Here is a 144,179-nt window from a genome sequence, read left to right as displayed (position 1 = left end):
AGACCAAAGGTTTGACATTATTCAAAAGATAACGAGTTTTCAACATTTCATCAAAAAGTTTCAGGAAAAATAAATATAAGTAGAGAAAATAAAACATCACAGCGGAAGCATCCAAGAGAAGAGTGACGTCATGTGTGAAGACACAACGACATTCGGAGTTTAAGAACAAGCATAGTTTGTTATTAATTCCTGCTCAACACCACCAACCGCTCGTCGCTGCTCAACCTGCACATAGAGAAAACATATGCAGGGCTGAGTAATTTTGAAAATACTCAGTGGCTCATGCCGAAAATATTTTAATTAAGAAATATATATTATCATGCCATACGTAAGTAACCATCGTGGTTTGAGCTTTAGAAAGGCCCGAGGCACTCAAAATATTTTCCATTGTTCAAAATAGCGACTGCGCAGTCATTTTTCCCCATCGTCATCAACCATATCTGCCAATACATGACTTGGAATGTGGCCACAAACCAAGCCACTAGACCGGCCAGCCCGTATGCTAGCACACGATCTACCATAGGTGTACACTAATCCACGTAGGGTTTGCGGCCCTACGAGGACCCGAATTCGATTTATATAACAGTGGCCACAGCCACATCAGATAGGCACGTTAAAACAAATCACGGCATGATAATCGCTTAAAACCACCCTTATAGCTCCACAGTCATACTTAAAAGAGTTTAGTAAAATAAAACCCATAAATAATGTAGGGTAGAAAAGAAGCCCACCTCGACCGTTTAGATTTCAAGTATCGCTTTCCCTTTGATATCACGTTTAGCGCACGAATTTTCACCTTTCTTGAACAAAACAATCGGTAGAGACGATTAAAACTCTTGGTTCTTCGACAAACTCTTGGCGAATCGAAAGGATTTTGAGTGGAGTGGATGAACAAGTGGGAGAGGAGATGAAAAGTGGGAGGGGCGTGTGATTTGTGGTGGGAGGCGTGTGATTTGAGGTGGGGTTTAGGGTTAGGAGTTGTTCCTTTATTTATAGGATTAAGGAATAGAATAATTTACCATTAATTGAAGATTTGGGAGATTAATGGCATGAATATTTGATAGAGATTAGGGGAGGAAGTGGCGTGAATTTGAGGGAGGAATTAAGGTGAGATTTTCAAAAATCATGGTTAATTAATTAGCCTATGATTTTATTTGGTATTTTTACGGAGCAGAATAAAATAATACGGAGCAAGAAAATTAATAAAAATCCTCCCATATTAAATGGAAATAGGCGTGTGAAATATTCCTTCCACAAGGAATAATTTCCAAATCTTGAATAAAATAAGATAATGCAAGATTTGCTAGGATATTCCAATTAGACATGGAAAGAAATAATTAAGGGATCAAAATAAATAATGAATAATTTCTTCTCCCACAAGCTAGGAGATTTCGAAATCCCCTTAGGAATAATAATGGGGGCCGATTTTTCTCAAGAGAGAAATAAAGAATAATTGGCTTTGGATTTAATTGGATAATTATCCCAAACAAATAATTAAATCCAAGAAAATAGAATTGCTCTCCTTAAAATAATAGTGGTCGAAATTTCTACAATGAAAGGGGCAAGGTAATTATTTATGATTCTATTTAAATCTCACTCCCCAAAGATAATATAATTCACCGCAATATATTTCATTCCACATCAATTAATTTCAGCCACGTCATAACAACGTAAATGACTCGGTCAAATCAAAATTAGGTCACCACTTCAATCACATAGCAAATTGTCATTTAATTGCAGCAATCAAAGCAATAAATACAAATCACCTTAGGGTTCAAAAATTAGGGTTCGAAAAGTGGGGCGTTACATATTATGGCTAAGGAGAGTGATGACAGAACTAGGCCTACGGCCAACCCATCCGTGCAGACTCTTTTGTGACAATAAGGCGGCCATTAGTATCTCAGAGAATCCAGTCCAACATGACAGAACCAAGCATGTGGAGGTAGACCGACACTTTATAAAGGAGAACCTTAAGGCAAAAGTGGTGGAAATGCCTTATGTCAAGTCCGAAGATCAACTGGCTGATATATTGACGAAGGCAGTGAACTCAAAGTCATTCCAGGATGTATTGTGCAAGCTAAGTATCGGCAACCCCGTTACATAGCTTGAGGGGGAGTGTTAGAAGATATTGAAAGATATCGGAGAATATCACGGGAAATTAAGAGAAGATACGGAAGTATATTTAGCCTAAAATAGAGGAAACAATCAATGTATATTAGGTTTTCCTTTTTTGTAAATATTGTGTAGTCTATATAATATGTAATCCCTATCATCTAATTACATTGAATAAGAATGATATCGATTACCCAACCTTTCGTCTAATACTATCGTAGGTACAGCGCTGCTCTCCCGAGCAGCCAACTCCCCATCTATTGAATTGTTCCGAAATTATATGGCTGCCCCGAGCGATGTCACCCAATCCAATAGTGTTGTCAGTAGAGAGGAAAAGCTCACTGCGAAAGACTTTGGAAATGAAGATGGTGCAGCGCTGGCGGTTCCTTTCTCGATTCTCAATTCTCTAGAACCTCGGAGTCTTTTCGACACTCTAACTGCGCACAACCTAAAAAGTGTATCCTTGGATTTTTTGGGTGGGTCTGCTGGTGGTTATACTCTGCTGGGCCAGACAACATATCGACCATGGCCTAATGGCCGTTCGATCCCTCTATGCGAGCATGTGGGTAGAAAATTTAGCAGCAGTTGGCGTTGGAGACTGCCACCTTCCCAAACACCACACCCTTCCTCATCTTTCGGGTTGCTTCGAAATTGCGTGACAAACCCCGACGGCGATTCCTTAAGAGTTTTCGAGTGTTGTTCATCGGCGATGTGATCCGTCTTACTACACGACTTATTTAGAAGAAACAAGGGAATATAAGCTTCATGAGTATGAGCATGGGAGTGATTTTGTTCAGTGTGTAGCATTTTCAAACAAAGTGAGGATATTCTTCAAGATTATGTTGTTTAAGGTACATGAATTATTTTCTCTAGACCTCGATAAATTCAGTGTGGTGGATGTTCGTTCAGGTGCTTTATACTACACCAAGTCAGATTTATTGCTGAAAATTGGCTTGCTCTATTTGAGGAGATTATTACATTCTCGGTGGAATGATGAGAACAGGAGTTGGCATGTGGCTTGGTTAGCTCCTTCAAATGAATGTGATATTTATGAGACTTGGGGGCAGATTGAGAGCTGTTATACTCAAGCTTTGAAAATGTGCCCTTGTTTGAAAAGGTGTAACTGTCAGATGATGAATCAATTGCAATATAATGTAGGCAGACCTAATGTTCAGGAGTTCCGGAGCAGAAGTTGGGGGAGTCGATCTTGCATAGCATATGGGAAGGTGTTAATATATGTTATGATCTTCATCACTTGGTGTTGCATTGCAATGGTACTGAAACATGAATTAGAGAGACTATTCGACGCATTTGGACAAGGAGCTCAAGAGTTCAAGAATGAAGTGATTGCGGTTTCCAAACTTCAGCACAATAATCTAGTTCAATCGTTGGAACATGGTGTTGGGAAAAAGAGAAGATGGTGATATATGAGTTCATGCCACACGATAGCTTGGATTCTAATTCTCATTTCCACCTTGAGGACAAGGTTGTTTTCAACCGAGGGGGAGTTGATAGGGTCCTAGACTTAGCAAATCTCGCTGTATACCTTTCTTGATTTTATTTGATTCAGTATCTTTTATTTTAGTTAGTTATCCTTATTTATTTTCCATATATTTTGTAAGCTTTATTTAATTATCTTGCTTGATTAGCAAGATATATCTAAGGGTTTAGAATTTTATAAATAATAGAATTCTACATTATTTTCATTAATTGAGAAATAAAGTTAATTACTTATTCTCATTCCCGGTTCTGGCGGAAATAGCCTCCTAGCACCTCAGCTAGGGTTTATTTTTTCCTCTATTTGTTCGTTCAAATCGTGGTTCTCAGGCTCGAGGTCAAGGATCTATCAGTCTGCAGTTGTGATCAACACTGTTACCGGAGAATAAAAGAAAAAAAATTCCTTTTTTCCCTCTGAAAATATAAACGTGCATGGAAATCTTTCAAAATTTGTCATGTGTCGATGTCAAGAAACGTGATCCGATAAAAAGTGGAGTATCTAAATCTTACTATTAAAATTTACTGTTTTTTTATCTCTAATCGGTCATTAGAAAACATGGAGCAAAGTAACAAAGAAGAAATGTGTAGATTTTTGCTAAAAAGTTAAATAACTCTACAATTATGGAACGTGCTAAAATGACAAAATCACCCAACTAATGTGGAATAGAAGGAATTACTGGTACTACATTAATTTGGAAAATATAAAAAAAAACAAACTTAAATAATCAGTTGTCTCGATTTTCCATCCATCAAACATGAATCCCAGGAAGCGGTCCCCCCTTCAGCCTCGCCGTACTCCTCATCGTCATCAACGTCCATGCCCTCGTCTTCGGCAGCGTCGTCAAATTTCACGGAAGGAGGCGGGAATTTGCTCATCATTCCCAGGAACTCATTGAATATATCCTCGTCGCATACGGGCGTATCATACACTGGCATCGACAAGATATCCTCGTCGTATACATGCTTATCATACACCGGCATCGACAATATATCCCCGTCGTATACGGGCTTATCATAAACCGGCATCGACAATATATTGGTGTTACTATTGTTCGGTTGTTCGGGGAGCTCATAGAATATATCCTCGTCGTATACAGACGTATCATACACCGGCATCGAAAATATATTGCTATCGCTATTCTTCGACGGTTCATCCGCATTAGATGATGTGAAGACGTAGTTGAATAATGGATCGTCCATCGAACGACGTACCGACGCATTAGACCTCATCAGGTTGGATTTCCGCCGATGCTTCTCCCGTCGCTGGAGGTCTTGAACCTGTTGTCGCAGATCATCGATAACGATGTCGCGCTGGAGGTCTCGAACCTGTTATCTCAGATCATCAATCTTGATGTCGCGCAGATCACGTTGTCATGCAGCCTCTTCGTTTGGGAGATCTCCACGTCCCCTACCACGAGCATCGCCACGTCTGCCGTCATGTCTACGTTCAGCCATTGATAATCCACATGGATCGTGATACCAAATGATGCAGAAACGTATAGAGAATGACTGAACTGGTAAAAAGAACTCAAAGAATTGAGAACTTCGGAGTATAAAAACTCAATGTAAAAATAAAATACTATTGCCTTTTTCCTTGTTTATGGTTGTGAGCATAAAATTATTCCATCGATCCGAATAGAAATAGAAAAAAGGAAAAGGAAAATAAAAATAGAGGAATAATTGTGCTTTAGATTGAAAACACCCATTTGTTGATCCAACGTCAAAAGAAGGGAAAAGGCCAACTGATCAGCTTATTCATTTTGTTGGATGATCGTCATCAGTATGCATATTGAGAAGAAAGGCAAAAAAAAGTCATTAAACTAGTAAATTTTATTTTATTAAGTTTGTCTATAAATTTTTAGTTATATTATATTTTTGTACTAATTTATTTATTTTTATTAAGTTTTTTTACAACTTTTTTGTTTCCCTATATTCTTGTGCTGATGCTTTTTAAGAGGCTATTCGGCTGAATATTTATTTAACAGACTTCATAATTTATAATTACTATTTTTTTATTTTTTTTATTTTGAAATCAATTCAGTAGCAATATTAACTCAAAAATCACTCGGAAAATGATAAATTGATAACGAGCAATATAAAAAAAATTCATTTTCGAATGATGCTTGAGTCGATATTGCATCTGAATTAATTCTTAAAAAATCTAGTAAAAGAAAGAAAAATAATTGAAGTTAATTCCACAAGACAAATTAATTAAATTATAAAGTCCAATAAATTAAGATACATTCAAATTTAAAATAAGTATAAAAACCTATTAAATCAAAATGTATTAGTATAAAGACTAAATGAAATAATAAAAAACTTAAAAGGATCTAATGAAATAAAATACATTGGTATAAGAATCTAATGAAACAAAAATTTGTAGAAGAATCTAATCTATACATATATAAAGTTCTAGTTTTTTGGACCGTCATGTGGCACTAATTTGGGCGGAAAAATGAAGTTGTTTCATTTTTATTTTTTATTTTTCCTTTGCTTATTTGATGCATTTTTGTTTCTGTTTTTACACTCAATATAAAAGCAATTTATGGTTCCAATGTTTGTATTATGTTAGTAGTATTTTCGATTTTTTATCTATAGGTTTCATTGGTTTGTGTACTTAAACCTATTTTATTACAAATAAAGAGATATTATAGAAAATTACATATATACATATTTTTGAATGGGAATTAAGATACATAATTACACCAGGTTCCAATGCAATTCCAATCCTGAACACACATAAAAAAATATATTAGTTTTCATACATATATAACATGAACCATAGTAAAAAATAATATAACTTTATTTGTACAACTAAAATATGAACTGGAAATTATGTAGCTGCATTTCTACAACTATAATATGAACAGGATAATATGAACTTTATGTACATTTGAATTTTGAAAGTCATTTAGAGATATTGCAAATATGAAATGCATAAGTATAAGTCATACATGAAATCCATACAAGTTTGTTTATCATATAGCAAAGTTTAAAATAGTAAAGAGAGAATGAGTAGTATATCATCTAGAAAGCATCAACAAAATTAATTAATTTGGAAGTCATCTAGAGTTATAGTGAAATTTGAAATGTTTGATCAAAAGTCATATAAGAAGTATGCAATTTTGATTATCATGTAGCATTAAAAGAAATAGCAAACACGGAATGAGGAGTATATCAACAATCTCTGAATAGCTTTATCTAAATTAATGAATAATGTTATTGGATTTGATGAGGAGAATCATGTATGAAAGAATCTGTATAGTATGCTTTTTTATTCTTACATTGTAATGGTTTTATGTTTATAATGTATAGCACATAAGTAAGTTCTGATGCATATATATTTTTATGATTCATTCATGTGCAACTAATAAAAAGAAAAGAAGTTCATACCTCTTATAAATTTAGATGGATTCAGAATCCAAAATAGCACTTTATTGGCCACTGAAATGTTGCATATTTTGAAATCTTCTTTGTAATACATATATGTCAGTGCTAATTTTAAACATGTAATCGTGAACTTATTTGTGTAGTGTAATAAATTAGATTAATACCTTTTCTTGGAAAAATTATGTTATTAGAGCAAATGTTTTTGAAGATGTATCCTGCAAATGAAATCATTTGCTATTAGTATCGTAATCTCAAAAGAATGTAGTTATTAATGTTTTGGATTCAATCTAATGTTGAACTTGAATTGTGTAGAACTGAAACAGTGTAGTAATAAATAAGAATAGTACCTATTCTGATTGAAGTGTGCTGATATTATTCTGTATAATACTTCTCTTGGTTCTTCAAAAGTTTTTGCTATTAAAATCCTGCAAATAAAATCATGTGTGGTTAAGTATGTTAATGTCAAAATAATTTATATATTAAAGATCTATAAAATTTGTTACCTTTTCAAAGTAATCCTTTTTTCATCTTCTGTTATCTACTTTGTAGAGTATAGAAGCAAAAGGTTCAGGTGTGCATCAGCTATTGTTCATTCTTTTTGTAATGATTGCATCTTTTATTCTCTCTCCTTCTCTTTCAATATAAGATGTATTTAGTATCCTTTCTTCTTCCTCTTATTTTTTACATATTCTGGTTTTATCTTGTAGATTTGAAGAGGTTTATAAGTGTGCAACCTCTAGATGTCTCTTTTTGTATTGGTTGCAGCTATATTTCTCTCTCTCCCCCCCCTTCAAAATGATAGCCGGTTGTTCTCTCATTAGGTTTTCTTCTTTTTATTCTTGGTATTCCTGCAAAATAAGGTTGATACTAATAGGGGAACACAATCTAAAAGTTATTTATTAGGGCGGTCAGGAGGCCCAATTAATGGGCTCTATATTTAATACACAATGCATAAAAATTCACAATATTTATATTCCTACGTAGCAGTTCCAATAAATAACATATTTAAGAATATTAGCATTGTTTTATGATTCGGTGTTTAATATTTTTTTAGTTAATTCTTTGTTTTATCTATAATTTTCTACTCCCTCCGTCCCGGACTACTCGAACGTTTACTTTTCGGCACGGAGATTAAGGAATGAGTGTATAACAAAGTCAACAATTGCGGCTGTAGGTGATAATTTTTACTACAAATGGAAAGAGTGCAAATAACTTGGGACGCCCAGAAAGGAAAATAGTGCAAGTAACACGGGACAGAGGGAGTATTATTTGTTATATAAAAAGTCTTACCAATGATTACATTTGTTTTCCAAAGCTGATTTGTTTATATTCTGTAGTGTTTTGCAAATAAACTCCTATAAATACCCTCTTCTACTTCTTCTTTGCTCACCCTGCAACATATTTCACACCATCATAAAACTTCCATTCTTCTTTTGGTATATGACTCTTTCATCTTATTCCATTCTTTCTGTTTCTTTCTGATTTGTGTGATAATCAGATTTCACAGCCTAATGCAGATTAACTATCTGCAAGTATCTGCAGTTTAGATCAGTTGCAAAACCATTTTATAGTTTTTATATTTTAGTTTATAGTCTCTGATGTATCTGCATATTAGTTTCTATCAGTGTAATTCTTCTATACATTCCTCTAATTTCATCTTTAGATGGATCTTATATGCTATGTGCAAGTATCTTCATTAAGTGATATATCAGCACCATTTTTAGTTTTTTAAGTATAGGATATACTTTATGTATAACCTCTGACTATATATGCTTTTTAGTGGTGTTTAGTATACCTTACATGTTTATACTCTATGTTTATACACCAGTGAATTAGTTGTATTATAGAGTTGATTAGATGACCTGTTTGGAAGCTTTCTTCTCTCCTGCACTTCTTAGATGTCATTGTTCATTATTATTGAACAGCTCCTGTTGTGGAATCATGAGCACCTGCAAAAAAAAGTTATTTACAATTTGCCTGTTATATGCACATTCTTTAGTTATATTGGTTGTACTGTTATTCCCAATCTTATTTACTGATACGCTCAGATTTTGTACTATTTTAAGGCCATTTTTTGGTCCGTTTTGAGTGTCAAAGTTGCATTACATGTCTATTATTTGCATATTTTCAATTTTAGTATTTTGACGTGTTTTGTGATAAATGTGCAAAATAGAGCTGAAAATGGCATTAAAACGTCAAATCTGGAAGTTGGAACTGAAGCGCAACCCATCGGTCCGCTGGACCCATGCCAGCGGTCGCTGAAACGAGCCCAGAGAGTTCTGGAGCTGTCCAGCGGCCCGCTGGGCCTGGTCGCGCACAACACCTCTGTTCAAACTCAATTTTCTGGCGATCTTGAAGTCCGATCAGTGCAATCTATATGTCATTCTCTTTCTCTTCGAAAGAGCTTTGTGTTGGTACCTTGATCATCTCAATCGGAGTTCTTTGGAGAAAGTTATGGTCATTCTACCAAAGTCGCGCAAAGCTGTCAAGTGCAGAATTTTAGGCGGAAATTCAAAGAAGAAAATAAGACATTACCTTATGAAGCCAAACGAAAACAAATTAAACAGAATTTTAGGACTTTTCAAGAGTCTTAGGATCTTTTGGGAGCTACGGATCTAGGATTGACAACCCTAGTGTTAGTAATCTATGCTTGTGCCGCATGGCAAAACTTATGTGACTCGTTCTATCGAAGTAATAACTGTACTAGGGTATTGGAGTAGGAATTTGTATAACCATAACTGTGAACGCACATCCCTGGAATTCCCTTATCTCTCATAATTTATCTCTGTGATTTATTTGCAATTAGTTGTTCACTTGCTTTATTTATTTGTTTTATTTATTTTCAACCCAAAACTCTTGTTTCTTTAGATAGTATATGACGCTTAGTACATAATAGCAAGTTGCAATTATATTCCCCGTGTTCGATATCCCGGCACTGACATTTAGCTATACTAGATCTACCATATATACTTGCAAGTATTTTTAGTGCTAATAAAAAGTGTATCAAGTTTTTGGCGTCGTTGCCGAGGAATATTCTTGCTTTAAGCTGATATTGTAGAAAGGTTGATAATACTATTTAGAGTGTAATATTATTTAATTTTAGTTTTCTTTCTTTTGATTTTTTTTGAGGTACATGAGGAGAGCAAGGAGCGCAACAACGGAGGTGTTCCAATATTACTTTAATTTTTTTAGGTTTTAATCTTTGTTTTTGTTTTTCAAAAAAAAATCTTCTGTTTAGTTTATTTTCTTTTTTCTTTAAAAAAAATTAAATATTTTCTGTTTAATTTGTTTTCGTTTTTCTAAAAAAAGTAAAAAAAATCTGGAGCAACGAAAGAAGAATAGTGATGACAAAACATCCTCAGCGGTTCGCTGGACTGCAGTCAGCGACCGCTGTTGTGAGCCAGACGCGGCATTCTATATAAGGTATGTTTCCTTCTTTCTTCTTTCATTCTTTCTAAACAAGCATCCACCTCTCCTCTCACTTTAAATTCTACTTCTCCACATTTTTCACACACCCACACTCCAAATTCACATCACTCAATTAAATTCTTTGGATTCTATCAAATTGTTCTTGTGCTCAATTGTCAACCAAAGCAAGGTACGTTCTTCTTGTAATTTCTAAGCTTTGATCTTGAATTCTTTCATTGGATGACTTTGTTGTTGGTATATATTTTGGTAGTTTAGATTGGAGTTTGATGGGGGATGATATACTTTGATAATTTGTTGGTGAATTTGTGAGTTAGATTTATTAGAATTAATTATTGTTGGGTGTGCTTGAATTAGCCTCTTTTTTGGATGAAATTTGAATACCCCGTTGACTTGATTGTTGGTACGCATAGTTTATGTTCATAGTATTGTGAAGCTATTTTATCTTGCATAACTTGTGTATATTTTTGAGCTTATATTGTTTTCCATGATCTTAGTCTATTATTGGAAATTCTTGCAAATTATTGGGGGATAAAGATCATGATGGAGGATGATTTTTGAATCAAGATAGATTAATTAGTTTTGCATACGATTATTTTTACGCCTTTATTTGGTTCGAGTTTGAGGGATTGCCAAATATTATGTGGTGTATCCTACTACAATTTTCTTCATTCTATGCTCACATTGTGAATTTGTAGGTACAAAGGCATCCCAACGGAATTCCCACGATGGGGGATATGTCATTAACTTCAAAGAATGTCAAGCTAAAGATGAAAAATAAGCGCTTATTGGGAGGCAACCCAACCATTTATTTCCAGTTTTTAAAAGTTGTTTTTGAGTTTAATTTTGTTTTTGTGTTGATTGAAATTTTTTCGCAGGTTCTGGACTCTCCCCAGCGACCGCTGTAGAGTCCGAAGCGGCCCGCTGGCCACCTTCTGGAAACGTTCTGACTCGTCGCAGCGACCGCTGGAGGATTCCCAGCGACCGCCGCCCAATTGCAGTTTCCAGCGTGATTTTTTAAATTTTTTGAATTTTTGCCCCACCCAGCCACTACGTGAAATTTTTCAAGGTATGTTTTTTTTCAGTAGTTTACTCACGTCCCTACCGACTCTATAAATTTATTTTACACTTTGTTGTAAATAAGTTTGGGGGGATGAAGTGGTGGACAGTGAGTTTAGGGTTTTATTTTAGGATTTTAGTTTAAGTTTTTATTTTAAAAAATCCCAAAAGTGAATCCATGTCATGAACATAGTATGAAGAACTTAGAAACACACATGCTTAGGGACACATTAGACCGAGTTTCCAATGATATGAAGTTCTTTTCATTTTTTATTAAGTATGGCTTGACGTCTTGATTTGATGGTTTGGTGAAAATGTGCATAATTAGTGAATTGCTTGTTCGCCTTGAATCATGCTTATACCTTGTGAGTATTGAGCCTAATTTCTTTCTTGTGTGATTTGTCTGCATGCATGTATATGTTTCTAGAACTTGCTCTTAGTCTACCTAAGTCTACATAGAGTTTAAGTTGATTTACGAGGATGTTAGGCCATCTTTTCTTAGCTACTTTTATTCCCAAATTTTCGACCTTCTCAAAAATTTTCCCTTTGGAGCCAACTTTTGAGCCTTTAAGCCTATTCTTTGGAAGCCAAATAAATGGGGACAATTCGTTGGGTTAGTATAGTTTTTATTATCTTTTGTAAAGAAATTGGAGAGATAAGGAGGAAAGTTATAAAAAGTAGTGTGCTTAAACATAGAAAAGTGCAAGTTGAGAAATAGAAAAATTCAAAATGTGTGCTTGATCTAGAAAGGATGCTTATGAAAAAGAAAAGAAAAAGAAAGAAAGGTTGTGAAGAAAAGGAAGAAAAATCAAAGGTTTGGAAAGTGAGTTAAAGGAGAAATTAGTGTTAAAAGTGTCTTGGGTCATTAGAAAAGTGGAGTCATTTTTACTCTACTTGGGATATTTTACTTTTGAGTCACTTTTTAGCCAAATATTCCTCACCTACCAAAGAGCCTATATTAAAACCAAAAATAAAAACCGTTCGGACTTTTGACGCTTAATCACATCTAGTAGAGGAGGGATTAGACTTTGAGCAAGCATATGGTAAACTTTGCATCATGCATGATTTGAGTGCTTATACACATTACCTTATACACTTTGAGAGTGAGAGATTAATCACTTCCCATCTTTAGAAGTTTGCCACATGTAAGTGCATGAATTCAAGGTGTTCCACGAGTTAGTAATGAAAGTGCACTAATAAGCCTTGCTTGATTTGATTGCGTTAATTCATGCTTAATCTATCTTTTCCATAATTTGAGCAATAATGAAGTCTAGTCCTTATGCATTCCGTGCGTCTATTTTATGTTTCTTTCTTATTTTGTTTAAGGACCAACAAATATTCAAGTTAGGGGGTATGATGCGCTCGGATTTTGCACTATTTTAAGTCCATTTTTTGGTCCGTTTTGAATGTCAAATTTACATTACATGTCCATTATTTGCATATTTTATCCATTTTGGTATTTTGATGTGTTTTGTAAAAAATGTGCAAAATAGAGTTGAAAAAGGGCATAAAAACGTCAAATCTGGAAGCTGGAACTGAAGCGCAACCCAGCGGTCGCTGCAACGAGTCCAGAGAGTTGTGGAGCTATCCAGCGGCCCGCTGGGCCCGGTCGCGCACAACACCTCTGTTCAAACTCAATTTTCTGGCGATCCTGATGTCCGATTAGGGCGTTTTATATGTCATACTCTTCTTCTTCGAAAGAGCTTTGCGTTGGTACCTTGATTATCTCAATCGGAGTTCTGTGGAGAAAGTTATGGTTGTTCTACCAAAGTCGCGCAAAGTTGTTAAGTGCATAATTTTAGGCGGAAATTCAAAGAAGGAAAGAAGACATTACCTTATAAGGAAAGAAGGAAAGAAGACATTACCTATTTTATGTTACTATTGCTCGGGGGAAACTTTTTACCAAATTTAAATCATTTTCAAGCCTATATATACCCCATAACCTAATTCATTATATTCACCAATTCATAGCCCCCAAAAGGGGAGCCTTCATGGCTCCTCCTCCAACCCTAATCCTTCATCTAGATCTTCTTTTTGCCAAATAATTCCAGAGCTTAAATTTGAGAGTACTTCATAGTGCAAGGGGTTGAAGAAGGAAGCAAGAGATCATCAAAGAGCTACAAGGATTCAACCTTTGGGTTTTATTTGCTTTAGCACTTATGTTCATTTTGTTTTCTCTACAATCTATGTTTTTAGCTTATTTAGTTATGTGTAACTAAACTCATAGGATTTTAGGGATGTGTTAGTAACAAATTTGGTTATACAATTCCGTTTTCTATTTAATATCCGTTTTGTTTTTACTTCGTTTCTTCCCTAAGTTGTTGGATAATGCTTCACGTTTGAGTAACACATTCTGTGATGAATTAATATAACTTGCTACATAATCGTGAGAGGAGGTTAGTGAATTAGGTCCACTTAGTAAACACTACAATTAGCTTCCCTTAAAATGGCACTGTTAATTGAGAATGAGGACTTTTCAAGGGTCTTAGGAGCTTTTGGGAGTTACTGATCTAGGATTGACAACCCTAGTGTTAGTAATCTACGTTTGTGCCGCATGGGCAAAACTTATGTGACTCGTTCTATCGAAGCAATAACTGTGCTAGGGTATTGTAGTAGGAATTTGTATAACCATAACTGTGAACGCAGATCCCTGGAATTCCCTTATCTCTCATACTGTATCTCTGTGATTTATTTGCAATTAGTTGTTTACTTGCTTTATTTATTTGTTTTTTTATTTTCAACCCAAAACTCTTGTTTCTCTAGATAGTATATGACTCTTAGTACATGATAGCCAGTTGCAATTATATTCCCCGTGTTCGATATCCCGGTACTGACCTTTAGCAATACTAGATCTACCCTGTATACTTGCAGGTATTTTTAGTACTAATAAAAAGTGCATCATTTACTGCATAATTGCTCATAATCTTTGGTAGTATTTTAAGTTTAGTTTATTGAAACTGACCTCTGTTGTAGTATTATGTTCTCCTTGACTTCTCCTCCCTCTTTTTGAATCTTTTGAACCTGCATTAGAATAGAGTTAGTACTAATTTAGATGTTTGTAAATGTTACTAAAATCTATATTTTTATCTTCTAACAGTCTGTTGTTGAAGTATGGCTCCTTATGTTACCTTGATGCAAAATCTTCATACTGCCATTACAAACTCTGTCATAGAAGTCCGTTGCGTTCGTGTCTTTGGAGGTCTTCCTGATGACAACAAAGATATCAATTAAGAATGTGTTCTTCATGATTCAAAGGTATAAATGACTAACAGACTATAAATGTTAGTTATCATTTTTAAATTACATTCTATATTTCTAGATTTCTATTAAATAAAGAGTTACACATCTAATCTTCTATTTATCACATCACACATATCAGATTGCTTATTTCTTGCATATTCAGGGTATATACATTCAAGCAACATTTTCAAAAAAATATGCTACAGAATCTGGAACATAAACTCTATGAAGGAGGCATCTATTATATGAAAAACTTCTTTGTTAGGGACAACACTCTCAGAAACAAAGCTATTAATCACCTTTATAGACTGATTATGAATTTCAGAACAGATATGTTTGAGGTCAGAGATCCTGGTTTTCCAGCAAATTTCTTTTCTTTTAAACCATTTAGTGATATAGCAAGCAATGAGAATGAAGATCAGACATCATTTTTTGGTATAACTTCTATTATATCTTTTGTTTGATAACTTTAATTTACAATCTTTTGGCTCATTTATTTAGTCTATAATTTGGCAGATATCATTGGTGTGATCACTGCCCCTGGAAGAGTTGTGAAGCAAAGTAGATATAGATTGATTGAGGTTGAAATAAGTGATGAGCAGTAAGTCTCACTGCCACTGCATTTGATTTTTTATTTTTAGTATGTTTTTTAAACTAACTTTATTTCTTTCTCAACAGCCATAATAAGATATTGTGTACAATTTAGGATTCCAATGTGGATTCTTATTTGTCTCAATTGAAAAAGGCTGAAGGGACTGTTCCCATAATCATAGTGCAGTTTTGTAAGGCTAATGTTTCCAGAGGTTGTGTTTCCATCTTATTTATATTTTGTTTGATATTTTGAAACTTTATTTATAATGTTTTTTGTCATATATTCAGGTGAGATTGGTGTATTCACTCATTATCAAGCATCCAAGATTTTAATTAATGCTGATGTGGATGAAGTCAAGGAGTTTAGGAAGAGGTAGTACCTTTTTCAATTTCTATATTACTGTCTAATTGTATGAATATTATTCACCTTTGTAGTGTTTATGCTTTTTATCTTTGAGATTATACTTGTATGTATATTGCTTCTGTCAAATATTAATTCTAGTTTTTAGGATTAAAGATGATGATACCTTCATTGCACAAGGGTCAGTGGATCAAATTGGAGTGAAGCATAGTATGGAGTTTGATGATCTTGATGTCAAGTCTATTACTGATGTTGTTTGTTTGGAGGTATTGAAGGGTTTAGGTTTAAAAATTATTTGTTTATAAATACTGATGAGCAACTCTGTCACCCAATGTGTTCACTTTTTAATTATGATATACTCCCTCCGTCCCGCTTTAGGAATCCCGGTTGATCAATTTTGGGCGTCCCGCTTTAGGAGTCACGGTTGGGATAAACTAATTAAAAATGTCTTCAAAGTAAGTAAAAAAGTGTTAAAAGTGGGTCCCAACATCCACTACAACATTTATTTATTACACACTCATTTAAAAGTGGGTCCAAACATCCACTACAACATTTATTTATTACTCACTCAAACATTTTCTTAAAACATGGTGCCCAACTCAACCGGGACTTCTAAAGCAGGACGGAATGAGTAGTTTATTTCTGATCTTTGTAAACAGGATGGCTCTTATTGGGTCTTTGGTAAAGTTGAATCTATTGAGCCTCATTTGGGAGAGTGGTATTATCTAGCATGTAAAACATGTGTTAAGAAAGTTATAGTGTTGGATGACAAGATGTGATTTTTGCATCAAGAATTATAATGTTGATGTTAAAAGGTATTTTTAAGCTTCATGTTTTTTCTGTGACTTAGTTGTTGTTTATTATTTAATGCAAGAAGTTAATTAATTTAACCTTCTCTTTCTCTTATTTAGGTTCATGTTTGTTGTCAACATTGTTGATGAAACAAGTAACGCATCCCTTTTGTTATGGGATAGAGAAGTTGTTCAACTAATTGGTAAAAGGGTGACTGATTTGATTGGAAGCAATATGGAGGTAATAAAAGAATGAACTCAAATCAGTGTAATAATTATACATCAGAATCATAGGTTTTTATTTTTTAATCATGAGTGGTTGTTTCTTTATTACAGAATTCTACTACGGAATATATTCCTAGGAAAAAATTGAGGAGCTGCTTTTGGGTCAATAGGTGTTGTTTAAGGTTCAAAGCAGGAATAGCAATGAGTATTATCGTAGATATCCATATATGGTTAAAAAAATTTGCAATATCCCAGATATTGTTGAGAAGCATGTTCCTCTGAACATTGGATCACAAGTTCTGAATTCTGATGTGAAGTTGGCTGATTTACTCTTTGGTGCTGATATTGTAGAGGTATTTTTTCAAATATTAAGTTGACCTATTCTTTCATTTTGATTGTAGTGGTTTGTAATTCACTTTTAACTTCTTTTTTAGGTATCTGGTAAGGGCTTTGTCACTCCTGATTTGTCTGTGGTTACTAAGGCAAATGGGATTGAATGGATTGCTGAAGGAAGTGTGAACAGGTGCTTGGAAGATGAGTTTGATAGTTGTGATGATGTCTCCTTTGGAAAGATTAAGAAGAAGATGAAGAAAGTGAATGTGATTGAAGAAGATGATAAGGCTTCTGTCAGCTACAGTCAGGACATCTCTATTGGTGATTAGTGTGGGAAAAACTTATGAATTTATGTGCTTTTTTATTTCTGCCTAACCTTTTTGAACTTATCAGAATCTTTATCTTAGTGTTTTTGGTATTTTTAGCACTTTTAAGATGAATGTTATCTGTATTCATGTCTTACGCCTTTTTTTAATGAATTCTTCTTTTGGTTTACACTTCTGTGTTCATAATTTGATCCTTTTTTTTGTTGTTTTCCATGTATCAGATTCATCTAAGAAGTATTTTAAATCTTATATTAGATAACAGATAGGGAGTTATGGTTTTGACATCAAATTAATTGTGTCAAAGTTCTACAGATTAGGAATATATACTTGGCTTTTTTTCTACACTTATCAATTTAGCCTTATGTTTAATTTTTCCTTTGTCTTAAGAGATACATTCATAGAATAATAACGATACTTGCAGAGTCTATAATCTGGATAAATTCTTCAAAAACTTTTTCAGTTTTGCCTTTTCAAATTATCAGAAAGTATAATATGGAGTAAAATCTTCTATAAAATAACCGATAGGGAGTTATGGTTTTGATATTATTAGAAATGTATTTAATTACTACAGATTAGGCATTAGACTTGGTTTTTTTTAACACTTATAAATCTAGCCTTATTTTTAATTTTTAATTTTTCCTAAGTCTTCACATATACTTGCATAGAGTATTACACATACTTGCAGAGACTATAATCACAACAATATAATCAGGCAAAGCTTGAAATTAGGAAGTTATTTGAGGCAATTCTACATACATGTATCACTAATTATTAATCCATACATGTTAGTATAGTTTACATGCAGATTGATTCTACAGCACTTTTAAATATATGTAATCCATTTAAGATCTCTATCAGACATTCTTTGGTTTAACTTAGCATATGCATTATTAGTCAAAGGGTGGTTTAACAAGTTCCTTGAGGCAAACCTATGTAATTACTTAGTTTTGATTCCTAACATGCATAATTAGTTAACTGTGAGGATCATTATTTCATAGTAATACCTTAAATCAAACATGCATCTTTCCTCCATAGTCTTCTTCTTCAAATTCTGCCTGATATCTTGTCTTCCATCATTTAGGTACCTATTCAAAGTAAATAAAAGTCAGTTTGAACAAAGGAATTACCTTTTGAACCTGTGTACGTATGCTTAAAAATATATCTGTTCCTAGAATTATACTTCATTTTAAAACTCATTCTAAATGCATAGAAGCAGTTACTGTTACATAGTAATATGTAAATTTTTCTATCATTTTGGTAATGTTTAGAAGTATATTAGATCAATTTAAACCCATTCCAATCCCCAAACCCTAGGATTAGGTATGTGAAAGGTCATTTTGGAATCTGTGATACTTTTTAACTTAACACCTTTTTAAGAACACATTTCTTTAAGTAATTCACTCTACTCTTTCTACACATTGTGTTTTACATATTTTAGGTGTTTTCAATGAAAAAATTGAAGAGGTCTGCAACATTAAAGAGTTGTTCCTATGAAGGATTATCAAATGAAGTTTCAGGTATAAATTATACCTTTGATATTTTGGATTAGTTTTCTGGTATAGCTATCTTTCCTTCCTCTTTGTGGCTATTCCATTGGTTTTCAATGTTCATTCAAAACCAAGTATAAGTGCAAGTTTTTGTAATAAAATTTGCATTCTAATATAATAATATCAAAGAATCTGTTTTTTTCTCTTCTTCTTCATTTGAGTAAATTGAAAATTATCAACAGTTACAGTCTTTTTATATTGCCAAACCACAAAAAGTATATGACGTGAATCATATATTCCATTAGTGCTTCAATTTTTCTTGGCAAAATCAAGAAAATCCTCAAAATTTTCCATTGTAAAATAACTTTTCAATCCAAACTTTTTTAAGTGTTATTCCTGTTTTCAATCCCCAACTTTTTCCACTATTTTTCCAATATTTTTGGCCAAAATTTGCAAAATTCTGTGTAGGCAACAAACTTGCATCAAACTTGAAAGCTAATATTGAAAATTTTGAAACATAATTCATAGTCACAGTGTAGATCTCATAAAATAGAGTCTGTCAACAACATCTATCATGCAAATATACCCAGGCAGAGGATAATTCGATTGTAAAATTAGACTTATCTCTTCAGGCATGCAATCCTAGGGTTTGGAAAAATGTATTCGTGGTCTGTTTCTGCAATTTTTTGGATTTCATCCTTGAATCCTATGAAGTGTTCCACTCTTTCTCTGATTCTAAAAAATAATTCATGAAAAATGTCAAATCCATTCCATCTTCTACCTTTTTTCAATAAAAATTGAAATATTTGTATTGTACCTCTAATCGAAAGCTAAATCCTTCAATTTGTGTAGCATTTGCAGGGATTTGTTGAGGTTAGGGGTATCAATCATTCCGTCTTCAATGAGGTTGTATAGATTTGGTTTGTGTCGGACCAAATCGTTGTCGAATGGAAGGAATCGCATCGAGAATGAGTGGATAATTTCTAGGGTTTCCGAATGAAAACGGGGGTCGTTTAGCTCCAAATCTTGGGATCGTCGTCAGTAAGTGTAGAGAGCGTGTGTATTGTGTCGTCGATGGCGGCGATTTGCTAGTCGGCGGCGGTTTTCCTGCGGGATAGAGGATTGGATTCGATGCTAGGGTTTTCCAACCAAACGGCGCCGACATCTGTTAGGAGTAGAAAAAGGCTTTTATATGGCTGTATAATCTATGGTTTATTTCCTAAGTGTATTAATTTGATTAGTTAAAGTCTAATTAATTGAATTAATTTGCTACTAATCCAACGCCATATGTTTGGGCTCACTGATTGGGCCTTTTAATGTGGAATGGGCCAATTTAATAAATCTGTTTGGGCCACTTATTTTCTATGTTTGGGTATGTTAATTTTTATTGTCCCAATAGTGTATTGGCCTTTATAATTATTATGTAATTATGATTAATATTTTTGTATTAAGCCTTAATATTTTAAATGTATTGTATTTTTTGGAATGTATGTATTTAGTATTTGTATTTTAAAATGAGTAAATTATTTCTTAATGAAGTTTTTTTATTCATAATATAATGTAATATAATATAGAAAAAATTGACAACATTTTGGTTAAAGTATATGACATTTTTTTCTTATTTGAGATTTTTACTATTTAATGAGTATTTTCTAAAACCTTATAAGAATATCTTGGTATTGGTTAGAGTCTTATTTCCACATTTATATAATTTTTTTATAGTTAATCAGAATAATTTGGTTTGTATATATATTTAATAGAAGTATTCGTTGAATTATTTTTTCTTAAACTCATATGTACTAATTTTTTTTTTTTGAGCAATTACTATATAAGGAGTATATTCTAAAACCTTGTCCAGAGCCTTTGTCCTAGCGGCAAGGAGCTTAGACATTATTGCATGAGGTGCCGAGTTTGAGCCCTCTTGACATCAGTTGTAATTTCCTCATACCTATAGTATAGGAGTTTATTTGTAATTTCCTCCCTTATATAGGAGTTAATTTTTAAAAAAAAGTATATTCTAAAACCTTATAAGAAAAACTTGGTATTGCTTAGAGTCTTATTTTAACTATTTTTAAAAAAATTATAATTAATAAGAATAATGTGGTTTTTATATATACTTAATGGAAGCATTTGTTGAATTATTTTTTATTTAATTAAAATGTACTAAATATTTGAAAAAACCAGTCTTCAGTCATGGGCAACTTTATGTTGCTATATCTAGAGTCACAAATCGTGAAGGTTTGAAGATTTTGATTTGTGGGAACGAGAGTGATAGCAAAAGTGATTCTACACTCAACGTTGTTTACAAATGAGTCTTTCAAAATGTGTGAATTACTGGTGCTAGAGAGATATTTGTAACGTTTTTGTTAAGAAGATACTTGAATTCTATATTTTGTTGTTCGAATTTAAAATGAATTATTTAATTTCTCAAATTTATTTTATTTATTTATTTCCTTCCCTCATGTCTTTTCGTTACAGTGGATTGATTGATTGATAGAGGTAGAAGTAGAAGTATATTCTTTAAATCTTTCTTATGAATACGATATTTAAATAGTTTCTATTCTTTATTTGCAATAATTTTTACATATTTTCTATATATTCCTTATTTTGATTTAATTCGTTTTAAATATATTTTCTTATTTTTTGAAAATCATTTGGCCTATTCATAGTACGGGTGGTAAAACTAGTGAAATAAAATGTACTAGTACGAGGATATCTGTATTTTGCCAATAAGAAATCCAAACAAACATTGTCTTGATTGAAGCTATCAGCTACAACTTTATTAATCGATTGTGAGTCAAACTCTTCTTTTATTTAACATATTTCTTCCGTCCCATAAAAATATATACATTTTTCATTTTCATCGTTTCCATAAAAATATGTGCATTCTATTTGTGAAAAGTTATCCCAATTTATTACTCTTATAATAACGTGGGTCTCACTATCCACTAATAATAATGTGAGTCATCTCTCTTACTTTATCAGTTTTTTCTTAATTGTCATGTCATATCAATTACACATATTTTTATGGGATGGATGGAGTATTTAGTAATTTATGTGTTAAATTTGACATGTAAATAATAAATTCAGGTTTTATAAATATGTTAATACTAGAAATTAACTTAATTCAATGGTCAAGATCAGAAGAAAACATGTCATCTTGTTACGGTTAATTCATTTGTGGTTGGCGGTTTTATCGTTATAATCAAATAACAAGATTAGAAGGGCACATTTTTTTAGTTATTTTACTTAAGTTGCAGACAATATGCAAATTTTAAATCAAGTCCAACGTTCTAAACAAGAGAAGTAAAAAAAAAGAAAACCCAAATAACGTAAGACAAATATGTTAACTTGGGCCTACATCAAATTGTGATTGGGCCCATTCCCTCTCCACACTTTTAAAACTAGCCCATCTTGAATTGGATAAACGTACGTGGGCCTCACATTTTGCTACTTTTAAGGAGTGTAACGCAGCCGTTCAGGAAGTGTACATCAAATATTGAGAATGAGATTATCGTTTTTTAGTTGATAGGAATTTATTGTTGCTATTTTCTTAGACAGTACTACTTCTCTCGTCCCATCGAAGATAAACCACTTTTCTTTTAGTTCGTCCCATTCAAGATCACTCATTATTAAAAGAGTAAAGGCCAAAATTGGTCCTGAACATATAGCCATTTTACGATTTTGGTCCTAAACATTATCTTTTGGATTTTTTGGTCCTGTACATATGGACATTTGATCATTTTGGTCCTGCACATATGGAAATTTGATCATTTTGGTCCTCCGTCAACATTTTCGTTAAAAACTAACGGTCAACATTATCTTTTGGATTTTTTGGTCCTGCACATATGGATATTTGATCATTTTGGTCATGCACATATGGAATTTTGATCATTTTGGTCCTCCGTCAACATTTTCGTTAAAAACTAACGGTCAACAGCCGATTTTTGACTAAAACAATGGGTTGGGTCGGGTCGTGTTTGGGTCGGGTTTGGGTTACACGTTAAGAAAAAAAATAATTATTTTTTATTAATTAAAAAATTATAAAACTTTAATTTTTAGTTATTTTTGTTGATTAAAAATATTATAACGACTAAAACATGATGTTATTATACGATTTAAACATGATATTACACGATAAAATAAAAAATTACCAAATTAAAATAATCATTTTTTAATCAAAACAATAAAATTAAAGTATACTAATATTAAATCTATATAATAAAATTAAATAATTAAAAAATTATTTTTAATAAAATCTAAGCATAATATTTTCTTCAAATTCATGAAAAAATTAATTAAAAAATACTATACTTTAATTTTATTAATTAAAAAATATTAATTAATTTTTTAAGAATATTATGCTTAGATTTTAATGAAAATATTATGCTTAGATTTTAAGAAAATATTATTTTTTTCTTAACGTGTAACCCAAACCCGACCCAAACACGACCCGACCCAACTCATTATTTTAGTCAAAAATCGGCCGTTGACCGTTAGTTTTTAACGAAAATATTGACGGAGGACCAAAATGATCAAAAATCCATATGTGCAGGACCAAAATGATCAAATGTCCATATGTGCAGGACCAAAAAATCCAAAAGATAATGTTGACCGTTAGTTTTTAACGGAAATATTGACGGAGGACCAAAATGATCAAATGTCCATATGTGCAAGACCAAAAAATCCAAAAGATAATGTTTAGGACCAAAATCGTAAAATGGCTATATGTTCAGGACCAATTTTGGCCTTTACTCTTATTAAAAATAGAAATTCCTCTTTCTTTACTTTATTCCCCATCTCTTAATTAATTTTCTCCAATTAACAACACAAAATAGAACCATATAAAATCTCGTATCGCCTAAGAAATGAGTCATCCTCCGTGAAAGAGAGTACTAAGTAAATTCATGCTTGATGCTCATGTACATGTGAGACAGGCTCAGGATCTATATGATTACATTAGTGCTATCATTCTTTTTATAATAATAAATACTGTAATTATTATTATTGTTATTATTTAACAATGTTGTAATAAGTGACGTGCCAAAGTGATATGGATTCACATTACTTGGCCAAAATGAAAAGTTTGAAAGTAAGATGGCGAGCCACTCATGGACATCGCGTGGCATCGCAATTCATAAATCCACTTACTCTCACACACGTAACAAACCCACTCTTTTGTCGCGCTACGAAACCGTTTTTTATTTATTCTCTCGACTCTTTATATCTTGTAGTAACCCTCAAAATATTTCATTTTTATACAACTTGTCATGATTGGTTGTTAATAATCTTAGCCTAACGATTGTAGTATCCAAATAGAATAAACTTTAAAATGCAATAATAAAGTGTGTACAACCTGAATGATTGTAGCTGGATTTTGGAATAATTAGGTTGTCTCATAGTATATATTTTACAGAAGACAACATTTTATGATGTAATGTAAGTGTACGTTATCCGATAAGCCATATTAATTAGGCTGCCACTAGTTTTTTTAAATGAAAGCTCAACGTAGCTACTTAATCGAATATGGACACGAGAAAAGATTAAGGTTATCCTAAAATTAAAATATTAGCCCCCTATTTTTTTTGGGAGATCTATCCGCCAATCATAGGTAGCCATCTAAATTTATTTATGACACGAAACAAATTAGAGTGAACTATATAAATCATCCCTGACGTTTCCATTTGTTTCACTTTAGGCCTCTGACGTTTAAAAATATCACCATAAGTTTCTGGCGTTTAACATAATCACATATCAGGTTTTTTCGAACTAAAAGGCCCTTCAGCCCTAAAAGCACATTATGGGCATATGGAATGGAAATCTGCAATGGCAGGCTGCTACGATGTACCTGCTAACTAATGTTCACTGACGAGATTTGACATTTTGTTCACTTTTTCAGCCCTAAAAGGGTAGTATGTTCACTTTTTCTGCTTTAGCCTTTACTTTTGGTTGCCATTTTATTTCTTTCAGATTTTTATTTCATCACCCAATCTGTATTTCCTCTCCTTTTATGATGACTGATGAGCAATGCCTCTTATATCCACGTCAGTAAGAAAAGTGGGCCCCGCGGGTATCCACAGTGGTGATAGCCCAGCAATAGCCCAGTCATAGCCCAGCCACAAACTTATCATGCCACATCATCAATACTAAAAATCCTCATGCCACATCAGAAATAGCCCAGCCATAGCCTAGCCATATCATAAATAGCCCAGCCACATCAATAGCCACATCACTAATAACACAATATACGGAATTTAATTTACGAGACATATACGGGAAACATTAATAATACTATTTTAATTTTTTAAAAAGTACAATAAATTAAAAAAGTACAAGAAATTTAAAAAAGTACTAAAATTTTAAAAAAGTACATTAATAATAAAAATTACATTAAAAAAAGTACATTTTATAAAATTACATAAATAAAAAAAACTAACTCCGAGCAGTCCTCCGCGCCCATAACTCTTCAATTAAATCATTTTGGAGTCGAATATGAGCTTCCGTTTGGCGCATGTCGGCATGTGCTTGGAGGAGGCCGGCTTCATAGTGAGGTACCCCACTCCGTGCGTGGGGGACGGCCACGTCGTGGCTTGGACCGGCTTCATTATCGTCGTTGGCCCAATCCGTCAGTTGTACACCTTCATCTTCGACAATCATGTTGTGCATGATAATACAGGCGTACATTATATCAGCAATGCAGTCGACGTGCCACAAACGCGTTGGACCCCTAACCGCCGCCCATCGAGCCTGGAGCACACCAAATGCGCGCTCCACGTCCTTGCGCGCGGACTCCTGCCGTGCCGCAAAGTAGGCCTTCTTCTCATCTCCTGGGCATCGGATCGTCTTCACAAAGACGGGCCACCTAGGGTATATCCCATCCGCCAAGTAGTAGCCCATATCATGCCGGTTGCCGTTGGCGACAAAACTGATGGCCGGACCGACGCCCTGGCACTGCTCGTTGAATAGGGGCGAGGAGTTGAGGACGTTTAGGTCGTTGTTCGAACCGGCTATCCCAAAGTACGCATGCCAAATCCACATCCGGTAATCAGCTACGGCCTCGAGGATCATCGTGGGATTCTTTCCCTTGTAGCCGGTCGTGTAGAACCCCTTCCAGGCAGCGGGACAGTTCCTCCACTCCCAATGCATACAATCTATGCTGCCTAACATTCCCGGGAACCCATGCTGCTCCCCATGCATCCTCAGCAGATCCCGGCAATCTTCGCGGGTAGGCTTTCGGAGATACTGATCACCGAATACTTCAATCACGGCTTGACAGAAATACTTCAAACATTCCAGGGAAGTCGTCTCACCGATGTGGAGGTACTCGTCCCACATGTCTGCCGTGCCTCCGTAAGCCAACTGCCGGATTGCCGCAGTGCACTTTTGAATTGGTGTGTGGCCGGGTTTGCCAGCAGCATCGTGCCTGAAGCAGAAATACAGATATCGCTGCTCCAAGGCGTTAACAATACGCATAAACATGGCTCTGCTCATCCTAAAACGTCGCCTGAAAATGTTGGCGTTGAACCGCGGCTCCTCTGCTAAGTAGTCTTCGTATAGGCGCTGATGTGCAGCTACGTGATCACGATCAATCGCTTGTCGGCGATGGACAACTGGCCGAGGTCGAGGTACCGCCGCCTGCAAGGCTCTTTGCATCCATTGGTCTATCCCGCGGTTGGTATATGCCTCAAACGCTTCGGCCATTCGACGTTCGTACTCCTCAGCGTCCCCCCACTACCTCCACTACCATCTTCCGCGTTACTCATTTCTCGGTGTTGATCTTGTATAGAAATTAAGATAGAGAGAGTACTCGTTAATACAAGTGGTGCGAATGAAAATGAAGTGCAAATCGTGTATATATACTGTCTCGAAAATTAAAAAAAAAAAACAAAAAAACCGCTGGGCGATGCGCTGGGCGATCCCGACGCTGCAATGGCGCCGAGCGGATCGCCCAGCGCATCGCCCAGCGCCCGTCGACCGCCTAGCGCCGGCGCTCGGCTAGGCGGTGCGCTAGGCGCCATTGTGGATAGCCTGAATGAACCCAACGTCTCTATCTCCGAAGCGGATCAGCTAAGACATATTCTACAACATTTGCTAAGACACTAATTAAAACCTGGCACGTGTATGCTATGTAAGAACAAAAAATATTAAAATTCAACTCTTGTAATCTTTTCTATCTTCAACCAATATCTTGAGATTATTTGCCTGTGCTTTTTTTACTTGAAGGATGTCGAGGAAACCAAATTCTTCTTCATGCCATTAAAAATACTCATTTATTTATTTTTTCTCTCTCTCACACACAGCCTTCTCTCTCTCTGAGGGAGAAGATTATAAATAGAAGTTGAATAGAATGGAATCAGTTATTTGAAAACGTTGAGTTTTGTAAGGTGACTGTAGATCTGGGGAAATCTATCAAAAGTTCATTTTTTTATCCTTAAAATAAGTTAATTTATTGATAATCAAAAGCCGGAAGACAAATCATTGAACCACATTTTACAAAATATATTCCACAATACAGAAGAACAGATAAAACGCAGCTAATGTCTGCAGAGTCAAAATATATTCCACCAGGTTTATTATATTTATTTATAATATCTATTGATTAAATTGTGTATCAAATTCTGCAGCTAATGTCTGCAAAAATCAACTTTGATTTGACAAAAGCGCAGCAATGTGTTTAGTAAAAACGACTGAAATGCCCTGCAAGGTATAAGGGTATTTTAGTCTGAAAATGACTATAAATATATGATGTGTGATTATGTTAAAGGCCAGAGACTTGTGACGAATGGAAACGTCAGGGATGGTTTATGTAGTTCACTCAACAAATTAATGTTGTCTTATCCCCGGAAAAAACTTGTGGAGTAGTGCTACGTACTCCCTTCGTCCCATCATAAAAATTGGATTTTGTCATTTAGGTTCGTCCTATAATAAGAGTTACATTTCACTTTTACTATAAAAAATAAATAGGTCTCATAATCCACTAACTCACCCCCTCACGTGTGGGACAAGATTTAATAGTTTTAACACGCCCCCTCACGTGTGGGCCGAAATGACACATCGGACTTCCATTATGTGGGTAGGCAAGAGAAGAGATAAAGAAATAATTCTTCATCGACTTAGGCCCGCTCTGATATCATATTAGAAATGGGTCACTCACCCCTTAAAATGTCTTATAAGGGGGAGGGTTATCCACTCTTATATAGATGAGATTGGATCATCACCAAGTCGATGTGGGATAAGATTTAAGAGTTTTAACACGCCCCCTCACGTGTGGGCCGGAATAACACATCGGACTTCCATTACGTGGGTAGGCAAGAGAAGAGATAAAGAGATAAAATCCATCATCGACTTGGGCTTGCTCTGATACCATATTAGAAATGGGTCACTACCCCTTAAAAGGTCTTATAAGAGGGAAGATTTTCCATCCCAATATAGATGAGATAGGATCATCACCAAGTCGATGTACAAGATTTAATAGTTTTAACATATTCCACTAACTTTTCTAACTCACTATTATTTACATTTCTTAAATCCGTGCCCATACTAAATGTGACTTTTATTGTGGGATGGAGGAAGTACTTTTTATTGTGAGATTAAATATATTATGTTAATTTTTAAAAATCATGTTTATTATGAAAGTAATTGTATTTAGAAAAATAAAATTAAATGAAACTTTCTTTTTATGGAACTCAAACTTTTGTATTGCACTCATCCAATCGGAAAGATGTATTATTCACTTACTCTAAATATTTGCAGTCGAAGAGTTAGAAATGATATATTTTGCGAAGAGGTTGAAACTCCAACCCCAGAAGAGTCTTTCACATCTCGGCTTGACAATATTGTGAGGAGTGTTAAATCAAGGTACGTAGTGGCCTACTAAGGGAAGGGCCGTTAACTCACTGGCTTACCAAAAGTCCATCTCCCAATGTTGCACACTTGTGCCTTAGAGATGTTACAACTACACGACAGTAGTAGAAATCGATCCTAACCCATTCTTACAATTCTGCCTCTTCAGAATCAACTGCGTTGCCCCTCCAAGCAATTAGATATGATATATATCGTTTACACAATAAAAATGGTGTTTTTATTTAAATTTTCCCTTAATATAAGCTCTAAAATATGATATGATAGCAATAAAAGGATATCCTGATTTGATTCTCAATCCTATAACTATTCTTTGAAGGAATATTAGTATTTGTGTATAAAACAAAATTTTGATTATAGTGACCTTGCTATGAAGCATACAACAAATGAGAAATGCACATGTTAGTTGTGATATCTATAATACGTGGCGGATGAATGGTAGTACTCCACTAATTCTAATTAATGGCTGTGACGCTCTCCTAATTATTTAACAAATTATTCCCTCTAAAAGCCAAAACCAAATTTATCAATAAACTCGATCTGTGCATACTCAATTTTAATTTGTTCCTTCAACAATGCGTTACATTAGTGTCTACCACACGCATAGCATGCTCACTATATTCCAATAGAAATTAGGAACTAATTTGGATGGTTAATATTTATATGGTCTACGATTGTGATCAATAAACCAATTATTCGGAGACACATTATTGTAATACTGTCTTCACATGCAGTACTACTACGTTGAAATCAATTCTAAAGTAATCATCCATTAATTTAGACAAGATTTACAAACCAAATTAATTCTTAATTCTCACACTGATTGGAAAATTTAATTGTGGGGATAATAAAGTGGAAGTTAAACATGATAAAAATACATTTCAAATGTTTTTCTTTAATAGCAATCCCAATTTTCTACTCAATTTCAAATTCCTTGTATGCTTTTCTTTTTCCAAAATAAGTTGCTCATTTCTGTTTCAACTGAATTTCACTTTTTTCCTTTTCACTCCAAGATTCCAACTTGTCATATATAGAGATATAATTAGAATATGTTTATAAAGTGGTCGAATTTGAAACTGATTGTAAACTGACTTACCTTGCACCAATTCAAGTAAGGTATATATATATATATATATATATATATATATATATATATATATATATATATATATATATATATATATATATATATATATATATATGCGTTAAAGATAGAACCATTCTTAAGTGTAGAACCTAGAACTCTACATATTTTATTCATTGGATGAGGAAAAAATTACGGTCAAGATTAAAAATCATACATATTAGACTATGTTTTCACGACATTCCGGACTCAACATGTGAAAAAACTCACATGTTGATGGAAGAATGAATGAAACGAAGAAGAGTCCATGCATGCTTTATTTTTTCACTTATCTGCATTCACCCATTAATAATAGTTTTGGTTGTAATGGGAAGTTGTTGTGCAAATCAACACCATTGGATTAAAAGATCTAACGACCTCCGTTTGGCATTTGTTCTACGTTTAAGAATGGTTCTACGTTTAAGAATGGTTCTATCTTGATCACAAACCATTCTTAAACGTAGAACAAATGCCAAACGGAGGTCGTTAGATCTTTTAATCCAATGGTGTTGATTTGCACAACAACTTCCCATTACAACCAAAACTATTATTAATGGGTGAATGCAGATAAGTGAAAAAATAAAGCATGCATGGACTCTTCTTCGTTTCATTCATTCTTCCATCAACATGTGAGTTTTTTCACATGTTGAGTCCGGAATGTCGTGAAAACATAGTCTAATATGTATGATTTTTAATCTTAACCGTCATTTTTTCCTCATCCAATGAATAAAATATGTAGAGTTCTAGGTTCTACACTTAAGAATGGTTCTATCTTTAACGCATATATATATATATATATATATATATATATATATATGTATATATATATATATATATAGAGAGAGAGAGAGAGAGAGAGAGAGAGAGTTGTATTCAAATCCTTTTCCTATAGTTCCTCCTTTCTCCTTCTTAATCTTATGCGTTGATTTCTCCTAATCCAATGGTTTAAATCATTGGCTGAATTTATTAAATTTAATCATATTTTAAAGTGAAAAGGGTAAAATAGAGATGCACTAATTTAGTTGGTTATGGAAGGTCCATAATTTCCTCCGTCTGCGGTTTTTCACCAAATTATGTTCAGATTTCGTTTCATTCATTCTCCATTAGTCCACGTTTTTTTTGTAAATTATTTTCAGATCAGTCGCCGATCCGAAACGTTGTTTAGTAGGAAATTCGTCTGGGGTTGCAGCGATTCAGCCACGAGACTCTTGCGCCGAGGAAATCGTCGTGGATCAGATTTTGTTTCATTCCTTCTCCATTTCTCCACGTTTTATTTTGTAAATTATTTTCAGATCAATCGCTGATCCGAAACGTTGTTTAGCAGGAAATTTGTCTGGGGTTGCAGCGATTCAGGCACGAGACTCTTGCGCCGAGGAAATCGTCGTTGATCGTCTGTTTGTCGTCGAGCGATAAAATGATGTCGTTTGATTTTTTACCGACGCAGAGGTTGGTGAAATCGGAGTCCTCGAGCGACGGGAGGGAGGTGAGGTAGAGCCAAACGCGGCGGTAGAAGAGGTTGCGCTGGTGAGTTGAATTGTTCAACTCGGGGACTTTGAAGTGCTGGTGAACGTGAACTCGGTCGTCGACCCACATAATGTACATATTGTATAGTATAATGTGTAGTTTAGTTTCTGTAATGCATTATTTGTGATATGTAATGAACATGTATACTGACGCGTTTAATTTAAGTTATGTCGTGTTTCGATGTTTGGCGCACGTTTCTTGTTTTCCCTAAGGGTTTAACAAGCCTAGGGGCTAGGGTGTAGTATGTTCTAAGTCTAAAAAACGTTGTCCAAATACACGAGCTGCAGTAATTCGTATGGGGTTGCACATAATGTATATTTTGTATAGTATAATGCGTATTTTAGATTCTGTAATGCATTATTTGTGATATATAATGAACATTTATCCTGACCAGTTTAATTTAAGTTGTGCCGTGTGTCGTTGTTTGGCGAACGTTTCTTGTTTTCCGTAAGGGTTTGACAAGCCTAGGGGCTAGGGTGTAGTATGTTCTAAGTCTAAAAAACGTTATCCAAATATACGAGCTGGAGTAATTCGTCTGGGGTTGCACATGCATAACGCTTGGGTATATTTTAAAATAGATATACATAATGTAAATATTGTGTAGTATAATGCGTATTTTAGTTTCTGTAATGCATTATTTGTGGTATATAATGAACATTTATCCTTATCCGTTTAATTTAGGTTGTGCCGTGATTCGATATTTTAAGCATGTTTCTTGTTTTCCCTAAGGGTTTAACAAGCCTAGGGGCTAGGGTGTAGTATGTTCTAAGTCTAAAAAACGTTGTCCAAATACACGAGCTGCAGTAATTCATCTCGGGTTGCACATGTATAGTGCGTAGGTATTTTTTAAAACAGACATACATAATGTACATCTTAGTATAGTATAATGCGTTGTTTAGTTTCTGTAATGCAATATTTGTACTATGGAATGAATATTTATCCTGACCCGTTTAATTTAAGTTGTGCCGTGTTTCGATGTATGGCGCACGTTTCTTGTTTTCCCTAAGGGTTTAACAAGCCTAGGGGCTAGGGTCTAGTACGTACAACAGCAACCACGTGATGCATAAAACAAGATAAATAGTGCATTCAAATAACCAAATAATGTACAGAGTCACTCAAGTAATGAACATACAAATATTGCATTCATTCTTAGACTCATGTACAACAGCAATCTAATGATGCATATAACATGATAAATAATGCATAGAAATAGCTAAATAATGTACAAATATTGCATTCAATGTTAGACTCATGTACAAGTTCCGTGACTGGTTCCTTCTGCCGTGGATTTAAACTCTTTATACAATTCAAAAACTCGGTAGGGGTTCGTCGAAAATACAGATGGTCGACGTTTCTACCCCTTAGTTTCCTATCCTCCGTATCTTCCGGAGCTGTACTAGTCCCTGCCTCTAATACTCTCTCCCGGAATTTCTGGCCAATTCCTACTGGCAGTATATCATCGACCGCCTTGTCGATGTCCAATCTTAGCTGCTTTGATGATGTACAACATACAGAATAATAACATACAATTAGTTACATAATGTACAAACTTAATAAATTAATGTGGACAGTGTTACTGCATTCACTTATACACTCTTGTACAGAAGCATCAAAATATTGGCTAAAAGCTAATACATAATGCCTTTTAATAATCAAATAATGTTCAGGATAAATCAGCAAATGCACCATGAATATTGCAATCACTCATTGTCCCATGTCCAACAACAGTCACATAAAGCAGACAACCATGATAAATAATGCACTAAAATAACTAAATAATGTACAGATCCGGTCAAGTAATGAACATACAAATATTCCATTCACTCTTTGACCCATTTACAACAGCAGTCACATGATGCACAAAATAGGATAAATAATGCATGCACTCAAACAGACAAACAAAGCACTTTGCAAATCAGGTAAAAAACATACAAATAGTCCATTGACTCTTTAACCTTATACAACAACAGCAACATGCATCATGGAACATGAAATATAATGCATACCAACAGCAGTCACTTGATGGTTCTACCAGCGCACATAATGCATTCATATAGGCAAATAATGTAGAGATTATATCCGGTAATGACCAAACAAATATTTCATGTACTCTTTTACAATATAAAACATCAGTGACATGATGCATGATACATGATATATAATGCATAAAAATAGACAATAAATGAACAGAGTCATTGAATTAATGAGCATAAAACTAATGCATTCACTACTTAACCAATGACCAACGGCAGTTGGTTGAAGGTTGTACCAGTGAATATAATGCATTCATATAGGCAAATAATGCAGAGATTACAACAAGTAATGCACATACACATATTCCATTAAATCTTCGACAATTAAAAACAGCAGTTACATGATGCATGACACAGGATATTGTAATGCATATAAATACTGTTGTAATGCGCAGATCCATTAGAGTAATGAACACACTAACATTGCATTCACTCGTTGACTAATTTCCGGTAGCAGACACATAATGGCTACTTAAGGGTAATTAATGCACTTAATTAGGTAAATAATGTACAAACGCGATTACAAAATGCGCATATGAAATTTTATATAAACCCAATACATCAAGCACAGAATCAGTCCAATAGTCCAAGTATTCAAAATGCAAATGAGATTGATTGCTCACCTTATTTCTGCGATTGTTGTGAAATTGACGGTCGTCCTCTTTTAGACATTTTTGAAATCTGCGCAAAACAGCATACAAACATAACCCATTAAGATTTAATAAACAAATTTATGGTGATAATCGGGTGAATCGTGATTTGGGTGGTGGGTTACGTGCAAAAATGAGGGAAAACGCATTACGAAACTCAGAAAGTAAACCAGTACAGTAATATTCGACAAACCCTACCACCTCTTTGACCGCAGGAGAATCTCGTTCAAAATCGGAAGGGTTATTGGACACTAAAGCAGACACCGATTGAATTCCCTAGAAAACGGAGAGAACTTGAGAGGGAGCAGCAAGGGTTTTGAAAGGGGTTGGAAATTGGGGAGACGAAGCGGGAGAGAGATTGTGAGTTAATTCGTTTAGTGATTAATGCTGTGTATAGTAGATGGACAGTAGTGGGCTTAAATTTCGCACATGACGTTTTAGGCAGTTTTGAGTATATTAATTTACTAATTCACCCCCATGATGCACGAAATGCCTCAAATAATGAACTGCGGGATCATATCTAAGCTTCTCATCCAGATCGTCAATCCTCCTGATCCAACGCTCCAAATTGAGAAGAAACTTAAATCTAAGGGGAGAAAAGGAGAATAACACTACCCTATATATATATATATATATATATATATATATATATATATATATATATATAGGTCCATGATCAATTGAGATTTTTTAGGCTAATTGAGAAATGAGATGCAACATCAACCACTCATTTTTATTAAATGAGTGGTCCAGATTTTGCCACACAAAAAATATTTTTAGATTAATTTATTATGAAAGGGTATAATGGTAAATTTAGTTGAAAACAAATGAAAACTAACTTCTCCCCCCCCATTCTTCTTCCCTTACGCCTCCACCTTCTGCACATCATTGAAAATTTAGCAGCGCACAGGAACGCCGGCTTCTACTCGCCGCCCTCAAGATCTGCCTTCTACGCGTCAAATTCAGCCGCTGCTCTAGCGATAAATTCGTCACGGGAACCCAGCCTCCGCCATTTTCCCTGATCGCCTCTAGCACCTGCTTTAGATCTTCCTTCCTCACCACGATCTTCACCCGTCCATCCTCCGCCACCGCCGCCGCGATTTCTCCGCCGTTAATGTGCGAAATCGCCTCCATAGTACTACTGCTCGCCACAGGTTTCTGAATTCTTCCCGATCTCGAGAACCTTCTCCTCGACGACGATTTGTCTTCCATTTCGTTTCCCCCTTTATGATACGGTACGGTTCGGTTAAACTTCTCGATTGCTTGCTTATTTCTGTGCGGTTCACTGCAGTTGGGTGATCTGAATTGATTTTTCCTGCTACCAATTTATAGGGTACTAAACAGAATAGTAAAATATTAGCTCGAATTGATTAAAATAAAATAGTTTTGACTTTGCTTCCAGATCTGATTCTTGGTTTCAGGTTTCAAATTTCAACTTCTCCTTTGACAGTTGTAAAAGCATTTACACAAATGAAAAGGGATATGAAAAGCATTAGATAAATCTTCTCCGGATTCGCCGCAATCCGGAGATGCAAGTGCAGAGATCGGAATCCTCGTCGATTCCGTCCAACAGATCCTCCCTCAGCCGCTCCACCTCCGGCGAGTCAATCTCCTCCGACTCCGTCTCCGTTTCTGTTATGGAATTATCAATTAAGCTATTGCATAGTTGTATACTATGATACTTAGAGAAGATTAAGTCAAATAGTTGTTATTTTTTAATTACAATAATTGTTTTTGAGTTGTTGACAATATATACAAGTTTTTGACAAGCTATTGACATTTGATATACAAGCTGATGACATTTTACTATAAGTTGTTGACATTTGATATATAAGTTGGTGACACTATGTCAACTATGGTGCATATCGTGTCAACGGCACATACATGTCATGTCAACTACGGTACATATCGTGTCAACTACACGTACAAGCCATGTCAACTGTGTTACAAGTCATGTCAACTACACGTACAACCATGTCAACTGCACATAGAAACCATGTCAACAACAATTATAAGTCATGTCAACTAGACATACAAGCCATGTCAACAATCCGACACATTAAAACACGAAATGACACTTATACCCCCGTGTTGACATAATGTGATAGCTGTTGACATGTCGTTAATCTTGTGGATTAGTGGCTGAGATTGCATCTCATTTCTCAATTTAGCTAAATAATCTCAACCTAACAACACCCTATATATATATATATATATATATATATATATATATGTTAGTGATCAAGATATAACTAATCTTAAGTGTATAACTAGAGAACAAATCTCAACCACACATCTTAATGGAACAAATATTATTTATTTTAATAATACAAAATAAGCCAAGGGTATTTTTGGAAAATATATTATGAAATTTAAATATGGCGGTTTCATTCTCTCCTTCCAAATCTGCGATCCTTTCTTTCTCCTTCCAAATCTGCGATCAAGCTTCAGACCAAATGGAAATTGCTATTCCATTGCTGTAATGCACAGCATCATCCACCACCGCCTCCCACTCTCTCTCCCCACCGCCGCCGCGGCAGCAAAGCTCGTGCCTTCTCTCAGCATCTCCACCTCTTCCTTCACGCAGACCTTCGCCGGCCAAGTCGGGGAGCTCGAGCTCGGGGAATTTGGAGAGGTTAGGGTTCCGCGGTGGCGGCGATGGCTTTGGCGACGACGTCTCCGGCGAGGAGATCTTGCGGCCAAATCTTCGAATGGAGCTTGCTCTTAGGAGATCTTGCTCGGTTGTTCGTCTGATTGGAATTGTATTTTTGGGGCAAGATTCATCAGACAGTGTCCAAGTTTGGAAATTTTCAGAAAACGTGTCTGATGTTGTTGGTGGTGTTCGAAGCCCTTTTGGCCTCTCAGGTGGATCCTGAAAATTTTAAAATTCATGCATGGAGAGATGTTTATTATCATGACTTCTTCACAACCCTCCCTAGAATGAGTGCATAGATACATTACCATGGGCATTTGGCATTGGAGTAAAGGATGATCAAAAGCAGGCTGTTGATGAGTCAATACACAATCGAAGATATCACCATCTGGACTCTGTAAAAAGCAAAGAAAAAATTAATCAGACAGAAATAATGTCTACAAAACACATCACTCTTAGCATGATTTTACTTCACTCTTGTTAACAAAACACATCACTCTTACCATGATTTTACTTCACTCTTGTTTACAAAACACATCACTCTTAACATATTTTACTTTACTCTTATTCTGATTTTACTTCACTATTGTTTACAAAACACATCACTCTTAGCATGATTTTACTTCACTCTTGTTTACAAAACACATCACTCTTATTCTGTTTTTACTTCACAATTGTTTACAAAACACATCACTCTTATTCTGATTTTACTTCACTCTTGTTTACAAAACACATCACTCTTATTCAGATTTTACTTCACTGTTGTTTACAAAACACATCACTATTATTCTGATTTTACTTCACTCTTGTTTACAAAACACATCACTCGTAGCATGATTTTACTTCACTCTTGTTTACAAAACACATCACTCTTAGCATGATTTTACTTCACTCTTGTTTACAAAACACATCACTCTTAGCATGATTTTACTTTACTCTTGTTTACAAAACACGTCACTCTTATTCTAATTTTACTTCACTCTTGTTTACAAAACACATCACTCGTAACATGATTTTACTTCACTCTTAGCATGATTTTACTTCACTCTTGTTTACAAAACATATCACTCTTAGCATGATCTGAGCTTTTCTATAGCTCTTAGCATGATCTGAGCTTTTCTATAGCTTTCCACCCACGCTTCCTTATTATAGATTTCATTTTCTCCTCTCTCTATTTCTATCTCGCCATCCTTCATTTGACTTGCACAAATATTGCAAATACACAAAGCTTCCATCGTTTCACACACACACTTGGATTAGTTACGCCTGTTTGTTTGTAGCTATTTTTTTCGCCCACAAACACGCACTGTGGAGTGAAATGTTGGATCTGAACGTTGACGCCTCCTCCTCCGGCGATGAGGTGGACTGCGGCAAAGCGGAGGCCGCTGCTGATTCGGTGGCGTCCACGACGATGACGACCTCCGCCAACAATAATGCAGCCGCCGACGAGGCCGATTGCAGCAGCTGGACTCGCGAGAAATCGGCCTCCACGCTCAATTTCGCAATCCTGAACAACGACGTGATCGAGATCGAGGATGACCCCGACAATGACGCCGGGAACGAGCTGCAGCTCTTTCCGATCGCCAATTCGCCGTCGCCGGCGATGGTTAGGGCGAAGTATTGGCTGAATCTGTCTGTGCCGGAGGTCGACGAGATCCATTTCAGAGTTTCGGTGAACTCTTTGTCAAGCATGTTAGCTTTCATTAATCATTTTCTTGTTATGCCACCTGCAGTTATGGCTCCACCAATTGAAATTCCAAGCAAATCTCCTGCCGTCCAGAAGGCCTGGAATTGAGCGACCGACGTCATTTCAATTTTGTATCTGAAGTGACAATTATATCCCTGCCTTGTTAATGTGGAGTAAATTTGTGATTGAGAGAACTAATTTCTCCTTAAATTAGAAAATTATATGTATTAATACTAGCCCTTGATTTTCTTGATCTTGTGGCTATGATTTGTTCTCTAGTTATTTGGTTAAGGGGTGTTTGCCATAGATCACTACCCTATATATATATATGTATATATATATATATATATATATATATATATATATATATATATATATATATATATATTTAACTAGCATCTGTTGCTGATATTTGAGGTGTGTTATGTGTAATAGGAGTAGTATGTAAACCATATATAGAAAAGTAAATTAATGTATTTGCAAGATGAGTGTGACATGTTCGACCGAATATAGAAAAGTAAATTAATATTAGGAAAATCAGTGTGACATGTCAATATTCTTATATGCTCGTTTTAATGCAGTTCTCATTTTACATCTATTAAGTATAAGCCATCCTATGTTTTTTAGGAGATACTAAAACAATGTGACCTCCTTTTCATGACAAATAAATTGAGGATTCGAAATCCATTAATTATTCTCCACTTCCAAATAAAACATAAATATAAAAGGTTAAATTATAAAAAGAATTTTGGTCAAATTCTTATATATCTTACAATTTTCAAAACCAGCCACAGAAAATGATATGGTACACATGTTTATTTGTAATACAATATGTTATTGATATGGTACACATGTTTATTAGATTGCTGATATGGCTGAGTTATGTGCTTAAGTCTGTTGAGAAAATGATAAAGTTCATCATCAAATCTCGTCGATGTAGAATTTTCCATCATATATTTTACCCAAATTAAGAGTTGAGAAAAATGTTAAATTTCATGAGTTTTATGGTCGACTTTAAAATGACAGAACAAAACAGAATTTGACCAAAATTCGTAACTTTTTTTCACAATTTTCCCATAAAAATATACCAATGTAGTCAAATAGTAGTACTAATTTTTTGTTTAATTTCAAAATCATTGAACCTTTGTTTAATAGCAAAATCATTGATCTAAAAGTTTTATAAAACACTCTGTACATTTTAGATGGTAAGACATACCAATACCATCAACGAGATCAATTCAAGTGATTGGTTACTTGATAGAATATACCCATGTGCAAGAGATGAGCAAAGTGAGAAAATTTAAGCACCAAGTTTTGTCGCACCTTACTATATTAGTCGACGTAATGTAACAAAATAGGTGATTTATTTGGTGATGATATTATTAATTTTAATTATCTGCAAATTATGACGCAATTTATTCCAATGATATATGTCGGATTGAGAAGAAAAACAGTATAGTAGTCGACGTAATGTAACAAAATAGGTGATTTCTTTGGTAATGATATTGTTAATTTTAACTATCTGCAAATTATGACCCAATTTATTCCAATGATATATGTCGGATTGAGAAGAAAAACAGTATAGTAGTCTGAGCACAATATCTGATTAAACAAGCTGAAAACTTATACATAAATAAGACTCTTTTCTACATTATTCTCTCTATTACTTTATCATTTCTCTACTTTAACTATTTATTATCATTTTTATAAAACGAGTATAGAAAAATCAACGGGACTTCTAATAGCGGAGGGAGTAATAAGTATTGCTCCCTCCGTCCCACTTTAAGCAGTGACGGAACCAGAATTTTAATCAAGTCGATGCTGAAATTTAATAAAAATAATACTCCCTCCGTCCGACAATAGGAGTCACTCTTATTATGGGCACGGATTTTAAGAAATGTAAATAATAGTAGGTAGGAAAAGTTAGTGGAATATATATGACCCACTTTTTATATTGGTTTTATAATAAAATGTGAGTGAAGTGAGTTAGTGGAATGTGAGACATATTGCCATTTATGGTAAAAATGATGTGTGATTCTTATTGTGAGAAGGACCAAAATGACAAAGTGTGACTCTTATTGTGAGACGAAGAAGTAATTAGTAATAATAATAATAATAATAATAATGTAATAAAAATATTTGATGTTACATGTAATGTCAGTACAATTTTTACGATACCCTGGATAATTTTTTTTCCGACGAGTAGTCATGTTTGTACAATATGAAGAATAGACTCATTTTTTATTTTTTTTGCAACACTTGCAACATTTTTTTGTTCACAGTTGCATTTAGAAATTTAATACTACTATTATTTGGAGCATTTGAAATTGAATAATTTTTTAATTTTTTGAGAAAATATCAATATATAATCGTAATCAATATTTATAAGATCTCTGGAAATAATTTGAAACTAATATGTGGTCTCATATTGTTAATTTGCTAAGAAAGTAAGAAAATAATTTTATAATTAATTTTATTATTATTTTATTATATTTTGATTTGATTTGATTTGATTTGATTTATGCATTACATGATTATGCTAATTAAATTTAGAAATCAGAAATTGATAATTTGGACTTTCAAGGGCTTCATTATACATATACCAAAAAATTTAAAATATATAAAAGCCCAATCACTCAAAAAACTAATGGCCCAAAATGAAATAGCCCTAGTTGATTCTCCTTCCTCCGATCTTCAAATTTGTCGGCGAAGTGCAACCTACGCAAAGCTCAAGCTATCTGGGCAGGGGCGAGACCGGGCGAAGGATGGCCATAGCGGGAGTATTCCAGGTCTAGCACCGGCCAAGCCCCCACTGGAGCGGTGGCTTGGCCCTATGTAGTTCCTCACTGACTTTAAGTGACACATGTTCCTTTTTAGAATGTCTCATTCTAAAGACACATTTCTATATATAGAAACAACACTCTCTCTCTACTTTTTCCCTCTCTCTTACTTTATTATCTTCAATTTACTCACAAAACAAAACTAAATAAAATCATTCGAATTAGAAATGTTCCACTTAGAGTGGGACCGAAGTAGATAGGAAGGTACAAAGTATAAAATCTCTTCCATTTATTATTCATGGGCTCCACATCACTTTTTTATTTCATTTCTTAATCAAGAGACAACAGATGTAACCATTCATCTCTTTAAGTATCTCTTCTCTTAACAATTCATGAGTCCACTATTTAATTTCTTCAATAAAAAACAATTAATTAACAAGTATCACTTAATTGAAAATACCAAAAAATAAAATACTAAAAATTAAAAATTACAGAATTAAATCACAGAAATTAAAAAATATATAATTTAAATCCTAGAAATTAAAAAATCACATAATTAAAATCCTAAAAAATTACTATGTCATCAGCTGTGGAGGTTGTTGTGGCAGCACAAACGACAGGTCGACATTAGAGAAAGTCCCACTTGAGTCATGGGAAGTTGAAGTTCTTAATTATGTGCTCTGAAAACGACGACATACGGGCTGTGTCTGCCATTGTGGTCTCGAAGAACATGGACATCAAAGTATTATTCACCCCGGTGGAGGGGTTCGTCTGGCTTGGTTCGCCTCATCCCCCTACATCTATCTCTAACCACCTTCGCGGCCTTCGTCCCAATCGAACAACGTCTCGCACCGGAGCTCGAGCCCCTGCATCGGCTCCCACGAACTGGCTTACGACCTCCTCGTCATCGGGCAAGGATCAGCCACCTCCACCGCCACTTGAAGTGTATTGGGCACTCGTAGTGTGCTTCGTCGTTTGACTAAATGTCACTCGCCCACCTATTCAGATACAAAACCTTATCCCAAGTCATGGTATGATTGAAGGTCCTCCAAGTGTCTTGTAAGAACAACATCATAGCCGCCCGCAAAATACCGGCTCCACTCGTTTTGTTTTGGTACTGTTGTTCTTCATTCCTATAGATGTCGCAAAACTTTTTGATATCCTTGTCGACGCCATCGAAATGACGGCGAAGAATCTTATCATTGCGGGAGGCGTTCCTCTTGGGCACGCGTTTTTGTAGTTTTCAGTCACCCTCGTCCAAAAAAATTCCAGTTTGTTGATTCTCGAATCCTCCAAAGTGGCAATCCACACTTCGAACAATTATCCGTCTCGAGCGGAGTGTAGGGATGACGGGCAATGGCACTGTAATAGTTATCGGTCACCGGAGTATCTTCCGGAGTTTCTTCTGAATTTCCTTCATCCTCTGGCTGAGTCTCCTTAGTTTGTGATAACGATTGCGTCGACTCGTGGGATCCCTGCCGCAAGTGGCCATGAAGGGCTGGTAGACGCTCTTAGTTGGAGGACGCATTTGGTAGCCCGTTTTTGAATAAAGTATTTCCTATTTTCCTTTAAAAATACTCCATCCGTCCCGCTTAAGATGACACATTTTCCTTTTTAATTTGTCCCAACTAAGATGACACATTTCTTTTTTTGGAAACTTTCTCTCTCCAATTAATACACTCAACCACTTTTTCTCACTCATATTAAAATAATCATCTTTCTTTCTCTCTCGATTTTAATACTTACACCCACTTTTTCTCTCTCTAATTAAACACTTTAACCAATAACTCATAAAATCCCGTGCCGGCCAAGAAATGTGTCATCTTAGCCGGGACGGAGGGAGTAACAAATTATTTTAATTTATGGTTTTCTATTGTATAAAAAAAATTCTGTTTAATAATGTGATTAACCATTTTTTCTCCTTTTTTCTTTTTATTTTACTAATTTTGTATTAAAATTCGTATCATTTCTAAGTTTCTATGTTAAAAAATAGAGGTAGTGATAAATGTACATAGTTGTACGAATATATAATCAAATTTTTTTAATATTTAACCTTGAAAATCGATTCATAAACATTAATTGATTTAAAATAAATTTCATACTAATCATTTTGCAACACTTCTAAACAAAATTAAAATTTAACTTAAATATTTGTATATTAAAGGAAAAATATAATCAAACTCGAAATCATGTTACAATTTGACATAAAATTTATATATCACTTCTTTATTATTACTACATAATAATACAACAAATAACAAAATTAATTTTTAATTAAATTAAATTTTAAAAATTTAAGGATATTTTGTACAGAGTTGTGATCAATGTCGAACTAATTTTAAAGACCGAACTAGAGACCAAAATTAGGGCCATTAGATAGTTTTTTCATGAGATTCGCTGATGTTCAAATTATTTCGGTCTTCAATACAAGCCTATTTTACTTCATTCTAGCAGGTTTATTACTTTATTCTGGTACGTAATACCTTGAAACTATAGTGTTTTTACTTACTTCCAGTAGGTTTTGAAATGATTCAACACATGCTTCATTCGAATTCATTGAAGTGGTTTTTACTTTATTCACTTTTAAAAAGATAATAATTTATTCCAGTATATTTACTACTTCATTAAAAAATGTTAATACTTCATTGAACAAGGTTTTTACTTCATTTCAGCAGGACTTCAAATGCTTCTACGCATTCAAATAGTTTATTACACCATTCAATTATGCTATCATTCTATTTGTTGTCAGCGCTGTGACGGCGGTGATAGACATTGCAGTGAGAAAGAACGGTACCCGACGGCGAAACCGTCTGTACGTACTGGAATGAAGTAATAATCCTATAGGAATAAAGTAAAAACCTACTGGAATGAATAATATATTCTGGAATGAAATTAAATCCTCCTAATGTGTTATGACTTATTTGCCCTTTGCTGAAGTAAAATAGGCTCGTGATAAAGATAAAAATAATTTATATATACTTGCGCATTTCATCCATAAAAAACTAGATTAAAAATCCTAATTTGGTCTAATTATGAAGTTATGTGAATTTGCGAGACTCTACTATGTACATGTATTGGACAATTCATGTGCATTTATTTTCTCTATTTTTTTTTATAATGGATAGAATAAAATGAAGAATAAAAACGAATACTACCCGTCCACGTAATCATAATGTTGCGCGTCGCTCGGGAATTGTTCAGGAGAAGAAGACAAAATGGTGTGCAGTGCAGTGCAGTGCAGGGCTGAGTTCTCTTTACTCTACTTACATTTTAACCTATCCAGCAAAACCCTATAAATATACCTGTCTTCACGAGTCTCCTCTTCATCCGCGATTTCTCACATTCTTCAATCTTTTTCTGCATTTCTCTCTCTAAAATCTTTTCAAATGGAGGCTGCTGATTCCACTCGTTCGTTTCTCAGAGATGTCAAACGCATCGTCATCAAGGTAACCAACTCTGCAACCTTTTCATTCTTATTCCTTTCATTTTAATCTCACTCTGATTTTTAGAGGTTGACTTTCTGGATTGCTGTTTTATTGTGCGAATTTCCTCTCTGCGTCTGCGTGTGTGTTTGTTTATTGCGATCGTTTTCTCACAGCGAAGGAAGATGACATTGCACGAATAACTTGTATGCCAGCAGCATTTAAAGGCTCTACACATTTGTCATTATTTGCTCCCTTTCATGAACTTGTACTCTGTTTCCGCCATTTAAGTAGTTTACAAATGTATATGTATTATAGTTCTGTATACAATAAAATTACACAGAACTAGGAGATTTTGGATGAAGATGTTGACTCAGTTCTGACTGTACTCATTTTTCTGATGGATGGGTTCCATGCCAATTAATATTGTGTTTATGTGTGTGATTTAGCATACAAAAGTTGCATTCATCATTTTATTTGCAATTGAATGCTTTACTAGTAGTGCAGCAGGCATTTAATTGTAATTTTCCTTCTTTTTACATAAAAAACTGATGCTTCATCTCTAAAATTGAAGGTGGGAACGGCCGTAGTTACTCAAGCTGATGGACGACTAGCTCTTGGAAGACTAGGCTCACTTTGTGAGCAGGTGCTCAATGTTCCATAATTATAAAGATTTTATCTCAATTCATATACATCCATAAGACTTGTGTGATTCTTACATTTTTGAGTTGCATATCAAGTGCAGATCCATGAACTCAACACTGATGGCTACGAGGTGATTTTGGTGACATCAGGTGCTGTTGGTGTTGGCCGCCAGAGGCTTCGATACAGGAAACTAGTTCACAGCAGGTATTTTGGCTTCCTCTATTCGCTTGATTAAGGCTTCAGAGATTTCTGAAAGTTATATGGAATCTTTTCCTCTTATCTAAGAACTTCTCAGGAACTTGTGTTCATAGTTTTGTTCAATGCTTCGTCATCAATTTAACTGGTGCCTAAACATATTAACAGTGCATAGACAAAAGCATAAGAATTTGATTTTTTTAATTATGTTTGACAACACTGTTAACCTCTGTTTTATCATCATAATAATTTTTGGCCGGCTTTTTGGCAGCTTTGCTGACCTCCAAAAGCCGCAAGTTGAACTTGATGGGAAAGCTTGTGCAGCTGTTGGACAAAATGGTCTTATGGCTCTGTATGACACTTTGTTCAGCCAGGTGCGCCCTTAGAGAAAATAAATCTCCGGGAAGATATGCCAACCATGTGGATCTAACTTAATATGGAATTCTCTCGTGCAGTTGGATACGACCTCAGCACAGCTTCTAGTAACTGATAATGATTTTAGAGACCCAGATTTCAGAAGGCAACTGAATGAAACTGTGAAATCTATGTTGTCGTTGAAGGTGGTTCCAATATTTAATGAAAATGATGCCATCAGTACCAGGAAAGCTCCCTATGAGGTGGGGTATTGATTGTATTCATTGCTTATCTTTTCTGTTCTAATTAGATCAGATGGTGCACAATTTAGCTGGACTACATGTTATCAAAGCAAGTGCCTTAACTACTCAATAAAGGAAAGATTCCAATTTTCTTCACCAGTTCAATTTGCAAATTCATGTTTTGCCTGTTTGGGGAACTACTGTTGCAAGTGTCCAGTGATCTTTTTTCAATTTCATTATTCCATGGGAATGCATATTAGAGAACAAATATCTGTTGACTACTTCATTTAGGAGCTAGATATATGAATACTCTCTGGGTTCTTAGGTCTGTACTGGTGGGGCGAACTACATATCTAGATTGGATAGCAGCATATCCTCATCTCCTCACATCATTTTCTTCATATGGTTCCATTCTGTAGGATGCTTCCGGAATATTTTGGGATAATGACAGTTTAGCGGCTCTTCTGGCATTGGAGCTAAAAGCTGATCTACTTGTTCTGTTGAGTGATGTAGACGGTCTTTATAGCGGCCCACCAAGTGATCCACAATCTGAACTAATTCATACGTATGTTAAGGAAAGACATGAGGGTCTGATAACTTTTGGAGACAAATCACGAGTGGGAAGAGGAGGGATGACAGCTAAAGTAAAAGCTGCTGTTTATGCTGCGTACGCTGGTATTCCTGTTGTTATCACCAGGTACCTGCTCACTTCCCTGTAAAATTTTCTATCTTGGTTGTTTATTACACAAAATGCATAAGATTTTTTATCACACAGTCATACACTAATAATTTATTTTTCAATTTTTTTTAAAGTGTCTTTTACAACATAATTCTCACTGTATTTAAATGAATATATAACTCTGTACTGCATAAGGAGCAGATGGATTATAAGGTAAGAAAAACAAGAGACACCTAGTTTGAACAGATGTGATGAAAAGAACATTTTCTCTTTACAAAAGTTTCCTTATTAAGTAAGAACAATTGAACAACAAGAGACATCTAGTTTGAACAGATGTGATGAAAATATTATTTTCTCTTTACAAAAAGTTCCTTTTAGGCAATGCAATAATTTGTTCCTACTGATCTAAGCATTGACATGTGGTTCAAGACTTCAAGTAGTTTTTCTGTTTTCATTTCGAAGATGAATAAAGCTTGCATCCATATGCAACTCATTTGAATTTCTCAAATGTTTAATATAAATTGTTTCTAGTTTGTTAATAGTTTCATTTCATTTTTTTTACTTAGTCTCTGGGAAGCTGCTAATTCGAGTTATATCGAACACTAGGAACAAGATAGCTAGCGTTTGTATGTCTCTAAATGAAATGCACATTTATTAGCACCTTTTTATTAAGTTTTGAATGTTTAATTCTATGTATGTACTGCTTAATTACTTATGTAGGAGGATTAAAATAGCAGTATGGAATTAAATTTAACAGCCCAAATTAAAAATGCATTGGGAATTTTCTGCTTTCTGTCTCTGATCCCAACCCTTTCTTTTTGGATGTAGCGGTTTTTCGTATGGAAATATTCTAAAAGTTCTAAGTGGACAGCGTATTGGCACACTATTCCACCGAGATGCACATAAATGGGCCCCACTAGGAGAATTAGGTGTGAGGGAGATGGCGATGGCTGCAAGAGATAGTTCACGGAGACTGCAGGTAATAATTCCTGAATAAGAACTCTTTTGGTTTGTTACACAATACAAAGTTTTATAATAAGCATGTCACAATTGTATGTTGCAGGCAATGTCTTCTCATGACAGGAGTAATATTTTGTTGAGTGTTGCTGATGCCTTAGAGGCTAATGAGAAGCTAATAACTGCTGAAAATGAAGCTGATATTGCTGAAGCCCTAAGGGCCGGATATGAAAAAGCTTTAGTATCAAGGCTTGCTTTGAAGCCGGGTAAGGTAAGATGACTTGATAAAGCTCATCACCTTTTAACTGAAGTGTTGCTACAGATATTCTTAGAATTTTTATATGATTTTCAGGTTTCAAGTCTCGCAAATTCTATTCGCGTGCTAGCAAACATGGAGGAGCCAGTTGGTCGAGTTTTGAAGAGAATGGAGGTCAGTAAATGAGGTCCTTATCCTCATTACATTAGAATTGTAGTAATGGTGGGAAATAGTGAGAGTGTGGACTGTGGAGTTATACTGTCTTCCTGATACTTTGTTTCTGCAATATTGTTTGCAATTGATAAGTAGAAGTTGACTGTTCTCAAATTCATAGCTACCAAACTAAGGTGCCCCTCATTTAGAAATGCCACCTACTATTTCAGCTTCTGCAATAAAGAGTAGCATCATGTTATTTTTGTGTAAGCAGACCTGAAATAGTATCTACAATTGTGGGAACCAAGCTTAAAAAAATGTTCCAAGATCAAACACTTGAATCAAGTCTGATGTATCCAGCTCTCAACACAATTAAGCTAGACCATAGATATATAAATATTGCTATATTTCTTTCTTATAATTTTTCGAGCTAAATCCTAGTATAATATTTTGTAATCCATAGTGTAGGAAGTCAATTTTTATATGCATGTTTGCTTTCCATAAATGTAATAAACTATATTCAACATTTTTATATGTATGTGATGAAGTTCTGAATCTCTGGTTGACTTGGGTTTGATAAAATGTCTTGGTAAGGGATAAAAGCTGGGCTTGCTCCCAAACTTTCCAAGAGAAATGCACAACAGATTATAAATTTTGAAAATCTTATAGGGTAGATTATTAGGAGATAAGTTTGTGATTGTCTGATAATTATTGCTGCAGCTATCAGAAGGATTCATCTTGGAGAAATTATCATCTCCTTTGGGCGTTCTTTTGATCATTTTTGAGTCTCGACCTGATGCACTGGTTCAGGTAAAGTACAGTAATCATAATTTGATATTATGCTTCATGTTTAATGGTATCCCAGGGCTTCAGTTTTTGTTTATAATGAACTTGTCAACGACACATCAGATAATTTTTTTATTTATCTCATCGGTACAAACTCATGGCCTTCTGTTTCCCTTTAAACAGATAGCTTCACTAGCAATTCGAAGTGGGAATGGACTCCTGTTAAAAGGGGGCAAAGAAGCTAGAAGATCAAATGCAATTCTGCATAAGGTTAGATCAAATGCAGTTCCAGAGAAGCTTTTTGTGAAATTTAAGTTCTAGCACACCATTCTTAGTATTAGAGATTCTGACTTCATTCACTTGTTATTTCAGATAATCACATCGGCCATCCCAAAAAGTGTTGGTGAAGGCCTTATTGGACTAGTTACTTCTAGAGAAGAGATCCCTGAGTTGCTCAAGGTTTGTTATTTATATGGTGCTTAATTCTTCTATTGTACTCCCTCCGTCCCATGTTACTCGCACTTTTCATTTTAGGCCGTAAATTTAGGATTGATTTTTTAGTGTAATTAAATTAGAATTTTAAGTGTAATGAGTCATCACTTAATAAAGGAGCTCTCAACTTAAACTAACATATTAATTAAATGCATTAATTCTAACTTAAACTATAAATAGTGTAAGGAGTTTGTGACGAGCCGAAAAGCAACAGTGCAAGTAACATGGGACGGAGGGAGTATTATTTTTCATTGGTATTAAATCCACAGCATAAGAGTTGGAACTGAAGTTTAATGTTTGTGTAAAAGCTGGATGATGTAATTGACCTTGTGATTCCAAGAGGGAGCAACAAACTTGTATCTCAAATTAAGGCGTCAACAAAGATTCCTGTTCTTGGACATGCTGGTAAAAAATATATATTCTACTTTTCTAGACTATTTTATTATCTCTTGGTGTAGTATTGGTCAAGTAGTCATCGAATTTCTCATACTTGAAAACTATTGTGTGTTTTGTTCCCAGATGGAATATGTCATGTATACGTAGATAAGTCTGCTAATATGGACATGGCTAAACAAATCGTTGTAGATGCAAAAACTGATTATCCTGCTGCCTGCAATGCAATGGTATGCCTTATTCTTAAAACATTATTATAATCATATCCAAGATACGAGTGGAAACTAGTATCTCCTTTGCTTTATAGGAAACATTGCTTGTACACAAGGACCTTGTGCAGACTGGTGGTCTAAATGAGCTAATAGTGGAACTTCAAACCAAAGGTGGGTGTCTCTTTAACATCCAACCACCCTATAATATCCAAAATAAAAATAAAATTCCCTTTATCCCTCTTTGAGGATTAAGGGTCCTTAGAAGGTCATCTATTGAAACAATACAAATCTTTTACTTAACAGGATATGCTGATAATCTCATTATGCATGAAAACTATATGAGGTCATACCTTTTCCACGATGGTGGCTGAATATTTAGAATAACAAAGGTTCAAAAGTTTTTAGTTATAAGCTTTTAGTTGGAATCACTGTCACTAATCATATAATTATCTTATTGTATCTTTGAAAGCCAATGGTATACAACATTTTTGCACCAGAGTTTGTCTAAAGATTTGGAAATAGGCTATAAATAATTGGCATTACAGTTGTTTCACACCCCTCCAATGAAATCGGTGTTCACAATACTAGCATTCTTATACACATGTGTGTTTCAGGGGTAAAAATATTTGGTGGACCTCGAGCAAGCTCTTCACTGAACATTCCCGAGGCACAGTCATTACACCACGAATATAGTGCTCTTGCTTGCACTGTTGAGATTGTGGATGATGTAAATGCTGCCATTGATCATATACATCAACATGGAAGGCATGTCACCTTTTGAGACCTTTCCAACTCATATTTGTCTTTACATGTTTTTTTACAACCGTTGCTTCTCAGTATTGTGAGAATGGTATCTAATGCAGTGGACACTCTCTTAATTTCAGTGCACATACAGACTGCATTGTAACAGAAGACGATGAGGTTGCTGGAATCTTTTTGCGTCAAGTAGACAGGTAATTCTTATGTCAATATATACCATCCGGAAATCATATTTGAATAAACTTGTAAAAGAGTCCAACTAAAATCCTAGTATGTAACATGAGCTGTTACATTTCAGTGCTGCTGTGTTTCACAATGCAAGTACAAGATTCAGTGATGGCTTCCGCTTTGGATTAGGTGCAGAGGTATGTTATACTATAAGACTATGCTCAAGTAGGTCTCAAGAACAAATTATTAGTATCGCTGTCGTCCTTATGCAATTGTATCTATGTAACAGGTTGGTATTAGTACAAGTCGAATTCACGCCCGTGGTCCTGTAGGTGTTGAAGGACTGCTAACAACACGATGGTATGTTTGTAATAAGACATTTCAATGGTATAACGTGCAACTGCAAGTCTTCTTTCATTAAACTTGAAAGCAAAATGATGGTGCAATCTGATACAGGCTTGCAAGAGGAAAAGGGCAAGTGGTAAATGGTGACAAAGGCATTGTGTATACTCACAAGGAGATGAGTCGGGAAGCATGAATAACATTTGATCACCTGCTAGTAGGAAAAGAGGAGTATTGTTTCTTTGTGTATTATTAATATTAATATTAATATTAATATTAAACGAATGTCAAAAGTTGTAATTGGGCAGTGGTGTAAGTTATTATTTTGCCAAGTTATCATTTTCAGTTAATAGCATCGTGGAGTTTTCCCACACCATCTAAGTCGTGATGTAAGTTCCATGTTATTCAATCTCATTCTTCACTTCTCAGAAAGGAGGGTGCTTGTTATAATTTCAAAATCACAAATCGTGTGATTATTGTAAACAATTAAAATAGGGGTATAGCCCTTAAAATTGCAAAATCTGGGTTATATTATTGATGAAATTTTGATGTTGTAGCCAATTTATGATGTTTTAGTGTCTGCGCAATACAAACCTTTTGTCTATTCTAGTATGATCCCTAACAATTCATCTTCCAATAATATGTAATTTGCAGTTAAAAATAAAACTCTATGTTTCAAAGCACAATCCAGATACATTGATTTATGTCAAGAAATATGTGCGTAACAACTAACAACTATCAAATCAATTATACCAAGATATATAAAAATAAAACTCTATTTCAAAGCACAATCAATCAATCCAATTCTATTATGCAATTGTTTGGCCAAGGTATATTCCTTTCTCTTAGAAGGTGTGTCCTTATCATGCTTTGTCTTGTATATTTTCTCCATTGAATGGTTTTTATTGTGAATTTCAGCTAATACTCTCCATTAATCAAATTCTCATCTTTTTTGAACTACAAAGTGAAGCAATAAAAAAACACTATAGAATGTAACAATAAATCATCAAAAAATGATAAATTATTCTGAATAATATATATGGGAATAATGGAATGTCAAATATTTCCGTTTATAACGAAACACAAACTGTCTATTTCTTTGACATTGTTAACTGAAAAATGATAATGTCAAGAGCTGAATGCGTGATAAACACATTTCAAACAAAAGTTGTTCAACTGTATGTGGCTAACAGAAAGAGTCCACTACTTGAATTAAAAATTTAAAATCATAAGAAATGGCGACAAATATACCTTTTTTTGTCCATTTTTTCCACATTTTCAGAGCTCCTTTTCTCTTTCAGTTGGTGAGGTTGGTAAAGGACCTAAGCAGATGATTTGAGTGATGAGATTCAGATAACAAAATTAGACCTTCTTCTTCGGCAAATCACTCTTTTCAACAATTCACACACAAAATATGACTGATTATGAGCTGAATTTATAGATATCGATATTCGAAAGGCCGAGAAAAGTGAGGGAATATTAATGGTTTCTTCAAAAGGGTGAGGAGAAGGGGTTTCTATTTTTCTTGATTTTAATTTCCAATCTCGCGGAGGAATGTTTTGAGTGAATCCCACTTTCCCATCTGTCTTGGGGGACTAGCCCATCACATGAAGATTCAATCTTTACCAGGAAAAATAGTAACTTGTTCATATCTTGCGCAGTAATATACATATATATATATACAGAGAGAGAGATGAAGGAGCTGTTTGGAAGCCCAGGAAGAAAAAGTGGGCTGATATTGAGGATTGGGCAGTGTGTGTCAGCAGCTGCTTCAATTGGGGTCATGGCCTCTGTTTCTGGCTTCTCAACTACTACTGCCTTTTGGTAATTCTCTTTTCCCCCCTTTTCCGCTGAACAATTGTTTTCTTCTAGTTTTTTAATGTTTGCAGCCGCTTCTTTTGGGAAAGACAGCACTTTCTTAATAGAGGAGTCCCAATAATAGAAATCTAGAATTTCTTGTTTCTGGTAACTTGTTATGTATAGTATTTAATGGAGATTGGTGATTTTGGGGTTAATACTGAAAACGGTGTCTGGTTTTCAACAAGTCACCAAGTTAGCTTAGGATATTCTTGAAATTTTTAAATGAGGGTTGCATGGGTTGGATGTAAAACTGCAATGTTAAAATAAAATTATCAGAATCTCTCTGATTTGTTAGCTGATGCTTTTAGTGATACTGAATTAAGTGGCATTTGTACTGGTGTAGTTTCTGAGTTGATAGTCAGACGCCCTCAAGTCACGCAAGATGGTTTCTTTCGAGTCTTGGATGTCAATACTTGTGTGTCTACTGTCTAGAAATGGTTTATACCCAAGTAGAGTTGTAGACAAGTGTTCTTCTTACTAATGGCTGAAAGATTATGTTCTGACAGCTACTTAATTGCATCGATGGGGCTTCAGGTTTTGTGGAGCTTTGGACTCATGTGCCTAGACATACATGCTTTGAGGTTCAACAAGGACCTGCATACCAACATCATTGTGAGCCTGTTTGTCGTCGGTGACTGGGTAAGTAAGAAATCATGAAATTCTTAAGTTTGAACTGCTTTTACTTTCGCATGTTTACATCATATCTACATCGGACAGACAATCACTATGTCTTTTCCATCCATCACTTGCTAAAATATACTTTCTGACTGTCTAGATCTGTATTGATGGTAGTTTTTTATGGGGATATGTAATACTTTGTGCATGTTACATTCTTATGACTTATGAGTAGTCTAGAAGTGCTCAGTTTGTTGAGTCTAGTGATGAATCATTTTGCATCACACATAAATATGGCATTGGCTGAAATTTATGGTATAAGTAGAACAAAGTAGTATTAGAATGGTTCAGTTTTTGGTGAGAAAAATTGTTGGAAGTAAATGAGGAAAAGTAAACCCCCTCCAGGCTGTATATAGTGGTTCTTTTTCCAAGTGAGGGAAACTTTTAGGCCCTTCTTGGTAAGATGGAATGGAATGTGATTCCTACTTCCATTCTATTCATTTGCTTGGTGCGATGGAATAAAGGAGGGAAAAAATGCAAAGAAATTGTCATTCTTTATTCCATTCCACCTTCATTCTATTCCATCACACCAAGAAGGGCCTAAATGGTTTGATGCTCGTAAAGACCGTTATCACTTCGATTTTTTGAACTTTTATTTTTTAATACAGTATGAAGATGCAATGATGCATATAGGCAGATGTCACTTTGGTATTTTATCTATACTTCCAATGTGTTCTTTCAATCTACCCTCCCTATTAATGTTGATACTTCCACGTGACGTGCATTTTACGTTGAATATGGAACACTTTGACTTTGATGCATATTTGCCCGTCCCTTCTAAATACCCCATTTGTTTGTCAGGACTGTCAAATTAGAAAGAAGATGTGTGATTTTGTGCATTATCGCATTAGAGAAGATAGTTTGTGTAATTGTCATGTTTCATTTTGAGATGATAATGAGACATGATAAGCATATATTTGGACACAACACAAATATAGGAACTGTACTAGGATTTACTTGAGCAAACCACAATAATGATAGAAATATTAAACAAAAATAAAATAATTTAAGAAACCCAATATTATAGTATCATTTAATGTACATTGCGGGTACTAAAGTGAATTAATATTCGCAAGAAGGAACGGTGCTATTCAGATACTCTTATTTGGATTGAGGGTATAATTATTCCTGTAACCTATTCAATACACAAAAAAAGCTCCCATCCATTGCAAGAACTATACAAAAAGATTATAGGGCATATACTTTGGTCAGGTAGCCCTAGCCGCCAGGAGGAAGTTATCCAGTAGCCACCATAAGAAATAGGTATATGACACAGGCACATAATTGGCTACTTGGCAACTCTTAGTCTCATTTTATCTCATAAGTAACTCATGTCATTTTCTAGAGGGATTAGAATTTTGTAGGTTCTGGCTTAGGCTAAAAACACTAATCTGAGAGTTTATAGAACCTGAAATCTAAAACTACTGTATTTAGATGAAAATATAATTTAACTTGAATTATACCAGAAAATCTCAAATTGAGCTTGAGCTGGAATTCTGCATAATATATGTCCAAACACACTGTCATTTATATTCAGGATCCTTTACTGTGAGCTCAACATGCATGTTTTAAAAGGTTGGGGGGGGGGGTATTAACTTTGATTTGAATTTTTGAATATATTCACTCAAGATTCCAGTAGGCTTAAGTTTGATAAATACAAAATCATTTGCATATATTTGTAGATGGCTGAAAATCTTGCTAAGAGGGGCATGATTGGTTCCTACTAGCACGGTGCATAGCTCCCTTTTTCTTTTATCTTTTTGGTGACAGAACTGTTCAATGGTCTGAAAACATAACATTATCGATGGCAATGAGTGTTATTGCGTGATTTTATGAAACAGTCAAAACTGTTGCTTTTGCAGCATACACTGATGGAGATGCTCTGTTGGCAGCTTGTCCAGTTTGATGAGTATCTGTGAATTTATTTCATTCGGCCAAACTTGCTCAGAACTTCCAACTTAAATTCCATTTTGCAGGTGACTGCTACTCTATCTCTCGCAGCTGCTTGCTCCTCGGCCGGTGTTATGATGCTCTTCATTAGAGATACAAGTATCTGCAATGAGGGTTTGAATTTGTCATGCGATATGTTCCAGATATCCTTAGCTTTTGCGTTTGTGTCGTGGTTTCTTCTTGCCATATCTTCTTATATCATGTTTTGGCTTGTGGCATCAATCTAGACGTTTTCTCTTTGACACCTATCAACACCATGACCGGATGCTCGTAGTGTCAGTGTGTATATTGTCAATTTTGGAAAGAGCGTTGTAAGAAGCATTTACATTTTCTTTTCTTTGCTTTTTTACCAATTGTGAACCTCAAACCTTCCCTGATGATTAGGGAAGAGATTCGTTTGTAAAGTCAAATTATTGAGTAATTCTTGGGCTATACTTCGACAGCTCTGTTATATCAGATCTGAAGCATACTACACCTCAGCTTTTCCAGTTTGTATGTGTGATTTCAACAACATATGCAAATGAGTAGGTCTCTTCAATAAGTAGAAAGAGATGAGAACATTAAATACACAAATCTGATGGAGCAACAAATTCGTCAACATAAAAAAATTACAGCCAACAATTTGGAAGCTGCTTAAACTTCAAGAGATGATAATCTACAAAAATGTATCTTAGAGAATACAGATTGCTTGTCTTCATAGACAATAATGAAAACAAATTTCACATCAGAGACCATCTTTAGGCAGCGACGGACTTTTACAATTACAAGGTTAAAGAGAGACAACAAGAAACACATTGATAAAGAGAGTCGGAGAGAGTATATATTAAATTACTTACCACGTTTGTTAACAGCAGACCATTACATTACTATCTCAGGTTTCAAAATGCTGGACTTGATCTCCTTGTGAGGCAAAACAACTCCTCCATTGCTGTATATTTCGTCGCAAACATGAACATCTTCTCCGAGAATGGTCATGTTCTCCACCCGAGCCCACTGACCAACAGTCGAATGCCAGCCTATGATACTTGATGATATGCAGGCGTGTTTCTTGATGCGGACTCCGCGCATGACTGTGCAGCGAGACAGTCTCACACCCGGCTCGACCACACAACCGGGGCCAATTGCAACGTCAGGGCCAATCAAGCATCCCTCCCCGATTTTTGCAGTTTCATCCACTAAGACGTTTCCGATTATATGAGTTCCAGCGGCCAATTTAGGGGAAGCTTTCTTCCTTAATGAGTCCAGGTAAAGTCTTAGACCAGTGATGTAATCCCTTGGCTGCCCGATGTCCATCCAGAAACCTGGCAAGACCATTGCATACAGTTTTCCCTCAGCAGCAATTTCAGGGAAAACCTCCTTCTCGATTGATGTGGGGCGTAATTGTATACGATCGAGCACTGAAGGGTTCAGAAGGTAAATGCCAGCATTGATCTTGTTACCCACAAATAACTTTGGCTTCTCGACAAACCTCTCAACCTTCCCAGTAGATTCCTCTGTAACAACAACACCGTATTTGGAAGGCTCATCCACCTAGATCAGCACATCATTTAGGTTTTAATCATGTTCTTTGTTCCAACTCAACAATCAGAAATATTCAACAACATATATAAAAAATTATCTTACCTTGGTTACCATAATAGAAGCTTCACCTCCATGGGATTTATGGAACTCAATCATCTCTCTCAGTGGGTACTCACTGATAACATCACTATTAAGAACAAAAAATGGCTCTCCAGACTTATCTATCAGCTTGTCCCTAGCCAAGGCAAGGGGACCGGCTGTTCCAAGAGGTTCAGTCTCTTGTGAACATGTGATCTTAATCTCAAGCTTCGCCTCAAAATCTTTCAAAAAGTTCAGCATTACCTGGAAAGGAAAAAATTCTGTTGTTAATAAAGCAAAACAAGTAAAAATAATTGAAGGATCTTTCATCAGTAAAATTGCTTAGAAAATTAACAGAAGCTCACCTCTGGCTGATAATTGATGGCTAGGACTACTTCGGTTACTCCAATAGCCTTGAGGGCTTCTATCTGATACAATGGCAAGAATTTTAACATGAGTTATGGATATACTACGATTTAAAACATCATATGAGCTAATGCAGTAATGCTGAGCATTATGCCTGAAATACGTGTATCCTGTTAGAACGTGGGGCCCAGTTCACACCCCTTCCCCAGCAAAAAGAACCCTCTCAAAAACAAAATAGAACGTACCTGGTGCAAAATCATGGGCTTGTTAGCAAAATCAACGAGCGGCTTAGGCACACTCAGTGTCAGTGGCCTCAGTCTAGTGCCAAACCCTCCAACAAGAATGAGTGCCTTCATCCTTTACCTATAGAAGACTTTGATGGATTAACTTGATAACCGGAAACAATTTATAAACTGAGTATTTGCTCTTTCTTCGCATATGCATGTCCAAGGGGAAAAGAGGAGGAAAGCTACATGAACCCTACAACGACATCTGTACTTAAAATATGATGATAACTGTAATGGTCTAATCAATGTTGTCGGTCTTCCATAACCATCTTGCACTAAAATTGGCACGAAATGAATGCATGGAGGAGCTAAGGAGCAGGACATAACCAAGTTGCAATTAGAAAAGTAAAATATTTAAGCTGTAGTTGAGGAAATAGACAGTCAACCCATATGCATGTCATAACAAAAATCAATTTCCATATATTCAACAGATCAGGGCCAAAAAATTTAGGCTGGCAGATTCCAGCTGTACTACAGGGGCTCTTTCAATCAGTGCGGCATACTGAAATTTTAGCAGATCTAGTGATTTAGATAGCACACCATGCCATAATTTATAATTAGAATATTCTCCAATTAGATATCTTTGTAACAAAAGGAACACTTGTTAACATTTTTTTTTCTGAAGCAACGCAAAAGAAAAGGAAAGATTGTCGATGGTGTAATTGGGCATCAAAATAGAATCTTAAAGCACTCTAGAAAATTAAAAAAACTATATTAAAAAAAAAACTGATTCTTGCTTCATGAATCTAGACCTGGACTTTGGGTTGAAAAAGTAGATCCAGAATTTCGGGACAATAGTGTCAAGTAAGAGTCGACAGTAAAAGTATAATTGGCTTAGAAGAGTACCTAATGCAATATACAGAATATATTAATAGAGTAGTAAATCATGCAAAAAAGAAATTTCTAATGGATGAAAAAGAAGAAAAAAATTGGGTTTTTATGAAACTAATAGCAAAAAGGCTGATCAATAACTTAGCAATCAACTCTATCACCCCTTACATTTACATTTGTTATTTTTTGCCAACCAGTAGCTAGAAAATCATACTAACAGTTCATATAATAGTAATAAGCACTATGCTGAAAAACAAAACTTAATTGCAAGTACCATGAATAAAACCAGAGAATACCAAATGAAATACAAAAATAATAGGTAAGAGTCAAGGAAACAGAAAACGGAAAAGTAACTCTTTTAAAACCATACAGCCAATAGCGCATAAAATCAACAGAAAATGAGATTGTAAGGAACCAACTGAGTAACCAATAACAGAACAATGCAAAACTCTTTACATTATAAGCCACAATTATTATAAACCATTGTCAGAGGACATCAACTATTTGAAGAATAGGATCATGCATCTGAGTTTAAATGCACAAGATTTGAAAAAGACAAAGGCAAAAGTCTGCCCACACTTCATGAAGTCAGGCCTAATTAAATCTTTTGAGAGCCCAATCTATCAAAGGTCCACAAGGGTTAGCAGCCAAACATTTTGGCGCTAAATTGCTAGAGTGATCAATCTGAAAGCTTATAATCTCAAGCCCAATCACTACTCTTGGGGGAGGGGGAGAACACATCAGAAGCAACAATAAAGTGATAGATAAAACTTGAATTTCCAATTCACTGGAAGCAAAAATCTACTTATCCTAAATGTTTCCTCCTTCACCTCCGTATTCCTCTACCGAATCTATAATTATCTAATGATAGAACCAAGGTCATATTTTTATAGAATGTGAATGAAGAAATAATGGAATTCTACTAGGCCATTCCAATTCGGCGTCTATGTATCTGATCCAGCTAACGACATTTCATTCAACATTTAAATGTGAAGAAATTACTGATTTTTTTTTTCAAAAACATCACATAAAGAAGAAGCTAATCAATACAAACAGTAACAGAAGATCAAATTGCACAAAAATGAGACAAAAATTACAGAAAATTAACAAACGAAACGATCAGATCCCAAAATAACAAAAAAAAACCCGCAAAATACCTTTTGTTTTCGAGTTTATAGCAGATCTAGGCAGAGACAAGTCGAATCGAAGAACAATGTGGTAGAAATATAATCCTCAGTTTACCACAAACCCCGACGATTTGTGGTTGTCGGTAATGGCGATTGTAGGAGAAACAAGGAAGGCTGGGAAGAAGGATAGATTTATAGATAGATAGATAGATATATACAAAGGTATTTGTACGTATATATAACGAACTGCTGACTTGTAAAGAAACCGAGTTTACGTACAATTTCATTACTCAATTATAGTCAAAATTACTTAAAGTTTGTATTGCTGAATAAGTAAGTCAAATTATTCACAAATGCAATTAATTTATTCATTTAAATGCTTCTGGACTGAATTCAGTTGCACTTTTATAATCTAACTATTTTACTTTATCATACAATATTTCTACGATATTTATTACTTTATTGACAATATTAGTGGAAATCAGCCAATGGATTATGTGAATTAGCTAAATTGTTTTGAATAAATGCAACAATTTTATTGGTTGGCCTCCGTCGTGGATAGAGTCAAGTCATGCCCCGACGCAATAATACTATCAATATTGGTAACAATGGCGGATCCAGGAATCAAAAATCGTGGGGTCGAACCGAACAAGATTATATATATAATACTATTTAAATAAATATTTCTAAACAAAAATACATAAAAATATATATACCACAATCTTATGCTATGCGAGATAGTTGGCTTCTTCGAGTACCCATTTTCTGAAAACGACTCAAAATCATTTCATTGAGAATAGTTGCAAACACCTCATTCTCGCTATATACCATCAAACTGCCGTTTAACCAGTCATCTCCCATCTTATTTCGCAGCTCTAACTTCACAAATTTCATTGCAGAAAGCACTCTTTCAACAGATGTTGTCGCTACTGGTAAAAGTAAGACCAATTTTATCAATCGATAAACCAATTTGAAAATCTTATCTTTCATCATTTCAACCATCTTCTGTGAAAGAGTTCCTAAATCTTCAACATCTGAGAAACGTGTATCTGTTCTTGCATCACTCACGAAACTTCGAAGTTCTTGAGTTAACAAGCTAAGCTCCATGGATGAAAAGTCTTCCGGATAAAGAGTGGAAAGATGAACAAGTTTATCGACATTGAAATTGGAGAAATGATTTCTTGGATCAAGGCATACCATACATTCAAGTAAGTCGGTGCTGGATTCAGAAAAACGATTCCTCATTTCTTGACTAATTAAGTCAACAACCTGATTGTGAAAAAAAATTAAGTTAAGGAGTTAATGTCAAAATTTAAATAAATAAGAATATTAGTTATAAAAAATACCTGACAAAAAATTTCAACACGATAATAATGATAGTTTGCAATAGTTTTTCCATCATTCTTCATGCGAATACGTCTTGGAACAATGTCGTCCATGATAGGAACATCAATTTCATTTGCCCGGCAAAATGCTTCCACTTCTTGCAAGAAATCATCCCATCCAGATTCTCGAAATGCTTGCAAGTCCTCTTTCACAGTCACTATCAAATTTATAGCATTCAAAATATTTGATAATTATATTGCAGCGCACAAGATAGTGCATCAGTCATACCCAACAAGCGTTTCATCAACATCATGAGAAACACAAAATCAAAATTTTCCATCTTTTGAAGCAACCCTTTAGATTTGCCACTTATTTCTGGATCAACCCCATCTTCAAATACTGTTTCAAGTACTTTGACTATCGAGGGCCACATAGATGTAAGACGAACTATAGTAATATAATGAGATCCCCATCGAGTGTCACCTGGTCTATGCAAAGAAGTTTCTTGATTTAGACCTTTACCTGAACTGATTTCCCCTTTCTCAATCATTTCAACCATTCTATCATATTCATTTTGTCGGAGTATATCTGCCCTTTTGCAAGAAGATCCACAGACTGTAACAATCGGACTGAGATAGTTGAAAAAATCAGAAACATGTCGATTTGCCTTACATACTGCCACACATACCAATTGAAGCTGATGGGCAAAACAATGGACATAATACGCTGATGGATTTTCTTTTAAAATAAGTGCTTTAAGTCCATTAAATTCACCCCTCATATTTGAAGCCCCGTCATATCCCTGACCTCTCAATCTTGACAAAGATAATCCCAACTTAGAAAATACGAAGTCAATTGCCATTTTCAAGCATTTTGATGAAGTCTCTTTAACATGAACTAAGGCTAAAAATCTTTCTATTATCTCTCCATTTTTGTTCACATATCTAATAACATACTATATTCAAGCCAAACATAATTTTTATACCAAACATCCCTAAAACCTCTCTTATCTTTTCCATATTGTTTTTTGGAAAATCATGGCTTTTTGGTTGGCAAGGACCTTTGGCAACATATTCTCTAGGAATACGATCCCGAATATTCACATCAAAACTATCCATAGAGTCTCGTAATCCGGGGTCGGCTTTAATTTTCTCTTTATCAATTTCAATCTCGTCCGGATTATTTTCAACTACCACATTATTTCCCAATTGTTGTGGTTCTTGCTCAACATTAGCACTAGAAGAACCGATAGAAACTCGAGGTCTTTTATTAAGATATTTATCCATTAACCTAAAAAAAAGTAGCATAAATTTAGAATTTATATTTAATCATTTTTCATATACAAAATAAACAAATAATAATATTACTAACTTAAACTTGAATTATGATTTATTGATTTTACCTACCTCGAATCCTCGAGCTCGATACAATGAATAATTGATTGGAAAATTGCCAATTGCTAAAATATTCTTTCAAACTTCTTGCACAGAACCTGTGAAATTTCTTCCAAATAATTTATGGTATGGAATATATGACTTTTTTTATTGCTGTTATATAATTCATAAAGCGGTACAACAACCTTTTACCTTCTCCGTATTTTAATAGGTTAAAATGTGGACTACTCCTATTAGAAGTTGGGTCAATTAAAAGTGGGTTCGATTCTAGAATTAATGAGTAAAAGGAAGCCCAAATTGTAAAGCCCAACTGTAAAAGCAGACAGCCCAAATTAGAATCTCTCTTCCTTCTTCTCTGCAGAATCGGCGACTGAGGTATAAGCGGGGCAGGAGATTGGCGGCGTGGGGTCGGCGGCTAAGGGAGGGCATTATCCGGCTATTCTCCGGGGACAGCGGTGGGGTCGGCCGACCCCCGACCCCACCTAGATCCTCCGCTTATTGGTAATATCCGATATTTTGACCATTATATTTGTGGATAGATTATTAGAATTACATATGAAAATTTAATAGAATAAAGATAAGTGTAAGTTAGTGTATGCCAACTAATATTACATCCTGTGTTGATGCACGGCACGATTTAATATCATTATAATAAATTTACATTTTGAACTAAGAAAAATTATACGCTGAGGGCACTTTGTGAGGGAGAGTGAGCGCCACTTTTCAAATCAACATTTATTAATTATTTTTTAGTACAAAATTCGGTCTCTTCTAGTAAAAGCTTTTTCATTCTAAGAGTATCAGCAGTGGCGTCCGTCCCCGCGGTATTCAGACCGGCGTGTTGGACGTCCGCCATTATGTAAGGTAGGCACGGATACGGACGTCCGTTGCGGACACCGCAGTTTCGCAGCGTTCCCGGAACGTCCGCCATTGCGTTGTCCCCCACGGACGTCCCGATTTTTTATTTTATTTTGTTTTTTTGAAAAACTCTATATATGCTAGGGAGATTTTTAAGGAGTTAATCAGTCATTATACTATCAGAAATTATATTTACGATGAATTTTCTACGCAGCAACTTTGATGGAAATAAAAAATTTCCCAGCCAGGGGCTCCGCCCCTTGGACCCCGCTGCCCCCGAACCCCGTCTAATCATAATAATCTAGAATTATCTACAGCTCGTTGAATTATGTATTTTTGTTTTAACTATGTATTTTTTTTTAGAAATTATGTATATTTTTTTAATAATTATGTAACTTTTTTTAAAATAAAGTGGTTGCATTTTCTCCGTATTTGTGTCAAAATTTTAATTCCGTAAATTTTTTAATTTGGTGAATTTGTGAATTTTTTTATTGTGGGAAGTCCGTCATTATGCAGTGGGATGTCCGTATAATTGTGGCAACGAAAACCCATACGTACAATTGTAATTTTACACAAAACTCATTTGCGTAGCTTTGGAAATTTGTTGAATAAAATGTATTGTGATGTAGTTGGGTTGGATTTTGAGATTCCCAAACGTCATTAGTATCCAAAGGACTTCAAAGATTATAAAATATAGCAGCACACTGAATTCAGAATAAACAAAATGAATGCAAAAACTTAAATTAAGAATACCCAAATATCATTAGGATTTAGGATTCAAGGACTTCAACGAGAAAAAATGGGGCAGCAAACTTTGCTTATACCTAATAAAATCCACTGTTTTGAATGTCAATGGCACCGATTATTGGAAGATTTCAGCATTTTACAAAGACTGGCAGGCATAGAGAGAAAAAAATAAACGATGAGGTAAATATGAAGATAAATATGGTAAGACTACGGATGTGGACCCGACCGACCCACTTTCATTACTTTTTTACTCCCTACTTAGGCAAGAGCACAATACCCACATTTGTGCTCTTCCGCAAGGACAATCTAAAGGGTCCACCATTCTATTATTCAATTTAAATAAAAACATTTCCATAATATTAAAATGTATTAAAATTACTCGGAATAATATTACAAATTATAAAAAAATAAAATTACATAATTAAAATCCTAAAAATTAAAAATTACATAATTAAAATCCTAAATATTAAAAATTACATAATAAAACTCCTAAAAATTAAAAATTACATAATTAAAGGTTAAAAATACCCAGTGGAAGACTATTCATCCAGCTCTACCCCCAATGTTATTTGGAGACCCCGTATCATTGCCATATGCGATCGAAGTTGCTCGGGGTCATAGTTGACCAATTGGCCAAATTGAGTTGGGCCAAAACCGCCCACAACGAGTTGGTGGGGGGTTGAAGTGGCACATAGGGAGCGGGAGCGGGGTCCGATGGAGTCGCGGCGCGACGACGGTTGGCCGTCGTCTTCTTCCTTCCTAGCGGCCAGCGTTGGAAACTGCTCGGGCCGGTGTCGGGGCTACCCAAGTTAGCTCCGGCAAGTTGGCTAGCCACATCATCGAAGCCGGCGTCGGATAGGGATACCGACCTCGACCGTTTGTTGGAGGAGCTAGAGCAGGATGATACGCCTCCCCTATACTTCGGATGCACACGCACCTCCTGCCAAGCGCTGAGGTACTTGAACGGTTTGTAATTTATGGATTGGTAGGTCGCCAAGGCGGCACTGATGATGTCAACCTCGCTCCTGCCGCTACCCGCCGACCGCTCTTCCTAGAGGTAATACCCCTGGAACTTTTGGATCTCTTCGTTGGCTCTGTATATGGAATTGCGAACCATACTATCATTGCGCTTGATGGTTCTAGCCGGGCGGTTTTCATTGTTTCGGCGAGGGACGCGCCACCAAAACGTATCTCCGCTTTGGTTCTTGCCAACCTCCGGATCTTCGAAGATACTCAAATAGGACTTGAATAATTGATTCATCTCCACTGGAGTGTACAGGGTGCGTGTTAGGATTGGTATACTGAAAAGCATATTTCGAGCAAGTTGCACGGATAGAATTGCTTGTATACAATAAACTCTACAATCCACTTTTAACTCAAGGCGAGAAGATTAATTTTATCACATTGGTGTTTGCTTATGCATTTATAAGATGTTTCTCAAACATTTAAATGTATAAGAAGCAAATAAGTCTAATTCTTCTGCATAGTAGACTGGTCGTGAACGACGTTCACAGAAGGTGACGCAGTCGGTCCTTTGTAGAAGAGAAATAGAATTTCACAACCCAGATAGGCTTTGGCTACCTATCGTGAAAGGTTGCAGTGTCAGTCCGCATGTTTCCTTACCTTAGGAAATAAACGACACTGGTGTGGTATAGCACTGAAGAATCTAACAGTTGAGATAAGTCTTTATTGCTATTTACTGAAAGACGAGGTCTCGGTGATTGTTATGTCTTAATCATTGTTGACATAACATTGAGCATACGATATTGATTATGCACTACTTTGATTTATCAAATGGTGCGGATTTTTCGCAATCCAAGAATCCTGGTATCTTGGGTAGTGGTGATCAATGTCTAGAGGTGCTAGTATTGTTATTGCAATGAATTGTGTGCTGGGTGAGTCCAGTTTGATAATATCCTCAAGAGGTGTTCGAAAAAGGTTTTATTATTCAGAAACCCGGCCGGTTGGAATTTATTCCAGAATAATAAATAAAGATTTTGAACTAGACAACTCTTGGAAAAAGATAGTAATTAATTAAAGTCAAATAGCAGACTTAAATTAATTAATGGATATTTATATCTTAAACACGGGAAATAATAAATTAAAGAGGTTATGCCCGGATTACTCGTAATTTGGGATTGGACGGGCAGTCAATATTATTATACTATAGTGGATGATAATAATATTCTATTGGACTTGTATTAAATTGGGGCTCAATTTAATTAGTAAAAGTCCAACAGGTTTGGCCCAAGTCCAACCTCCATGGATCTCTAATCTGGCCCATCATAACTCTATATAAAAGGAGATTAGAAAGGAGATTCAAGGATAATTAAGAGTTAATTTTCGTGCTCCCCTCTGGGAGTGGACGAAAAAATCGATTTTTGACAAAACTGATATTTTGTCTCCTTTCTAATCAAGTCCTTTTCGATTCTGACAAGCTTTGCCCACCCAAAGGTCATTATCTGAGTTCGGGATACAGATTAGAAGATTCGTGGTAGAGTACAAAGATCATCACGTGGAGAAGGCGCAAGAAATCGTCGATTCTTTGGAGAATCAGATCGGTAATCCTAAACCGTAGAATATCATGAATTAGGATTTTAATTCCTTAAGCATGATTTTTGTGCGTTCTTGTATGCTATTCAATGTTTAACATGTGAATCAATTAATCCCATAATCGGTCAAATAGATCCATATGTATGATTTATTTGTGAATACATGAGTTCCGCTGTGCAAGGGGCACCAAACCCCAGCAGTGCGGACACCACGAGGAGTATAAGTAGGAGTAGGAAGAGGAGGAGTAGGAGTGGGTTCGGGTGCCCGCCCGTATTGCCCATCGGGGGAATCTTGGTCGTCCACCGGGTAAGGCCGGTAGCCACCCGAAGCTTGAGAACCTTGGGAAGGAGGAGGGGCCGAAAATTGCATTTCTGGACTAGGGAATTGTTGTGAGCCGGACCATTCGTGGTTCCAACCGCGGGAGTCGGAGGGGTGATCGCCGGAGCCGGACATTTTTTTTGTAAGAATGAAAGAAAGATTGAGAATTGATAAGAGAAAATGAGAGAATTTAGATGAGAATTGTGTAGTGTGGTGTGAAATTTTTTGTGTGAAAGTGGGGGTATTGATAGATGAAAATGCAAATTTTGGGGAATAAAATTGAAAAATAAATTAAAAGTGGGGAGAAAACGGATATAATTCATTGGGAAGTGGGAAAATATATTTTTTTTTATTTTTAATCAGATTTTTTTAATTAAAATACGATTTTAAAAAAAAAAAAAAAGAAATTGCCAACCGACATACGTAGATCCTTGTAATGTTATTTTTTTGAACATAGAAACTTGTGGCGTTTGAACTACCATACGTAGATCCTGAATGTGCAGTTCACTCTTTAAATTAAATCGATATTAATTTGTGTCGCTATCAAAGCTAATATTGATATTTCAGCTTAATGCTAATTCTGAATAATCTAGGCAATCTTTTTATTTATTATTTACTCATATTTAAGATATCCAATATCCATTATTTAATTAAATTTATTGCTAATATGTTTTAACTAACTTGTTTTATCAAGAGATTTTTGGTTCAAGGCAACTATTTGTGTTAGAATCAATTTCTAACTGGCCAAGGTTTACATGCAATAAAACCTCTTCCCCAAACTCCTCAAAGGAATATACTCAACTAGATATTTACTATGACACAACTTAATGTAATAACAATATTAACACTACTAATCAGTAATTACTAGTATTCTCCAATATGTTAGGACTGAGTTGGGTGGATCATCATGATTCCAAATTTTAGTAATTAAATCCCATTTTTGGGTTTATTTAAGTGTAATTGTCTTTTTAGTATTGATAAGGCTCATTTCATGCATCGGTTATGGGGTTAAACGATTTTCATGAACTAAGACATGTTTATAAGTTCAGGTGCGTAGAGAATCTGCCAGACCCAGGAAGCAGATGAAAAATTTACCAGGCAGAGGAAATCAAAGGAAAATGGAGTGAAGAAGTCAGCTTGCAACCTGACCTAGGGGATTACAGGAGCATAGGCGGGAGCAGTTGTGAGTAGAAAAACATCTTTTGAAGGATCTTATAGGAATGGCAAAAATGACAAATCATCAAGGGAGAGTACCCTAGAAGTATGAGCCTCAACTATAAATAGAGACACAATCATGAAGAGATGCATCATCAAGCTCACACATTCACTTTTCGCTCTTAGCTCATTTCTCTTCGCTTCACACACACATTTCTCTAAGCACTTAATATCAATGGGGTAAATTCTGGAGTTCGTGGTAGTCTAGTTCAGTTTTCGTGGTGTAACACCATCCTTGCGAAGGGAGAAGATACAATTCCTTTATTTTCTGTTGTTTTGAGCCGAGACTTCATCGTTTTGGAAGCTCGGCGTCTAATATTTCTATGTTGACTCTTAATCTAGTAGCTATGAAAGTTTCTGTTTCCTATTCAGCTGTTTTATGATGTTTGATTGTTGGTTTTTACTGCATTGGATGCTTTTCATAATTGATGTTTGATTTGGAGTTGAGATCAGGTTGATCGGAGTTGAATTGATGAGTATGGATCTGAATGTATCAGAGTTGGTTTTTGTTGATCTGAGTTGAATTGTTGATCGGAGTGGTGGATCTGAGACGTGGTGTTCTGATTTGCATGGTTATGGATGTTTGCTATTGCTTTCTTATTTTGCTCGGCCTAGTAGTTTAGATCTAGTAGTTTATGCTTAATCGTAATGTTTGAAGTCAGATCTGAGATCGCTCTGTTTTCACATGTTTAATGCTTTGTTTTCGTTTGTGTTTACTTAGCTCCTTGAAGAAGATGAAGTTAGAAGTTAGTTAGAAGCCTGATCTGTCACTGACCGTTGTTTACCTTTCTGCAGCTTTTCTGTCGTCATAGCTAAATCGGGAAAATGGTCCCCACTGCATGTTTAAGTATTGTTTAGCTGTTTTTGGAAACCTGTTTGCTTGACCTAGTAGTTTAGTTATCTGAATTCTCTAGTTAAATTACATTTCCATCAGATATGCATGCGTACGTACCTTTTCCTGTTTCCTAGGTTTAGTAGATAGATTAGTTAACTTTAAATTCTTCTGAGTCTAGTAGTTAAACAAGTCTTAACCCATGAGTTGCGTGGCAACAACCAACCCCTTCTAGATCCTCTGAACACTTGCTAACCCCTTTCATCTCTGTGGGATCGATCCTTACTACCCCATACTAGCAAATAGTAAATAGGTTAAGGTTTTGATAGTGATTGAGAGTATCCCAACGACATATTCACATAGTTTTAAGTTTTGCTAGGCCTAGCGGCTGAGTTAATCCTCTGAACCTGTTTGATCTGCACCTGCACACACAAAATCACAGTCACTTCATGTATAAATAAATTTTAACACTTTATGTCTAGTTTCCAATGATTGTTTTAGATAAAAGTCTCTTAAAGAGTAAATCATCACATTTTCTGTGAGATCCAATGTTTTAAAAACCGGACCGGTAAGCGATCCGGCAAAGCTACCAGTTCACGATTCAACAGGTCCAATCGGTTCAATCACCGGTCGGATCGGAATACTATAGCAAATATATAATTAAATATATATTATATTAATATATAAATATTATATGCAATAATATATTTCTATATACTCTTATATCCTAAAATTATTAAATTTAATGAATGATAATATTAAATTTAGTGGATGATAAGTATAATCAAATAAATATATCCTTAAAATATTCAAATTTGTATGTAACTAATAGTATCTATGATAATATAAAAATTTAGTGATTAATAAAATATTACTCCTATTAAAATTTATTAAATAACAAAAATGATTAAATACATATTATAACGTCACATATTATAATTATCGAAATATAGTTAATTAATTAGTTTATAAAAACATATGATCAAATATAGAACAAAGTAAAAATTGTTGAATATATGAATAATCAAAGTATTACTTTTACCATAACAATGAATGTGGTGCAGTGGTGAAAGAGTTAGTCTTTCATTCAGATTGGCATAGGTTTAAAAAAATTGCACCTTAAAAAAAATCTGTTTTACCGGTTCAAAACGATATGAATTTCAACGGGTTTTTAGATGCAAATCGGACCAGACCAAGCACCGATTTGCGGCCGAACTGGTCTGGCTCACCGGTCCGACTTTCAAAACACAGGTGAGATCTATGTATTTTACAACAGTAGTTGTATCTAATTGTTAATTCATTTAATATATATGTATTGCCTATTAAATTGAATGTTTCAAATTAGGTGGAGCCAATTTAGGATTAGTCTTGGTAAAAGTAGTCTTTGAAGCGATATTGCTTTCCGCCCACCAACAGAGACAAAGTGCGATCCGTGCTCTCAAAAAAGAGAGGTTTGGCAAGCAAAATATAGACTCAGTCACCTGAACTGTTTTTTTCTGCTTTGGGCTCAGATCTTGGCCTTCAAACTTGCTGTTCTGACTTGTAGATGCATGATTAGATCCATTGCTTTCCCCATCTTGAGGTTTATCCACTACTTTGTTATGAGACTTGTGCAGTGTCTGCAATGGCGGCTGCTTTCTCTCTGGTCGTGTCTTAACGCCATTTCTGCTAATAGATGTTGTTGATGTAGATTGTTGCGTTGTTGAAGTTGATACAGATGCTCTCCTTTCTAACCATGAAAGATGCGGCCCCACCAAAACTAGAAAAAGAGAAGCTTGATTTTGATTTGGCGAGACAAGCATTTGACGAATCACTTGAATTGCTGTCCTAGCTGTATTAGCGGGCTGCTCAAACCTAAAAGCAAAGGGGACAAAAAAGGATGCATCACACACTCTGCTACAGACATGTGATTGTGTGTTGTGTTTGAGAGAGGCAGAGAGAGATTACAAATAATGCATAGGTTTTAGGCAGCCATCTCATGTTAATGTTAATGTTAATATCCTCCGCATGCCCCATATTATATATGGGTTGATACCTTGTGTAGAACAAATGTCAGAAAACTGAAGGTGCAAAGGGATGAAAACCCTGTCAATACTTTTATGATTCAAACAGTGGGCAGTTCATGTTTGTTCTGTTAAAACCAGAAATTGGAAACTTTACCAAATAATGGTGTATAATTAAAAAGCAACTACGTTAAGAACCTTTGCAAGGAAGGAAAGGAAGAGCTCCGGTTGACCTATCTGCCCAATTTTTTTTAATGTTTACAGCACAAGTATCTTCAATATTTTTTTCTGCTACAGCTCGCACACCTTGAGGAAAGTAATTCAAGTATATGAGCGTCATTCATAATGATTCAAATTAATGAGTCCAAAACAGCAGCTGTAGGTGATATCATGTTTAGAAGCTATCATTCAAAGAGTAAAATGTGTTGAACAACTCATAAACAAAACCCTATTTAGTGCTACCTGTAAGGTCGTCAGCCATATTCCCTGGGTATATTTCTACGAGAGGAGGTAATATAGCAGGCTCCAAAGTCTGTAAGATATGAGAAAATGGTTAAGATAACAAGATAAAAATGCGAGGTAATATTTGATTTTATAATAAAATGTGAGTAGGATTTAATAAGTAGAATACCCAAAATGGTAAAAAGTAAAATGAAATATATTTTGTGGGAAAGATAGAAATAGGAAAATGGAACAAACTTTTAGGGCATATAAAAATAGGGTCGTCTAAAGAAACTCGGCATCACGCGTTACTATGAATCTATCGTATGCACAAAAAACACAAGAAATTATGTTTAATTCAAGAATAAGCACATGATATTCTTCAACCTCTCCTTCTGACTATTGCCTATATCAACCTGTACAAATGAAAAAATAGGACCTAAAATATAATATCCGTCCTTCTTTCTTGGTTTGTCGCCTAAAAATTGAAACCTTTTATTTTAGTAAGTTTCTTCTCTCTAATGAGATGAGACACATTTTTCACTAACACATTTTTTTCTATTTTTTTCTATTTTTCTCTTACTTTACTAATTTTGCATTAAATTAGGGGACTGAGTAAGTATATAATCAACCAATTGGAACTTTTTTCAAACAATTGTAAGACTGAATAACGATCGGCAATTTTTCAATTCTTTTTTTTAATATATTAAAACTATTATGTTTATGCACAAGTAAAATTTTAAAAATACAAGATTTTGGGGCAAGTTAGGCTATGTTCTCTGAAAATAAAATGGGCCGTATTGGGCAAACCAGGCTTTGAGCCCATGGTTTTCTTTACTGATGGAGACATGGAGGACAGATGGGAGAGAAGCGAAAGAAGAGAGAGATCGAATTGAAGCATCCAATTTGTTTGAATTGATGGATGATTCCCCTTCTGGCGGCATGACGTTAGCAGAATGCCAGGATTTTATCCGGAAGAGCTTCCAAAGTAGTAGTAGATTTCTTATGATTTTGTTGTTTAGGGTTCCAATTTCTAAACTCACACTCACTTGTACTTGTCGCAGATCCAACTGTCAAATTTCTGAAAGAGAATTTGGAGAAATCTGGATGCCGACCAATTTCATAAAGGCCGTTCATTGCCAAGGAAGATTAACTGGTCGATTCGCCAGAGGATTTGGGGTATCTCCATTTCTTTTATTTATTCGTATTATGAATATTTTGGGGGAAATACTATAGCCTTTGTTATTCTTATAAAAAAAATGTACTACTACTTCTTTGATAGAGCAAATAGATATAAATGGAAAACGTGATACATGTCAATACTCATGGCGTTAGACGTTAGTTTTAGCTAAGTGGCATGCTTTTATGTTACCTTGAATGGTTAATGGTTATGCATATTGATGATTGGCGAATTTTTGATGGTAATAAATGCAGGTAATAAATATAGATCACGACACAGAAAGTTACGTGGTTCGATTTACTGAGGTAAATCTACGTCCACGGGAAGAAAGGAGGGCAAATTTGTATTGCTTGATCTGGATTACAGCTTACAATACTGACTTGCTATCTGAGATTCGATATCTAGAGAGCCCCCTTGTCTATCTGATCTAAGTTCTATTTATACATGTGAACCAAGATCGTGGCTTCCAGGTTGACAACTGCTTCATACCACTAAATAGATCGTGGGTGTGGTGGAGGTCGTGGAGGTCCTGCATGGGTCCACTATCCAAGATCGTGGCTTGCAGGTTGACAACTGCTTCATACCACTAAATAGATCGTGGGTGTAGTGGAGGTCGTGGAGGTCCTGCATGGGTCCACTATCTCCTTGTTCGGTCGAATACTGAGACCGAACTGCTGAACTTTGCCGATCAGCTTTGGCCGATCTGAGAGTAGAGCTTGATTGGTTCTTTTGCCGATCTGAGAGTAGAGCTTGATTGGTTGGCTTTTACCGAGCTGTAGGCTGCGACCGAACTCTTTGGTTGTGCCGAACCGAACTGAACTCTTTGGTTGTGCCGAACTGATACTCTTTCTTGGGTTTTGGGCTAATGGGCCGTCACTGCTATTGGGCTCGCCATTAGGGTTTAGTTGTTTAGTTCGTACCCCATCACTACCCCCCCGAAAAGCGAAGTGAATCACTTCGGCATTTTGGATGAGTGTAAGGGGGAGGCTGACGTCAGGGGACGTGCCATGCGCGTGTCTGCATTAAATGCGATAGCGAATCCGGCCGTTGAATCCAGAAAAAGGGGGATTTGAAACGGCGCTACGGATTTGAAATGCCTCTGTGAATCTGATAAATATTACCATTTTCCATCATTGGAACACTTTTGCTATTGTTTCTTCTGCATTCTCTCTCTTTTGCGCAAAATTTCCTTCCGCTCCTTCAAGAATTTCTTCAGAACTTCTTCAGACTTTCAAAGAGTAAGAATCATGTCTTCTTCTTCTTCTTCTGAGTCAGGTAGCGGTAGGAAAGGGGGGTAAGGGATCTTCTAGCCGGAAAGAGTCCGGGGAGAAGACCGTAGAATACTTTCACAGCATCTTGAGTAAGGACACTGTGATATCCCTACACGGAAAATATCTTCTTCCCGGGGGGAAGGTGGTGATTCCCGACGACGATCATAGGGCTAACTCGCCGCCGGAGGGTTATGCCACCGTTTACGAAGCCTGCTTAGAATGCGGGCTTCGTTTCCCTCTTCCCCCACCTTTTGTAGAGCTTCTTGATTTTTTCCAACTCCCTTTAGGTCAGGTGACTCCGAATTCTTGGAGGCACTTATCGGCCTTTGCTGCCGAACTGCGTAGGCTAGATAAGGATCTGTCTCTGAGGGCAATCCTTAATTTCTTCCAGTTTAAGAGGAAGGGATCTTGGTTTTACTTGATCCCTTTACAGCCCTTTAGAGCCTTTTGTAAAACCAAATGGCCGAAATGGCAAAATCGTTTCTTTTTTTACAATAGGACAGCGGCTCCGGGCTTTCCCTGGAGAGGGCCGAAGTCCGTAATTCCTCATCCTCGGTTAGAACCGTTGAACGAGCTCGAGGGCGAGCTCAATAAGATTCCTATGATTAGGACGCAGTACTTGGAGTCTGAGCTCGTCAAGGGCGACTTCGTGTTCGACTCCTCGTCTTCGGACGACGAGACTGAGGGTGAGGATTTCTTTTTTATGCATTACTACCTTGACGACGAAAACTAACCTTGTTTTCTTGCTTTTTGGCAGTGAACTTGCTAAACAAGCTCGGTCGCAAATCCTCCGAATCTAAGGAACCGGAGAGGCCGAATACCACCAGCTCGGCGTCTGATGCCGAGAAGAATCCGAAGAGGCAAAAGACCTCTTCGGATCCAAAGAAGCCGGAGTCGACTTCGGCAAATAGGAAGGCGAAGCTTCAGAAGCCCCCAAGAGCGCCAGAGAAAGACGTGGTCTTGGCGCCTCCTTCGGAACATATCTGTGAGCCCTTTTTATGGCCCACGGACTTCGCCGAGGTGAATTCTCTTCTTGATTTTCTGGCCTTGCTTTTTTCCTGTATTTTTTGTGGCCCCTCGGTTGACTTTTTCCTTTTTCTATTTTCAGAGGAACGATATGCTCAGCAAGCTCGTCGCAGTTGAACTCTCTAAAGCGTCCAGCGACTATGCTGAGATGCAGAGGAAGTTGACTGCTGCTCGTCACCAGGCCAAACAGGCTAGGGCAGACTTTGAGAAGCCAAGGGCTGCTAGGATCTCGGCTCAGGATGAGGCACAGCGGGCAAAAAACGAGCTCATTATCCAGAGAGAGCAGTCGAAACAGAGGGAGGCTGCTGCCGTGGTTGCCCAAGGGGAGGCTCTCCGTGCTTTCGCGGAGAAACTCTTTTTGAGCAATCAATTTTCGGCCTTTGTCGGTGATCTGCTGAAACTGATGACTGATAATGCTGAGCAGGGACCCGAAGTCGTCCTGCCGCTGTATGGCCGAGAAATTGCAGCTCGTCTCCAGAGTCTGCCGCTCCTTGACGAGCTCGCGTTTTCCTCGGTCCTGCTTTCTGCTGACCGAGTCCGTAATTGCCGAGCTGACCGGGACGAGAACATGGAGGCCATCTTTGCCTCCTTGGGACCTGTTTCACCCGCTCCAATTTTCCAAGGAGAGGGTGAGCAGGAAAACGAGGCCGGCAAGGAGACCGAGCAGCCGGATCGGCAGACCGGCGACGGGCAGGCCGAGCAGGAGGTGCAGCAGATCGGCTATGGGGGCACCGAGCAGGCTGGGGGGAGTAGGGAGGCTGAGGCTGAAGCCGAGGTGGACAAGGAGGGAGAAGCTGAAACCCGGAGGGGAGCCGGAGATGAAACTGGCGGAGTATGATTTCGTCTCCCTTCTCTTAGTTTAGTTTCTTTCTTCCTTCTTGTAAAATGGCCTTGAAGCCCTCCTTGTGTAAAAATTTTTTTTCTTATGAATGAAAAAATTTTCTTTCTACACTCGTGTCTTCGTATAGCTTTTCTTGACCTCTTTTACTCCTGTTGTGGTTTACTGCCTGCTCGGTAAGCTGAAATGCCGAACTGACCTAGCTGCTTTGTATTCTTTAACTCTAAGGAGCTGGAGGTACTTCACTGGAAGCGGCTATACTCTTCGGCTTTAAACGAAGCTGAGAAAAAAGCCATAGAGGACCAGATGAAGTATGACGAACTCTTGGCTCGTTCAGTGGAGCTGGAGTCCGACAATAAGGACTTAGAGTCCATAAGGAAGGATCTGGAGGCCGAGCTGGATATTGTCGTCGCTGAGAGGACTGCATATGAGGATTTCATCTGCGGACGCGGGGGAATGAGCATATCTGAAGTTCAGAATCAAGTTGATGAACTGTGGGAGGAGCTTCATGTACTCCGGAGGAACAATGCGCTGGAGAGCTCGGCTTGCCAACAAGTTGTGAAATCATTGCGGCGCTGGGCTTCTCGGTACGACATCATTCTTTCCCGGCGTCCTTCAATCGAGAGATTCCTTAGGCATTTCCCGCCAACAGATGCTCACACTCCAGCTCAAACCTCTGATCCACTTGCTCAAAATCCTACTCCAAATCAGCAACGAACTCAGGAGCAACCGGAAACGTCAAGACGAGAACGGACTCAGGAGCAACCGGAAACGTCAAGACAAGGACGGACTGAAGTTCGTAGAGGAGCTGTGATTATGAGTGAGCAAGATCAACAAATGCTTCGTGAAGAGACTCTTCGCCGCCGAGGTGCCAGAACTTCCCGGACTCAGGGAAGAGGCGGTAGATCGATCAGAGCAGCTCGTCCACCTACTTATTCTTCAACTGCTCGGAACGCCCGAACTCAGCATCATGAGGATTTTTCGGATAGGTGGCTCAACTTTAGCAACCGTGGACAGTAGAATAGTCCGATCTGCTGCACCTCCTGCTCGGCCTGCCCGTCGCCGGTCTGCCGATCCGGCTGCTCGGTCTCCTTGCCGGCCTCGTTTTCCTGCTCACCCTCTCCTTGGAAAATTGGAGCGGGTGAAACAGGTCCCAAGGAGGCAAAGATGGCCTCCATGTTCTCGTCCCGGTCAGCTCGGCAATTACGGACTCGGTCAGCAGAAAGCAGGACCGAGGAAGACGCGAGCTCGTCAAGGAGCGGCAGACTCTGGAGACGAGCTGCAATTTCTCGGCCATACAGCGGCAGGACGACTTCGGGTCCCTGCTCAGCATTATCAGTCATCAGTTTCAGCAGATCACCGACAAAGGCCGAAAATTGATTGCTCAAAAAGAGTTTCTCCGCGAAAGCACGGAGAGCCTCCCCTTGGGCAACCACGGCAGCAGCCTCCCTCTGTTTCGACTGCTCTCTCTGGATAATGAGCTCGTTTTTTGCCCGCTGTGCCTCATCCTGAGCCGCGATCCTAGCAGCCCTTGCCTTCTCAAAGTCTGCCCTAGCCTGTTCGGCCTGGTGACGAGCAGCAGTCAACTTCCTCTGCATCTCAGCATAGTCGCTGGACGCTTTAGAGAGTTCAACTGCGATGAGCTTGCTGAGCATATCGTTCCTCTGAAAATAGAAAAAGGAAAAAGTCAACCGAGGGGCCACAAAAAATACAGGAAAAAAGCAAGGCCAGAAAATCAAGAAGAGAATTCACCTCGGCGAAGTCCGTGTGCCATAAAAAGGGCTCACAGATATGTTCCGAAGGAGGCGCCAAGACCACGTCTTTCTCTGGCGCTCTTGGGGGCTTCTGAAGCTTCGCCTTCCTATTTGCCGAAGTCGACTCCGGCTTCTTTGGATCCGAAGAGGTCTTTTGCCTCTTCGGATTCTTCTCGGCATCAGACGCCGAGCTGGTGGTATTCGGCCTCTCCGGTTCCTTAGATTCGGAGGATTTGCGACCGAGCTTGTTTAGCAAGTTCACTGCCAAAAAGCAAGAAAACAAGGTTAGTTTTCGTCGTCAAGGTAGTAATGCATAAAAAAGAAATCCTCACCCTCAGTCTCGTCGTCCGAAGACGAGGAGTCGAACACGAAGTCGCCCTTGACGAGCTCAGACTCCAAGTACTGCGTCCTAATCATAGGAATCTTATTGAGCTCGCCCTCGAGCTCGTTCAACGGTTCTAACCGAGGATGAGGAATTACGGACTTCGGCCCTCTCCAGGGAAAGCCCGGAGCCGCTGTCCTATTGTAAAAAAAGAAGCGATTTTGCCATTTCGGCCATTTGGTTTTACAAAAGGCTCTAAAGGGCTGTAAAGGGATCAAGTAAAACCAAGATCCCTTCCTCTTAAACTGGAAGAAATTAAGGATTGCCCTCAGAGACAGATCCTTATCTAGCCTACGCAGTTCGGCAGCAAAGGCCGATAAGTGCCTCCAAGAATTCGGAGTCACCTGACCTAAAGGGAGTTGGAAAAAATCAAGAAGCTCTACAAAAGGTGGGGGAAGAGGGAAACGAAGCCCGCATTCTAAGCAGGCTTCGTAAACGGTGGCATAACCCTCCGGCGGCGAGTTAGCCCTATGATCGTCGTCGGGAATCACCACCTTCCCCCCGGGAAGAAGATATTTTCCGTGTAGGGATATCACAGTGTCCTTACTCAAGATGCTGTGAAAGTATTCTACGGTCTTCTCCCCGGACTCTTTCCGGCTAGAAGATCCCTTACCCCCTTTCCTACCGCTACCTGACTCAGAAGAAGAAGAAGAAGACATGATTCTTACTCTTTGAAAGTCTGAAGAAGTTCTGAAGAAATTCTTGAAGGAGCGGAAGGAAATTTTGCGCAAAAGAGAGAGAATGCAGAAGAAACAATAGCAAAAGTGTTCCAATGATGGAAAATGGTAATATTTATCAGATTCACAGAGGCATTTCAAATCCGTAGCGCCGTTTCAAATCCCCCTTTTTCTGGATTCAACGGCCGGATTCGCTATCGCATTTAATGCAGACACGCGCATGGCACGTCCCCTGACGTCAGCCTCCCCCTTACACTCATCCAAAATGCCGAAGTGATTCACTTCGCTTTTCGGGGGGGTAGTGATGGGGTACGAACTAAACAACTAAACCCTAATGGCGAGCCCAATAGCAGTGACGGCCCATTAGCCCAAAACCCAAGAAAGAGTATCAGTTCGGCACAACCAAAGAGTTCAGTTCGGTTCGGCACAACCAAAGAGTTCGGTCGCAGCCTACAGCTCGGTAAAAGCCAACCAATCAAGCTCTACTCTCAGATCGGCAAAAGAACCAATCAAGCTCTACTCTCAGATCGGCCAAAGCTGATCGGCAAAGTTCAGCAGTTCGGTCTCAGTATTCGACCGAACAAGGAGATAGTGGACCCATGCAGGACCTCCACGACCTCCACTACACCCACGATCTATTTAGTGGTATGAAGCAGTTGTCAACCTGCAAGCCACGATCTTGGATAGTGGACCCATGCAGGACCTCCACGACCTCCACCACACCCACGATCTATTTAGTGGTATGAAGCAGTTGTCAACCTGGAAGCCACGATCTTGGTTCACATGTATAAATAGAACTTAGATCAGATAGACAAGGGGGCTCTCTAGATATCGAATCTCAGATAGCAAGTCAGTATTGTAAGCTGTAATCCAGATCAAGCAATACAAATTTGCCCTCCTTTCTTCCCGTGGACGTAGATTTACCTCAGTAAATCGAACCACGTAACTTTCTGTGTCGTGATCTATATTTATTACCTGCATTTATTACCATCAAAAATTCGCCAATCATCACGGCGCCAGTGATGATTGGCGAATTTTTGATGGTAATAAATGCAGGTAATAAATATAGATCACGACACAGAAAGTTACGTGGTTCGATTTACTGAGGTAAATCTACGTCCACGGGAAGAAAGGAGGGCAAATTTGTATTGCTTGATCTGGATTACAGCTTACAATACTGACTTGCTATCTGAGATTCGATATCTAGAGAGCCCCCTTGTCTATCTGATCTAAGTTCTATTTATACATGTGAACCAAGATCGTGGCTTCCAGGTTGACAACTGCTTCATACCACTAAATAGATCGTGGGTGTGGTGGAGGTCGTGGAGGTCCTGCATGGGTCCACTATCCAAGATCGTGGCTTGCAGGTTGACAACTGCTTCATACCACTAAATAGATCGTGGGTGTAGTGGAGGTCGTGGAGGTCCTGCATGGGTCCACTATCTCCTTGTTCGGTCGAATACTGAGACCGAACTGCTGAACTTTGCCGATCAGCTTTGGCCGATCTGAGAGTAGAGCTTGATTGGTTCTTTTGCCGATCTGAGAGTAGAGCTTGATTGGTTGGCTTTTACCGAGCTGTAGGCTGCGACCGAACTCTTTGGTTGTGCCGAACCGAACTGAACTCTTTGGTTGTGCCGAACTGATACTCTTTCTTGGGTTTTGGGCTAATGGGCCGTCACTGCTATTGGGCTCGCCATTAGGGTTTAGTTGTTTAGTTCGTACCCCATCACATATAATTCAGAATTTAAGGTGCTTGATATTATCACTGATTCTTGATTCTCGCAATTTGAGGTATTTTCATATTTCCCCAATTCTTTTTAAACCTCTTTTTTTTTTCAATTTGTTGCCTGTTTTTAAAATTATTACTTGATTAGTTGATTGAAAGTATTGTTTCGATAGTGATTAATTTAATTTTGGATTCTGCGAGGAGGATAGAAGATGGTTTATGGAGGCGATGCAAGGGTAAACAATCGATGTTATAAAGCGAATGAAGGAGATTACACTTGTTATGAAGACCCCAGAGCAGGTTTTGGAGTCTCAGGGGGTGACTCCTCAAGATGTTGAAGGTGTTTATAGTTACAATTGACAATTTCAGTGTTCAATTGTATTAGGTTCAATTCTGAATTCTTTTCAATTTTGTTGCTTGCTTGTGTAGATATGTTGGATGAACTACAAGAGCATGTGGAATCTATAGACAATGCTAATGGTTAGTTTTTAGCTATAATCATCTGTTTTATGAAATCTTTGATGCAAAGATACAGTTGATTTACTATGTTTTTGTTCTTGGATAGATCTTCACTCCATTGGTGGTCTTGCTCCTCTCCTTGACTACCTCCGGAACTCGCACCCTATTATTAGGGCGAAAGCGGCCGATGTTGTTAGCACGGTCGTGCAAAACAATCACAGGAGCCAACAGTTGGTAATGGAAGCGAATGGTATGGAGCCACTGCTTACAAACTTTACTTCTGATCCGGATGTTACGGTTCGTACGAAAGCACTTGGGGCAATCTCTTGTAAGCATTGTATCCTCTTGTTTGTTATGTGCATTGTACATTCGTGTGATCAAGAGATTTAACAGTTTTTTTTTTGCAGCTCTGATCAGGCATAACAAGTCTGGAATCGCTGATTTCCGGTTGGCTAATGGTTATGCCGCACTAAGAGACGCGGTAGGATCTGAGAGTGTCAGATTTCAACGGTATATTATTCAAACAATTTCAAGATCAGTGGTTTAGCCTAAAGTTGAGGCTGATTATATTTTGTGTAACTCTTGTGCAGGAAAGCCCTTAACTTGATCCATTACTTAGCGAGAATCGCTCAGACATTGGTGTCATATCCGAGCTTGGATTTCCTCGCATCATGATGCACCTTGCATCGAGTGAGGATTCTGATGTGCGTGAAGCTGCACTAAGGAGCCTTCTTGATCTAGCTCGGGACAGATCAGAGAAGCCTGATACCTCAAGTGAAGATGATGATAAACTGAAGCAGATCCTACAAGACAGGGTCATAGGAATTAGTGAGATGTCTCTCGAGGACCTAGGAGCTGCGAAAGAGGAAAGGGAGCTCGTGGACTCTCTTTGGAAAGCCTGTCACAATGAGCCATCACCTCTTTTTGAGCAGGGTCTTCTATTCCTCCCCGGAGAAGACGCTTCTCCTCCAGATGTAGCGAGCCAGTATTTCCAGCCGCATCTTAGAGCTTTTGCTGCAAACCGAAATCCGGATCCAAAACCAGAGAATGGGAAGAAGGAAGCACCATTGCTATTAGGCCCCGGACCATCAGCTTAAGGAATTGTGCCACCAGAATCATTATTTGTGGCTTGGTCCGAGATCTTGTGCTATATTTGTACTTTCCCTATTTTCAGAAAATACTAGCTTTTTTTCTCAATCAGCAACAGTTGATTGTTTGCATCAATATATTTCTAATTTATTTATCATTCTGATAGTGTCACCCAATCTTGTGTTAAGACAGTTTGATGAGTTGGGTTGATCGGTTTTAAACAATTGGCATGCTAGAATAACACCATTAAATTCTCAAGCATCTACAACATAAGATTTATACAGAAAGAAGTGGACGTAAAAAATATGCCAGAAACAAAAAAATGATTAGCATATGTAATTGCTACCATAAGCTCGAAACTCCAAATAATGTCAACAATTTATGAGTTTTGGCAATTAACATACTCCTTTAGCATGTGATTTTTATTATCACATAGTACACCAAGAACTTTACATCATCAATGATGCTGATAGCAAGAAAAACATTATAATTTCCGACGAGAAGTGAGAAATCATCAAGCGACATTCATGTCAAGGAGCTCTGTCGTGTCGTTATAACAAGTACTCCACACAGCTTCAATCGCCTCTTTTGCTGCTACTCCGGAGCAGTTTGGGTTTGCAGTTAACGACTGCATCGCTCTTCGCTTCACACATTCCTATAAGCCAAAAACACGTATTATATCGATAATTCATAAAACATAATGGCCATATATAGTGAAGATGAAACTCACAGGCTCATGATCCCTCATCTTTACATAACCACGGAGAAGCTCATATTTACAATGGCAGTTTCCACTCAGATGATTAGCTCGAATCTGCTCCAACAAATTCAAATTCAAATTCAAATTCAAATTCAAATAATGACAAAGCAATTCCTAATCAAGTTTGTTTAAAAGTGAATGATTAACAGTATTTTGCATATCACAATTAATAAATCCAAAAAAATATATCATGATGCAAGTTCAATAATGAATCAAAATGGCTAAAACCATTTCCTGTTACAAGTTACATCAAAGCTCCATCAAATTTACAAGGTACAACTGAATCAAGTTACAAGGTACAACCGAATCGATTTCCTGTTAGATCAGACGGCCATAGTGTGTACTGAAAAAGGCTAAAGCAAACACAATCAATTAACCAAATGAAACATGCTTTCAGGCAAATCTAAATGTCAATTCTGATCGTTCTACCATGGTTCTTGCATCCTAACAAACTCCCAGGATTGTAACTTCACAGCTTCCATAGTAAACCCTGGTCCTGCAAATGATCACAAACTTTACTTTCCATTTGACATTTTATGTATGATTCTGCTGGCACTATCTTCAATACACAAGCCCTTAAAAATGAAGAACGCCGCCTGTTATATATACCATGATTTGACAAGGAAATGAAAATGAAAGCAACAACTTGGGCATCTGGCTAGTCATTTGATTACCTTGATTTCATGATATGTATGCACTGGTATCCTCATGGGTAGACAAGACAATTTTGTGACTGACAGACTTGTAAAGGCCTACAACTCAAGCGCATTCTTCCACATTTCAGAGAACATGGACACCACAGAGTCCGAAAATTCTGCAGCAAAAATCATAGAGTACAGGATCAAGAACCACTAAGGCCAATTGAACAAGTAGATTTTCTTACTCGGGATAAAAGCAAGAAAAACAAGACAAATAATAATAACATAGTTGATGAGGGAAAGGGCTGTCAAATGTACATAGAAATCCAACGACACGCTCCTTTGCAGAGAGTTAAATCAATATAATATAAAGATGACACCAAACATTATTTTTTAATGACGCAAAAATGGCTGAAAGAAAATTACCTTCAGTATCTTCAAGGACTGGAGTACGGCTACGTAGATATAATCTATCATCTTTGTACAGTTCTATACCTTCGGTATTGGCTAGTGTGTCCAGCATGTAACCCACAAAATGATAGGCAGCAATACTAGTAGCATCACATGCTTCTTGGAGCTCAAGGTATCCATTAACTGACTTGCTCTGCTGATCAACAAAATCTGTTTCTTCTACTTTGATGTCAGAAAATCCATTTTTAGTTGTTCCTGGAGAGCAACTTGTAGCTTCTTCATATTTATATTCAATGTGGCTTGATTTTCTGGCAGGAGAGGGAGACAGAAAAGACATACGAGGTTTAGTTGTCACTTTCGTGGAATCAGAGCAAGCAGGTTTTGATTCCTCAGTTTTACATTCCGGTGGAAACTCTTTCCCCAAGCATTGACTATTGGGAGACGGGGGTAAGCATTTATTTCTTTTACTTCTGCGAACAGGTAAATTGAACTCTTCTGGGTTTGTCTCCCCAATACTTTCTGTTTGGTCATATGAACTACAAGAATGAAATTCAAAATGCTGCGAATCATCCTCCATTTGCGGATCATCATAAATAACACAACGAGAATCGCTTCCATGGAAATCCTCCATGTATGCACGAGCAAATTCTTCATCAAATTCATGTTCTGGAAGCAAGTTCGCTACAACTTCTTTGGCTTGAGCACTGATATTTAGGAGAAGTTGCACCTCCTTTTCTATTTCCTCTTTCATCAACTCTTTGGAAGATGATAAAACTTTAGAAGAACTCTTTTTGGAAGACCCAAGTTGAGGTCTATTATTGATTATGTCAAGAGATTCTATCAAACACCCGGGGATATTCTCCATATCACTGCACTCATAAAGGTAATCAAACAATATATTCTGTATTGACATATGCACTCTAAACGAATTCAACTTAGGAGCCAACAAAAGCTGCACTTTACTCATCAGCACTTTTCTCGATTCAAGTAAGCTGTGAAATCCCTTGGATGAGTTTACTACATCCTTTGGTTCGTTTAATACGTGAATAGCTTTAGCTATATCTTTATGCAACGCTACCATCTCTGGTGAAAATCTCCCGAAGTCTCCTATAACTGGACGGTTCATTATTAGCTTCAAAGTTAAGCTTGCAACTCCAAGTGCCCCAACCAATTCCTCAGGAGGTTCATCTACTCTACCAATGTTTGATACCATCTTCGTGAACTCTCTCCTCACCACTTTGGCCAAGTGATCCCTAGTGTATGTACGTCGTATGACAGGACAAGGGATGTGTCCTTTGATACCTTTCAGCTTCCTAACCATTGCATATAGTGCTCTAGAAGGGAAATGCTCTAGCTCGTCAAGTACCTTGAATGCAGCTACACAATAGGATTCCGCAGTGAAGTGCATGGTCATATTACACCGAAAATTAGTCAGGTCTTTTAATAGTAGTGAGCATCTTTTCAGCTTTGATCTGGAAATATCATTTTTGTCAGCAATAACCTTCGGAAGCAATTCTTTGATTGTATTCATCACACCCCAATTTGTCTTATCAAATATATCCAGTCCCTCAGTAAGTATGCTGGCAAAGGAACATAAGCCTTTATTAGTCATAGCCTCCAAGAGGAAAGATACCTCTTGAAAACCATCACTTGAATTAAGTACTATTACACCATCTCGGTCACAAATAGGATCCTCTTGGCTGTTAGGAGTTCCAAAAGCCTTCTCGATACAAGTCCTGATGTCTTCATAGCCCCCCTAAAATTAAGGTGAAAAACTACTTGTGATATCAGCTAAAAACAACCTCAATATGCAACAAGGCAACCATAGCAACAAAAAGTCAACCAATTTATTTTAATTTTTTCTCCCACATACTATAAAAGCTTACTAGTCGCTTTATAGAGCAGCAGGATACTTACATCATCTTTTCTAAGGAAAGATTCAGGCAATATCCTGCAAGTGCAAAGACAACACAAGAAGTAAGTAAACACTGCATTTATTGTCACTGAGTCAAACAAAAAGTTTTGAGGATGCAACCAGCTCAGTCCTAAATGAATAAGAGCTTAGTTCGCCACAGATATTCAATATCAACACCAAATCCAAAGTTCCTACATCTACAATGAGCTCCTAGCCTTGTCGGAATCAAATTGAACTAAAAACAGAAGATGTTTTCATCCTTTTAGTCAGCTGAATCTACCACACTTACAGGAAAAAGGAAAAAACAGAGTCTTGCTCAGATGACCATAACTGTTTTAACCTCAATAATACCAACAAAACAATTTAGTATTTTCCTTTCAAAATTATGTATGTTATTGATTTTAATAGGATAAACACAGTATATCACGAACAATCATATCCTGATTGAAAAAATGGTGTATGCTTTAGTAAGAGCATAAGAACACAAATAAGCGCACTTTTACATACATATCATTGGGAGGCAGTAATTTGTCAATCCTCTTTTGCTCCGATTTGGACAAGGGTAGATCCATCAACCACCTGCCAAAAATAGAGTTAGGGGATGTTCGGTTTGTAAGATTGTATCCTAGGATTAAATATATAGTGTGTTTGGTTCATGGGATTCAATCCCACAATTCAATCCTAGATGGATAATCATGAGATAATTAGTCATAGCTAACCTCCTAGTCCTATGAATAAAATAATCTCACAACTTAATCCAAGATTATATCTTGGTATTATTTTATCTAAGAAACCGAACACCACCTTAAGAAATTAATTTAGTAATCAAAAGAAAATAGAAAGTTACTCCTAGAAGATTGAGGTACCTGCGCTTGAGCCTCATTGCAGCCTCATGCCACCCAACTTGATCTGCTTGTACTCTCACATCTTCATTATACCATTCCAGATCTCCCAAAAAATCCTCAGCCATTGTATCCAACTGTTGAGCAATTTCGACAAAATCACAAGAGTAATGAAATCAGGTCAAAGCACCAGGGAATTGTTTTCTCTCGTGGGGATACCAGCAAAAAACAGATGCAGTAGCAGATTATAAGTGAATGACCTCACTGCAGGCATGATGAGCGCAATTGTTCCAGTCGAGATTAGCACTACGACAGTCATCGTAAGCGTGAATCATCACTTGCTCCACTTGATCTTGAAATTGCAAGTGATTATGGCACAGTACAATCTAATCCAAATCACGATTCAAATTTGTTTCGAACTAGTAGTAGTATAGATTTCAAAATTGGGATTTTCAATTGACATACATACCCCAGATCCCCTGGTGAATCCACCGGAGCAATCCTCCTCGCAATGGGTGCCTTAATGAAATTCTTTCCGATACCGCATCCAGATTCCTCCAATTTCTCCATCAGAAATTCACTGTTGGATCTGCAACATGTACAAATATATATGAGTATGGAGCTCACAAGCAGCAACAATAAAAGTAGTAGAGAATTACGTCTGAAACTTTTCTGGATATATTCCGTGCATTCCAGAAACGTCGTTCCGCCCTGTGCGGCGGCGGAGGAAGAAGACCCCTTGTCGTCTTCCATGAAATCAAATAATTGTAGCAGAAGGGTGAGACTGAACCAAAACCTAGTGTCGTTGGAACTAATGCTTTGACTCTCAACTAATGGGTTAGAAAGCCCATTTCGTCAATATTGCAGCCCAATTTGTTCAAGTATTATTAGTGGTATATTTCTTTAAGGGCAATTATTTGGTCAATATTGCACCCCATTTTATTCAAACCCTAATCTAACGTATAAAGTTTAAAATTGAGATATTAAACCATGAAGTTTCAGTTTTTATCGATTGTCTCATCTATATATAAAATGTCATCTTTTGATGATGTTAAAAACCACATTTTTCCATTAAATACTACCCCCTCCATTCCAAGGAAGATGACCTTTCTTTGGACGGCATGAAATTTTATGAATCTTTATTTTGTGTGTTAAGTGGAGAGATGAAAGTATGAGAGAGGAGTAGAGATAAATGTATTTCCAATTTTACTAATGAGCCATCTTGATTGAAACAAACCAAAAAGAAAAATGAGTCATCTTTAGTGGGACGGAGAGATAGCAAAATACTTCATTTTGAATATTGTCAAAAGAAAATATTTTGTATATAGATGGAGAATTGAGAATGTTTGAAACTTTATGATTTAATATTGTAATATAAAATTTTATGGGACGGATTAGAATTTCACTAAATTTTACGATTTAAATGACTAGAATTTGCAATTATGATAATTATAGGAAAGTAGAGTAAATAAAAATGTTGAGCGCTTAGTTCCATATCGAGAACATTCAATGATACTTACTAGTTAAGTACCAAAAACAGGGTAGCAAGAGAAGTGAGATAGCATGAAGCAGTAATGTCTCTCAAGTCGAAGGGTGCTGTGTCGTTATAACAACTAGATTTCATTGCATCCTCTGCTTCCATCTCCGAACAGTACGGATTTCCAATCACAGCATTCATTGCTCTAATCAAACTATTTCAAAACTTGTAAACTCACTTGCTCGTGACCCTTTATGACCACGAAGAAGCTCTCGTTTCAAATGGCAATAACCACTGAGATGAGGATTTGCTCGATCGAATCTGCTTCAACAAACACCAAAACAAAAACATGATGAAGCACAATGAAACTTAATTTGTTTTTCACAAGAAGCATCAAATCAAAGTATGCTTAGAAGATAGATTTGTAATGATGAGTAACCTCATTGCAGGCGTGATGCGATGAGTGCAGTTAGTCCAGTCGAGATTAGCAGCACGGCACTCATCACTTGCACCACCTCCATAATTATGCGTTCGAACCCGGAGAAGGGTTCAAAAAAGGTGGTCGTGAAGATGAATGATAAATTGATCCTTGATGTTGCATCTTGAACTGGAGTAAGTTGAATAAGTACAATAGCTTTGATATTGTGTTTGCTTACATATGAAGGGCTTTTCGACTAACTAGTATTATTATCGGTTTGCAGTTGAAGAATTTGGGGAAGCTGGTGGAGAATGAATGTTAACAAGGAAATTTTAAACAAACTGGATGCTGCTTCGGCTTCTAGCTCTAGGTACTTACTTATTTATGTTATGTATTCTTTGATGAGCTAACACTAACACTAACACTAACACGTGTGTGCCCCGCTTTGATCCTCCTGGATTTGAGCCTGGTGATTTTGTTGTCTACTTGAGTAATGAGTCCAACTGTCCATGACTATATTTTACCATAGTTTCAATTACTATTTCATTAAATACTAGTCTAATATGATGTACTATATTATATGTGACACAATTTAACATGGATGTATCCAGAAATCCACCAGGAGGAGGAGGAGGAGCACTTCCATAACGTCGAGAGTGAAAGCTGAGGGCCATTTTTCAAGATTTTGGCTTTTTAATAACCCTTCTCTATCCTTTATTCTTGTATTGATTTAGTGCAAATATAGGATTTTTTACCATATTTTATGACCTACTATTCCTACTTATTACCACTATTTTATACTATTACTATATTATTTTTATTTTTTAGGTAGACTGATGTGAATCAAATTGTACATCTTTATTTCCCTAACTTTGCATGATTTATATAGTTTGATACTTGCAAAAGTATGTTTATGGTGTAGGAAAGAAGCTCGGGTGATGAAAAGGTGGTGCAAAAAGGCGTCGGAATCCGGATAGCCCACGAAATGAGTCACCCGGCCGGGTGAAATATTTTACACAAGAGGAGTCCAGAAACTTCGCCCGGTCGGGCGTTTTGAAATTGCGAAACGCCCGGTCGGGCGTTTTCAATCTCAACTGCAAATCAGCAGTTTTTCGAGCAGTTTCCTTTCCCAAGAGAAAGTACGAAAAAAAAGAAAAGAAAGGGGGGAGAGAGAGAGTGGGGGGGGGGGGCGTCTTTTTCTAGAAGGCAGTTTCATTCCCAAGAAAAGAGGAGGAAGTGATTGAAAAAGGTGGCAGAAAGGTGACGCCAAAGAGGGGAGGAAAAAGAAAAGGAAAGAAGAGAGATAAGGTGACGGCTTGGAAGATTGAAGGGGCATTCATTGGACTTCCATCATCCCGGGGAGATTTATTACCATCTACACGTCAATTTCATGAATTCTTCTTGTTTATTGGTTGTTGATGTGTAACTAAATTCCAACGTTGCTCCTAATTTGTGAAAGATGTGAATTATTTTAGGATTCTATGGATTAATTTTAGTCTATGATCTTTTCTACGGTGCTTTTTACGTTGAATTATAATTCCGGCCTGATTTATGATTCAATCTTGTCTTTTAGTCAATGTCTCTTTAACTTGGTTAAAAGGTGGAAACGTAGATAAAGAGTTTGAGATTTGTATCGTGTTCAGCATATGAATCTTGGATAAGTTGATTTACATGCCGTTACAATAATTGTTGGACATTTACTATGCGTCTGTAGGAATGTTCAATTGATTTTGTAAATGATTTATGTACGTTGGAACTTAGAAGTTGGATTAGAGCTTACTATGCGTCTGTAGGAGTGATAATCTGATGAGTACGAATTTGATCTTAGTGTTCAGCAAGGTTAAATTTAAGCATCTACGAACATGTTCAGTGTGAGTAGAATGAACGAGATTATTACAACTTTCATTAGATTAATCTCTAATCCATAGGTTAATTGGTCCGTTAAGTTAATTCACATCTGGAGCATATTAGGAGCGACGTTCTTTATCTCTTGAGTTTCTCTACTTTCATAACCTTAGTTTGTAAATTTAGTTTATTAATTTTGTCAATTCTTGTTAAATAACCTACGCCTCCCTGTGGTTCGACACTCTTTTACTACAACTGCATCTGTACTCTTGCAGAAAGTTGTAATTTTAGAGCTAATTTATTAAACTTGTGTGTTCTTAATCCATTAATATAAAAGCTCGAAAAATACACATCATAGACTATGGCGGCCACATGCTATTTTGAATGAGTTTTTTGTCTATAAATGTGCATTTCTCTTGAAAAAGTTTTAAATCCAAATACATGATTTTTTATTCATCTGACTTTTTCTTAAAACAAACTAGGAGGGAAAATTAACAACCATAATCTCCAAAGAAAAATAAAAATCTCTGTTTTCTTTAAGTTATTGCATGACTCCTTCATGTAGAGTATTTGTAGTATGAATACATAAACTCTGTTAGATAATAAATTTGAAAAAAATTTATACTCTGTTAAAAGTTAATAACATCAAAATGATATCATTTTAATGCTCATAAATTCTACACTAATTTCTCACAATTACTTTCAAAAATAAGTTTTGGTGTAAAAATCTTCTCTAATTATAAATCAAACTCAAATTCATTTTTAAGGTTTTTTTTGAAACAACACCAAATATGGTGCTATTATAAAAATTTTGTGAGAAAAAAATTTAAAAAGGTGTACATTTTTTAGTGTTAATGCTTGGAGTAAAACTACTTTTTGATGTGATATATATTTAAAAATGAGTTTGAATTTGATTTAAGTGGTTGGAGATGGTAAAAGTTTGAAAAAGAAACAAAAATCAAGAGCAATCCCACGTCGCTCGTAAACGGGCCTAGATAGTTAGGCTTCTTTAACAACATTAATCCGTTTACCCCTTTATTAAAACTCTGGTACAAATTTTGTCGAACACATTCTATTAGAATGAAGAAATCATCACTAATTGGAGTTCCAGTTAATTAGATATTATATCGAGTTAAAAAAATTGAAAAGACAATATTTTTAGGATTCAATTTATTGATGAGGACTTTTTCACACATTTTACATAAAATATCTAACGATTTCATAAGAATTTTAAACATTACTCCCTCTGTTACCTCATAGTTGAGGCGAAACTTTTCGACACAGAATTTAAAAAATAAATGTTGAGTGTGTTAAATAAATAGATACTCCCTCCGTCCCACTCAAGATGGTCACATTCTTGAGTGGCACGGAATTTTAGTAAGTATTGTTAGGTGGAATAAAATAGAGAGGAAAAATATAGTTGAATATTTTAATGAAGAGGGATGAGAGAGTGAGTTGTTTCCAAAATTGGAAAGTGGCCATCTAGTTTGGGACAAACAAAAAAGGAAAGGTGGTCATCTTGAATGGGACGGAGGGAGTAAAAAAATAAGAAAGAGAAAAAGGTAGAGAGAATAAAGTAAAAAGTGAATAAAGTTGGAGAATAAAGTAAGAGAGAAAAAAGTTACTATATATGGAAATGACTCAACTATGAGGGAACTTCCCGAAATGGAAAAGTGACTCAACTAGAGCATCCACAATGAGGCACCCTATAGTCCGCCCTATCCTCCACCACATCAGCATTTTATACTCCTACCCTTCCACCTGCAGTGGGATGCTCTATAGTCCACCCTATACATTTTACTTCTATTTTGTATTTAATTTTTATGTTTGCAAATATGTCAAGTAAAATAAATGAAAAAGCAACACAATTTAAAGGCAAATCCTACATTTACTTAATTAAAAAAAGTTACAAACGTGGAAATAAAAAACAAGTGCCCTACAGATAAAAAGGCTGGTCTAAAGCATTCCCAACTGGCGCTGGAGATTCTCGATCATCTTCTTGAGGTATTGGGCTTCCTCCGGGTCGTCGGTCTGCCTGAGGGCGTTGTGCGTGGCCCAACAACGTCCTCTGGTTGGCGGCCCTCACCAATTCCCCGTATGCATGTGCCGTAGCCGAAGTCGAGGCTGGGGTCGGGGTCAGGGCTGGGTTCTGTGAGGTCGTCGCCTTCGCCTTGCCCTTGTTCTTCGCAGCTTTGTTACCAATGGGACGTCGGGAGGACACCGGTGTGCCGGAGCTCTCATCCTCATACATGGCTGGTTGTGGTCCATCGGAGGTGCGCCGCTGTCACTGCTTGTATAATCACCAATAGTTGTGTTCTTCGTCCTCTTCCTCTCAGACGATATGGGCATAATCCCTCCTTGGAACTTCTGTTTCTCCTTCACGATGAGCTAGGAGGAGTAGTGCTTGAACTCGCCGTACAGTAAAATGTATGACGCAAGCGCTTTATCGCGCACATCGGTCAAGCTCTCGCCGCTGCCCTGCCCCCTCAAGCACTTCGTATACTCCGCCGAGAACAAATTGAGCTGCTTCTTGATTTTATCCCAATGCTTGCGCAGCTGCTCTTTGTGGCGCTTGTACGAGACCGCCGGCTTGGCTTCGTTGTAACGATCAGTGATGCGCTCCTAGTACGCGATTTGCTTTTGGTTGTTGGCAAACACCAGATCCTCTGAAATATCAACCCAACACTTCGTCAGAAGAACGCTTTCTTCGGGATTGTAGTTCGTTCTCCCTGGGGCGAATTCTTCGTTCACATCTGGAGGCGGCAGAGGTGGCGGCAACTTCTGGGCTCTGTGTTTGTTCCTCTTCTTCCTCTCCTTGGGGACGAATGCTGAGGCAACGGCGGGGAAGGCGGAGATAGTAACGGCGATGGGGCGACTGCGGGAGGGGGCGCGGGTGGGGACAGCTCCATGTTGGAGAGCCCGTACGAATCCGTGCTGAAATCCAGATCGTACTGGGTGTTGGAGTCGAAGGGGCAGTATTCGTCAGGGTCCGTACCCGGCCACCGTGCACCACCTCCGAACAACGGCAATCCGTCGGGACTTTTTGAATTTGGGAAATCACCCGAATTCATTATGAATTGATGAAAATAGAGGAAGAGAGAATAGAATAGTGAATAGAAGAGTTGAAGTGTGATATATTTATAGAATTTTGAAGAAATTAAAAAAAAAACTAAAATGCGTTGCATCGTCCGCGTCGCCTTAGTGGGGCGGTCGATACCGCGGACGATGTGTGTTCGGAGGCTCATCATCCGCGGATGATGCATAGGGCGTGGACGATGAATGTGTTATCGTCCACCTTGCTACAGTGGCGGACAATAGCCCGCCCGATGCATAGGGTGGATTATCGTCCGCATCACTGTGGATGTTATAAGGGAACAAAGGTATTAACATTTATTGATGAGCCACCCTTGTTTCTTCCGGTGTATAAAATTACTATAATTTCATTGTATATAAATAAGTAGGGTTATCTTACTTGTACAGAAAAATCTCCATTACAAAATCAAATTATGAAATTCAATAATATATAGGGGAAACTCAAATAAAGCATTTCTTTCCCATGTACATAATCTGAACCATTAACTGTTTATGATCTATGGCTATAATATAGAAATTGTACTATCACACAGATGAATTAATGTGATATATGTAACATAGTTTTTTTATGATTCGAGAAGAGGAAAATCGACGTGATCTCATTTATATTAGATATTCCAACAGGTTCTACTTCTATCTCTTTCTTGAAGTCCATATGTTCCGCCACACGACTAAACTAATGATCGGTGTGCTTTTGTTGCAGAAGATATGTGAGGAAAAACACTTCCCACCTTTGAAAGTTTAACTACTTGTGAGTGCATGATTCCAAGGTGATATACGAGTTAGTAATGAAAGAGCACTAATAAACCTTGCTTAATCTATATCTTTCATGTTTTGAGGCAATTACGACGTCTAGTCTTTATGCAATCCGTGCGTCTATATTTATTTCTTTTGTGTTTTGTTTGAGGACAAACAAAGATGTAAGTTTGGGGGAGTTGATACGCTCGGATTTTGCACTGTTTTAAGGCCATTATTTGGTCCATTTTTAATGTCAAAGTTTCATTACTTGTCCATTATTTACATCATTTTATCTATTTTGGTATTTTGACGTGTTTTGTGAGAAATGTGTAAATTATAGCCTAAAAGATACAAAAAGCCGAAGATGGAAATATGGAGTATTCGAGCCGTCAAGCGGTCCGCTGCAACTTTGCCAGCGACCGCTGGCCGCCAATGACCGTTGAACAGACAGTAGTCTGCTTCGAAAAAGTTGAGCTGAAAAGAGGAACACGCCCAAGGACCACTCCAGAAGATCCATAGCTACGGGATGATCGCCAGTGACCACTGAAACAAAGTGCAGCGACCGTTGACCAAGAGACAGAAGCTACAGACCAATGTGCAGCGATCGCTGAACAACGTGCAGTAGCCCACTGGAAAAACGCGGCGCACAGATTTTCCCTACTTTCTCTCCAAGATTTATCATAATATGCTGAATACTTGGCATAGTACGAGAAACGAAATTGAAGGCTATAAATACCCCCTCAAGCTTCATCAATTGGACCCTTTTGCTGCATAATTTTTTAGAGATAATATTTGAGAGTTCTTTCATTGTTCATCAACATTGAAGGCATTTGGAGAAGAATTTAAGAGAAGATCAAGGCTGCAAGATTCAACCTTTGGGTTATATCATTTAGTCCTTATGTTTTCTTGTTTTACCCTACAAACTATGTTTTTAGATTATTCTATTATGTATAACTAAATTCATATAATTATAGGGATGTGTTAGTAACGATTTTGGTTATACGATTCTTATTTATTTAATATTCGTTTTGTTCATTACTTTCTTCTATTCTAAGTGTAGGATAATTGCTTCACGTTTGAGTGACACATTCTGTAATGATCTATTGACTTGCAACATAATCATGAGAGGAGCTTTGCGAGTTAGAAGAGCTTAGTTAACGTTATAATTAGCTTCTCTTAAAACGGCACTGTTAATTGAGAGCGAGAACATTAGGAGTCTTAGGAGCTTTTAGGAGTTACAAATCTATGATTGACACCCCTAGTGTCTGTAATTCACTTTGTGCCACATGGACAATATATTTGTGACTCGTTCTAGTGAAGTATGAACTGTGCTAGGGTGTTGTAGTTGGAATTTGTATAACCACAACTGTGAAAGCACATCCCTGGAATTTCTTTTCTCATCTGATTAATCTATGTATTTTACCTGCATTCGTTATTTGCTCTTGTTTTTACCACTTTTATTTCCAAAAATCCAAAACCTTTTGTTTTTCCAAAACCTTTTGTTTTTACAACTTTTATTTCCAAAAATCCAAAACCTTTTGTTGTTCCAAAAATTCCAAACCTTTTGTTTTTACAACTTGTTTTTCTAAAAATCCAAAATCTAAAGGTAGATAGTCTGTGATAGTTTTCCATGTGTTTGATATCCGATACAAACCATTAGCTATACTATTTCTGCCTTGTATACTTGCAAGTAGTTGTAGTGCTAATAAAAAGTGCATCAACATAGTGAATTTTTTTCTTTTATTTCGATCCTGGTAAGGATCCACATTTTTTTTAAAATCAGACTCGTTTTAACATGGAATTGGAATTATGATTCTTTTATTAAGCTATGAAATTTAAAATTTAGAATTGGTGGAATTGGAATTTTATTCCAAATCAATATATTTTAGTGATACTGAACAATAGAATTGAAATTTGAGGCTCCAATTCCAATTCCAATTCCAATTCCAATTCCAAGCTTCGAAGTCCATGGCACCGAACGAATCCTAATAGCTAGCCAATTTAGGGGCCATTAAGCCATTTAATATAGATAAGGAAACATATGATCATAACACACATTTTACGTCAAATAACTGATAGAGTTTTGTATACTAGAAATTACATTTAGAGTGATTGAATATTGTAATAACTCAAATGGAGTGGCCCATTGGAACGAGAAGACTAATTGTAAATTTTTAGCGCTAGAAAGAAACGACACTATGTTAGCAATAATATTTGAGGGTTGGAAGCGTTCATCATGAAGATTAGCACTACTTATAGTGATGAATATTATCACTATTCATATGATATCAATTAAACTTTAATTGAGCCCCTTTATTTGAATCAATTATATTTTGATATCCACATAAAAATAAAGGCCAATTTATCGCACCCCCAATATAAAATTTCTGAATCCGCCACTGCTAATATATACTCCCTCCGGTCTAAAAATTACATTACTGCAACGTTGTTCTTCATCTTTCGTAAAACTACTCTTTGTTTAGATGATAATAATTTTGAGATGTTTATCGGACCCTTGAAACCAACCCCTCATCCTCAGGCACTAATTGTTATGCCTATATAAAACTTACCTTGAAATGGTGTGGGAACTTTCAGTGTTTGGGCTAGGTTTTTTTACTTTCGAAATAAGGGAAATTTCGCATCACAACAAGAGATTAGACTTTGTATAGCGTCACATGAAAAATGCAAATCGTTTAGCGTCACTAAGGGCATCCACAATAGAAAAGACCATGGCCCTGCCCAAAGCACAAAAACTTGGCCAGACCACCAAAAAACTTGTCCACCCTAATAGTGGACAAGCTCAAGCCATAAATTAATTACTTTTTTCATTTTTTGTATATTTTAATTTAACTGGAATAAAAATTATTGGACTATAATAATTAAAAAATGCATAATTTAATAAAAAAATGAAACCAAATCTTCGGTCTATTATAGAAATGGAAAAATTATACAACGAAAATTATCGACATCACACAAAATAAACCGCGAACGCATATCACGCTGCGCCTCCCCTACGATTCCAGAGCTCTTCAACCAACCATTGGATCAAGTATGCATTTGTACGTGGTACACCCATCTGCAGTGGGGCGGTGGCAATACCGTGACTTGTACTAGCACCCTCTTTCGGTGCCCAGCGCTTAGCAGCAAATCATTCGTCATCTATTATCATATTGTGCAATATGATACATGATGGAGGTGACATCATTTTGTGCCAAACTCGTACCGGGCACCGTAGAATTGTCCATCGCGATTGGAGGACACCAAAAGCTCGCTCAACATCCTTCCTAGCACCCTCTTATTTTAGCGCAAAATAGGATTGCTTCGGCCCAACCGGTTGCCGGATCGTCTTGACAAACACGAGCCAACGAGGGTATATCCCATCAGCCAAATAGTATGCCCTGTTATACTGCGTGCCGTTGGCCACGAATCTTACCGAAGGACCCTCACCCCGACACTCGTCATTGAAGAGATGAGACGACTGTAGAACGTTGATGTCGTTGTTCGACCCTGTGACACCAAAATGCGCATGCCAGATTCACAAATGGTAGTCAGCAACGACTTTCAGGATCATCGTGGGGTGTGTCCCTTTGAATCCAGAACACAACATCCCCTTCCAAGCTACCGGGCAGTTCTTCCACTCCCAATGCATGCAATCGATGCTGCCCAACATCCTTGGAAAATGGTGCACCGTCCCGTGCATATCTATCAATCTCTGGAATTCATCGGCGTTTGGCTTCCGTAGATACTCTGAACCGAAGATAGCTTGGATGCCATTACAAAACTGTCTCGCGCCTTTAGGGAAGTCATCTCACCCATCTGTAAGTATTCATCGAACATGTCAGCGGGACCGGCATAGGCAAGCTGCCTAATTGTAGCGGTACACTTCTGATATGTCAAAAATCTGACTTGGCCGCTGGCATCACGTCGTAGGGTGAAGCACCTGTACCGCTGCGCCAATGACGTCGCTATATGAATGAAGAGCCATTGCGACATTCTGAATCGCTGACAGAAAATCTCTGCCGGATAACGATGGTTATCGCCAAAGTAGTCTTCCATCACCCGCTGGTCGGCCCCGACATGGTCACGACAGATTGTCCGCCAATGATGGATCGCCCGAGGAACCACCACCGCCGCTGCTTCCTCGCCAGCTTCATGTTGGACCTCTTCAACCAGTTCATCGAACTCCCTATCGTTCATTTGTTGAAACTCATCGTCGGAACTCATTTTTTGAAAGTAGAATTGAGATAAATTGAAAAAAGTGGAGATTGGAATGAGGTGGATAAATGGAGGAAATGGGTATATTTATAGAAATAAGAAAAAAAACAAAAATCAGATTTGGGCAGAGCCACGGCGCTCGGCCGCCACAATAGAGGAGCCGCGGCTCTCGCCCAAGAGCCTCACCTGAGCCGTCGTCGTGGCTCTCCCATGGGCGCCCCCCCCGGTCGCTTCCCTCCGTGGCTCTAGCCATAGGGAGCCGCAGCTGAGCCACCCCGAGCCCGGGAGCCATGGCTCCCCTATTGTGGATGCTCTAACGAAAAAAGAATTTGTTTCGTGTCGCATATGTTTTAAGTTAGACGAGCAGCGATGAGAAAATATTTTGTCTCGTCCGCTCTCCTTGTGCAGAATTACCAATTTGTGTATATTGTATCATATTCTATTGGAAACAATGTTTTGATGTCATTTGTAAGACTTGGAGTACTGAGGCATCTCATCAGTGGCATTACAGTCCCTCCATCATTTGGTCCAAAAGAATCCTGAGTCCATGACCTTTCTTGCTGTTTTCTTTGGTCCAAAATGTCCTTGCTAAGAGAGACATTTCTTTCGGCACATAATTTAAGTAAATGGGATTTTGTTAGTAAAGTGGAGAGTGAACCAAGTAACTGACAAACTCATAATTTAGGATGTTTAGGTGAGTGATTAACACATGTTAAATATTTTGAGCTATAAAGTCTAGGTTTCATCCACTTATTTGATATTTTTAGAGTTAATGAGTTTGTCGGAGTTTTGATGGAGAAACAGGTCTAAAACGAACGGGTGATTCCAGAGAGTTCGCTCGGTCGGGCGTTTTCATATACAAAACGCCCGATCTGGCATTTTAAGCAAGGATTCCAGAGAGTTCACTCGGCCGGGTTTTTTGCATCCGACAAAATGCACGGTCAGGCATTTGAAGATGATGTCGCGATTCAACCGAAACACCCCATTGAAGCAGATACCCATTTTTCACTCCGAGTATAAAAGTTGTTATCACTCATTTTCGAACCCTAACCTCCCACACTGTAAAATCAAGAGAGAAATCGAGAGATTCAAGATGATTGAAAGCAAGGAGGCTTCCATCTACAAGAGATTGAAGAAGAAGACTCTCCCCAACATCAATTCCACCTTAGGGAGTTCTAATTTCCATTTCCATTATGTTTTCATTTGTTTCTGTTGTATTTTCTTTTGTTTTAGCTTGCACTATGAGTAGCTAGATTTCCTTTAGGGATTTGGTGAAGTTTGAATGGATTGTGTGGATTGAATCTTTGGTTTAATGCATATCTATCTCATTTTGTTGGATTTGTTGATTCTTGAGCTTTTAATCTCTAATTGCTTAGCTACCAATTAGATACATCCTTTTTGCCTAACTGTTGTTATTGAGAAATGCATGATTAGGATAGATGTGTAATCAGCAGCTCTGTGGTTTACATGTGATCGAGAGATGCATGAGCTAGAGAGAGGGCTTGGGTCCGTTGTTCTTAGGAGTCAATCCCGAATTGTATGGAGGAGACTCCTACTCTAGAGATTGATCCACGTGTTAGATGCACCCGAGAGGGGGTCTAACCAACCTTCCAGACTTTCCTAACCACAATTGAGGCCCATTATATGAGCATGACCCTCAGATGACATCCTTGATCCATTCTAACAGATCCATATCCATACTTTTCCCAATTTGTATGAAAAACCATCTTTTATTTGCTTTGCTTAGTTAATTTGCCTTTATTGCTTATTTTTTCTTTGATCTTAGTTAAGAAAACCCAAAACCCCATTTTATTAGTCTAGATAGTGTTTAAAGTTGCATCATAGTACTCAAACAGGGATTTAGTCTTCGTGGATCGATAATTTAACTTGCCACATGCTACATACCCCATACACTTGTGGGTGACATTTTGATTGCAAAATTAGCATGAGTCAGTAACATAGGGAATAAAGTGCAGGGGATAAAGTAAGAGCGAGAATACCAACAAATGAAAGGACTCACTTATCTTGTAACGTCTCAAAAAGGAATATGAATCGCTTAGCAAGAAACATAGGAGTACTTGTTCTCACTCTTGATCTTTTGACGTTGGGCAGTTAATATGACCAACGAGGAAGAAAGTCTGCCAATGGTAAGGTAGTTGACTATGTCGGCATACTATGAGTCTGTCAGACAGCTGCCCGACCATCTTGACTAGAACAAAGTTGAGCCAAGAACGATCATCTCCTGCAACACAAGTCGGAAACCCAACCCAAGATGTCGTTAATCACGCTCTAACTAAGCAGCCATGGTTCATCCACCAGATGCAGTTTCATGTCTCCTTAGAAATCAAGGATACAAAGTACGAGCTTGTCTGACATAAAGGATAATATAGCACTCAAGTTCAATTCTTTAACCCAAATATTACCACTTCGCTGCAAGATTACAGCTTCGTGTGTAGTAATTTAAGGTGTCGATCCACAGGGAAGGAAAGATTATTTAACTCTAGAAACTTAAAAAGATGTAACATAAAGGTTTGATTTTTGAGTTTGAAAGTTGTTGACAAACTAACTAAACGATTAACTATTGATGGCTTTCTCAAATGGAAAGACACGTCACTCCAAGTTGCTCAATAGACTTGAATCATTCTACTTACATCAAAAACACATATTTTGGGATTAATTAATCAACCTAATCGCTTGCACTGAACATGTTTGCGACGTATAGTTCACAGTCAGCTGAACACTTGTTCCATGAACTAACTTTCGAAGAAATTAAATTCCTGCGGAAGCGCGGGAATAAAAGAACATCTAATATATAAACTTACCTAATCCGTTATCAAATTATCCTCTAAACAAATCAAATTCAACAACACATCAATTGATTAGTCCATCCAAGTCTATGTTAAAGAGACAATAAACAAGGATTAAACATCTATAACGATAGAGGCCTCTAAAGAGAAAGAAACTAACATTAAACACATCAACGATGTCAAAATGTGAATTCAAAGGTGTAGATAGATTCAAACAAGTCTAAATCACAACTTGGAGCAACATTGAGAGTTTAGCCTAAACACATGGTAAATATCACAATAAAAACCATAGGAAGCTTGCTCTCGTTGAGTGGAATTGAAATTTGGAGACGGATAGTCGGAGTGTTGGCCGGAATTCTTCATTCTCTTCTTCCTCCTCTCTTTCTTTCTTTTCCTTTCTCTGTCTTTTTTTTCTCCGTGTCCCTTCGTCCCCTGCTCTTTATTTCTTTTTGATTCATTAAACTGCCAATTGCAGTTGGAGGACCAAACGCCCGACCGGGCAAAATTAGAAGAGATAATTGCCCGACCGGGCGAAAGGCTACTGGAGGTATCGTGGAAAACGCCCGACCGGGCGTTTTTGTGATGTCAGAACGCCCGACCGGGCAAATTCTCTGGACTCCAAAAGCCTTCCGCCATTCACCCGGCCGGGTGTTTTGAGTCTGGAAATTCACCCGGCCGGGTGTTCCTTCTGCCTTCTCAGCTGTGCATTTCCGACGAACTTCCAGCTTCTAACACCCAAAACTACACTCAAAGCACGACTTGATGAGTTACAATTAACATTAAAATGTTTAGTCTATGGGGGAAAGTATAGAACATATGCTTCGCATCAAATACCCCCAAACTTGAGCTCTTGTTCGCCCTCGAACAAGGTACATTTTAAGCACAATAACTCAACAAAATCTAACCCACAAAGTGATTTTCATCAAAAAGAAACATGTAGGGACGTGAGTGACAAAATCTAAACCCCCAACATTTCCAATCGAGATTTCCCACTCTCAAGAACAATCACTCATCCCCCTAGAACTTCAAGTCAAGGTGCACTTCAAAGTAAGTCCAAACATGCGACCAAACAACTCAAACCATCATCATTGACTCATCAAGCATTACTAATCACATAGACTCAAGGATTTCACATCAAAATTCTTTAACTCTACCAAGCTGTTTACAAAACATCCACAAGCATCATCGATAAGGTCCAAGGTCTTATTTCAAGGTTGTAATGGGGCTAGGGACGAGGTAGGATACATATGGATAGTGAGCTCAAAGGCTACACATTTGAGTGCCAAGTTTCTTCCCTCCTACAACTTCCTTCCAAGATCGAACAACAACATTTTACAACCAAACTCACACTCCCTCAAACTTGAGATCTATTCTAGACAAGATTACATCATACAAATATAGAAGCTCTATCTTTATTTCATCAAACTTTTTCTTCTTTTTTTTTGAAAAGACCTCGACTTTTACAACTTTGGAGGTCGTCTTTTTCTTTTTCTTTCTTTTTTTTTCTTCTCTTTCTTCTCTAAGAACTTCATTCTTTTCACATATGCATTACATCAAGTCTAGAAATGTCTCTACTCTGTACAATTCACCACCCAACACTCAAACTCAAACCACAAAGCTCAAACTTATATTTAGCACCCAAATAGTAGCAAGGTCTATTGATGAGGCTAAAATGAGGCTTATTTAAGTAGCTAAGTGATCGGTTAAGTGTTTACACAAACAATAGGGAATTAAGCTCAAAGTGGCATGTGATCATTAGATGGACTAGGCATGGGATCATTAGATGGACTAGGCATGTGATCATTTGGCCATGGAGTTCATCCTAGTGCCTTATCCTCCCAAATCATTAATACAAATGAACGCAAACACTTCACTTGATAAAGCAAATCAACCCAAAATAATTTCCACAAGACATGCGATTTTCATACTCTCCTCAACTCAAGAAATCGATTGTAATCACAACATGTTCTTTCAAATAAATTCATGCACCCATTCCATTCATCCTAAGATTCAAAGTTCAAGTAAAATCAAGCAAGATTTCCCAACCAGAAAGTCGAAGATCTAACATGCACCCGTCAACTACATAGATTCAAAACATCTTTATCAAAAAATACACCCAAAAACATGCATCATGCATCACAAATAATTCACAACCCCCCCAAACTTGAATGCCTCATTGTCCTCAATGCATGCAAAGGGAACATAAGAACATATCTAGTGGGCGGACATCCCACTAGGACATCCACTAGGACATCCCAAAAACACCTCCTGCCACGTCACTAGGACTTCCCATCCCACTGCCACGTCACTAGGACATCCCTTGCACAATCCGCCCTTCCCATCGGGACATCCCCTACACGTCACTAGGACATCCCCTGCACAATCCCCCTAGACATGCCCACCGGTTCCGGTTCCGCCGGTTAACCGCCGAACCGGAACCGTCGCAATTCGGTTCGCGGTCCGGTTCAGGTTCAAGATATTTCGAACCGGAACCGTCACCGAACCGGCGGTTCGGGACGGTTCGGAACCGGCGGTTAACCGTGGAACCGCCGGTTCCGGCGCTTAAATCGAGGCAGAGGGATGGGGGCCGGTGCTGATCTTCCAAACCGGTCGGAACCGCCAGTTTTTTGGCAGTTAACCGGCGGTTAACCGGAAAAACCGGCGGTTAACCGCCGGTTTAGTGGCTTTCGAGGCGGCGCGGAGCACGAGGCGACAATGGAGCAGCTTTTGCAGACGGTTCGTTGACCGAACCGGCGGTTTTATTTCGGAAACCGGCGGTTTTGGCCCGGAAACCGGCGGTTCCGGCGATTCCGGCGGTTTTTTCCGCCAAAACCGCCGGTTTTGTGAAATTTCAATTTTTTTTTTTTTTTTAAATTTCAAATTCGAATTCTTCCATTTTCCCCCTCATTTTTTTCTATAAATACCCCCCTCTATCCTCATTTACATTCACCCCACTCTTGTGTTAATAAGAGTTTCTCTCTTCAATCTCCCAATTCTCTCTCTTTGTCTCCAATTTCTCATTTGTGCTATTGTGCTTCCATTTAATTACGCAAGTGCTACTCTTATTACGCATTGTTATACACTTATACAGTTATACTTGTTCCCGTAGTTCTATAAGTTGTCTTTCTTTCTCAATTACTAAAACAAAAAAAAATATATTATTCCATATTTCTACATTTCTACATACCATTCCAATATGTCTTCATCCCGAGAAGGTCGTGTTGATAAGGGAAAGGGAAAGGCCAAGAGGCCATCTCGGAGATCCGTTATTGATGAAATTTCTCAAATGAACATGGATGAGTGGCAGGTTAATATTTATTATCTACTAATTTCATTAATTTTGAATTACATTTCATTATTGTTCATAATTTTATTTTGTATTTACAATACAAATATTATTTTGTAGGCTCGAGAAGAGCAAGATGTGGCACATGCTATTGCTCTCTCTCGCTCTCAATACCAAGGCGATGCTTATGTTGGTACCGGTAGTGGTGCTCCCGGTCGCGGTGCCTATTCCCAACAAAGTCCAACCCCTGTGAATGTTGATGAAGACGATGATGATGATGACGACGAGGAGGAGGGGGAGGAGGTAGAAGAGGTTCAAGAAATGCCACCCCCACCACCACCAAGGAGTCGGCGTGGTCGTAGTCGTGGACGTGGACAACCTCCTCAACCTCCTAGACCAGCTGAAAGGTCTTTAACCTAAAACATCTTCGTGAAACATTTCAAGAGGGTACAAGATAGTAACGATCCAAACACTTATAATGTGTATTGCAACTATTGCGAAAACGTATACACATTCCGAAAGGGTGGAGGGTACGGTACATTTACCCGTCACCTGGAGAAAGCGCATCCGGTCGAGTTTGGTATCGCTCCAACCCAAACTCAACTCAACTTTCAACATGGAGTCAGAAGTGGGACGACGGGTTCATCCCAAACATCAGGTATGTGTAGCAATACTCTTTTGAAATATGATCACAAAAATGCTCTTAATGTGATGTCTAGATTTGCCGTTATGAAACATTTTCCATTCAATGCTTTTGATAACGATGCTTTTGAGTCGAGTATGCGGCAAGTATATAATGCCGCTGCAAGAAAATTGAGTCGAACTTCAATGACGCGAGCCGTTGTTCGACAATGCATGGAAAAGAAGGCGCAATTAGGTACGTTTATTATTAACTTAGGGCATAAAGTTTCTATTTGTTCTGATGTGTGGACTGATTGTTTTTGTAAAAATTCGTATATGGGCATCACGGTGCATTTCGTTGATCACAGTTGGACTTTAAACAAACGTTTGATTGCATTTCGGGAATTTCCCGCACCACACACTGCACAAGCAATTGCTCAATTGATCATTCAAGTTTTGAATGAATTTCAATTGATCAATAAAATTTTTTCTATTGGTTTTGACAATGCTAGCGCTAACACTGCTAGCATAGATGATTTAATCAGTGCATGTTCTCCTGTTATTGATGGTAAATATTTCCATGTGCGATGTATTGCCCATATTTTGAATTTGTGTGTTCAAGATGCCATCGATTTGTGGCAAAAGTATGTTGATCCTATTAGAACTGCTGTGAAGTTGATTCATAACAAAGCTCCTATTGGTAGAGCTTGGAAGAGATATTGTCATGGTAAGCAATGCAGGTACACCAACTTTCGTTTGGATGTTTCAACTCGGTGGAACTCGACATATGATATGTTGGAGTCGACTTTGAACCACATTGAGTATTTATGTGATTTTTTTAGAAGTTGTCCTCATGTTCCTTCTGATTTGATTTTGATACCCGCTTGTTGGGACCACAGCATGGATTTATTTCGATTATTCCGCGCTTTCAAAAATGCCACTGTTGAGTTATCCGGTGTTTATTATCCTACTTCTGTGCGCGTTTTGGAGCATTGCATGTATGTGGCAATTGGTTTTAAAACTTGTGTGAAAAATACTCAATTCGTTGAGTTGAAGGCTATTTTGTTTTACATGGTTGAAAAATGGTTAAAATATTTTTCACGTATTCCAAATGTGTTTTTGATTGCAAAATGCTTGGATCCAAAGTGGAAATTGCATGGTGTTTATAAAATTTTAGACATGTACTATGGTTGTTTGCACGCTTTGGATTTTTCTCAACTCCGCAAAATGGGCTTGACAAGAGGAGAATGCTTCGAACTAAGTATTCCGGATGTTGATGAAATCAAACATAGGTTAGATAGTGCACTTCGTTCTCTCTACGCGGAATATGAAATGCGGTATAACACCGCTCACCAGGTACGTGCTCCTCCTAGTCCTTCTACATTTGATTTTGGTGGAGGGGATTTTTCCAATGTCATGATCGATCCCGACGTAGTATCACAATTGCAAGATCTATACGGTACTACAACCAATAGGACTAGAGCGACTAGTGAATTAGATATATATTTGGAATCGCGCTCTATTTTTCAAGATGCAGGTCCTCCTACTCAACAAATTGACGTCCTTAATTGGTGGGGAACACATGACAAAGAGTTTCCGATACTCTCCATCATGGCTAAGGAGATATTCGCCGTTCCCGCTTCCACCGTCGCCGTTGAACAAGCTTTTAGTGTCGGCGGTTGTGTCCTAGACGACAAAAGGAGCAATCTCTCCGCCAAGAACATGGAAGCCACTATGTTACTTGACGATTGGGCAAAGGCGGACATGAGAGCACAAGAGCCGGATTTCGACTTCCGTGTAGAGAGTGATGGTGAAGAATTTTCTTCCGATGGCGATGACGAGGTCAGAAGCGATAGCACTCAACATTAGCAATGAGTCGACGGGGGCGGTGAACGGCGAGCACTGCCGACCAAAAAGGTAAGCAAGGTAAGAGAACTACGTGGGCTTTGATTCCTCAATAAAATTGTGGATACGTAGGCACCTCAACTTAAATTTGAAAAGTTTAACTTCGAAAGTTTAAGTTGAGCTCAAGCCCTTTTCAAAATTTTTTTTTCCCCCCTATTTCATAGATCATTCAGGATGCGGCTAAGTTGTACTTGAAGATCATTAAAATATATTCCCCATTTGATAAATATCAAATGCGGAATATATTTTAATGATCTTCAAGTACAACTTAGCCGCATCCTGAATGATCTATGAAATTTTTTCTCGGAATCAACCTTTTTTTCTTGCAAAATGTTGCCCATTTTCTAAGCAAACACATATCAGCACGCTATATACACATTGCTGCATTTCTAATAGGGGCAATTTGATCTTCCAAAGCAATCAATGCATCTCGAACACACATAGTCAGAACATTATTCAAGCATCTAGCATGGAAAAAATCAGAACATGCAGCAATGTGTATATAGCGTGCTGATATGTGTTTGCTTAGAAAATGAGCAACATTTTGCAAGAAAAAAGGGTTGATCCCAAGGTAAGAGAACTACGTGGGCTTTGATTCCTCAATAAAATTGTGGATACGTAGGCAACTCAACTTAAATTTGAAAAGTTTAACTTTGAAAGTTTAAGTTGATCTCAAGCCCTTTTCAATTTTTCCTTTTTCCCCCCCCATTTCATTTTTTTTTAATTTACCTTCCGAGTCCGACGAGGCGACGAGCCGACGACACTTGTAAATTATATTACATTGTTGTATGTTGTTGTATTGTATACTTATGTATTGTAAATTGTAATGTATCGTTGTCCGTTACAACTCAAAATCAATAAAATTTATTTCATTTTCTCCTTATTCGTCTTATTTGTGCTTGAATTATGCATTGTCTTGTTCCGATTTGTTGTATAAAGCCAAATTTCAAATTAAAAAAAAAAATAATAATAATAATTGAACCGGCGAAACCGCCGGTTCAAAAACCGGAACCGCCAAAACCGCCGCAAAACCGGCAGTTCCGAACCGGAACCGGAACCGCCCGGTTTTCGAACCGGAACCGGAACCGTGAAATAGCCTCACGGTCCGGTTCCGGTTCCGCTTCCGCCAAAACCGGAACCGGCGGTTCCGAACCGGAACCGCCGGTTTTCGAACCGTGGGCAAGTCTAAATCCCCCTGCCACGTCACTAGGACTTCCCATCCCCTGCATAAAAAAAATTACAATAATTTAATTACGTAAAAACGGAAATATAATTTTGACACGGAATACGGGAAAGCAAAATACGGGCAAAAATACATATTCATAAAACATAAAAAAAAACATAGTTAGAAAAAAAGCAAAATACATAGTCATTCAAAAAAAGAAAAATACATAATCCAACATCCCCGGCTCACTCCGCGCTGTCCTCGTCGCCCGTGCCGCCCCCGTCGCCCGTGCCGCCCCCGTCGCCCGTGCCGCCCCCGTCGCCCGTGCCGTCACCGTCGCCTGTGCCGCCCCCGTCGTCCCCTCCGCTAATCTCGGCGCCATCATCTCCAATGGGAGGCATCCCCAAATCGCACCGACATCCATCGATGACATCCTTCAGCATCCTCTTGTACAGCGGATCGGTCGTGCTATGCCACCTATGCATGGTCCGGACCAAGCTTGTCGTTAACTGCGCGCGGGCGAGGCGGTCGATATCTTCTTGGGGAGCAGGGGCCTCCGATTCGACCTCGAACGACCCGCTACCGCTGCTGGTTCCCCTAGCCCTCCGCTGCGTAGCCTTTTGCCCAACCGGGCGACGACGACGGCGAGAGTCTGATTGCGTTAGCGGGGACACTTCGTCGGCTTCCGGGAGCTCGTGTGAACCAGCACTGCTGCTGTATTCACCGGAAGCATTGATCTTCGTCCGCTTCGCCCAGCCCGATTCGACTCCCCCACAAAACTTTGGGGAATCCTTCACCACGAGAAAGGCCTCCCACTGGTCGAATTGTTTGAGTTTCAAGGCTCTGTCAGGGTACTAAGCAAAGGCACGGTTCCGGACATCCTCCTCGGACATACCGCTGCTTGCCTGGCGGAGGTTGTTTTGGTAGAGGCCAGCAAATCGACTAAGCTTAGGCCTCAACCGCTCCCACTGTTTCCGGCACTGTTCGGGAACGCGACGCTTCGCCTCAGCCGGTTTGTGTGTGTGGTAGGCTTCAGCGATCGGATGCCACAGTCTGTCAATATGCTGGTTGGCACCGACATAGGGATCCTCGACTATAGCAACCCAAGCCTTCGCAAGCGCGACGTTTTCCCACTGGCTCCAGATCGTCCTCTTTCCCGTCTCCTCCGCATCCTCCTCCTCTGCCACCGTTCGTGAGGAAGACCCTGGGGCTTTCCCCTTGCCCTTGCCACGTCCCTTCCCCCTGCCCCCGCCCACATCATCGGGCGTCTGCCTGACTGGAGATATCCCCAACTCCTCAAAAGAGAAAGTTTCTATGCCGGTGAACTGAGTATCCGGAACATAAGTGGAAGGGGTATCAGTAGACTGCGTATCCACAACCGGCCGATAGACATCGTCCGCTAGTGGTTCAGGGCCCCTGCCACCCCCTCCCACATGCATCATCCCCGGCATCATCCCCGCCATCATCCCCTGCATCATCCCACCCATCCCCATCATATTTGGGGTCATGCCCCCCATCCCCATCCCTGGCATCATCATATTTGGGGTCATGCCCCCCATCCCGGCTGCCCTGGGCATCATACCACCCATACCACCCATCTGTCCCATCCAATTGTACATATAAGGGGACATCATCCCACCCATTCCACCCATCTGTCCCATTGTCGGAACCGTTGTCGCATTTCCGCTGACGTTTCCCTCCAGGTCGATGGGAAACGTCAGAGTCTGCGACTCGCTCGTGGCCGGGGAGTTCCTATCGTTCTCCATTAAAAGTAGAAATGAAATTTGTAGTAAAAGAAGAGAGAAACTTGTTAACAACAAGTGGTGCAAATGAAATGAAGTTCAACGAGCCGTATATATAGAGTTTAAAAAAAAATCAGACATCCGAGCGGGACGTCCGACCCTTGCCACAGTGGCGGACGTCCGCCCGCCCGTCGCAGGGACGTTCGAGGACACCCGACGTCCTCACGGGACGTCCGTATCTGACCCTAAATGCCACAATGGCGGACGTCCCGGTCGCCCGTCGTGACGTCCGACCGGATGTCCGACCGGACGTCCGTCATTGGAGATGCTCTAAAAAGTAAAGGCGAAGAAAACTCCCCCAAACTTGGCATGAAATCCATAGTGCATTCGCGTGGGTGGGTGGGTGGGTGGGTGTAAAAATCCTTTGCAGGTGTGCTTCCTCCTAAGCTCCGATCCAATCTCGAAGTTGCTCCTACAAAAAGAACACTCAATTCAAAATAAATGTTAGAGGAAAGAATTGAGCAAACAAAACCCCCAACATACGAAAACAAAGATAAAAAGACATAAAAACTTGGGTTGTCTCCCAATCAGCGCCTTTGTTTATAGTCATTGGCTCGACCTTCCTCCTCCTTGCTCTACACTTTTGGCTCCACTAGAGAAGCCACTTCTCTCGCCTCCATGTCACCTTCAACTCCAACATAGGCCTTCAAGCGTTGGCCATTTACCTTCCAAATGATATCATTTTTCTGATCTCGAACATCCACAGCACCATAGGGGTATACCTTGTGCACCACATAAAGACCCCACCATCTTGACTTGAGCTTGCCCGGAAACAGTTTGAGCCGAGAGTTGTACAAAAGGACCAGTTGTCCCTCATGGAATTGACGAGGCTTAATGGCTGCATCATGTATCTTCTTAGAACGCTCCTTGTAGAGATCAACTCTCTCATATGCATGAAGCCTAAACTCATCCATCTCATTCATGTCGCACATCCACTTCTCAGCTGCAGCATCATAATCCAAATTAAGCTTTTGCAAAGCCCAAAAAGCTTTATGCTCAAGCTCTACCGGCAAATGGCAAGCTTTTCCAAAGACCAATTTGTATGGCGAAGTTCCAATCGGGGTCTTATATGCCGTTCGATATGCCCACAAAGCGTCATCTAGCTTTTGAGCCCAATCCTTTCGAGACGGCCTTACCACTTTCTCAAGCACTCGTTTTATCTCACGATTGGAGACTTCAACTTGACCACTTGTTTGGGGATGATAAGGGGTAGCAACCTTGTGTTGGACACCATACTTTCCTAGGAGGTTTTCAAACAATTTGTTGCAAAAATGAGTTCCTCCATCACTGATTATAGCTCGTGGTATCCCAAAACGGTTAAAGATGTGATTCTTAAGGAATTTCAACACCACTTTGGCATCATTAGTTGACGAGGCCATTGCCTCTACCCACTTAGAAACATAGTCGACAGCAACGAGAATGTATAGCTGCCCATTAGACTTGGGAAATGGTCCCATGAAGTCTATTCCCCAAACATCAAAGAGTTCTACCTCGTGAATGTTATTCATCGGCATCTCATTTCTCCACGAGATATTGCCTGTTCTTTGGCAACTGTCACATCTCTCGACATAGGCTTTTGCATCCTTGAAGATCGATGGCCAAAAGAATCCGGACTGAAGCACTTTAAACGCAGTTCGATATGCTTCAAAGTGGCCGCCATACACAAAATCATGGCATGCAGACAAAATCTGAAGGTGCTCATGCTCTCCAACACACCTTCGAATCACTCCATCACTACAAATACGGAAGAGAAATGGATCTTCCCAAACATATTTGCGGGTGTCACTCAAAAACTTCTTCTTTTGGTTAGATGACAACCCTTCTGGTATAATGCCCGTGACAAGGTAGTTCGCCAGATTAGCAAACCATGGCACATACGTTTCCCGAGCTTCCACTTGCAACACTTGCTCATCGGGAAATTTTTCGTTGATCCTTTTCTTTCTCTCATCTTCCGTCTCTTCCAAGCCCTCTAGCCTAGACAAATGATCAGCTACCAAATTCTGGGTCCCCTTTTTGTCTTTAATTTCTACATCAAACTCTTGTAATAAGAGGATCTATCTCACCAACCGAGGCTTTGCATCTTTCTTATTCATCAAATACTTGATAGCTGAATGGTCCGTGAACACTACCACCTTCGTGCCAAGTAAGTATGCACGAAACTTCTCAAAGGCATACACTACTGCTAGCATTTCCTTCTCCGTCGTGGTGTAATTCAATTGAGCTTCATTGAGTACTTTACTAGCATAGTAGACGGCATGAAGGACCTTATCTCTCCTTTGGCCTAAAACGGCCCCCACAACATAGTCTGAAGCATCACACATCAATTCAAATGGCTTCGACCAATCAGGTGTGATAATAATAGGAGCTTCGACTAGCTTTTTCTTCAGTAACTCAAATGCCTCAAGGCATTTATCATCAAAGACGAACTTGGCATCCTTCTCAAGTAAGTTGCAAAGTGGCTTTGCAATCTTTGAAAAATATTTTATAAACTGTCGGTAGAATCCCGCATGACCAAGGAAACTACGGATGCCCTTCACATTCATTGGGGGAGGTAACTTCAAGATCGCATCAATCTTCGCCTTATCCATCTCCAACCCCAACTCCGACACCTTGTGTCCCAACACTACGCCTTCCTTGACCATGAATTGACATTTTTCCCAATTGAGCACAAGATTCAATTCTTCACATCTTTGTAAGACCCGTCTCAAGTTCTCTAAGCACAAATCAAATAAGGATCCAAAGACGGAGAAATCATCCATGAAGATCTCCATGATGTCTTCATTCATGTCGGAAAAAATTGTCATCATGCAACGTTGGAATGTAGCCGGTGCATTGCACAACCCAAAAGGCATCCGACGGAAGGCATACGTACCAATAGGACATGTGAATGTCGTCTTTTCTTGATCTTCCGGGGCAATTCCAATCTGATTATACCCCGAATATCCATCTAAGAAGCAATAGTGAGAATAACCCGCAATCCTATCAAGCAACTGATCTAGAAATGGCAACGGGAAGTGATATTTTCTTGTTGTCGTGTTCAACCTTCTATAGTCCATGCAAACTCTCCATGAGTTTACCAATCGAGTTGCTAACACTTCATTCTTCTCATTGACTGTCACGGTTATTCCTCATTTCTTCGGTACACATTGCACCGGGCTGACCCACTCACTATCGGAAATGGGATAGATCATCCCAAATTTCAATAGTTTCTTCACTTCTTTTTCCACCACTTCTTGCATAAGTGGGTTCAACCGTCTTTGTCTCTCTCTTACCGGCTTAGCTCCATCTTCCATCAGGATTTTATGCATACAAATTGTGGGGCTAATTCCTTTGATGTCGGCAATGGACCATCCTAGAGCTTTCTTGTGTGACTTGAGTAGCTCTATTAATTTGAATTCCTCCTCATTATTCAACAAAGCCGATACTACAACCGGTAATGTTTCATCATCACCAAGGAAGACGTATTTCAGATTCGTTGGGAGTGGCTTCAATTCTAACTTTGGTGGTACTTCAATTGAAGGCTTCACATCCGCCACGAAAGTATCCACCATACATTCATTCTCGAAACTTGGTTGATCAACTTGAGAATCTTCACTTTCATCAAAATCTACTTTAAGTGTCGAACCATAGTCTCTCTCCAAACTCTCTTTATCATACACGCTTCCTTCCATTGTTGCCGAGCAACGCATCTTGTCAAAAATGCACTTGTCGAGGACGTCAACTCTAAAGCACGCTTTTGCATCACTAGGATGCTTCATCATTTTCTCTACATTAATGGTCACTTGTTCACCATTAATTCTGAACGTGACAGAGTTGTCTTTCGCTCCAAGCAAAACATCTCCCGTGGCAAGAAATGGTCTACTAAGCAGAATTGGTACCTCTTTGTCCTCAGGCATGTCCAAGACTATGAAATCAACGGGGATGACGAATTTGTCAACTTTGACCAAGACATCCTCTACTATTCCAGTGGGCTTCACTATCGAATGATCAGCCAATTGTAGAGCAATGTCGATGGGCTCCATTCTATCTTCCAGTCCAATGGCACGTGCCGTTTTCAGAGCCATCAGTGAGATTCCCGATCCTTGATCAAGTAAGCACTTTGTGAAGATTGTATTACCGATCTCACAAGGAATCACACAACTTCCCGGATCCCTCTTCTTCATTGGCATCATTCCCGAAATCAATTGTGAGCAATTCATGCTCAAAGCCACTATTCCCTCGTCTTGAAGTTTCTCCTTATTTGCCATCATGTCTTTAAAGAACTTGGAGAACTTGGGGAAATTAGTGAAGAGGTCCACTAGTAAAACATCCACATTCACTTTGCGGATCATATTCATCATCCACTCAAAGCTTTTCTCTTTAGGGACCCTCTTCTTCCTCTTGGGTGGATATGGTGGAGGAGGAATGTGATCAGGGAAGTTAAACTTACTTTTGGGATCTTGTGCCGGACTTATCGTCATCTTTTTCTGTAGTTCCATTTCCACTTTCTGCTTTCCCTTCTCTTCTGCTGACAACCTTTCACTTACTTCGAATTCTACACCATGTTCCTTGCTGCCGGATGCATCCTGTTCTTGACTATGTTGGGGGCCCTGCACCAACGCGGGACTTCCCTTACATGCCTCGTCCGCCCCTGCGTGCGAGGAATGCAAGCCTAACATCTCATCCGCCCCTGCGTGTGAGATGCTGGAAGTACCTTGGCTGTCCATTATTGGTGTCGAATCCAACTCACGACCACTTCTCAAAACCACTGCCTTACACTGTTCATTGCCTCTCGGATTGGGCGCTGTTTTACTTGGAATGGTATTAGGAATCCTCGTGTGCGATGTCGTGGCAAGCTGTCCAATTTGGGTCTCAAGATTTCTCATTGTCGCCTCCATCTGTCCAAACTTTTCCACTGTTCTTTCCTTGAAATTCTCATTCTCCTTTTGACTCTTAGTCATAAAAGAGAAGATCTGACCCAATTGATCTTCAACTGATGGCTTCTTCTCAAAACCCGGAGGTTGAGTATTGTTCCTCCATTGATTACTCGAGGTGTTGCCAGGACCAGCTTGATTCCAGTGTGTTTGTTGAGGCCTCCAATTCTGCTGATTGTTGTATTGATTGCCTTGGTTGAACCCTTGACGATTGTTACCAATGTAGTTCACGTCCTCCACTGGTGGTCCTTGAAGACTTGGGCATTGATCCGTATGATGTCCTCCTTGGCACAACCCACACTTCATCACAGTCACTGCTTGAGGTTGAGGAGTCAGTTGAAGAGATTTAACTGCCTTTGTCATTGAAGACATTTGTGTGCTTATATCCGCCAATTGAGCCTCAATGGCTGTCACTCTTTCCGCATCTTTGGTAGCACCAAATGTATCTCCTACCTTCTCAGCTGCTCTTCTTGGATTATGCCAATTCCTTTGATTATTGGCCAACCTTTGAAACAAGGCTCTCACTTCATCATGTGTTAGATCATCCAAGTTCCCATTCGAGCCTGCCGTGATTAATCCCGTGCCTTCATTGTTGAGCCCCTTGTAGAACTTCAAAAGGTCATGCCCCGGAGCTAAACCGTGACTTGGGCATTTCCTTAGCATCTCTGTGAATCTCTTCCATGCTTCTGCGAAAGACTCATCATACTTCTGTCGGAATGAGGTGATCTCCTCTCTCAACTTCTCGATCTTCATTGGAGAGTTGTATTCCAAAAGGAACAATGTCTTCAGCTCTTGGAATGTTGCTATGTTGTAGCCCGGTAATGAATCATACCATGCTCTTGCTTTCTCCCTCAACGAGAATGGAAATAGGGCCCTCTTAATTCGATGATGCTCCACATTTGGAGGTCTATGAGAGTTTGTCAGCTCATAAAAGGCATTGAGGTGGCTCACCGGATCTTCCTCATCTCTACCATGGAAGAGATTTCCTCCATTCACCAAACTAATGTAGTGAGGTGGAATGTTGACGTTGTCATTTGCGTAGGCAAACTCCCCCGGGTACTCAATTCCCAATCTAAGAGTGTCACCAAACCTTCCCACGGGTGGTGGAACCTCATTGTTGTTTTCTGCCATTGATTCAGTATCCGACTCTTGATCTCTTTCTGCACTTAACCCAAAGAGTGAGTTATTTCTGATTGGACTTGGATAGTCCGGAAAGATCTCAGTTGCTGGACCTCTAAACCTTCCCCTTCTTTGATAACAGAGTAGTCCAAACGGTGGTGTACCCTGTGACCTTGTGTGCATTCACTATATTTTTTTTTCCTGCGCAACAGAAAATACACCAAACACAACACAATATATTTCCTATTACCGAAAGCGAGACCTCTCGACAACTTCGGGGTAAGTCCTATAAAACGTGTGTGCTTTAGTGAAAAACTAAACTATCTAACCTAAACTAAGTTAGAAAAAAGTCACCTTAAAAATATACTCCTTCGTCTTCAAGTCCAGACGTGGTAGATGGCTATCACCTCCAAAGAAAACGAAATGAGTACCTACACAAAACAAAGAAAGATCAAATAAAACTAAACACAAATAAACAACTAGACGTTAAACAATCTATTGCCTTCCCCGGCAACGGCGCCAAAACTTGATGTGTAATTTTCGAGTTATTACAAATGGATAATATAGCACTCAAGTTAAATTGTTTAACCCAAATATTACCACTTCGCTGCAAGATTACAGCTTCGTGTGTAGTAATTTAAGGTGTCGATCCATAGGGAATGAAAGATTATTTAACTCTAGAAACTTAAAAAGATGTAACATAAAGGTTTGATTTTTGAGTTTGAAAGTTGTTGACAAACTAACTAAACGATTAACTATTGATGGATTTCTCAAATGGAAAGACACGTCACTCCAAGTTGCTCAATAGACTTGAATCATTCTACTTACATCAAAAACACATATTTTGGGATTAATTAATCAACCTAATCGCTTGCACTGAACATGTTTGCGACGTATAGTTCACAGTCAGCTGAACACTTGTTCCATGAACTAACTTTCGAAGAAATTAAATTCCTGCGGAAGCGTGGGAATAAAAGATCATCTAATATATAAACTTACCTAATCTGTTATCAAATTATCCTCTAAACAAATCAAATTCAACAACACATCAATTGATTAGTCCATCCAAGTCTATGTTAAAGAGACAATAAACAAGGATTAAACATCTATAACGATAGAGGCCTCTAAAGAGATAGAAACTAACATTAAACACATCAACGATGTCAAAACGTGAATTCAAAGGTGTAGATAGATTCAAACAAGTCTAAATCACAACTTGGAGCAACATTGAGAGTTTAGCCTAAACACATGGTAAATATCACAATAAAAACCATAGGAAGCTTGCTCACGTTGAGTGGAATTGAAATTTGGAGACGGATAGTCGGAGTGTTGGCCGGAATTCTTCCTCATCTTCTTCCTCCTCTCTTTCTTTCTTTTCTTTTCTCTGTCTTTTTTTTCTTCGTGTCCCTTCGTCCCCTGCTCTTTCTTTCTTTTTGATTCATTAAACTGCCTCAAATAAACTGCTAATTGCAGCTGGAGGACCAAACGCCCGACCGGGCGAAATTAGAAGAGATAATCGCCCAACCGGGAGAAAGGCTACTAGAGGTATCGTGGAAAACGCCCGACCGGGCGTTTTTGTGATGTCAGAACGCCCGACCAGGCAAATTCTCTGGACTCCAAATGCCTTCCGCCATTCACCCGGCCGGGTGTTTTGAGTCTGGAAATTCACCCGGCCGGGTGTTCCTTCTGCCTTCTCAGCTGTGCATTTCCGACGAACTTTCAGCTTCTAACACCCAAAACTACACTCAAAGCACGACTTGATGAGTTACAATTAACATAAAAATGTTTAGTCTATGGGGGAAAGTATAGAACATATGCTTCGCATCACTCACTTATGGTGGAACGAAGGGAATAGTTTTAAACAACTTTAGAATTTAATCTCGTCCATGTGGGTTCAATATCTTTTGTACTACATTGCACATCTATATACTTGAAGAAGTAGTACTTTTTGGGATTTAATATTGGTTATGTGAATCTAATTACACCCTAAAAATCACAACATGGGTAGGGGTGCTGAACAGAGAGGGGTATGCATTGCGGCACTCCTGGCCGAATCCCAAGGTTTTTTATTTTTTAAATTTTAAATTAAATTTCTCCCTCTGTCCCATAAATATAGTTACATTTTTTCCATTTTGGTCCGGCCCACAAATTAGCCCTTTCTATATTAAGTAAGTTTTTCTCTCTTATGAGTGGAGCTCATTCTCCATTAACAATACTCCAACAGTCCAACTACCTTTTCTTTCTATCTGTCTCTTAATTTACGATTTCACATTAAACTCATGTATTTCCCAAAGTCTCTATTATTATAGGATAGAATAATTAATAACTTTTTATTAAAGAATAATTTTTTAATTAAAATATCAAAATTTAAATCACCTTCTCCGTCCATGATTACAAGTCCACATTTGACGTGGCACGGATTTTAAGAAATATAGTAAAAAATGGGTGAAAAAGGTTAGTGGAAGGTGGGTCCTACTTTCATAAATTAGTGTTAAAATGAAATGTGAATGAAATAAAATTAGAGTAATGTGGGGTCCACTACCAAAACGTCCGGTACTCCCTCCGTCCCACCATAAGCGAGGCACTTCATTTTTGCACTCGTTTTGGAGAAATAATATAAAATAGTTAAAGTAGAGATAATGTAAAATGAGAGAGATGATATTGAGAAGAGTCTTATCTGCATTATGCTATCTCTTACTTTACATTTTATCCACTTTCATTATTTTATATTTTTCCAAAATGAGTGCGAAAATGAAGCATCTCGCTTATGGTGGGACGGAGAGAGTACAAAGTAAATGTGACTTTTATTGGTAGACAGACTAAAATGGAAAATGAGACATTTATTGGTGGATGGGGAAAGTATAACTTTCGGAGTACAAGAAATATACTCCCTCCGTCTGTGCTAAAGGAGGCATTTCTTTTTGGTACTAGATTTAAGAAAATGGAATTTTGAAAGTAAACTAGAGAGTGAATAAAGTAAGAGGGTTAATAAAGTAGAGAGAAAAAAGTAAAAGAGAGAAGCCAAAAATGAAAAGAACTCATTTATATATCTTAAAACATCCCAAAAAGGAATATGAATCACTTAGCAACTCAGACATGCGATGTTTTTGGAAATTTAATTATGCAAACTTTTGGTATTTGTATAAGTTTCGAAATCTATATGATACCAACACATTATGGAAATTTAATTATGCAAACTTTTGGTATTTGTAAGTTTCGAAATCTATATGATACCAACACATTAACTCTAACCCTAAATATTAATAGAGTTATTTTATTGTTTATATATAGTGCTATTTAAACTGAATGATGCTTTAAAAAATGAAATATTAGAGTAGGGGTATTGGGAGAGATACGAAGAGACGTATATTAATATGTATGAGGTTGTTGAAGTTGTAGTGTGCCACAAACATTGAAGGGAATAATGATGTGGCAAATGAATGAAAGGTATAAATTAGGGTATAAAATTGAATATGGGTTACCGACCTAAGTCCGATATATATACTCATTAATTAACTTCATTTTATTGAAGTACCAAAATGATGATCACCTAAATTTTATTTTTTCAATGACCTTGTTTTGTGTCGTATATGTAATATGTCAAAAGATAAGGCTTGAACCCAGCTGTCTCATGATTAGTCGGCAATAACACCTCATAACTATTTAATCTATACTAATCTAAAGTGCAAGCTTGATGAAAAGTCCTTAATACCCTTTTTGGAGGGAAAATGGAAAAAATGAGGTGTCTTCTATTCAAAAATAAATTTTTAAGGCAAAAACAATTGGACAAATAATAGCCTAATAAAATGCTAACTTCTTGAAGAAGTGTTAAAACACATTTAAATAGTGCACTACCATTAAATTTTTTTATAATTAAGTTATTAAATTTATATATTAATTAGCCTTATATTTGAGTTAAATTGGAATTGTGCTAGAGAGTTTAGTTTGCCTTCCATTTATTTAGGTTAAAATTGAGATTTAATCATTTATTGCAATACTTTTTAATATAAAGAGTAGTGTAAATTCTCATATTATTCAAAACAAACAAGATGCATAAAATATTATCGTTATTTTAAGTGATAGTAGTAATTTACTTTTTATACGTATATGTGGCGGGAAGTAAGAAATTTATTCTTTCCAATATAAAAAATTCATTTAGTCTTTGGAAATGTATATCAAGTCATGTTATGGTTTGAAATTAAAATAAAGAAATAAACAGTCAACTAAAATGTGATTATTGGATAATACAAATTTTCTAACTTGACTTCTCAAAGAAGTTTTAAATTTATATGATTTAAATTATTCAGATATTTAATGTGGATATGTTTAATATTCCATATATTTTTAAATTATTTTTTTATAAATTAAGCTATTAAATTTATATATTAATTTACCTTTTATTTGGATTAATGACTTGCATAGCACTTTCAATAAACATCTTTACTCACACATATTTTTTTTATTTGTATATCTTATTCTAATTAATTCATACTCTTTGATCATTAGTCACACATCTTATTTTTGTCATTAATTTTATCGTTTTTACTTCACTTAGATTATAAATTAAAATTGCATAAATGTTTCATTTACTGGGGAGTAGTAAATTCTTCATTTTGAGTGAGACAAGATAAGTACATTTCTGTTTTTTTAAATCTCCATATTTCTTTCAATTCTTATTTTCTATATATTTATTATATTTTATATTCATTATTTAAAACTCTTATGTCCCGTTCATAGCTCGGGTGTTAATACTAGTTCTCTTTAAACACCATTACATATGAACTCATTTGTTTGTCACTTGGGGTTTTAATGATAATCTGTTGTTTTGCAATCAATCTTCCAGTTTTTAAACGAGCTAATATCTAAAATTTCTTTGATCGACCCGATGATAAAGACAACACAGAGAATCTAGAGTGCAAGAAAACATCAAAATTCAAGAAAAATTCACTTCTTGCTAATAAAGATTTGAAAGATTCTGAGACATTCACTACACTAACAAAACATCATATTTTTACAACGATCTTAATAAAACTTTTGAATTGAGGAAGTAGACTGCCTGCAAATGGAAACCTCCACTATAAAATTTAATCATTAATTGATGAATTCATCGGTTGATTGCTTGGCCCTCTCACGCCCTTTGTAATTCAAGTATAACCTCTTTAATCAACACTTAATTCGTACTATTTGATAAGTGCTGCTTTCTTAATTATCAGAGCTGTATAATTAATGTATATAATTAAAATAATAAATGTAGTTCTCGAAAATAATCGAATTTCACACTGTATGTTGTGATTAATTCATGGTCCAGCATTTTTGCAAAGTTGTGATGTTGTAATGCTATCAGATACGCGACTCAATCTTGTTATCACAACGAGATCGATTCCGGAACGAGAAGAACGAATACTTGATATGAAAATGAATAAGCAAAAAAACAATTCTTGGAGAGTCAATGGAAATCTTGTGTTTTATTTGTGTGGAAGATTACAAAACTCTTGGATGAAAAAATTCTCTTTTCTTTTTCCACAGCTCGGCTCTATTTAACTAACACTTATCTAACAACTAGTTCAACCTAACGGCTTTCATTTAAAGCTAACTAACTAGTCGCATCCGACGACGTGCATCAGTTAATAACAACTGTCAACTCCGAACTCGTTTAAGTTCGGCCAACACCGAGCACCAACACCGAGCACTGAGCACCGAGCTCAACACCGAACATTGAGCTCGGTTAATCCCTGAGCACGACTACAAACTCGACCAATCACCGAGCATGATTGCAGTTCGTCAGATCACTGAACAGCATATCGGTCCCTAATCGCCGAACAGTATATTGGTAACCGAACTGAACTGATTGTGCAGTTTTGCCCCAATCCTCATAACAAATCTCCACCTTGGGACATAACTGGACAATCCATAGATTTCATCCATCTTCCACAATCACTCCAGCTGAATCAGATTCACCAAATCCATGCAATACTTCAACTTAAGTCCGGGCAACACCTTTGTTAGCATATCAGCTGCATTGTGCTCAGTAGCTACCTTTTCAATCTTCACTGAGCCCATTTCAACTTCATCCCTCACAAAATGAAGCTTAACATCCACATGCTTGCTCCTCTCATGGAATGTCTGATGTTTTGACAAACATATGGCACTATTTGAATCACATAATACAGTCACAGCTCCTTGATCAACTCCAAAATCCGAGCAGATTCCTTTCAGCCACATGCTCTCCTTTACGGCCTCAGCCATGGAAATATATTCTGCCTCAGTTGTTGAGAGTGCCACCACAGATTGCAAACTCGACTTCCAACTTACAGCAGCTCCATACATGCAGAAAACATAGCCGGATTGGGACTTCCTTGTGTCAATGTTAGTAGCAAAATCAGAATCACAATATCCCAATAGAGGCTGTGCATCAAAATTCTTACTTCCATCAAACAGTATGCCATAATCCTGAGTACCATTCAGATACCTTAGTATCCATTTTAAAGCATGCCAATGCTCCATACCTGGATCTGCCATGTATCTGCTCACAACACTTATGGCTTGGCTGATGTCTGGCCTTGTACACACCATGGTGTACATGATGCTTCCCACTATGTTTGCATATGGGATTTTATCCATCTCTCTTCTCTGACTATCATCTTTAGGGCACTGATTTACACTGAGCTTAAACTGCTGGCTCAGGGGCACACTCACTGGTTTGCTTTTATCCATCTGAAATTTCTTGATCACATTCCTGATGTAATCTTTCTGAGTTAGCCATATCCTTTTCTTGTCTCTATCCCTTATGATCTCCATTCCAAGGATCTTCTTTGCATCTCCAAGATCCTTCATATCAAATTCAGATTTCAGATCACCTTTCACTAACTCCACCTCTTCCTTATGCTCTGCAGAGATCAGCATATCATCTACATACAATAGTAGATATGCCACAGCAACTCCACCTCTTCTCTTGATGAAGACACAATGATCATACAAAGACTTCTCAAAACCGATCTTATGCATGAACTCATTGAACCTGAGATACCACTGTCTTGAACTTTGTTTTAGACCATACAAGCTTCTTTTCAGCAAACACACCTTTCCTTCATTTTCTGGTTGGACAAAACCAGGAGGCTGCTCCATGTAAATTTTCTCTTCGAGCTCTCCATGAAGAAAGGCTGTTTTGACATCGAGTTGCTGCAATTCCCAATTTCTCTGAGCAACAATGGCAAGTAGAATCCTGATGGAGCTATGCTTTACCACAGGGGAGAATATTTCATTATAATCTACTCCCTCCTTTTGTGTAAAGCCTTTGGCCACCAACCTGGCTTTAAATCTGATTTGATTGTTGTTGAAGGCCTCAATTTTCTTCTTAAAAATCCATTTACAACCAACTGTTTTCTGATCAGTTGGCCTCAACACCAAAATCCATGTGTGATTTTTGTACAAGCTATCAATCTCCTCCTGCATGGCTAATAGCCACTGATCCTTCTCCGGACTCCTTATTGCTTCCTTGTAATTTGAAGGCTCATGATAGTCCATCTCCTCAGCTATGGCCAGTGCATAGTGCATCATATCAAAATCCTGAAATCTGGAAGGGAGCTTGATCCTTCTTCTGGTTCTGTCTCTTGCAACCAGTCTCTGTGGAGTCTTGATGTTACTTTCATGTTCAGAGGATCCACCAACACTGGTTTCTTGTGAATTTCTCACAGTATCTGGTGGACTTCTTACAGCATCAGATGAGGATTCCCTCTGACCCTCCACCTCAAACTCAACAGTCTGAACTTGCTTCATGAAGAAAGGCATTTCAGATTCCCTGAAAATAACATCCCTACTGATGACAACCTTCTTATTCCCTTCCTCACAGCACCATAATCTGTAACCTTTAACTCCAACCTGATAGCCTATCATCACACATCTGAGAGCCCTTGGTTCCAGCTTTCCTTGTTTGATGTGAGCATATGCTCTACACCCAAATGGTCTTAATTTTGAATAGTCTCCATAAGATCCATACCATCTACTATCCGGAGTCTGATTTTCAATGGCAGCAGAGGGGCATTTGTTGATTAAAACAACAGCTGTGGAGGCTGCTTCTGCCCAAAATGGTTTTGACATTCCAGATGCTATCAACATGCATCTTACCCTTTCAAGAATGGTTCTATTTATTCTCTCGGCGACCCCATTTTGTTGTGGGTTGTGAGGCACCGTTCTATGCCTTTTAATTCCTTTTCTCTTGCAAAACTCATCAAACTCATGGGACAAAAATTCCAGCCCATTGTCAGTTCTTAGGCATCTCAAAGGCTTCCCCTTTTCTAGCTCAACTGCAGTACACCACTCCTGAAATTTCTTGAAGGTCTCTGACTTTTCTTTCATGATCATTATCCAAACCTTTCTTGAAAAATCATCAACAAATGATAAGAAATACCTGCCTCCTCCAATGCTATTTATTGGTGCAGGGCCCCATATGTCACTGTGAACATATTGGAGAGGTTGTGTTGAGTTATGTTTGCCCACTCCATATGGCAGCTTCTTGTTTTTGCCAAGAATGCATTCTTCACACGATCCAATGGCTCTTTGTATCTCTGAATCAGCCATCTGAATAATGCCTTGCTTTACCAGCTGCATCAGCCCAGTGTCCCCCACATGGCCCAGCCTAGCATGCCAATTGATGGTCTTTTGTGTGTTGTTAGCTGTTCCAGCAACTGCCTCAGCTTTCAGATAATAGAGCACATTGTTTCTGACAGCCTTCATGATCATTTGGCCATCCTTTTTGACAAGCATCTCTCCACCAAAGAGAGTCAATTCATAGCCATTCTTCTCAAGAAGACCCAAGGATATAAGATTCCTTTTAATGGATGGGATGTATCTCACATCAGTGAGAGTTCTGAAAATTCCATTGTCCATCCTCAAACATATGCTCCCAACACCCCTTACATCACACACATGGTCATCTCCCAGCAACACCGAGCCTTCAGATTCCTTTAAATCTTGGAACCAGTCGAGATTGGAGGACATATGGAAACTGCAGCCTGAGTCCATGATCCATAGCCTTGATAATGGGCTATCCTCCACCACATTGAGAGCTCTTGCCTCTTCAATTTCCTCAGTGATAGCTGCTGTACCATCTCCTTTGTGATTTTCAGATTGCTTTTTCTTCCAAGCAAAACAATTTTGCTTGATGTGTCCTGGTTTCTTACACCAGAAGCAGCTTCTAGATTCCTTTTGATCTCCTTCCTTAGATGATCTTGGCTTCCACTTGTCAGATGGGGGTTTCTTGAATTTGAATCGTTTCTTTGAAGTTGCCTTCACATTGAGGCTTTCAGCAGCTTGATCGATTGGCTTGCTGACACATTTCTGCATTGCCTTCAGCTTTAATGCAGAAAATACCTCCTCCAAAGTCACTTTCGAATCCCTTCCAAGAAGTATTGAGTCTTTGAATTGCTCAAAACTCTGAGGCAGAGCATTCAATAACATCAAAGCTTTATCCTCATCTTTCATGGGATCATCCACACCCTCAAGATCATCTATATACTTTCGAAAATCTTCCAGCTGATCCGCCAGATTCTTGGAGTCAGAAAATCTAAAGTTGAACAATCTTTGCTTGAGATGCAACCTATTTGAGATTGACTTCTCCATATATATTTTCTCCAATTTCTCCCACACTCCCGCGGCATCATCCTCTTTCTGAACCTCCCTCAAGACTCTATCGCTGAGGCACAAGACAATCGAGCTATACGCCTTGTATTCCAGTTCTTGACATTTCGCCGCATCCCTCCCTTGAATCTCTTTCTTGTCCGTCTTGGATTTCACATAATCCCAGACGCCTTGCTGCATCAGAACAGCTCTCATCTTCAATCTCCACAGGCCGAAATCATTTTCGCCGGTGAATTTCTCAACGTCGAACTTTGCGGTAGACATTGTTGAATTCGTCGTCCTTCTTCGATTCCCACAGACGGCGCCAATTTGTAATGCTATCAGATACGCGACTCAATCTTGTTATCACAACGAGATCGATTCCGGAACGAGAAGAACGAATACTTGATATGAAAATGAATAAGCAAAAAAACAATTCTTGGAGAGTCAATGGAAATCTTGTGTTTTATTTGTGTGGAAGATTACAAAACTCTTGGATGAAAAAATTCTCTTTTCTTTTTCCACAGCTCGGCTCTATTTAACTAACACTTATCTAACAACTAGTTCAACCTAACGGCTTTCATTTAAAGCTAACTAACTAGTCGCATCCGACGACGTGCATCAGTTAATAACAACTGTCAACTCCGAACTCGTTTAAGTTCGGCCAACACCGAGCACCAACACCGAGCACTGAGCACCGAGCTCAACACCGAACATTGAGCTCGGTTAATCCCTGAGCACGACTACAAACTCGACCAATCACCGAGCATGATTGCAGTTCGTCAGATCACTGAACAGCATATCGGTCCCTAATCGCCGAACAGTATATTGGTAACCGAACTGAACTGATTGTGCAGTTTTGCCCCAATCCTCATAACAGATGTTGAAAAAAATGTTTGTAATCTTATATCGATATTGGCCTAACCTATATTTTAAGATCGCCATGAATTCATTATTTTTCAAATCCCACTTGGACCGGTTGGTATATATATCCAAAACCAAAGTGACTCATTCCATATATTGATCAAATAATCAACGGACCACAACTTGGAAAAAGATCAAATGACTTGAATTTAAAATTTGACAATGCATTTTTGTTAGCATATATGACAAGTGACAACATACATTTCACGATGTTATGTTTAATGAGTATATTACAAACTACGGGAGCTAAAAGGCGCTCAAAAGAGATTTGGAAAAGAAATTAAATTTGATTATTGTATTCAATTAAGTGATAGTTTTTCATGTATAGGGATAATTATATCATGGGATAATTATATCATATGAAATTTGATCAAATTATACTTAGTTATAATATAATATAAAAAATAAAATATTAAATTACAAAGTTTCATTCTTTTTAATAGTCCCATCCATCGAATTTTGGATGAAACCGGTGGTGATATGGCAGTCGGAATCTCCGACATGGACAAAACGAGATCGTATGGTGATGCTCAAAACAAGGTGGACGACGGTAGAAGGTCGTTGAACAAGCCTCCCATCATAATGTACCACAAAGTGAAGATTATATAGTTGTGATGGATGGAAACCAGTGTTGCGATTGTCACAAGTCATTACACAACATTACTAATGATGTGAAGTATACTCTCCACTAATACTACATTTTTATCTATCTTTTAATTTACCAATTATATATTAAAATCTGTTGAATCAAATATTAATACTTTACTAATAATGCGAAGTCTACTCTCCACTAACATACATTTTATCCCTCTTTTAATTTACCAATTATATATTTAAATCTGTGACGAATCAAATGTTAATACTTTTCAGAGACGGGGAAGTAATATATACACGATTATTTAAAGCATTACTAATGAACTAAGTGGTTATACCCTAAAATATTGCATGCCCCCAAAATAGCATTTAATGGTAAAGTTACAAGTCTAAAAACAAGTCCTATATATTTTAAACAAAATAGAGATTTCAAAATAAATCCAAGAAAGAAACAACATAACAAAGGGCCAAATTGCAAAACCACCAATAACACCTTTTTTCAACATCATGTTTTCCTATTCCCCTAGATTCTTTTTCTACCTTTCCATGCATTCATTTCCCAAATAAATACCCTTCTCCACTCCTAAATCTCCTTCCATCTAAAATCCCACACAACCAAATTAAATAGCTATTTTTTAAAAAAAATGGAACATCATAGAAGCACACATTACCTCATGTGGAGCCAATTCCCCACCACCATGAATCATTTCCAGGCGCCGCCGTTTCTCGAGGAATCGCTGGTGTGGCCGCCGAGATCCTACCCTTGCACCTTCTGCCATCGCCAATTCCGGTCAGCGCAGGCTCTCGGAGGCCACATGAATGTCCACCGCCGCGACCGAGCCAAACTCAAGCAATCTCCTCCGCCTCCCAAAACTCCTCCGCCTATCAACGGAGGAAATTGTGAAGAAACTATTTGTAAAAGGCATAAATTGTGCTCGAGTTTTTCTGCTATGGATCAGGAAATTGATCTCGAGCTCAGGTTAGGAGCTCCGGCAGTCAAATTAGTGCACATTTTGTAGCTTCTTTCATCTTCACTACTAATTAGTAATTATGTCGTTAATTAACTAGTTACTTATAAATTTATAAGAGCTGTGTTTTAGTTTTTTTTTTCCTCTCATCTTCAATAATATGAACTCAGTATCTACTTTCATGTATCTCAGTCTCTGTAAAAAGTCGATGGAAAGGATTAATTTAACATCGATAAGTTTGAAATTACAAATTATGTCAAGAGGGCTCGAACTTGACACCTCATACAATAATGTCTAAGCTTCTTGCCGCTAGGAAAAAACTCTAGACAAATGATAAAGCTTAATTAAGTACGCATAATCGTAATTAATTAATAATAATATTGCTGAATATTTGAATCTGGGTGAAATTAGTGCAAGTCACAATCTAAACGTTTTACTTGTACTAGTTGTGATAATTAACCTTTATAAGATTAATTCAGTGACGTGTGTTTAATATATTTACAATGTCAAAGCCCTTAGTTTACACTTTACAGCAAGCATTGGATAAATTCTTCAAATTAATAGTAGTAATTTAACATTTGATGCATTCAAATTTCAAAATATGAATTTGACACTTTTTCACACGCTGATACTACGAACTGGCCCAAATAATTAAAATAAGTAATTTGGTTGTATCTAGATTAATCGCCCCCTCTTACAAAGTAAATTTAGTACATAATTCTATTTTAACTATTTACTAAAATCGTTCATATGAAAGTCTAAATATAAACCCTTAAAAGGTCTCTCTGAAATGTAGTAGTAATACTATATATTGGATAAACAGCTTAACTAATGAAATAACCAATGAATTTTTAATGAAAAAGGTGTTTTGTATATGCAATGAGTATATAATGGAGTAATTAACTTGCTCAGTATGTTGTAGTATTAGTTGTCCATTTTGGAATACTTAAATATTTGTAAATTAATTTTAAGGGAAATCCAAGTTAATATTTCATTGAATTAGTAGAAATTGAAATGGTACTAATTAAATGTTTTATGCTCTTGTGCTCATCCACAGGGAAAAACACATTAATACAATTCAATAATTATACAATTTATACTTAATTAGTACTAGTATTAATTATATCCAAAATGGCATGACAATCAATACCAGAATCTTAAAAGCTACATTTAAACATCCAACATATAAGTCTACTAACCTAGCTAGCTATATATGCTAAATAAAATACACAACTTCTCAAACCCTAGCCACACAGAAATTAATTTCTTGTCCAAAGTTGGTACTTGATCCCAAAGGTTATTGCATAATTAACGGCATGCGTTTCTAATTCTTTAAATGGGACTTTGATGGAACAGCATCATTAATTGACTTATATTCATCAGAATAGTAAACTAAATAATGGTATACCTACGATTTTATGCCAGAGTATGATTCTCACTGAAAACAGCTTCTCACTGAAACTCACTATTTGTATTTTTAATGGGAAGATATTTAAACAGTACAAATAATGATATAATAACATTTTAACATCCAGCTTTTCTATCGAGTAATTAAAATGTATTTTCCAAATTTTGAAACTTGAACATTAATTTTGTGAATTTAGGGTTAGGAATTCACGTACCATTCGATGTGACACGCTGTCTTTTCGGAATCTGAAAATTATGATTGAAATGCTTTTGGTAGTCAAATGTGAAATTAGGGTTGCAACATAACTTTGAGTTTAAAGTTATGCATTCATGTACTCTTCCACGTGACCTCGAGAAGATTTTGTTAATGTGATATATTGTGATCTATCTCTTCCCTTCCATCCGTCCATCATTAAATATCTTATTTTTCTTTTTTCATTCGTCCGCTATTTTTGGTAAATGGATCTCACATTTCACTAACTCATTCTACCCACATTTTATTAAAAAACTACTCCTACATTGCATAGAGCTAACAAATCATGTGGATGGGTAGTTATCCGGTCCACCCAATATCGAACCAATCCAATAAGGACAAACACTAATTCAACCCAAAACCATCGGGTTCTTATGTGTTCCAACCAAATAACTTCATGTGTCTTCGTGTGGGTTATCGTGTCATGCAAAAATATATCAGCCCTGTCGTTAATGATAGTAAAGTACTCTCTTCATCCGCCATTAGGAGTCTCATTTGAGTTTGACAAGCTTTTTAAGAAATATAAAGGAAAGTGGGTGGAAAAAGATAATGAAATGTCAGACTCATTTTTATATATTAATTTTAAATAAATGTGAGCGGAGTAAGTTAGTGGAATATGAGTCTACATACTATTTATAGTAAAAGTGAATCAGGACTCCTAATCGCGGACATATAGAGTAGTATTATACTCTCTCCATTTCCTAAAAATAGAAACTTTTGAAACGACATGAGTCTTAATGCAAAATTGATAATATAAGAGACATATAAAAAGAAAAAGTGTGATAGTGGAAAATGGATCCCACCTTATTAGAGTGAAAGAAGTTTTCTTAAAGGGGAAGTTTTTATTTCAAAAATAGGACCAAAAAGGAAGGAATTTCTATTTTTAGAAAACGAAATGAGTATAATTTAGCTTGACACAACACGATAACGCCTAGAAAATGATAATACAAGATTAAAACCTGATATTACACGATAAAATATTATATTACACAATTAAAACTTGTTATAACATGATTAAAATTTTATCATGATTTAAATCTAAATAATAAAATTAAAGTTTAATATTTTTTAATTAATAAAATAATTAAAATCATAGTTTTATTTCTTAACGGATAACACTAACTTGACCCTAACCCGACCCTAACTCAACCCGATATCATCGGGTTCTTATTGGGTCGACCCTATAAGGACCCAAATCCAAAAAATTGCATGTTCGTGTCGGGTTAACTTCGTGCGTGTTCATGTCGAAATATCGTGTTAGGTCAAAAATTGAGAGTCGTAGTCTTGTGGGCACCCACCTTAAGTGTCACTACATTGTTAAAATGCCGGGTGCCCTTTAAACGTTAGAAAACTTAAGTACTCCTATTATTCACCAAAAATAGATTCATCAGTGGATGACATAAATTTTCATACGAAATTGTATGATTAAGAAAAAGATAAAGTGGATAAAGTATGATAGAGAAAGATAGCTACTGAGTAAAAAATTGAAAATAACTTTCCATTTTAAGACTAATTTTAGACGGATGGAGTATGCTATACTCCCTCAGTCCGCGAATAGGAGTCTAGTTTTTTCATTTTGGTCCATCCGCGAATAAGAGTCCTGGTTCATAATTACTATAATTGGTAAAGAGGCTTCACATTCCACTAATTCACTCCACTCACATATCATTTAAAACTAATATGTACTAGTGGAACTCATATTTCACATTTCACTAACTTTCTCCCACCCACTTTTCTTAACATTTTTTAAAACTAGTGCCGGATAGAAATGAGACTCCTATTCATGGACGGATGGAGTATTTCCTATTTTAAATAGTGTAAGAAAAATTATGAAATTGACATACTAATCGGTGACATAATTAAAAATTTAAAATACAAGTGGTATATATGCATCTATGGTACTGAAATAAGTAGCTAGAATACCATATGTAATGGTGAAATCCGACTATTCTTGGAAAGAGTCTCAATTTTCTACAAGGGTTATAAAGAGAGAGTATGATAAAGATTTGGACCAATAATAGTTTAGATTTAGAAGTAGATATGCAAAAAGTAACATTTATTGGCTGCGGGAGAAAATGTATTGTGAACAAGGGATTAATGGGTTGAGTTTGTTTGGAACATCGCAACAACCAGTAAGTAACAAACTAGCAGTGCTTTCAGTTCTGACAGTCTTCATCAACTATGGATTTAAGGAATGATGTGCACAAGAACACATCCAAATGTCTGTTTCTATATATACACGTATATATATTTTTTGTTTTACCTTGAAACTGTGGAGGGGTTACCATAAATAAATGTTTTATTTGTGGGTTTGATAATTTATTTAGATAATTTAGTGACCCCTATCTAAATTAGAGATAGGGGAATATTACGAACAGAAGAAAGAAATCAAACTGTGAGAGAAAGAAAGGGTTCAAGAATTTTTTATGAAAGAAACCCAAAAATTTGAAAAAGGAAGGTAATTACTCCATCAGTCCCTTAAATTTTTTCACATTTTGACCGGACACGAGTTTTAAAAATATAATGAAAAGTGGGTTGCAAAAGTTAATGAAATATGAGTCCTACTTTTAAATACTACCGCCATCTTTGAAAAATAGAAACTTTTGAAACAACCCGAGTTTTAATGCATAATTGGTAAAATAAGAGAGAATAATTGATAAAGAAATAGAGAGGAGGAGAAAAATGAGTAAAGAGAGATGAAGAGAAAAATTAGTGGAAATAGTATTAGTGGATTGTGAAGTTCACTTCTTAACATAGAAAGTTTAGAAAGTTTCTATTTTTAGACATCCCAAAATGTATGCAGTTTTTATTTTTAAGAGACGGGTGTATTATTAGTTTTATGATAAAATGTGAGTGAGAATGAGTTAGTAGAATGTATGATCAAAATAAAAAAATGATTAAAAAAAAAGTGAAATGTGACCAATTTTTTGGGAGAAATGTATGACCAATTTTTTGGAATTGAAAATATGTGACAAATTTTCTCAAACGGAGGGAGTACTTAGTACTTATTGCTTTTTTTCATATGCTTTGCCTGCTAAGAGTAATTTAGATGGATCGAGCTTTTATCTGGCAGACGGTAAAAATTAGTGTTTGATTTGTCATTCAAATAGGTTGTGTCAAAAACTAATCATGTATGGACAATAAGGTAATTAATTAGTAACAAAGTTGAATAATATATATAGCCCACAAGATTCAAACACAATTTGCGTAAGTTTCTTGGACATATCTTCACAATGATGAAATATTCTAAAAGCATGTGTGCAAAGAAGATGGACCAAAAAAGGAAAATAATAAATAGTGGGAATATATTACAAAATGGAAATTAAGAAATTAGACGTACATTCTTATGCATATTCGAGGGCACCTAAAATAAGATGGATATATTGAGGTTTGGATTAATTATTCACTAAAATAAGATGGATATATTGACATATTGTAAATCACTAACATAATAAACTTTGATTAAAATGCCCGAGTGCTTTAAATAAACTTTATTATGTTAGTGATATAGATGTGTTACAATATGTCAATATATTGCACGAGTGCTTACCAACAGGTCGCAGCGTAGTTGGCAATGTGGAGCTGTGGTGACCTTGAGGTCACCGGTTCAAACCCCGCCACTCTCGAGATTTTTGACCTTAATCCGCAAGCCTGATCGAACAAGATTAGTCGAATGCCGCCAAAAGGGTATGTACACATGGTTTTAAACCAAAAAAAAGTGCACGAGTGCTTGGTCAATCTAATATACAGAGTTCAGTTGGATGACTTGCTCAACATACCAACAACACGATTAGATTTTAGCAATTCATACAGTAATTAATTTTGATGCCATGGATTTCACACTTTTCCTTCGCTTTCATTGACTAATATTTACATTTTTATTAAATAGCGGATCAAGTAAGTATTCATTAATTACAATTTACATCTTCATATTATTAGACTAATTTGATGTTGCGTGTAAAGATAAGCAAACTTTGAAGAAAAACGAAACTACTAAGATCCAGCATTTTCAGCGAATGAATCATATTTTCATAAGCAAATTTTCAGCATTGGAAAAATTAGAAATTTAAGTTGCACGAGCGTCCACTATAATTTATGAGTTGGAACCATGACTGCTATTTTGATTCAATCTCATATTTAAAAATAAATAAATCGGGTAAGTAAAGATACAGATTTATTATGCTCAGTAAAGATATACTCCTAGTAAGGGCAGGTAAGTAAAGATACAGATTTATTATGCTAAGTAAAGGTATACTCCTAGTAAGGGCATATTTGATACTCCGCCCGTCTCATAATAAATGTCACACTTTTCTTTTTAATTTATTTCACAAAAGATGTCACATTTTCTTATTTGGAAAAAAGTTCTCTCTCACATTAATATACATATACTATTTTCTCTTTCCACTTAACACACAAAACAACACCTCCTAAAATCTCGTGTCAATTCACAAGTGTGACATCTACTATGGGACAGAGGGATAACTATAGAAATGCCGAGATATTGATTTATATCTGTATATCTGCACCAGTTTGGTACCAAAGTTATTACTATCTCATGGCCCGCATTAATGCGCTAGGCCCGTCCATGCCCAACAAAAAACAACTATTTCACACATTTTAGTATCTTATCAAATCTATACTAATCTAAAGTGACAGTTTAATTAAAAGTCAAAAATGCCCTTTTTGGCGGGAAACTGTGAAGCCTAATGTTTTACCCTTTTAGTCATTTTGTGGGTATGTTATTACTTGTATAATTTGTGTTCACACTATATATGTATATGGGTTGCGTACGTGGCAGCGTGTATCTATAATAAAAGGTAGCATCTGTTACACTATAATGGTGCATTATTAGTTGGTGTGCATTATTCAACTGAAAATCTGCATTATTAAATGACACGTGGCACCAATCTAACCGTCGGATGACAAAATCGTGGGCCTGAGATTAAAAAAAACAATAAAACAAAAGATAGAAAAAGGATCTGAATACATCCCTATATATATATATAGGGATGTATTAAATTACTATAAGTAATATACATAGTTATAATTGAGTTGATTTTGATTTATTCCACTAGCTAAGATATTGTTATTTATGACTGGGTTTTATTTCCTTTTTTATGATTCTCAAAATATTATGTTTATGAATATTATCATGCATTATTGAAATTAGTATTTATAAAAGTAATTTATTATTTGTGAAAAATATGATTTTTGTATTTGTTTCCTCATGTCTTCTTAATTCTAAAAAACATGTTTTAAATCATGAACTATGTAATCAGGTTTGATGGTATTAATAATATGGAAAAGAAAATATTTAAAAAGTTTGAACTGCATATCTTTAATTTATTTATTATTTCTAATTAGCTCTAAAATTATTTTTGGTAGTAAACCGCTCACCAAACATGACTTATAATATCACTTCACCGTTGAACTTTAATATGTTAATTAATGCCAACTTTGGAGCAGTTAGATGGATACTCACAATTTATTTTTCTTTTTAAGTATTAATAATTAAATCATTAAATAAAATTAAAATTAATAATGGTGTAGTATTTTTTATTAATAATATATTTCTTTAGTTTAAATTGTTAATAGTATATATAAGTTAAATGTACATATTCCAATAATATCTAAATTGATATCAAGAAAAAATGCATTTAAATGACAACATAAGCGTAATATTATGTTTATAATTTAAAAATAAATATCTTAATGTGGAAAAATGATAATATGATGTCATGTGAGACTAATGATTAAAAAATAATATTATTAATGAGATATTTATAAATAATTTTGGTATGGATTTGATTATAAAAAATAAAAAATAAATTAACCTATGGGATGGGATGGGATGAGAACCTTCCACAACAAGTATCTCTATGGGACGGGACACCCGCAATGGGGTCTCGCCAGATTGTCCCGACGGGATGGGTCCGAGCCAATGGCGGGGGGAGTAGGGACAAAGGGGGTACGAGTGTACCCCCAAATTTTTTTTAATAGTATTATATGTTTAAATACAAATTCTGAGTTTATATTAATAATATATGTATAATGTCCCCCTATTTGGCTACTCCAAAAACTACGCGGTCAAAAACTAATGTCCCCCTAATCCATATTTGGCTATTCCTCCAATAAATACTGGAAAAGAAATAAAATACATTTAATAAATCAAAAAGTGGTAAAACTCAATTTTAATTCAAAGCATTTTTTACCGAACACAATAAAAATAACAAACCTATTGCCATCCCCAATTGAAAACCGTCGACTGCTTCTGCTTCTTGCCTTCTTCCGCCGCCGACTACCGCTCTCCAACTCCGGTTTCTTGCCTTCTTCCGTGACTTGTCGCCTCAATTTTCATCATACACTTTGTTCTTTGTTGAAAAGGTCAGTGATTAGGAATTTAGGTGTAAAAGTTTAGTTCATTAAATAATTTAGGGATTTTGGCAGCTTGTGCAAAATAGAATAATGTTTTACACTTTATGACTCTCTCTTATTGTCTTGGAATTGGGGTGAATTGAAAACAGCCGTGCTTCCAATTATTTGTGGATGAGAAATTCTCAATTATGTATTATTTTAGGGATTATAGAGTATTAAATGCACAAGTATTTAATTTTAAATAGCTTAATTGTTGTTTTGGATTCTAAATTATTGTGTTTCAATTTTAAAAATTTGATTTTCTTACTTCTATGATAAGTTATTTTTTATGTCTAGTTATAATTGTTGTGAATGCACAACATTAGAATTGAATGGTCAATATTTATTTTGACAAATTTTGCTTCAATCCTAAAGATGACTTCTCAGATGTATGGCTTGCTTCAATCCTAAAGATTACTTCTCTTCTTTTGACAAGGAAAAGGTACTCAAACTTGCCACTTTTTATCCTTACGATTTTCCAAACATTGATTTGATGGACTTTAAGTGCCAACTTGATATATTCATTGGAGATATGAGAAGTGATGAAGACTTTCAGAATTTGCGAGATATTAGTTCTCTTTTGGTGAAGCTTGTTGAAACAAAAAGAGATGTGGTTTATTCGCGTGTGGTTTTGCTTATCAAGTTGATTTTGATTCTTCCGGTTGCCACTACAAGTGTAGAGAGAGTGTTTTCTGGAATGACGTTTGTGAAGAATAAGTTGAGAATAGAATGGGTGATCAACCTTTGAACGATTGTTTGGTCACTTTCATTGAGAAAGATGTGTTTCTACAAGTATCCGATGATGATATAGTGAATCATTTTGAAGAAATGAAGACTCGTCGAAAATAAATTAGATATAATGTAGTTTATTTTTGTATTTTGAAATGTATGACTCTAAAATTTGTACATTTCAAAATATATTGCTTTTAGTATTAAGTTTTTATTTTTGGTATGTTATATAATGATTTATGATATGACTCGCACCCCCGAATATAAATTCCTGGATCCGCCACTGGTCCGAGCTCCCATGCTGCCATTGGGGGTGCTCTAATAAGACACATTGCACATATACAAATTTATAATTGTATATTATTCTAAAAAATTATATTAATTCTATATATCTCCCTAAACCATGAATTCTATTAATTTGTTGTACTTTATAATGTTGAATTTTTTTGTAGTACATTTAATGTAACTTGAATGGTGGTAATTGTCTATAAATCATGCATATACCTGTTAGATTTCAATATAGATGTTAGATTTCAATTAGGATTCAGAGAATAATTAATATAATTGAATTAGCTTTTTAAGTAAAATAAGGAAATACTTAATAAAGGAACACTTAATTAACACTAATATTTAAATTAAATATCTTAAGTTGTACTAAAAATAAAAATAGAGCAAATAGTTTGGGACGGTCCGAAAATGAAATGTGTGAATAGCATGAGACGGAGTATTGTTCTCTCATTGTTTTATACACAAAAAACTGTAGATTTGACTATACTTTATTCAAGGTGGGAGAGTAGATGTGGAGGCGTGGGTTTAGTCCATTAGGGTTTAGTTTGGGCTTTTTGTGTATTTAATAATATGGGCTTTTAATAATATAGTAGAATTTTAAATTGAACACATTTTTAAAATTACATTTGGATTGTTATTGTATATAATAGTATATATTTTTTAAATTATTTAAATATATTAATTTAATTTAATGTGTTGAAATTACTTTATAAATATATATTTACATTCAAGCTATATATATATATATATATATATATATATATAGTTGTGATCATATGATAACCCCTAAATCTCGTAATAACCCTATAACCAAATCTGGACCGCACATATTTCTAATCTTGTGGCTGAGATTCAAAGTTAGATTTACTTCATAAAAAAAAGGCGGAGGGGTAAATATGTCATTTCCCTTATTTAATTTCTGAATTTCGCCAAATATCACGTAAAATGATAAAATGATATATGTTAGGTTTATTGCATAGAATGATAGTCTTGCCGGATAGAATGATACTCAACTTCATAAAAAAAGGCGGAGGGGTAAATATGTCATTTCGCTCATTTAATTTCTGAATTTCGCCAAATATCACGTAAAATGATAAAATGATATATGTTAGGTTTATTGCATAGAATGATAGTCTTGCCGGATAGAATGATACTCTGAGTTGATAAAATGATACTCTTGATTGATAAAATGATACTCTGAATTTCGCCAAATATCACGTAAAATGATAAAATGACAGGTTTATTGCATAGAATGATAGTTTTGCCGGATAGAATGATACTCTGAGTTGATAAAATGATACTTTTGACTGACTGATAAAATGATAAAATGATAAAATGATATATGTTAGGTTTATTGCATAGAATGATAGTTTTTCCGGATAGAATGATACTCTGAGTTGATAAAATGATACTTTTAGCTTATAAATGTTAGGTTTACTGCATAAAATGATAGTTTTGTCGGATAGAATGATACTTTCTGCCGATAGAATGATAGTTTTGGCGGGTAGAATGATACTTTCAGCCGATAGAATGATAGGTATTTTTGGTGTATAAAATGACATTTTTGTTTAATAAAAAGATACTTTTACCTGATAAAATGATAATTTAAGCGGATAAAATGACAGAAACCTTATAAAAATGATACTCTGAGTTGATAAAATGATACATTTACTGCTTTGTAGGTTTGTATATTATGTATTGTGTCGATTATGTTAGGTTTATTGCATAGAATGATAGTTTTGCCGGATAGAATGATACTATTGATTGATAAAATGATACTCTGATATCATTCTATACTTTTACGTGATATCATTCTATACTTTTGGCTTATAATGATAGTTTCGTCATTTTTAGGTCGAAGTATCATTTTATCGGCTGCGAAATTAAACTATCATTCTATCCGGCAAAAACTATCATTATATCCGGCAAAACTATCATTCTATCCGCCAAAGGTATCATTTTATCAACTAAAGTATCATTCTATCTGTTGTGAGTATCATTTTATCAGTCAAGAGTATCATTTTATCAACTCATAGTGTCATTCTATCCGGCAAAACTATCATTCTATCCAATAAACCTATCATTTTATCATTTTACGTGATATTTGGCGAAATTCAGAGTATCATTCTATACTTTTGGACGACTGAAGTTATCATTCTATACTTTTACTTGATATCATTCTATACTTTTGGCTTATAATGATAGTTTCGTCATTTTTTAGGTCGAAGTATCATTTTATCGGCTGCGAAATTAAACTATCATTCTATCCGGCAAAAACTATCATTATATCCGGCAAAACTATCATTCTATCCGCCAAAGGTATCATTTTATCAACTAAAGTATCATTCTATCTGCTGTGAGTATCATTTTATCAGTCAAGAGTATCATTTTATCAACTCATAGTATCATTCTATCAGGCAAAACTATCATTCTATCCAATAAACCTATTATTTTATCATTTTATCATTTTACGTGATATTTGGCGAAATTCAGAGTATCATTTTATCAACTCATAGTATCATTTTATCAACTCAGAGTATCATTCTATCCGGCAAAACTATCATTCTATGCAATAAACCTATCATTTTATCATTGTATCATTTTACGTGATATTTGGCGAAATTCAGAAATTAAATGAGCGAAATCACAGTTTTACCCCTCCGCCTTTTTTTTATGAAGTAAATCTAAGTTTGAATCTCAACCGCGTGATTTTAAAAATGTGCTGTCCAGATTTAGTTATAGGGTTATTACGATATTTAGAGGTTATCAATATAACGCACGCCTATATATATATATATATATATATATATATAGGGGTGTGATAAAATACAAACTCTCTAAAATACAAACTATACAAACTTTCATCATACTCACTTAATACAATTAATCAACGGTTAATATAAGAGATTTTTCTAATGTCAACATTTTGACATCGAAAAATCAGAATTTGGACACCCCCGTCGACATAATTTGTACACTCCGTACATCCCCCCGGTGACATAATTTGTACATTCCGTTGAAATCGACCCCCGGTGACAGAATTTGTACAGTCCGTTGACATAATTTGTACACCCCGGTGATAGAATTTGTACACTCCGGTGACATAGTTTGTATAGTTTGTATTTTAGAGAGTTTGTATTTGATCACACCTCTATATATATATATATATATATATATATATATATATATATATATATATATATGTATATATTCATTTCCTTTTTCTATTTTTTGTTCTTTGTTCTTTTTAATCTCAGCCCCACGATTTTGTCATCTGACGGTTAGATTGGTGTCACGTGTCATTTAATAATGCAGATATATATATATATATATATATATATATATATATATATATTTAAATTACTATAAGTAGTATACATAGTTATAATTGAGTTGATTTTGATTTATTCCACTAGCTAAGATATTGTTATTTATGACTGAGTTCTATTTCTTTTTTTATGATTCTCAAAATATTATGTTTATGAATATTATCATGCATTATTGAAATTAGTATTGATAAAAGTGAATTTATTATTTGTGAAAAATATGATTTTTGTATTTGTTTGCTCATGTCTTCTTAATTCTAAAAAACATGTTTTAAATCATGAACTATGTAATCAGGTTTGATGGTACTAATAATATGGAAAAGAAAATATTTAAAAAGTTTGAACTTCATATCTTTAATTTATTTATTATTTCTAATTAGCTCTAAAATTATTTTTGGTAGTAAACCGCTCACCAAACATGACTTATAATATCACTTCACCGTTGAACTTTAATATGTTAATTAATGCCAATTTTGGAGCAGTTAGATGGATACTCACAATTTATTTTTCTTTTTAAGTATTAATAATTAAATCATTAAATAAAATTAAAATTAATAATGGTGTAGTATTTTTATTAATAATATATTTCTTTAGTTTGAATTGTTAATAGTATATATAAGTTAAATGTACATATTCCAACAATATCTAAATTGATATCAAGAAATAATGCATTTAAATGACAATATAAGCGTAATATTAAGTTTAGATATTCCAACAATATCTAAATTGATATCAAGAAATAATGCATTTAATTAATGCCCTTGCCCTTCGTCGAGGAAGTAAATGATTTAACAACTACTCTCCATTCGTGCTTTGTCATTGAGTTCTTGAGGCAGCCAACAATTTATTGGTTGTTGTGGCTTGATTTCTTGTGAGATATGTTCTTGAGGCAGTGATGATATAATGATATGGAGTAGTTTAATTAAGATTGGAGGCTCTAATTCTCCATAATTTGTGTTCTATACTCTACCATTCTTCGTCTGTGTTGGGGTGTAGATGTGCTCTATGTTCATATTGACACTAACGAAGAATTTTAGCTATTCATTAATACCTTAGAATGCGAATATTGAAGCAATTTAAACATATACTCCGCATATTGAGAATTAGGGCAAATGTGTCCTTTCACTTCTATATATGACATTATATTGATAACTATTCGATCTATCAAACAATAATATAAAATCTTTATCTTGTTCCTAATCTAGACTCCGACCCGTGTTTCTTGTCACGAGGTACGTATATTGCTATATCCTACCCAGGCTATCAAACATATATAAATAAGTACTCGGTATAAAATCAAGATTGTGCATATACATTTTCATCTTAATATAATATATAACTAAACAATACAGTCCTTTTATAATCCTTTAAAATTTATTATTATTTGTTAAAATCTTAGCCAATTCCTGAAATATTAGGAAATACGGTCAATTGCTTTAGGATTAATAAACATAATGGTAAAAGATAATGTTGATTTTTATCCCCTAACATATAATTTTATTAGTGCTTCGATGATAAGATCATTTAAGATAATTAAGCTATAATGAGCTTTAATTTATGACTCAAATCATGAAATGAGAATCAAGATAATAATTTAATGGTGTTGTTTGGTTGAAAAGATGTAAAACAAGATAAAAAATAATACTAACACATTTGATAGACTAGATTGCTTAGTAGATAAAAAACATTTTTTTCTTTTTAATTATAAGAACTTGTATAATTTCATATTTTAATGTTTATTTTTAAAATCACAATTTTTCGGTCAGTTACCTTAGCACAAATTTATATAATTTATTTTTTTAAAATTTTTATTTAACTATTTTTCAGTTAAAAGTACTTTGATACTCTAAATTAATTAAGGATAAAATGTAATATAACAATTTTGTTATTGTGCAATATATGAATATGTTTATCTTATTTTTTATTACGATTAACTAAACTCTAAGTTAGGATTAATATGATCCAATTTGATTATTACGTTTACTTTGGATTATTTAAGCTAAATTAACAGATTTTTAGACTGTTATTGATTAATAAATTAGTTAATTAATATAAGGTAAAATAGGGCTGCGTTTCGCTTTCTGGCGGTAACGGCCCATATCCGAGTTTATTTAACGCGGCTACACTTTTTGTGAGGGTAATGGCCCAACTTTACTTAATGGGAATGAACAATTCTTTTTCATAAGGGTATCCACAGTGGCAATAGCCCAGCAATAGCCCAGCCATAGCCCAGCCACAAACTCCTCCTGCCACGTCATCAATACTAAAAATCCTCCTGCCACATCAGAAATAGCCCAGCCATATCATAAATAGCCCAGCCACATCAATAGCCACATCACTAAATAACACAATATACGGAATTTAATTTACGAGACATATACGCGAAACATTAATAATACTATTTTACTTTAAAAAAAATCCTCCTGCCACGTCATCAATACTAAAAATCCTCCTGCCACATTAGAAACAAGAGGATCGTCGCAAACACTCACCCACGCCCTTGACAGGGCAACGTTCTCCTCGTCTGTCCACCTTCTCCGTGCCGTGGGGACATCCCCACCCCGCTGCGACGACTCCCCGAACTTCTTTCCCTTGCCCTTCTTCTTTGGGGCGCCACTACCCTGCACTGCTCCCCCAGTTTGAACAGGAGTTTCCGGAACTCCGAGACTATCAAACCCCAAATCCGCCAACGAAAATTCATCAAAACCGCTCGGCGTGAACTGCGCATCCGTTGGGGTCGATGTGTGCGACGAAGCAGTGCTGAAATCAAAACTGGGGCGATAGACGTTCCCCCGCGTCACCTGTGTCGCCGGTACTCCCCCCGGCGTCCCCTGCATCGCAGGTACTCCCCCCGCCGTCCCCTGCATCGCAGGTACTCCCCCCGGCGTCCCCTGCGTCGCCGGTACTCCCCCGGGCATCATCTGCATATTGGGTGCCCACCCCGGCATCATCTGCATATTGGGTCCCCAACCCGGCACCGCCGGGAACCCCCCGGCGGACTCCCTCCGGTCGGCATCCCGGGTAGCGTCTGCTGCCACGGGTACATGTTGTAGTACCCGGGCATCTGATTCCATCCGCCTCCAACATTAATTGGGGGAGTTTGAGAACCACTCGTCCCTGAACTCGGCTCGTTGTTTAGATCCATTTCTCGGTGTTTATCTTGTATAGAAATTTAGATAGAGAGAGTACTCGTTAATACAAGTGGTGCGAATGAAAATGAAGTGCAAATCGCGTATATATAGTGTAGGGACAATTTAAAAAAAAAAAAAAAACTGCTGGGCGATGCGCTGGGCGATCCCGACGCTGCATGGCGCCGAGCGGATCGCCCAGCGCCCGGCGACCGCCTAGCGCTAGGCGATTTTTAATTCCGAAAAAACGCTCGGCGGTTTTCGGAGGCTGCAATGGTTCGCCTAGCGCCGGCGCTCGGCTAGGCGGTGCGCTAGGTGCCATTGTGGATAGCCTAAGGGCCAAAGCGGGCTGAGTCTCACAAGGCAATAAAAACTTAAGATAGCAAACTGAAATTCTCCGTACATACAATACTCCGTACAAACGGGTGAGTTATATTGCTAACTATTTAAGTTACTAACTCATCAATGCAGTGTATTAAAAATGTTAACACAATGACATTAAAATGTCGACACATAATATCAACTCATTATATTGAAATTCAACAAAATGATGTGTTGACATTTTAATGTCATCA

General features: G+C 37.0%; 7 protein-coding genes, 1 long non-coding RNA gene, 1 other non-coding gene and 2 pseudogenes across 12 annotated transcripts in view; 5 read left to right on the top strand and 6 right to left on the bottom strand.

Annotated features, from left to right (window-relative positions):
• Positions 1-25,483: 25,483 nt before the first annotated feature.
• Positions 25,484-26,329, bottom strand: LOC121805430 (the record flags this gene model as incomplete). The annotated part of the gene is made up of 1 exon (XM_042205279.1): positions 25,484-26,329. A coding segment is annotated over exon 1 (846 nt), but the record flags the coding sequence as incomplete, so codon positions are not given.
• An 18,010-nt stretch (positions 26,330-44,339) lies between these two features.
• LOC121744009 (delta-1-pyrroline-5-carboxylate synthase) lies at positions 44,340-51,654 on the top strand. Its single transcript, XM_042137445.1, has 20 exons — positions 44,340-44,595; positions 45,146-45,217; positions 45,317-45,420; positions 45,683-45,785; positions 45,867-46,028; positions 46,427-46,704; positions 47,515-47,665; positions 47,750-47,914; positions 47,996-48,073; positions 48,773-48,862; positions 49,022-49,108; positions 49,211-49,297; positions 49,639-49,735; positions 49,850-49,953; positions 50,031-50,106; positions 50,550-50,700; positions 50,820-50,888; positions 50,993-51,059; positions 51,152-51,222; positions 51,319-51,654. The coding sequence occupies exons 1-20, from the start codon at positions 44,536-44,538 to the stop codon at positions 51,398-51,400; spliced, it is 2,154 nt and encodes a 717-aa protein (XP_041993379.1). The 5' UTR covers positions 44,340-44,535; the 3' UTR covers positions 51,401-51,654.
• Positions 51,655-52,396: 742 nt separating this feature from the next.
• LOC121744004 (CASP-like protein 5B1) lies at positions 52,397-56,145 on the top strand. Of its 2 annotated transcripts, none has more exons than XM_042137438.1 (4): positions 52,397-52,703; positions 52,890-53,028; positions 53,571-53,703; positions 55,716-56,145. In XM_042137438.1, the coding sequence occupies exons 2-4, from the start codon at positions 52,898-52,900 to the stop codon at positions 55,914-55,916; spliced, it is 465 nt and encodes a 154-aa protein (XP_041993372.1). In that variant the 5' UTR covers positions 52,397-52,703; positions 52,890-52,897; the 3' UTR covers positions 55,917-56,145. The 2 variants fall into 2 exon arrangements, with proteins under 2 accessions (XP_041993372.1, XP_041993371.1); XM_042137437.1 differs by having other exon boundaries at positions 52,401-52,703; positions 52,866-53,028.
• A 144-nt stretch (positions 56,146-56,289) lies between these two features.
• LOC121743998 (mannose-1-phosphate guanylyltransferase 1) lies at positions 56,290-60,110 on the bottom strand. The gene is made up of 5 exons (XM_042137434.1): positions 59,930-60,110; positions 57,900-58,017; positions 57,654-57,716; positions 57,313-57,552; positions 56,290-57,219 (listed from the first exon to the last, which is right to left on the bottom strand). The coding sequence occupies exons 2-5, from the start codon at positions 58,008-58,010 to the stop codon at positions 56,548-56,550; spliced, it is 1,086 nt and encodes a 361-aa protein (XP_041993368.1). The 5' UTR covers positions 58,011-58,017; positions 59,930-60,110; the 3' UTR covers positions 56,290-56,547.
• Positions 60,111-60,622: 512 nt separating this feature from the next.
• On the bottom strand, positions 60,623-62,511 carry LOC121804615. The gene is made up of 5 exons (XM_042204264.1): positions 62,286-62,511; positions 61,748-61,840; positions 61,514-61,642; positions 61,246-61,442; positions 60,623-61,168 (listed from the first exon to the last, which is right to left on the bottom strand). Exons 1-5 carry the CDS (start codon positions 62,509-62,511, stop codon positions 60,623-60,625), a joined length of 1,191 nt encoding a protein of 396 aa, XP_042060198.1.
• A 9,839-nt stretch (positions 62,512-72,350) lies between these two features.
• On the top strand, positions 72,351-74,853 carry LOC121796647. Of its 2 annotated transcripts, none has more exons than XR_006049778.1 (3): positions 72,351-72,577; positions 72,651-72,765; positions 74,795-74,853. It is a non-coding gene; the product is annotated as an uncharacterized LOC121796647 (long non-coding RNA). The 2 variants fall into 2 exon arrangements; XR_006049777.1 differs by lacking the exon at positions 74,795-74,853 and adding an exon at positions 73,021-73,078.
• Positions 74,854-80,650: 5,797 nt separating this feature from the next.
• On the top strand, positions 80,651-82,145 carry LOC121796636 (annotated as a pseudogene).
• A 149-nt stretch (positions 82,146-82,294) lies between these two features.
• On the bottom strand, positions 82,295-87,353 carry LOC121743986. 2 transcript variants are annotated; one of them, XM_042137418.1, is made up of 11 exons: positions 87,214-87,353; positions 87,024-87,143; positions 86,815-86,940; positions 86,579-86,691; positions 86,220-86,291; positions 85,715-85,748; positions 83,813-85,553; positions 83,423-83,562; positions 83,178-83,244; positions 82,719-82,802; positions 82,295-82,643 (listed from the first exon to the last, which is right to left on the bottom strand). In XM_042137418.1, the coding sequence occupies exons 3-8, from the start codon at positions 86,887-86,889 to the stop codon at positions 83,501-83,503; spliced, it is 2,097 nt and encodes a 698-aa protein (XP_041993352.1). In that variant the 5' UTR covers positions 86,890-86,940; positions 87,024-87,143; positions 87,214-87,353; the 3' UTR covers positions 82,295-82,643; positions 82,719-82,802; positions 83,178-83,244; positions 83,423-83,500. The 2 variants fall into 2 exon arrangements, with proteins under 2 accessions (XP_041993352.1, XP_041993357.1); XM_042137423.1 differs by lacking the exons at positions 82,295-82,643; positions 82,719-82,802 and having other exon boundaries at positions 82,933-83,244; positions 86,815-86,906.
• Positions 87,354-100,518: 13,165 nt separating this feature from the next.
• Positions 100,519-100,709, bottom strand: LOC121758249 (annotated as a pseudogene).
• A 14,764-nt stretch (positions 100,710-115,473) lies between these two features.
• Positions 115,474-115,580, top strand: LOC121758023. Its single transcript, XR_006041307.1, has one exon. It is a non-coding gene; the product is annotated as a small nucleolar RNA R71 (small nucleolar RNA).
• A 28,374-nt stretch (positions 115,581-143,954) lies between these two features.
• The window catches only part of LOC121743980 (thylakoid lumenal 15 kDa protein 1, chloroplastic-like), a 7,512-nt gene continuing 7,287 nt past the window's right edge, over positions 143,955-144,179 (bottom strand). Inside the window, exon 8 of the mRNA XM_042137405.1 lies at positions 143,955-144,179. This exon is cut by the window's right edge and continues 253 nt beyond it. The gene's annotated coding sequence lies outside the window, so the exon portion shown is untranslated.

The sequence above is a fragment of the Salvia splendens genome, chromosome 1, assembly GCF_004379255.2.
Source record: "Salvia splendens isolate huo1 chromosome 1, SspV2, whole genome shotgun sequence".
Taxonomy (NCBI): Eukaryota; Viridiplantae; Streptophyta; class Magnoliopsida; order Lamiales; family Lamiaceae; genus Salvia; species Salvia splendens.
This window is presented reverse-complemented; position numbering and strand designations above follow the sequence as displayed.

Bases quoted from the DNA above. Each gene is read 5' to 3' on its own strand.
- LOC121744009 (XM_042137445.1), top strand. From the start codon at position 44,536: ATGGAGGCTGCTGATTCCACTCGTTCGTTTCTCAGAGATGTCAAACGC. The intron at 44,596-45,145 runs GTAACCAACTCT...CTAAAATTGAAG, and splicing joins TCAAACGCATCGTCATCAAG to GTGGGAACGGCCGTAGTTAC. The intron at 46,029-46,426 runs GTGGGGTATTGA...TCCATTCTGTAG, and splicing joins CCAGGAAAGCTCCCTATGAG to GATGCTTCCGGAATATTTTG.
- LOC121744004 (XM_042137438.1), top strand. From the start codon at position 52,898: ATGAAGGAGCTGTTTGGAAGCCCAGGAAGAAAAAGTGGGCTGATATTG. The intron at 53,029-53,570 runs GTAATTCTCTTT...ATGTTCTGACAG, and splicing joins TCAACTACTACTGCCTTTTG to CTACTTAATTGCATCGATGG. The intron at 53,704-55,715 runs GTAAGTAAGAAA...TCCATTTTGCAG, and splicing joins TGTTTGTCGTCGGTGACTGG to GTGACTGCTACTCTATCTCT.
- LOC121743998 (XM_042137434.1), bottom strand. From the start codon at position 58,010: ATGAAGGCACTCATTCTTGTTGGAGGGTTTGGCACTAGACTGAGGCCA. The intron at 57,717-57,899 runs GTACGTTCTATT...CCATTGTATCAG, and splicing joins AGCCCATGATTTTGCACCAG to ATAGAAGCCCTCAAGGCTAT. The intron at 57,220-57,312 runs GTAAGATAATTT...GTGCTGATCTAG, and splicing joins CTTCTATTATGGTAACCAAG to GTGGATGAGCCTTCCAAATA.
- LOC121804615 (XM_042204264.1), bottom strand. From the start codon at position 62,511: ATGGATAAATATCTTAATAAAAGACCTCGAGTTTCTATCGGTTCTTCT. The intron at 61,643-61,747 runs GTAAAGGTCTAA...GGCCCTCGATAG, and splicing joins GAAAGGGGAAATCAGTTCAG to TCAAAGTACTTGAAACAGTA. The intron at 61,443-61,513 runs GTATGACTGATG...TAAATTTGATAG, and splicing joins GTTGATGAAACGCTTGTTGG to TGACTGTGAAAGAGGACTTG.
- LOC121743986 (XM_042137418.1), bottom strand. From the start codon at position 86,889: ATGATTCACGCTTACGATGACTGTCGTAGTGCTAATCTCGACTGGAAC. The intron at 86,292-86,578 runs GTACCTCAATCT...TATTTTTGGCAG, and splicing joins GCAATGAGGCTCAAGCGCAG to GTGGTTGATGGATCTACCCT. The intron at 85,554-85,714 runs GTAAGTATCCTG...CCTTAATTTTAG, and splicing joins CTTTCCTTAGAAAAGATGAT to GGGGGCTATGAAGACATCAG.